Below are 138,523 nucleotides of genomic sequence, written 5' to 3'. Positions count from 1 at the left end.
ACCATTTGGATAGAGAAAACATCGGCTCAAGCAATCAGCAGATGAGCGCACGTCAAATAGTAGAACCCACTGAGAGACAATTTTTATTGCATCGGATTCTTATGACACTATCTCTCATGTATTCCCATCCACCAGAGTTGCCATGCTCTCTTCGGTTCAGTAGCCAGCGACGTGCAATTCAATCGTGCATCACGCTCCGGTTCGGTTTTTGTTTTCATACACCAATGCTTGTGCTAGTTTTGCGTACCAGCAAAAACAAACCCGAAAATCTTGATTGTGCTGGCAGCTCTGCGGTGCAAACATAAACTCACCAGCGTATAGCTCAGCACGATGATGCCAAACTCACTTTCGAAAACTCGGAATTAGAATTAGGTAGAATGATATCAAAACTGAGAACCATCAATACCATCACAATTTGGTTTCATTGATGTTATGTTGAGGTGAGTGTGTTTGTTTAGATCAACGATGAGTTTCACCTTTATCATAATTTTACGGATTGCATCTTGAATCATGAGGTGAGCTGATGAATAGGATAAAATGAGCCTCATGAACGAGTGTTTGCCACTATTGGTCTTATGATTCCATACGTAACTCTTGAATTACATTCGGATCTGACTTCCGGTTCCAGAGTTATAAGGTGATCAGTGTCCAAAATTTCATACCGTCTTATAAAGCGCACCTTGCGTACCGGATGGCTTTTATTGTATCAAAGAACGCTCTTTAGCAACTTTTGACACGATTCAATCAGTGTCATCAAAGAGAGACAGATATCATCGCAGGAACAAAAAACCGGTATGGTTCATTTAACATAAAATAGACACCAATGCGAGAGCGAATTTTTTACGATGACCTGTCTGAGAATCAAAGGTTAGCACGCTGCTGTGGGGATTCTCTCTGAAGCAACAAACGGTCGCTTATTCTCGTTTCGCGATCCGATTCTGTATGGGCAGTGGATAATTGCGATAGAATCATTTTACTGTTGCCGCTTCTTCTAACTATGTGCATACAACCTTTGTATAAGTTGTGTCTTTGAAAATGTATGCGAATTCTCTACACAAGGATTTTGAAATATTGCAACCTAGTATGAGAATCATCAAGTCGAATCATCGATTCGATTTTCTGCGATAATTGTCAACTTGCGATTCTCTCTTGGTAAATTCCACACAACACCAATCATTATCAGACTGTAATTTTTTAAGGGCCGTGAAACACTCAGAGTATGAAGTGGAGCGAAGATATGTAGAAAAATTCTCTCGCGGTTCATGCACTGAGAGACTCGAGTTCTTGTAGTATCTTCTACCGGATTGAAAATGTTGTTGATAAATATCGAATACACGGAGAACCCTTCGATCATAAAATTGCGATATCGCAGTTTTTGATTTTTGCGATAGTTGATTTAACTAATTTCTTTTTGATTCAACCAATATGGTTTTTGATTTGCATATATTCAAGTAGTTGAAAAATATGTTGTTTTGAATGCTGTCAAATGCCGGAGACAGTTGAAAGCAAAACAATAATCGAAATCAACAACCAGGCACTCCGAAGAAAAATCAGTATTAAAAGTGTCCGTTAACAGTTCACCTTCAGTTACCATAAATTGAGCCACCCCTTGGTAATGATAAAAATCATCTTCTGGAGCAACACTGCCCTGGTTGCTATGAGCTTGTTACCAAGACGCTTCAAAAGTTCAAATGAACATAAACATCATAAACACGTATCGTTTTCTTCTTTAACATAAATCATTCAAATTCAACTGACTGTTTCCTCGATTGCAGAAGATGGCTCAAATTCGGTAGGGATCGTCATCCAGCCGGATACCTCAATTAGCAGTTTCGATCCTATCGAAGACTATTGCGTCAGTAATATTTCATTACCGGATCTTTTGAGTTGATAACATATGCTATGTAAATAAATTTTTTTTAGCAGTGACCGACAATTTAACACTATCTCTCAGACTTCCAAGCCACTATTCTAAAAGATGAAAACAGAATCCGGTACTTAATTTACCCGTAGGTAATAGCATCAAACATCAACATTATTCAAACGGATAATTTTTTTTTAACTCTCTAGTCAACTTCTGATAAAATCTCGGATTTTGAAGTAATCCAAATTGTGTGCTTTGCGTAATTTCTTTTAGCAAAATAAGCTTTAAAGCATATCAGTTCGAAATGGATATCCGCATAATACCGATTTTTCATATGAGACTGAAATACGAGAACTTTTCTCTTGATAACATGATATAACATTTAAATAATATTGGATGAAAGAGATTAATGATAAAAATTAAGAAATTGAATTAAATACTATTATTACTGGTAATATTATAAATGTTTCTTACAAAATTGTTCATGATAAAACCAAGAAATATGTGCAGTAATTGAGATATGGACAAAACTACTTAACAATGAATTTTCTGGGAGGGTTCTTTGATAAACGGGAGATGATTACCAGACATACAATAACGACCTGTCAATTATTTTTCACGCAATATGGAATTTTTAAATACATACATTTACTTCGATTCCGCATTTCGATCGAATGTGAGGTTCAATTCATATATTTCGATCGAGTGTTATTTTTATATGAAAAACTCGAAATCGATCGAAAGACTAAATGAAAATTTCTGATTCGATCGAAATACAGGCTCGCTGTGAATGTATGCATTAAAAGAATTCCAAATTACAATAAAAATTATGTTCAGATCGATATTTACAAAATCTTCTCATTTTATCGGTTGACATATCGGTGGTTTTTCCTCACAAATTGTATTCACCAAATTTAGACGAAATTTGTTTGTTTTTATTACCGAAACCGGTAGCCACGGTGAAGGTAACTGTTATTCGAAAATAACAGTTGTTTAGTCTTGGTGGCCAGTTACATATATTTTTCGAACGATTTCATTTTGACATTACGAATTACTGAGGGGTAGTTAAATTTGTGATACAGTTTTATTATACGAGTGGCAGGTCGTGTCGTCGGTTAAAGCGTTTGGTGAAATTGTTTACAGACGATTTGAGAAATTTATGATTCCATAACAAGTGTTTATCTAACAGCGGTGTTGTGATAAAGTTAACCTTGTTTAAAATGAAAAAAATTTGGTGACAAATTAGAAAATGTTAATGAATGATCATCTCGTAATCTTTCAGGTATGCCCAAAAATTTTATGCTTCAAATTCGATCATTGCTTTACTTTCAGCAGACTGTTTTACTCCCAGCTGTTTGATACCAATTATGATGTTCATGCATTAGCAATAAAATGCTTTTTGACATGAATTTAATTTATAAAAGTAACAGGAGCGAAGGGTTTCAAACACACACAACGCGGTGCGATTGAATGGCGCGTTTGAATTGCCGTCTCAAAATTCCAATTCCCAGCGGTTGATACAATTTCACTAATTTACTAGCCCCTCCGGGCACTTTTGCTGATTGAAAACGTTTTTCTGCATCAATCATTTCCGATCGAATCAGAAGTATTTTTTTTTAATTTAGATCTTTACTGATCTCGACTTCACATGATCATGATCATACAAAAATCAAAATCACTTAGAGATCAGATCAGTTCTGATTTCGTAATGATAATTTATTCCTTGGTTAATATCACTTGAAATCAGCAGTGATCGATGGTTTTCCCAGCTCTAATGATATTACATGTCAATATAAAATACTGTTTATATTTTATCAGCGATATTTATTTCATGAATCTCAACATACCGAACTTATTTCAAATAGATCTTGACGTGTATCAGTAAGTATATTTTGATTATTTTCGCAAATCAATAGCATGTTTCGAGTTGATTCAACTATTTGCAATGTCTAAAACAAATAAAACCGATTTATTTTTCAACTAACAGAATTTTGTTTCAATAACAACACCAGTTATTTCAACTAAAATATTTGTTGAAATTGAAAGTTTGAAAAAAATGCTGTCAATCCTCACTAATTGACAGCATTTTTTTCAAACAGTTAAATTAGTTGTTTCAACCATCGTTTCTGCTAATCGAAAAACAAAAATGACAGTTTAGTTAAAACAACAACCGATTAGTTGTACCAAATTTTAACCAATCGAATTCAGAAAATCAACTAATATTCTGGTTGAAATGGGATCGCGGGTGGTTCCGTGCAGCTTCTGTCAAATTTTCGGCAATCACCAACACTGCCGGAACGTACATGCGGTGGTACGGAAGAAGAAAACACAGCACCGCCTCTACGAACGAAGCACGCTGTGTGTGGTGTTTGTTTTCGTATACGCGATAAAGAAAACGAAAACCAACACTGATGCTCGATTTTGAAAATACAAGTGAATCCATTGGCACCGAGAACACATGAGTCCGAGTTTTCAACCGTTTTGAAGAAAACAGAATCGAGGCACCGACACGAATGTCTTTTACCGGTGCGTGATGTATGTTGAATATGGTACTGGAGTAAAGACAGGATAGTAAAAGATAAAAATGTCTAGCCTTCATATAGTTGACGACACAACATAGTACGCAATTCGAAACAGACTGTAAAACTATTCGAACTTGTAGGCCTGGTTATTTATTGGCCCAAAAAATTACTGCAACTTCGATAGCTTCCCGATTCCGGAAACAGTAAAATACTCAAAATGTACAATATGAAACTTGCATTGATTCTCGTGAAATGTTAATGTGAAAGGCACCATTGCACCACTAGGTGGATTAGGTTTTTATGTATACTTTTGTATATCTGATTATTTCTAGGAAGAGGCGCTGACTGGAAACAAATATTTGTACCCGTGATGTTTTTTTGTGTTTGCTTTTCTTTTTCTTGAATTAAAATGAACACCCCTTTTTTCCAACCTTAGCTTTTAAAAGGTTGCTGATCCTATCAATGAAACATTACTCGTGAACTATTCTCTTCACCGGCGATGCTCTACCCGTGCGGCGAGCAGTTTGTATATATTCCGTGTCTGCTTTATTCATTCTTTTCTTCCACTCAGAGAATTGAACCGCTTGGCAAAGCAAGCAAGCATCTTATATGCACTCTGTTGACTCACAGTGAGTTCGTTTCGAAGCATTTAGGTAGAAAGCTATTCGGTGGTGATGATGACTCGCGTTGAGTCGAATTTTCTACTCACGGTGATTCGTTCTCTGCGACGTATGGCGGTACAACTGAATGACCGCCCAGGATAAAATTTTATTCCTGTATAAAGCTTATAAGAAAGATGTCGAATCTTTTTGAATTGTCTTCACTGCACATTTCTTCGGTGTTTGCTATACTTTAATCGTGATTTGTAGCGTTAGGGACAACTTTGATACCTACCAGAATATGTTATTGATTAAACATCAAACTGTAAAGGGTTATTAATGGAGCGTTTTTGTGTGTCGTAAATATGTAACTTTCACTCCTATTCCGTAGTTCTATAATAAATTCATTTTGTGTTTCGATCGAGTTCGACTTTTCCAAACAAATTATACCTCATTCGAAATGCCAAATTGGTATTTTTCATTCGGTCGAATGTAGGGTTGTTTATTATGCCTGAGAAGTAATAGTCCCAAGTTTTTGTCAATTATTATTGTTTCTCATGATCGTGAAACTATTTATATACCGATTACAAAGCCATTCGACGATCGTTTCCTTAATAATTATAAACATATGTGATGATTGCTTTTAATTTCATGTTAATCATTCATAATAAACTAATAGTATTTGTATTGACTTCGAGACAAGTTGTGTCGAACCAAGTCAACTACCAAAAAAGTTGAGACCAACTTTGATGATAAACACTATCAGTTCGTACAAATACTAGAAGAACCATAAACACCAAATAATTCCGTCACATTCAATATACAGGGCGTTAGAGCTACAATATAATAGAAACTAAAACCGAAATAGAACTTCTATAATTTTGTATAAGGCACTAATTTGGAGGCCAACATAAGATTTTACTGAAGAATGATATTTCTATTATTATCAAAAACAAACAAACTCTCTACAGTTACTTGTTGGAAACTGTGCCATTGATAATCGTGCAATGAAGACCTTCCGCAGTTTCCAATAACGAAATAAATATCTAAAAATCAAGTATCATACAATCAAACACAACAAAATTATCTGTCTCGTGACATTAGTGACGTTAAATAAAGTGGAATTAAATGCATATTTTTTTTCTTGATCCTATATTCTCCTACTATCTCCTGATTATGTGATAACAGAATTATATTTCATTTGGACTCTTTGTATGTGATCCTTGAAGTATTCACGTAAAAATTTTTTTGCTCAACACAGTTTTAAGGTAAATAATACAATGAGTAGTTTCAAAACTGAATGTGTGATATGAGTAACAAAAATTCTAAATCGCACTATCTGATAAATCGATAAACCACGCGGATTGTGTTATTTTTCAAATTGAAATCGTTTCCTCTGTAATATGAATATTGTAAAATGTTATGAAATTGAATTTACAATTTCTTCTAGCGGATGTTCTTTTTTAAAAAAAAGCTAAACCGATCACTTCGGGAGTTAATTGTAGAACATTTTATTTTCAATACATTTTTGACAGCAATATCAGATTGTAATCTTAATTTGATTTCAGCTCATCAATTTCTCAACTGATATCACATTACGTTATTATTTTGCTGTTTGCTTTTGGAAGCAAAACTTACGAGGCAATAGTTTTGTGAAACTCCAAAAATGATAATATTAAATGCAAAAATTTAATGAATGCATTAAAATAGGACTAAGTTAATAAGGCGATACAAAAATGCAAAAGTAAATTTCAATGGAACATCTATTCCTCCAATTTTATGTTGCGTTTTACAAAATGCTTCGACATCCTGTGGCAGTTGGCCGGAACCACAACCGTGATTCTCAATTTAAAAGTCTTAATTTCCTGATCGTAGTACAGTTATTCTAATCGATAATTTGCGTAGATGTATGGTAAAAGATGCTGAATGAGTATTTAGTTAGTAATGACTATTTCTTTGTTAGCCATTCTTCTTAATTGCTTTGATTTTTGCAGAGCAAGCAGTTACATGGCGTCTCAGTAGGTTCAAACGTTGTGGAAAACCCTGCACTCCTATTACTTCTATAAATCAAATCTATGCGAAGAAGCGTTAAATTGTGTTTAATATAATAAAAACATGAGAAAATAAATCATCCCTGGAATTAAAAGATTAGACTTGCCTCTATAATCAATATTCAGAATATATTTTTGTCACTCTATTTGCATTGCATATTGATATTGCGTATTGGACTTGATCATTCATAATCATATGTGATTTTAAAAAATATCACGGTAGATATTTCAGTCCATTTTCAAAATCATAAAAAAAATAAATATCAAACCAACCCGAAAGAGAATCAAAAGTGTTGCTACAGTTATATGTGGAAAATAATTCCTTTTATTTTATTTCTTATATAAGCCATATAAACTGCAAAATTTTCACTTTACAAAAGTGATTGCCCTCAGGTGATTCAACTCCAGCTTTTTTAAAATCTATCTGCCATTACTTGCCGCAAAATTTCAACAGCACGGAGTACGAACGTGAGAATAGTATTCGGTGAAATCTGAATAAACTGTTTCATTAGTTTTATTGCAGTAGGAAGTACATTATATGTACATTAGTATACGATTTTAAACGACGTTTTGAAGTAGACTATCAGTTTTATTTATCAGTTTAATTTTTATCCAACCCAATCGTTTCGCCATCTTCCAATAATAAGTAATGATATTACGTTTAAAGTTTTCCAAGCTAATTTGTGATGTTCAACGCACACTTTTTATCAGGGCAATATCTACGAGACAATTAAACTAAGCAAAATAAAAAATTGCTTCCATCGCATCGCTAATTTTTGTCTTCAATTTTTTTCGTACACTTGCATTCATGATTGCTGGCATTTTGACTCGCAGTGAGTCAAAAATTGACTCAATGTAAGCGCTACTCGTGCCTGATGATACCTGCTCTTGAAATGGTAGAGAATGGCTCACGGCGGAATAGCAACAAGCATGAAAAGCAAGATCTCTTCTCTCTTGCGAGTCGCTCAGGCAGTCACATATTGAGCATAGCTTTTGCCTCGTCCGGCATTACATGCTTTGCTGTCTCCGTTCTTGAATCGTTCGCAGGCGATGAACGTTAATGAGTTGCGTGAGGCGAATTTCAGCAACCCTTAAGATAATAATTTCATACAATCATCATCAAGCAAAATACTTTCAAACACTGTGCAGAACTGAATAGGGCGATTCGAACGTACAGTTAGAGCATACTCATATAACGAATCTGCATAATAATATTTTGATCTAAATGTGTTGTCAATTAACCTTTTGTTACGAGATGATTTTTTCGGACCATGTAATAAATGCAATGTTATACGACGAGTTTTTCTTTGGCTAGATTTCGTCAGTGCGAAAATAATACGTGTGCATATCTGTACTTATTCATTAGTAGTCATTTGCTTATCTGTGCGTACAATGAACAATTTTCGCAAAAATCGTTGCTACCGCTAGCTGTAAAGCTCGCTTCTTATGACATGTTTGTGTGCAAAGGGATCTTCAGAAACTGAAATTCATCCTAAGTAATACCAAACCGTAGGATTCGTAGTGTCAGTAGAATCGTAGCACCAGCCATGCAATGGTTCTGTACACTGTGAATCGGCTGCGAAGTCTGTTGAAACAGAAGGTCAAATTCCACAACAGGAATGTAATACCAAGGCTTTGCTGTACCAAACCCAGTCAGTTTAGAGCAAAATCGGTCTACAATTTGTCGATCGTAAATATTTTCTGTTTTTCTCAACGGAACGTGTGAAATTTGTTCAGCAAATTATTATGAAACATTCAGTTGTATGAGATATCCATGAAAATCTCATAACTTGAGTTCTCCAAATTTGTTAGACCCAAATATTCTCGTGTTCGCACGACAGTGTCCAGATGTAGTAAACGAACTATCAGTCTCGTTGTTTAATTATACGAGTATTAGGGACAAATCATAGTCACAGTTTAATAACTTTTTCCTGGGCGTTATTGAAATTTTCAAAATCGATCTGCGAACTTCAAAATAGGCCTTTTAAGGACCAGTATATTGATCTCCAAAAATAAATCGTGCCAATTCATGTCCTCCTAAGTCAAGGTGTATTTCCGTGCCGATGGCTGAATGGCTGCAGGAGGTTAAACATTGCAGTCGTGAACGGAATATCTTGGGTTTTTCCCTTACTGGATACACGCAATGCTTAGCAATCAACTTCTTTGATCATCGCTTCGGCAGGCCAGAGATTAGAAAGCTGAGTGTCTGTGGGTGTCCTCAAGGTGGTGTACTATCCCCACTTTTATGGAACCTAGTCGCTGATAGTTTGTTAAGGAAACTTAATAAACTTGGATTTCCGACTTATGGTTTTGCCGACGATTATCATATATTGATGACCGGTATAAGCATTAACACTCTCTTTGATTTAATGCAGCAAGCCCTGCGATCTGTTGAACAATGGTGTTGTCAGGTTTGGATTATCTGTAAATCCGGGCAAAACATCAATGGTGCTTTTCACTCATCGTAGGATAATTACAGGAGCTCGTCCGTTGCAGTTCTTTGGTTCAGGGGTCACTGTGGTCGATCAAGTTAAATACGTCGGGGTTATTCTTGACTCAAAACTGAATTGGTCTGCTCACATTGATTTCAGGATTAAAAGAGCTTGCATGGCTTTCGGCCAATGCAGACGAGCTTTTGGAAAATCATGGGGACTCAAACCCAGATATATTCATTGGATCTACACAACTATCGTTAGACCAATTTTAGCATATGGATGTCTTGTATGGTGGCAGAAAGGAGAAGTCGCGACAGTTCAGTCAAAGCTAAATCATCTCCAAAGGATGGTCCTAATGGCGATGACAGGAGCATTCACGACAACTCCTACTGCTGCTCTAGAGGCGCTACTGTGCATTATACCACTACACGTGTTCCTAAAACAAGAAGCATTATCTTGTGCATACCGTCTTAGGGTTACAGGGCTTTGGAACAGTAACCCATTAGAATATGCTACCAGTCACACTCGCTTGTGGTCTCAAATGGTTCCGTGGGATGAGTATTTACTCGCTCCTAGTGACCTAACTCTCACATGCAGTTTTCCTTTTAAAACATTCAATGTGAGCTATCCTCTTCGTTAGGAATGATTGTCTGGTTGTCTGGAACGACAACTTGATGAACACATAGTTTGTTTTACGGACGGTTCTCTGTTGAATGGTCGTGCTGGTGCTGGTATCTACTGTCGTGAAATAGGCTGGAGCAGTCTCATTCACTTGGTAGATACTGTACTGTGTTCCAAGCAGAAATCTACGCAATTCTGTGTGGAGTACAATCGGCACTTCAGCAGAGGATCTGTGGTAAACGTATTTATTTTTGTTCCGACAGTCAGGCAGCCTTAAAAGCACTCAGTTCGAATGACTCACGGTCGAATCTAGTGATCGCATGTCGAACTCAAATTGAAGACCTCAGCATTTCAAATGCTGTTTACTTCATATGGGTACCCGGCCATTCTGGTATTACTGGAAATGAATGGGCTGATGAGTTGGCTAGAGCTGGTGCAACGAATGATTTCGTTGGTCCTGAACCAGCTTTACCACTTTCAACTAGTTGGATTAAGCACAAGATTCGTTCTTGGGCCGCATCCAAACATGCCAGCTACTGGCGCAGCTTGCAAACTTGCTCTCGGACCAAAGCATTTTTACCAGATTTAAATCTGAAAATGTCAAAGTGTCCACTGCATTTTTCCAAGCATCATTGCAGTTTTTTGGTCAGAGCTCTGACTGGGCATTGCAAACTCAATTATCACATGACTACTATTCAACGTGCTGAGTATTATTCGTGTGATTTGTGTGAATGCGATTATGGTACTTCATATCATCTGATATGTAACTGTCCCGCATTGACGCAGCTACGTATCCGGGTTTTTGGTTCTCCATACATGGTTGAGTCTGTGTATGCGGAGCTAAAATTGAAGGATATTCTCTCGTTTCTCACCCAATGTGGTAAGGAGCTATAGTCAGAAGGGTTCATCGTTCTTCCTGGAGTGAATGAATCCCTTCTGTATTCACCTTAAATAGGGTTTGGCAGATTGTTTGGCATCCTCTGGGGGGTACCGCATTTACTTCTGCTCGTACATACTGCGAGTCGTTCTGCATTCTTCCGGGAGTGCAGAATGGTGTCGCTTTTGTAAGATCTCTAAATCCTCTCGGGGGTTGGAGGTTTTATTAACAGCAGACTGTTCGGGACCTCGTAGAGGTTCAGAATTTCCTTCTGCTTCCACTAAATGTGATCCTCAGCAGATTGTTCAGCATCCCTTAGGGGCGCAGAATTTACTTCTGCTTTTATGTGTTTTTGTGTCGTCAATTTTTCCCATCCTCCTAGTCCAACCCTTACCATTTCCTTTCAATCCTTCTTATATATCGGGAAAATGATGCTAAAAACAAATTGATGGCAAGGCACAAATCTCCAAATATCAAGGGGAACGTGCCATTTGAGCCAATTTGTTCTGATTCCTGATGAAGTAATACCAAACCGTAGGATTCGTAGTGTCAGTAGAATCGTAGCACCAGCCATGCAATGGTTCTGTACACTGTGAATCGGCTGCGAAGTCTGTTGAAACAGAAGGTCAAATTCCACAACAGGAATGTAATACCAAGGCTTTGCTGTACCAAACCCAGTCAGTTTAGAGCAAAATCGGTCTACAATTTGTCGATCGTAAATATTTTCTGTTTTTCTCAACGGAACGTGTGAAATTTGTTCAGCAAATTATTATGAAACATTCAGTTGTATGAGATATCCATGAAAATCTCATAACTTGAGTTCTCCAAATTTGTTAGACCCAAATATTCTCGTGTTCGCACGACAGTGTCCAGATGTAGTAAACGAACTATCAGTCTCGTTGTTTAATTATACGAGTATTAGGGACAAATCATAGTCACAGTTTAATAACTTTTTCCTGGGCGTTATTGAAATTTTCAAAATCGATCTGCGAACTTCAAAATAGGCCTTTTAAGGACCAGTATATTGATCTCCAAAAATAAATCGTGCCAATTCATGTCGTTTGGTGTTTTTTTTTTCGTTGAACACTTATGTTATTCCGATGAGGTTTCCTTACACGATCAAATCTATTGTCAATGTTTCATATACTGACAACAATATTCTGTTGTGTAGGGCCACTTATTGTGATTTGTTGACTGGATAATTACTGAATGACTGAGATCAGCTCGCTATTTCCACTGATGTTCGCAGTTGCTTCGTTTGCGGTAGAAGCATAACCCGACAATCGCGTTTCATTAGATAGTACCTACGGTCATTTTATCGACACGTAAGGTGGCCAGAGCTCGAAAATCTGCGTATAGAGCCTCAGTATCCCAGTGAATATTGCAGAGACTCGGACAAGCCAGGATTCATCAGACAGCGTACCGATTGGAATAGCCAATCTGTATACCGTCTCGGGAATGGTTGACGATAGGAGACGTATTCCATGAGGTAGGCAAGGTATTTGCAGGGAACGGACTGACCGCGCCGCACCGTGTGAGAGAACGGACGCAAAATGAATAAAAAAAAGTATATATAAAATAACCTGTTTCTATATTATGTTATTTCAATTTCATTGTATACATCGTTGGTATGCTCGTTCGTCTTTAGTTGGTGCTTTTACGTGTATCTTGAGAGGCTGCTTTGGAGAGAGGTTTCCACTTTTTCCTCGGTGCTGATCTCAACGTATGGAAGATTTTCTTCTTGTGCCAAATGACTCTCGGCAGCTCGAACTGAGGCCTGAAGAGTCCTTCGATTGCTTTTTCTGCATGAAACTCATCGAACAAACACACCTTGACTACAAGCGTTCCACTCGACAGAGTTCAAGTTTTTCTTCATCATGACTTCATGGCGGAGGAAACTTGGCTCAAGAACGTACATAGCTTAGACGATTCCTCTCACTTTACTTGAACTCGATTGAAAAGTTAGTTTTTCATCTCACTGTTCTGCGTTCGAACCTATCAACTAGTACGCGGGTGAGCAAACCGAGCATCACAAAAATCACCTGAAAATGGGGTCAACAGGGGCGTGGATCAACCTGTAAAATATCCCACGAACAGGTGACAACATTGAATGAGAAACGCAGTCTGTCAACTTTGAAGTAAACATTGGTTTCTAGTAGTCCATGCCGCGAACTGGTGATGGGTTGTTCTGTAATTTGTGACCCGAATCATAAAAGCTGGTTTGGCGAAGTTCTACTCAGTCGCTATGCGACAAAAGTACTTTACTTGAACGATCAATCATATGCTTTGTATGGGTGTGGGAGTGTGAGAGACACGAATCGAAACACTTTGCTCACACATACAAGATGCAAGTAGATCTAAAATAAGGAAGCTTCACGATCAACTCCTTCTCTCTCTCTCTCTGTTCATAGTAACTCTCACTGCCAGTAGCATTGATCTCTCTGGCTTCTAAAAGCTAAGTTCACTGCACCGTTCTCTCCAATGTAAATTTTCGTCGCATACGTTTGTGTGAGAATTTTCCCGTCACCCATTGAAAATGCCTTCACATCGCTTTATGCTTGATTTCATTTGATTCGACAACGAATTGATACGCACGAGGGGTCCGCAACATACAGTTTTGGTTCTGAAAGAGTAGAATTATGAGGCCCACTTTGGTTAGGTTTCAGAAGTCGCTTTCTGAAGTTTTTTTTTGACCCGATAAGTAAATGACCACAAGGGTTAAACAAAAGATAGAGTGGTCTGTGAACTGTATTTTTTCATTCGATTTAAATATTGTTTAGCAGTACGTGTTTCATATCGTAAATAATCTTTGTATTCTAATTGAACTTCGTTGTGAGCTATTCTAAAATTCGAAGAAGGCACTATTTCATTAGCTAAATATAGTGGAAAGCATAGTCGAAAATGATGTCATGCACAAAGGATATAGAAAAACTGTGAATGACTGAGAACTTATTTCATTCTACATTTAACGAATGAAACATAAAATATCTATGGTTCTTAAATAAAACAATATAGTTGTATTTATTAGAATTTTGAATGCTTTGAGTTTCTCTTAGTATTGTATTAACTAGTTTATTCACTAGAACAATCCAAATTTCACCAAGTTATTTTTCGCGTATCATTTTTTTTTAAATACGCATTAATTGATTGATTTATTCTGTTATCAACACCTTTGACGAAATTCATCACAAATGATTGTCACGTAAGATCTATAATGTTTACCTAATTCATGCTTAATAATCAATCTAACTTCTTCTTAACGGCAATCTTTAAACTTTCGTGAATTGAATTGAAATTTCTTCTATAAATATCATTATCATTATAGTTTTATCATTCAAAACTATTTAGTACAAAAGAACATTGAATTCTACCAGATTTTTTCAGAGCTTTGTGATTTGCTTTCAGTTCTATATTTTTTTCTCTCAATAGATAAGATATAAGCTGATTTGTAGGTTCATTCAATGGAATTCGTTTTGTGAAATCGCCTTGTTGGTTAGTTTTCGGATCATCAGCATATTTTTAGATCAACTCAAACCTGGATATAAAACTATTACAACTGAAAAAATCAGGGATATATGCGCCAGACATGTGAATAATTTGTCAAATTTACATAAGTGGAACTATAGTTTTTTCTTCATTTTTTACAGTTCAAAATGAACGGAGATTTTAAAAATGGATCTGAATGTCTTCGCCGGTTTCTACAGTCATTAACGGTACAATCGGAGCCCATATGTGGGTATATCATTGCTAAACTGTCATCATAATTATTATGAACCTTTTTTGATCCAACTAGTGTTGTAATGATGCCTTTCTCATATCCAACATATTATCACATATAATTCTGTGATATACTTGAAAATAATTTTCGTCGATTCTTGAAAGAATAACCGAAATCAGTTTATTTGGACGACTACTGATGACTACCAATTTGAATAGTTTTGAGGGCGATTCAGAATTTTTACACTTTTTCTAACTTACAAATTAATGATACAAAGAAAAAGAGAGTAGAAGATTGTTCGCGTTCAGTAGGACACACGATATGAATTACATTAATTTCAATGGAAGAAAATATCAAAAAGTTGTCTAATAATTAATTTACTGATAGATAAAAATCAACTGGTAGAGAATGAATGAAACGTGTCAATTTTTACATTTTATACCTATCCAGTAGCAGACCCTGTAAGCTTGGAGCGAAACCAATCTTCAGTCCAGCAACGCCATCGCACGGCATCACTCAACATATAATGTCAATTGTGTGGGCGCGCAGTGCTGCGCACGAATTTGACATTGTTCTCCCCTAGTTCTATGTACAAGATTCGATGCGAACTCGCCTGAGGGCGCCATGCTCACTAGAAAGGATGTTGCCAATGATTTGTTCGATAAATGCGAGAGCTGGATATCTTGTTAATATGATGTCTTTGCCAGTAACTAATGCGAGAATGCAATGTCGCTCACTGCATCAAAACCGCCGTCCGACCACGAGAAAGATAAACTAAAGTTAGAAGTTTTTCTCATTGATACTCGTTGATACCAAACATCTTAGTAATTTAATAACTGAAAATTTTATCATAAATTGCTGATAATATTTTGGATAACATGGAGCATGGATTATTTATTGCATAGGGATTTTTATTTAAAACTAGAAAGACTGGAACCTATATTGTCCGAAATGAGTCACAAATACTGCATTGTGAAAAAATAACAAATGTGTAAAGAAGATTGTTTAAAACTGCTTTTTTATATATTTTGTGTTATTTTAAGTTATGTAACTGTCAGGCCCGTACCCAAGATTTCGTTTTGGGAGGGGTCCTTAAACAAATAATGTTAATATTACTGTGCGCCTTTTAGCGGCGTTTTTAACAGAAACAGGAATCTGTTATACCATTTTAGTCGCACATGTCTAAGACCTTCTAAATGTCGATTTTTAGAGCACAAAAATCCACTAGAGTTGTTATAGATTTTGAGAAGTGTTCCGAGATAGCTCCCTTACTTTGACTCGTGGAGAACGGAAAACATTTTTTAAATTTGTTAATCATATTAGTTGATGGCCGAACAAATTTATTTTGGTTATACAGATTTCGGTATTAGGTTTCGGAAGAAGCGTTTTAAAATTCCAAAATAAAACTCACATCGTTTTCTCAGAGATGACTAGAGTTTTGGGAAAAGATAAGAGTTCAAGGAGGCCAAATCAGATGAACATAGTGGATGGGCAGGTAATTGGAACTCTAAACCGTTGATTTTGACCATGGTAGCGATGCTCATGTGCTTCATGTAAGGCCCTTTCACAGCGATTTCGGATTAGTTCTCTGACGTATTATAATGGACTCAGCCAAACATGTACTCGAAGTGCGCTTTCGTTTGTCTTTTCAGTCCTAAATAAGTATGTGTGGGATCCAGCGGCAGGATATCTTTCTCATCTGAACAATTTTGCTCAACAGATCGCGCACTTTCTGTTTCTGATCATCATTTTAGTGTCCTATTATTATTGTCGTTTATTTTATCCCAGATTTAACCTCCAATCTATTCAGTTTTGACACTGTTCGCTTTGTTCTTCCGCTTAATTGTGGAATAAAATTTCATCCGAATGGCTGCCTCAGCTGGCCTTGCAGTACGCCATACTGTCGGTCCAGTTTTTTAGTACATTTTCGATTGTATGCAGCTTTATTTCAGCTACACACTTAAAAAAACCCTGTGATTTTACATTAGATGCACATAAATGGAGCGTCGCAGTTCACGCAAATTTACGTCGAAGAACATTTAATATTGTGTCTAAGACTCCATGACATGAAATTTATTGAAATAAAAAAAAAAGAATACTGATAACAAACGCCGCGACTTGAACCGAGAATCATTGGATCACAAGTACGACTGTTAATCGACTGAGCCACAGGAGCATGCATCTGCTTGGCTGGTAAAAGGTGCATTTAAATTCATACAGTCGCACCTGCTAGCAGAACGCAAGTTACAGTCGAAACCAGTAAAATTCAAGCTCATCTAACATTAAGTCATTACAAATAAAATCTTCCGTCATTTGACAAATTAGATCTTTATGAATTACATCGTGTGAGGGATTAAGTCACCTACAAAATTAAAATTTTTTTGGAGTGTATGGCTGCACGAATGTTGTCCTTCAAGGCTTGAATTGTCTCTGGGTTGTCCACATAACACTTATCTTTGACAGCCCCCCAAAGATAATAGTCTAACGGCGTCAAAACACACCTTCGAGGCGGCCAAACGACATCCGAATTTCGACAGATAATTCGATCTTCGAAGACTTTGCGCAGAAGATCGATCATAGCGTTGGCTGTGTGGCACGGAGCGCCGTCTTGTTGGAACCAAATGGTGTCCAAGTCTTCCTTTTCAAGTAACGGAAGAACCAATCGCTAATCATGGCGCGGTAGCGCTCGCCATTGACCGTGGCAACGGCTCCTGTCTTATTTTCGAAGAAAATGGCCCAATGATGTCGTCAGACCAAAATCCGCATCAAATCGTCACTCTCTGAGGATGCATCGGCTTCTCCATGATAACGTGCGGGTTTTCCGTCCCCCAGATGCGACAATTTTGCTTATTAACATACCCGCCGAGATGAAAATGTGCCTCATCCCAGAAGATGATTTTTTGACAAAAAACGGCGTCTTCTTCAAAGAAAACTGCACTATTTTCACGCGTTCCTCAAGCGTATACACAACCATTTTCGTTCAGCGGAAGGATAAAACTAAGTGTCAAATCAGAAGTGATATTAATGCCGTTTTTCATTGAAAAACACTGGTGGCGTGGATTGCTCTGGTTTTTCACTTTCGAGCAGAAATGCAACATTCTGACGGTATTTCATTGCGATTTCTGCTCGAAAGTGCAAAACCGGAGCAATTCACGCCACCAGTGTTTTTCAATGAAAACAATATCTTTTAAATAAAAAAAAAACGAGATTCAAAGTCACTCTATAACTCTGCATCGTAAGAAATAAATACAGATTGAGTTTGATCACGGATGCACGAAGTGTCCTATTGTTCACCGTATTATCTTTGTTTCCATCGTCACGTACTTAGGCTTAAAAAGATTAACAAAAGCCTCTTATAAACGTTGAATTTTGGTTTCGTATTGGTCATTCTGCATTTTCAAAAAAAATCGAAATGTTACATTCATTCCATTTTATCAGAAGTCGAAAGTTTAGTGACTTCATCCAAAAGTTTTAAACGGTTCGATAATACACTATTGAGAATATCCAATTGAATCTGTTAATTTAGTCTTGGATTATCAATGGCCTATTCTAAATATACAAACGTTTCTTCTTATTTTCTATTCTTTTATATTAAATTTTGTTAGTTCAAATAATGAGATAATGAGTTCTACTTGGTGTTAATTTTATTTGAAACAACCAGAGTAAACCAAAAATAAATGGTTCTACGTTTATTTATCATTTTATCCTCAAATTGCTAGTGCAGCATAACCGCTAGCCAGATGTAAAGTTTGATCCGAATTTGGGCGGTTTAGGACAGTAGGACACTAGCAGTTCACTAGTAAAATAACATAAAAATAATCAATGTTAGCTTTCGAGCGCAACGAAAGCTTCGATCGACCCCTCGGGCGCACGCAACACAAACCCAAACAAAAAATTATTAGCCATTCTCGCGTTCCATCGTTCCAATCTCGTCAAACGTGAGAAAGAATATTATGTCTCTGTATATGCAGTCAGTGTGGTATCAACGAAACGAAAATAAGTTCGTAAGCCTTGTGTGTACGCCACGGTCGAATACAGTCTAGACAGAGCAGAGCGGGGCCGCCGCGTATAGGTAAAAATGTTGAATGAGAGACGGAAAGCTGAGTGTAGCGGTTTGCTCCGTTGACTTGGCCACTTAGCTGGTGTTTTGTACTGCTAACTTGATGGCCCTGGGTTGACTTGAGCTTCAGAAAGAGAAAGAGCGAGAGAGAGTATGTGTGTTTGAGCTGAACTGGCAAATAATAATTAGTCAAGTAGAATCAGTTGTTGAGTATGGTCGAACTCTGATTTAGTTCCGTGGACTCGACTAACCGTGTGTGTCTTCGGTTTATTAGTATTATTATTATTATTGCTATTATTTTTGTTGCCTTCGAAGGAAAAGGCAAGTCAGTCAGCAACGCAAAATACGAAGCACAGCACAGGTGAAGACGGGAGCAGAAGCAACTTACACTCGTCTCTCCATCATCATCGTCACCATCATCACTTGTTTCGCTTTTTCGATTGAGTTTGTTCTTTTCGCTGCTCCATCGGTTTTTTTTTAATGTTTGGTGGTTCTGTTTTGCGCTTAATGTCCACTTACTACTTCAGCTCGTGAAAAGTGTCAGTGCGCTCTGACGTGTGCAATTGAGTCGTGTCACGCGAAGGTTTTTGGGCAGTTGCAAATTGCCACTTTCCTTCGGTGGATGGTGTGTTCAGTGCGCCCGGATTGTGCAAATCGCTAGCAAAGATGCATCAAGTAGTGTACAACAAATGAAGAATGCAGAAACCATTAGGCGAAAAGTGGTGAAAATAGAGAAGTAGGCATGTAGATACAGGAAAGTAGGCAGACGCACATACAAAATCAAGAGTTGTCTGATCGTGTTCCCCCCGAAAAAAAAAGTGCAAAGAGAAAGAAATCAATTTGCCATAATTGTGAGTTAAGCCCAATTAAGTGAGTGGTAAAGGAAGAGTTGGACAACTCTGCACACTCAGTAATTTTTCTGCAAACGAAGTGAATCACTAGTGCATGGTAACGGGTGCATTTCTTGCTGCAAACAGTCATTTAATGTTATAATAAATTAGTGACCGAACCGTGAATCGCCTGAATCCTACTGCTGCGCGTTCCGAAACTAAGTGCCTTCGAAACTACGTACGCAATAAAAGCCGAGCCGAGTAAATAGCATCAATTTGAAGGAAATAAATTGCAAGTTAATTTGTGTGGTCCAACTCACCGTCTAGCAAGAACCGAAAGTGTAAAGTGTAGCGTACAAACGAGAATAAGAATAGGAATATTTACACATACGTGAGCCGTCGCAGTCGACGAGTCGAGAGTTGACGAAAAAAAACAAGCAAAATTAAAGCGAAATATGAATTAAAGGAAGCAATATTAAGAAAAAGCTAATTTTATCGCTTAAGTAAAGTTACAAAAGACGGAGGAGAAGCAAAGTCGCAGCCGAGTAGCTCCACGGACATTCGGGCGAGAATTTCGAGGCGCAGAAAACAACAAGGCAACAAGTAAAACGCGCATACACACATTCTCTCGCGCTCGCGTGCGCTGCTGCTGCTGCTCTCTGAACACGTATAGAAAACTGCACGACTTCGCGGATACAAGATGGCGTTCAACGGCAATAATAACAACAGCACCAGCAACACAAACGCCTCGGAGAATGATGGGGCGAGCAAAAAGAAAAATCTGATAATTCTGGTGGATAAAGACTCTAACGATAAGTTGAACGAGCTGTTCGATAAAACACTCAGCAATAAATTACCGTTGCAAATCCCCTACCGTATGCGAAAGTTGCCAGACTCGTTCTTCAAGCCACCATCCTCCGGGTCGAAGTCGCCCTCGGTTTCGCACTCACGCGAAAATTCGGTCGACTCAGCATTTGGCTCTGGAACCACAATACTGAGTGGGGTCACTACCGGCCCGAACGGGCTTCCGATCTCTCACAGTCGTGCCCATAGCAGCCCGGCCTCACTGGGCAAGATCCCGGCCGGTCTGGTTGGTAGCCTGACGGGATCCAGCGGGGTCCAGCAAGCCTCTAATAATAGCAATGCAAATAGTAGTAAGACACAGCAGGGCAACAACTCTGGTAGCGGTGGTGGTGGTGGTGGTGCCGGCAACGATGGCACCAACAGTCTCGGTGCATCGGCACTTGGTCAACAACAGGGCCTCTCGAAGCAGGCCCTGCAGCATTTGCACAGCCGGGGACGCTCGTACGATGTATCCAACCAGCATGCCTTTGGTGATCTGCCGCCTGGCTGGGAACAGGCCCGAACACAGGATGGACGGATTTACTACATAAAGTGAGTACCTAGTGGTGGCTTTAGAGCGTAGCGTTTAGATCAATATTCAGGTTGCATGTGGTCATACAGTTACCTCAGGTGTGAAACCTTCTGTTTGGGTTGGAAAATTGTTACATTTCCTTTCTGTATGATTGTGATTCAGAACACGACTATTTCTCGTGAGATCTGATTCTGATTTTTCGATATTTGGTTTGGAAGATACAATTCGGTAATCAATTAAGTAAACTTTAGGGATTCTCCAATTTCTGTACTCCGTATTCGAATAAAAATAAAACACAAAAGTTGTCGTCATATATTCTTATTAAATAGGATGCAAGGACACTACTCATTGGATACAATCGATGTTTAGCCAGTTTTACGTTTGGTTCATCAATCTTCATCATTTATTGATAATTGAAGTATCAATGTGCTTTTTTTTCTAAGGTTCGTGATCTTATTGTTCACGGCGCTATTTTTATGATCATCTTCGTTTATTTTTCTCCGGATTTAAACCTGTGTGACGCTCTTAACTATTTAATTTAAGACAACTGTCAACCGTTCTTGTACATTGTCGTTCAGCTGATGACTGTACCGAACGAGACACGAAATAGAACTTACAAGTGATTTCAAATTATACGAAAAAAATACGACAAGTTCGATTTGTGATTAATTCTTCAAGATGTTTGCAGAATTCATTATAGTTACGCATGATTAATATGACTGGACTATTCTTTACGTAATTTGTTCTATTGTATATTTCTGAAAACAATGTAAAGTATATAAAAAAATAATTGCGTTAATTACATATATAGAAAGGTTACGCAATCACTGTGAAAACCGAGACCCGGAGGGCCGAGTGTCATATACCATTCGACTCAGCTCGTCGAGTACGCAAAATGTCTGTGTGTGTAACTTTTTTTGCACTAACATTTCTCGGAGATGACTTTATCGGTTTTCACAAAATCAGATTCAAAGAAAAGGTCCTATGGTCCAATTAAAAATTCCTAAATTTCATCTGAATCCGATTTCCGAATCTGCACTTACAGGGTAATTAGTGTAAAAATTCCAATTTCAAATCACTCACTCTTTTTTCTCAGAGATGGCATGACCGATTTATACAAACTTAGATTCAAATGAATGGTCTTAAGTAAAACATTTTATACCATCACTTAAAGGGACGAAGCAAAAAAAAAACTACTTCAATTATCATTATCAGTAGACGGCCAAACAAATCGATTTCGGTTAGGCACCAGAAATAGTGATCATGTTTTCCCAAAACGATCTCACTTGTTTTTCTCAGTGATGGTTTGACCGATTTTCATAAACTTAGGTTCAAATGAAAGGTTTTTTGGTACCATACGGAATTACTGAATTTCATGTCGATTCGACTTCTAGTTCCGGAATTGTGGTAAAGTGTGTTAAAAATTTTATATCATCACGTAAAGAGGTAAAACAAAAACCCAACAAATTTTCTAAATCGGTCTCAAGAATACTGCAACCGGTAGTCATTATCAATAGACGACTAAACAAACCGATTCCGGTTGTTCTTTTAAGAATAGGAGAAATTTATTTTTAAGAATATTACAGTATTAACAAATATATTATATATCAATATGGATCACTTTAACGATTTCAATACAAATCGAAAAAGACATCACAGTAACACCATCTCGTGACGGTAAAGGCTATTAGTTCAGTCATGTTTAATAGTTTGCGTTTAGCGTGCACCCAGAAGTGAAATGCCGAAAGTAAATATCGCCTATAAATAATGTAGAATTACGCTCTTTTAGACCTATCGTCTTCACTTTCAAGAGTTATGAAGTAGCATTTAACTTTGCTCATGAATGTTATGAATAGTGCTGAAAAAACGAAACCTATAGGCTGTTGAGGCAATGTTTGGCAGATCACTTCTGATATAAATACTAGAACAAGAACAAAATTAATATGAAATGAACGGTGTATTACAAGTTACTTTGATTGCGATATTTATATTTATATTATATTGCACATTATCTTTTCTCTCAGGGAAAGTTAGAATGTAAAAGATAATTGTCATTTTTATAAATTATTTATGAATTAAAAGTGCATATACTAAGCGATCTTCCCTTTGCTTTCGATATTTATTTTCTAAAAAGTAATTGAATTTCAATTTGTTTAGCACTGAAGTATGATAAGTGCAATACAGTAAGTAAAAGAACAAGTTATACTTATTACTTTTACTTCAATTGATAGCTCTCGTTGAGGCGAATCACGGTTTATTCATATACTGAACTGTTTTGTTTTGAAGCATTTATTTATTTATTTATTTATTTATTTATTAAACAACCTGATATTGTATATTTCTAGCACCGTAACCTTTGGTAAAATACTGGTACTAATATTAAGATTAATTTGTTCAGTTCTGCGTGCACATTTCATACATATTTATATAAATATGGATTTTTATAAAAACAAAATCTTCTCACCCGAGTTAGTATCAAATTGCGATTCCAAACCGTATTTAAAGTTTATTTTTGCGTGTAGTGTGTATCAAGAAATATTCCATATATTTGGAGTTGTTTTTTTTTAGTAACCTTTTTTGCCACCGCACTTTACTGTGATGTCCCTCTTGAATTGCAAGAGTGATCCATATTGATATATAGTATATTTGGTATTATATATGATAGTATTTTTTATATGAGAGAAGCATCATTACACCACTAGGTAGATTAAAGCAGGTTTTTACATAGCATATAATTTTTTTTTCAATTTCTAGTCTTGCTTGAAAGATTGTTACTCAGTGACGGAAAATTTCGCTTGGTTAATTTTTTTATATGTTATGTAATAAAGTCTGAATTAAAATAAAATGAAAACATGTAGCGCCCTCTATCCACAAACCTTGAAAACCGCTTGAAACTTATACAATTGACGTTATCAACCACAAAACTACAACTTTTTCTATCTACGCAGTTTGCCTAGAAATTGTCGACATTTTTAGACAACACAGTGGCGTCTCGTGAAAAAAATTACTGGTTGTGCACTACTTATGTGGTATGCTATAAGATATAACAGTTCGTTGCAACTGAAAATTACAGAAAATTGAGAAATGGATATTCGTTTGTGTTTTTCAATACAATGAAGTAACAATATGCTTTCTGATGGGAATCATCGTATCATCGATACAATGGAATAATTGGCCACTCTGCACGTCGAGCAAATCTGTCAATAACTTTTTTAATAAAACCGCTTCGACGTTGCAACTGAGGCATCAATTTGTGTCCAACTGCCATAAGCATAAGCCACAGAAGCTTGTTCTGGAGATGTCCATAAAAATTCTCACAGAGGCAACAACAAATCTCAGAGCTGAGCTGAGTAATTCCTGAGAATTTAAGTTCCTAAATGTATGTCTATAGATAGGGTTTCGTTTTTTCTTACTGAACACAGTTCGAAAAAATCTTATAAGATGCATATAAATGGAGTGCACACAAACTTATATTCAAGAACGTGTAAAATTGTGTGATTCGAAAATTATATGGTTTGTAATCGACTAAAATTAAAAAAAAAAACAACAGATGATCGATAGCTACAGCGCGGCTTGAACCGAGAAACATTAGATCACAAAGCACGCCGCTAATCAACTAAACCACAAAAGCACAATTTATATGAATACATGATACATATAAATCAATACAGTGGCACTTGGTAGCCGACTGCAAATTACACTCGGAATCAGTAAAATTCTGTACGAAAGGAATATTGCGTCACTTGACAAGATAAGTAGCTATGAATTGTATCGATTGTAGAATTATGCTACCTGTAAAATTCAGAATTTTGTTGATGAATGATATGGAATTATAGTTTTTTACATTTAGCTTGAGAAGACTTTTGCTACACTAAATGCATCTATGCTACATTTAGTTCTGGAATATTACTGCGTTGTTGATATCTAGAATTTCCATGCAAAGTTTCATGTCATCTGAAGATATTCAAGCACTTTTGGATATTTGAGGATGTAAGAAATTTTGTTTACATGCAGTATTGAAAGGAAAGAGTTTTTCGTTTGTATTTTTCCGCTATAATAATTCAGAAATTTGAGTTGCAAATGAGTATAATGAGGTAGAGGAAACCAAAAAAACTACTACAATTTTATGACGGTATAAAACATCCGATTTATGCTAGGAATTTCCAAACACGTGCATGAGCTGGAAAATAATTTGACGCCTAGTAGAACAAACCACCACTCGCATCGGACGTTTCGTTTGCGGACAATATCTGCTCGATCAACAATTGTATTCCATGAACTGCTCGTCTTATCTGAAATCCCATCGATATCCGGTTACCTCTCCGACGACGACACCGACGACGACGGTGTCGGTCACTTGTTGCGCACTGCTACTTCGGGCAGGTCCTTTCTCACATTATCATGTTTCTTTCGCTTGATTCGGTTAGGATTGTTTGTGTTTTATTTCATTTTTTCACAAATACACGTCCAACCGCCGCAGGGTAGCAGTTGATTCATAATTAGTTGTCATCCTTCTCAGACTTCCCGTAGAGGCTTCTGAATGAATCCATCCTTTTTTCTGGGTTTAGCTTTGGTTTCTTTTGTTCGACCCTTTTTCCGTGTTGTTCCGTGTATATTCAAGTGTTTTGGGACTCATTCGCAGTCTGGGAAGTTACAGGTTCTACCTGGGTTTTCCCCCTGCTATTTGCGCTGACGAATTCAGAGTGGAACTCACGTAGCCTTTTCTCGGTGCATTTACGTCATTGTTTGTGCAAGTGGCAGTGGGTTTCGTATTTAACTACAAGTACGGTAAATTATTCTATCAGTACTTTTTGTTCTCCAGTTTCATTCAAAAAAAGATTGTCCAAATAATTTCGCTTCATTCTGAGTTTAGAATATATAATAATTCGAAAAATCAAATGTAGAGTCAAGATTCGTTCGAACCTTGCCCCTTAGAAATCGCATCAAAACAAGACCCAAGCAATCTATTCAAATGGGAAGCATCGGTTTCGCTTCAAACCCATGTATGTAAGTTCCATCCGATGGATGGCACTCCCTCCTGGCTCCGCTGGCTGATGTTTGTTTATGTGTTTTTTTTGCCGAGTTGGCGAATTTCCCTTTTCTCAATCGAACAGAGGTTTCACTGTCTGCTGCTGCGCGATCTACAGTGACTTATGTCTGCCGGCTGCATCGGTGAGGCTGTACTTATTTACTCGAACTGTAACCGATCGGTGTGTCTGGTGAGGTGCAGCCATTGAATTAGATCATCGTCTTAACATCTTCCATCAACACAAGAAAGGGGAGAGTCCACCGATAATTCGCAGCACATTACAAAACACGTTTCTCCGGGACGGCACTGCCTGTACGAACCATGAATAAACTGATTGAAGCATGAACATCAACTGCGTTTTAATTGCTAGATTCGGATTTGACAGTTCAACTGGAGGCATCCGTAAGTCTACACATGCCTGTAATCAGCCGTCTGCAATCTCCGCATATGCACGGAACATAACTTGCCTATCAGAACCAGTTGATCGAATCGAATCGAATCGAAGGGGTCGGATGCAAGCCAGACACGCGTCTTGAATATCACCCACTTCGTTGATGTTCTCTAGTCGAAAACCAAATTTAATTTGTCGATTGTGAACGAATCGCTAATGATGCGTAAGATACATAGCGTACAGAAATATTACAAACTAGGCCCGTCTGGATCCACTAACATAGGTTCTGTGGGTGTCTTTTGTGTCGTAGTTGATTAATTATCAGTTCTGTAGTCACATTGATTAGTTAAATGAGGAGTGATGCGTAAACCAAATTCAAAGCCATTCAGAGCCGAATGTAACCAATTTAGGTTCATACGAACTTGATCTGTCCTCTAGAATTCCGCACACTCAATTGGAACCGCGCTTATTCTTCTTATTATCTCTTTATCACTGAAACATGCTGAGTCAATTTTACGGTATCACTGAAGTGTCTCTTGACTGCAGTGGCTGCTAGCCAAATCGTACCAAAGCTGCTTTTGAAAACAATTGTTTAGTTTAGAGAATATAAAGACTCATTTTTATCAAAGGGTCACAAACAATATTGCTGATTACCGAGAACTTTACCGAGAGCGGTTCGATATTTCTTTGCATAGTGTGAAACATCGTCAATCTGGTATATAGGAACTTACTGCCTCTCAATGCGTGAATCGTGAGAAAAATTTTCCAACCTTACACTCGTGAGTAGGGGAGAGTGTTCGGTTACTGGCACCCTTTTCTTTTAAGCTTATAACTTCTGACTAAGTGCACATTATGCGGATATACATAAATCAATGGAAAGCTAAAGTCTGAAGAAAGCTAACAACTGAATAAGAAACTAAGTTAATTCAATCGATTGAAAAAACTTTATTATCAATTTAGTAAAGTGATAAGTTTTGGCCATTTCAAAAAAGATGTTCGGTTACCGGCACCCCAAGAAATTTCGCTAAAAATGGAAAAATATCAGTAAAAACTGCAATTATTCAAAGAAAAAACAAAATTTATTCTTTTCGGGGGCGTTTTGGACAAAACTCTTCATTGTCTGATGGTGACTTCGCCTTGGCTCTCTTGACCAATGATTTGGATGGTGGGCCTTTGGTGTTGATTAGGCCGGTCTTCTACCGGCTTCGTGGAATTGAATACGTTGCTGCAGTCGAATTTATTGGCTTCTTATCTACTAAGCAACGTTTAATGGCATTATTCAGTGCATTAAAGGTAATTTTGATTGACTTGGACGATTTGTTTGAAGTCGCCATGGCTAACAGAACCAGAGAACCAAAGTTTTTACTTATATGACGGATGTATTGAAGCCGTCAAGTTGTCCACGTGTTGCATATCACCAGAGATGCCAGTTAGTACAATCATTTTAGTTAGCAAAAACGAAAAGATCGCGTCAATTTACAAAAGTCTATAATTTCTGACGAATGTCTGCAAACAATCGAAGTTTCAAAAGTCTGTGAAAAGTCTTAAGACGAAAAAAGGTTTACATGTTAACTAAGAAATTTGATAATTTACAGACAAATTTGCAGATTTGGCATCTCTGCATATCACTGACAATTTTTCGCGATTTGTCGAAAAAAAATGGGGTGTCGGTATCGGTAGAAATCGGTAGAAATTTTGATAGCATCCGGTATTAAATCACGAAATAGATCGATTCCACCTCATAAATATTCAATCCACTCACCTTTTCGATTGATGCTTTTCAACTTATGATACTATAAAAAAGTCATAAAAAACTTTGATGTTGATTTTCACGTAATTAAAGCTTGTTTTGAGGGCAGCAAAAAGTACAAGCGTCTGTTTCCTTTGGTATTCGGCACAAAAAGAACGTGCTGCTATTAAACACACATGACATTTGTCGAAATGACGCTATCTGCGTTATGTCAAAAGTTATGGTGGGTTGCCGGCAACCGAACATCTTCCCCTATGTCAAGGTCCTTACCAAAATCGAAACAGTTTTGCAATGGTCTGTGTGGAATATGAGGAATTTACCAAGAAAGAATTGCAAGTTGAAATATTCTCGATGGTTCGAACTGAAGGGGCTTATACGAGGTCTGCTCAAAAAGTTCCCGGAATTTTTTAATTGCGCGCGTCTGGAGAGTCCGGTGGTCAAATTTTTTTTTTATTGTGCTGGTACATATGTCCCTAATGTATGGTGAAATTTTCAGCTGTATTCATTGTTTACATTCTGTCTTGTAGCGGCTGGTGTAGACGTGTTTTTTTGAGCTCGGCGATTTTTGTTAGTTTAAACAATGGAAGAATTGAAGAGTCAAAGAATTTGTATTAAATTTTGCGTGAAAAATGAAATAAAGTGTAACCAAGTGTGCGAAATGTTACAGAGAGCCTACGGTGAGTCTGCTATGAAAAAGACGCGCGCAATTAAAAAATTCCGGGAACTTTTTGAACAGACCTCGTACTAGGTTCAAACATTTCGAAACCCGTGTGCGGAACATTCACAGACAATTTGAAGGTCCCATAGTAATACAGCCTGCTACTGAATTTCATCCAATTTTTTTCTAATCTACCAATTACATAAAACTAGGCACAAATCTCCAAATAACTAGGGAAACGTGTTACTTGAACCAATTTGTACTGATTTCTAAGCATATCTTTACTATACCTTCAGAATTTGCAACAATAATTTGGGGGTTTTCGAATGAAATGTGAACAAATATATGGAGAAATGAAGGGTAAAATTTATTGCTGTTGAACAATAAAATAATATTGTAGTATTTAAACGACTATTTTCCATCGAGAACATGAAGTTTTGCGAATGTCTGTGCATTAATTTAGCAACTACTTTCATATTTTCCAAATAGCACTTTTTTCATAACAAAAAAAAATATTGATGGTACGGTTTTATCTTAGTATTACTTTTTCCGGTTCCTAGGATTAAAACTAAGAGAAGCATTCACTTTTTACTTCCAGTGGACATGCTTTTTAGAGTGTTCCATTGATTTCCTAGAACTTAGATATTATCTAGTTCATAGTTTTCGAGTTACTACGATATAAGGAAAGTACATGGGTCAGAATTCGTAAAATCGTCCAGATAAAAGTACTGTCCCGAAGAAATATTATAAAAATATTGTTATTTTCGTCACTTTTCCAACAAAATCATTATCAAATAAACGTATTTGTCTGAAACTTTCACAGATCGAAGATTTTAAAAGCTGAGGCCAGTGTGTTTTAGAGGACTATATTCACGCTTCAAATCTGATTTTCTCAGAAACGGTGACGAATATCAAAAAACCCAACTGACAATCTCTTAGAAAATTAGTTCAGATTATTCTGTAACAATTTCAGAATGATTCATTGACTTTAGCGGTCGGGAAAGTCTGTTTTCTGAAGGAAGAATTGCATAGCTGAAAACGCCGTCTTTCAACTTGTTCATTGAATATCTCGCCCTCAAAAGCATGGATCAACAATCTATGCTGACAATGTCTAGATAATTTAATTTAAATGCGATTAGTGCATAAAAACATATATGTTGTCGCGATAAAAACGAAGTGGATGTTATTTTTGTGAAGGTAAGTCGATTTCTATGGCGGCGCCATTTTTTCTGTTCCAGTTTTCTGGTAACGTAACGAAACATGAGAGAGAAATAAAATCGGCTGCCAATCAAGCGGTAGCTTTATTGGATTTTATTTGATGTAGTCAAACTTGTAATAAAAAATATCAAAACTTTCTTGGCCACTCGGCCCATCGAGAGTCATTATGCACATTTGCGAGAGACTGGCATCAGCCCTCAAATGATTATTTCACGCGTATCGAGTCGTGCAATGCTTCGCCACTGACGAGTATGAATACTAGATTATTAATGAAATTGTTTGGCGGGCAACGAAATTTTGTGTGGAAATTTTACTAAGCCTACTAGATTCATGTGCTCGAACCAGGTGTTTAATTGAGTATGAACACAAAACTTACAGCATATAAATTGTGGTAAATGCCGTCATGTCAAGTTAAACAAAAGTTCTATATGGATAACAATATACGGAATCAATGGATTTGTGTAAAAGAGGCAAAGTCAACCTATCATCGTAATTTCATACGTTTAATCTGACTAACTCTCAACGTAATAGAAACTAATGTTGAATCGATAAATCACTTAATCAATTACCTTTTTGCGTGGGCCTGTTAGTAGTATTTTTTATTAATATAAACATAGTGATAACGCGTCTTTTCAAAATTTACCCTCTGTAAGAGTGATAAGTTTTTGATCGTGAATATCTCTTATTTCATTCAACATATCAACATATTTTTCCTCTCCGTCATCGGAGATATGATTATCAGGATCTTGATTCTAGATTTGGATTCTTGAAATGATTTCTGGACTTGGAACTGAATTCTGGAACTGAAATTGAGGTTCAGATCAGAATTATGTTTCCAAATTCCTGTCCAGACTTAGAACTCAGGTTCAGAATTCGGAAACTGAGTTCTGGAACTTCAGACCAAGATCCAGGGTCAGAATTCAGATCCAAAGCTCAGTTGTATTTCCAAAATTCAGTTCAAAAGTGCAGGTTAGAATTCAGCACCATAATGCAGGTCTAGAATTTGATTCCTAAATCCACTTTCAAGATTCTAAAAGTGTAATTGAATTCAGGCAATATATTCTAAAAATTGTCGAATGAAATTCTGCATCGGTATTATAGAACTCAGTTTCGAAGTTGAATTCGGGATCCAAAATTGTAAACTGAATCCTGGACCGGAATTTTGTAACTAAAAGTCTGAACTTTGTTCCGAATCAGAATCCTGGTCTCGAATTCAGTTTCAATCCAGATCAAGAATTCAGTTCTAGAGCTCAGTTTCAGTTCCCAGTTTCAGGTTCAGAATTCAGTACCATAATCTGGCATCAAAATTAAGTTTCAGGATTCAGTTCTGACTTTCGGCTCCAAAATTCAGTTCCAGAATTCAGATTCTTAACAATGCAGAAACTAACTAATTATTTGTATAAGTATCTGTACTCGTTAACAAGTATCAATTGTTATAAGACTAATATTCCCATGTAAGGGACAATTGATATACTTCCCTAAAAAAAACTTATATGATAACCTCTGAAGAGCTAATATTGTACCTGTTGCGATTGTGATACCATACGATAGTAAAATGATTCTGTCGCAATTATCCTCTTCCCGTATAGAATCGGATCGTAAAACGAGAATGAACGGCCGTTTGTTGCTTCGGAGCGAATCCCCAGCAGCAGCGTGCTAAGCCGTCATGCACAGATATTTGCTCTCGCACTGGTGTTCATTCAGTGTGCGATGAACCATGCCTGTTTATTGTAGGTGCGATGATATCTGTCTTTCTTTGATGGCACCGATTGAATCGTATGGAGAGTCGCCAGATACAATAAAAACCATCCTTGTACATTTCGAAAAAACCTTGTGATTTTACGTCTTATAGGATGCACATAGATGGAGCGTTGCAATTCACGCAAATTTACGTGCAAGAACATTTAATATTTTGTGATTGAAAAATTCCATAGCATGCAATTCATTGCATTAAAACGAATAAATGGATAGGGAATACTGAATCTTTGGATAACAAAGTAGCTGTAGTGCAAGCCGAATGTAAATTACAGTCCAAACCTTTAAAATGCATGCTAACCCAACATTAAAGCGAAATCTTGCACAGAAAAAAATGATGAAATTTACACGTCAATAGTACTATGAAATAGACATCAGTTGAGTCGAGAATCTGATCTAAAATCATGTAAAATTAGATTGATGTAAAATTAGATTGGAATGCACTGATTTTTCAATAAACAAGACATCTTTCCAATTACCTGCTCTCCAAATATGTGCATAAAAATTAATGTAAATTCACAAAATATTTTTATCTGGGTGACATTTAATTTCTTTTGTGGAATTAGGCCTTTATGTTTCAACAGATTTCACAGCCGATTAATAGCGTACAGAATCATTGCATGACTAATACCACGATCCTACTGACACTAAGAATCCTTCCGAGTCGGGGCTTGAATATACGAAAAAACTGACTTGTAAGCCTGGCGCCCTATGCATTGAACTGCCAACTCGGGCGTATCCAAAACTAAGTCATTACAAAAACAATTTTCCGTCATTTGCTTTCTTTTCGTTGTGATCTATCCTCGATGCGTGATTGTTCCTTGAAAAATTTTCTTTAGATCTGACAATTGATGATATACATGAACGGAAAAATTAGACAGCACATAGATAGCAATTAAGAAAATCATACAACAGGGCTTATGAAACACTCAAGTACTTTTTCCTCAGTGTAGAATTAGTTCTGCACACGTTTTCTTCACGGTCGAAAGATGTAGCTTCGAACAAGCAAAGGCTCAGCGATCATGAAAGTCTCAGTCTGAAGTCGTAGAAATCGAACATCATAAATCAATTATCACTTTTCCCACACGACTGACTGTGATCTGTTAGACGCGAGTAGCATGCAGTAGCAGCCGCCGCAGTGGTGTTGGTAATGTTTTTTTTTCCCCGTACTTACAAGTACTGCAGCGTGGGCGTGCGGCATGGAATTGATACTTGAAATCAACTGGGAGTCTCGTTCGTCTGTGTGATCACGTACAACGTTCGTTATTGAATTATGCCCTGATTGCAGCTGCAGATTACTCTACCAGGCGGCTGATTCCAGTTGGTCTAGACTGCAAAACCGTTGCATTTTAGCTGCTCTCTATTTACACATGTGGTACGTATCTTGTGCGATTTGATTGGCACCTTATTAAAACTCTTTCCATCATCTTTCTTGAAATTGAAATACATTACAGTTCTACATCTCCGTACTCCGGGATTAAATGACAAATCTTCCCGTAGTGGGACGGAAAAATTCCGTACAATCGTGATCCCTTGAATTGAACCGAAATGTCCACCAATAATTGAGCACAAGTTTCATCTATTTTTATCCCTGCCATATTCACTCAATCGATACAAATCATTGCATTGCGCAAAAAAAGCGCACAACAAGCAACAATTATTGTCAGTCTGGCCGGTGCTGGTCGGCTGCCCAGCTGCTTCTACCGATCCGTTGATCCGTTCCCAATAGCATAAATAGTAGCCCACCTGACGATCACTTTTTATGCTGCTACAACGGGTCTGGCCGTTCGTCGTCGTTCGGTCGTTTGGTTACTACAGACATATGCTCAACCTCTCTGATGCTAATGCTAAGTGAATGAATTGGTTTTGTAAAGTCGCCGCTCCGATACCGGACTTTCGTGTTACGGTGTTTTAGCGGAGACACCAAGTCCTACCCGGCTGGCTACCTCATGTTGTTGGGAGCGCTATTCGCCACAGACCGGTATTTTGTACAACCCGCACCGATCCCGTTCAACTGTCAAGCTATTAGCTGCGACCGAGCAAAAAAGGGACACCCATTCCGATTGATTACGAAATGTTACAATACAAGAACTGTCTCGTACGCGGTGCGGCGCACAGGCGTCCAAATGCCCGGCCAATCGTCTCGGTTACCGATGGGTAACTGGTTTCCCGACGCCGACTGAATTTCATAGCAATTTAGATCGGTTTAATTGTAAAACGTATAACATTGTCATGCTGAAAAGCTGATTGCACATTGGGTTTGTTTTAGGTACGTGGGAACTTTGCATGATTCGTGGTTGGTTTTTACCTTTTTTTTTAAATCGGTTGCAGCCAAGAGCCGATACTGCCGAAAATCTGCTTCTGATCTAACAGATTAATTTATTCTAATTCAACAGATTATTTTATTCAAAAATCAAAGAGAATATTCCTTGAAAAATTGTCCAACTAAATTCATAAATGCAAAACGCTTATCGGTATATTTTGTACTGTAAGCGAGATGTGGAAATTTTGAAGCATATACTTATCAGTTGGAATATTATGTTATCTACCGCAGAAAAACAATATTGTTACTCAGAATATTGATTCATCTTTTCATTTCGGTAGAGCCATTGCTGTGAGTAGTTTAAATCAATATAATTATGGAATTGTTTTCAACTCGAAAATGCTGCCATCATCTGGTTTACATATGTTATATTCGAACTATTATGTTGCCAAAAACGAACCGTGCTAAAATCGATCCGAGGCAAAATGTCATGGAAATCGAGTTTCACTTTGCATCCAAGTATGCGCTCAACTTTATCACACAGCGCTCAAAACTCATACTACCGAAATAGGGGTAAAAATCACTTACACAAAAATATCGATATCTCCGTTAAAAATGGTCGGATTTCAACAAACTAATGTTGTAGGAAAGCAATTACCGTGTGAAATCTAAGTCTCAAAACATATTTTGTTTACAAGGACGATTTTATTTATTAATTTTATTTATTTATTTATGTAGGAGCAAGGGAAATGCCCGCTGGAGCTGAGATTTTTGTTCTCCTTCTCCAGCAGGCATAAAATCTTCTCATCTTTTGTATCAACAGATTACATTTGTCCAAATGATACATAACGAAATCTTGAATTACCCTTATTTAAACTACTGAGCTAACTAACAACTATTGATATCGTCTAATTACCTTAATAAAACTAGCGGGAAAAGATTCGGAGAAAACGGGTTTTAATGGTGTTACGAGATAAATTGAAATCAAATTCATCACAGAAAGTATTGAATACGCGACACATACTCGAAAACGGTTCGTTAAAGCCATATTTCGTTCTAGCACGAGGAATTCTGAGAAAGGTATTATACCGCAAATTACGCCGATGGATGTCAAAACTTAGCTGTTATAGGAGATCTGCACAATCAATTCGAGATTGTAACAGATTTAGTCAAAAAACTGAAAATGATGACATAAAACTATGCGTAACTTAAAAAGTAAACATCTGATCTCAAAAATATTCAACAGCGTTCAGAGCGACGAGGAGACCTATCATTTGCGACCTAGTTTGATCAAAATAGGTTCAGTTAGGTCTGAGATCTCAACTTCTTTGTTGACCACACATACACACACGGACATTTGCTCAGTTCGTCGAGCTGAGATACGTTTCTAGTAACATTCCTCTCAGACTCATGCTGCTCATGTTGTTAAAATGTAACTACACTCCTAGAAAAAATGAAATTTACGCTTGACGTAAATTCAAGCATGCCGTAATTTCTTCGGCGATGACACAATATTACATCTCCTAACATGTAAAAATAAACTTTGCGTCTTTATCGATGTAAGCTTAAGCTACATTAACTGTGAAGTTACTGATATGACTCATATTTACATGCTTTGAATTGTGAATGTAAGTGAATCGCGACGCTCCATTTATGTGCATCTATAAAGATGTAAATTTTTCTTAGTGTGTAGAAACGGTCAAATGGGAAGGTTTACCTCACCCGCAGTATTTTCTGAACATGGCTCGCTAGGATTACCACGTCTTTCGATTCATGACGAGCGGTCTCTCTGACCGGGGATTGGAAAAAAAATTGTCGACTCGTGAATTCCTAATAGCTAACTGTAGTCCGAACAATAGAGCAAAGCACTCGATTTTTAAAACAAATGTGTGTCAAAAACCGTTAATTGTGGGTTAAGTAATCAGAAAAATACTGGAGAGAAACGTTAACCACTTAGTCGTCTGACAATTCTGCTGTCCGAAAACATAAATTCGAACAAATAATTTTTGGGCGAGACGAAATTCGACGGGCCAGCTAATTTTTTATGAAACTCATGTATAAAGACTGTCCCAGAAAGTATGGACGCACTTTGATTCCGCTGTAAATAATTCACAAGTGTTAGATATTCAAATTTTATTCGATATACTGATAATATTAGACTACAACAACAGAATATTATTCTCAACATTTGCTACTTAGCCATTGTAGACTAGCTGGCGCACCTTCTTGCGAACGTTCCTCATTAAATTCCGTACAGCCTGCTTGGCGACAAGTTTTGACACTTTTTTCCAATCTTTTTCGAACTGTTGAATGGTTTCGGCTGCCGAGACATGTTTCCTAAGATGTGCCTTCGTTAATGCCCAAAATTCCTCAATTGGTCGAAGTTGTAGGCAATTTGGTGGATTCATGTCTTTTGGGACGAAAGTGACATTTTTGGTAGTATACCATTCTACCGTTGATTTCGAGTAGTGGCAAGAAGCAAGATCTGTCCAGAAGACAACAGGATCCTTGTGGCTTCGAATTATGGGTAGAAGTCGTTTTTGTAAACATTCCTTGATGTATATTTCGCTGTTCATTGAAGCAGTGGTGATGAAGGTTTTCGAAATCTTACCGCAGCAACAAATTGCTTGCCAGACCATAGCTTTCTTACCAAATTTTTCGACTTCGATCGATGTCTCGGACAGGTTTAACACTTGCCCTTCTCGCACCGTATAATATAGTGGTCCCGGCAAGGATTTGTAATCGAGTTTCACGTAGGTTTCGTCTTCTATGATTATGCAGTTCAAATTTCCAGCAAGAATCGTATTGTACTGCTTTCGAACCCTCTGCCTGATCGATGCTTCTTGTTTTGGACTACATTTTGGGTGTTTCTGCTTCTTATAGGTTCGAAGATTCAAACGTTCTCAAGCACGAAGAACATTTGACATCGAATGACGACTTTTTTGGCCACATCACGAGCTGTAACCTTCTTCTTTTGCTCGAACGCTTTCAGTATACGTTTATCCAACTGAGGGTTATCAGGACCTTTTTTTCGACCCGTTTTCGGTATATCCTCAAAGGTGGATAACACCGAACTTCCTGATTGCATTTCGCTCGGATTTTTCACTTACTCCTTTCATTTTTGCTATCTTTCTCAGTGACAGTCCTCGTTCTGTGCACCATTTGTACACAACTTGTCGTCGTTGTTCTGCTGAAAGTCCACGCATTTCGAGACAAACTAATAAAAACGAATAAACAACTGCACAAGTGGTTAGAGAAAAGTGTAAACAACAGGACGCAACCATAAAAATTGACAGATTCTGAATCATTGCGAAATGGCAGCGGGTTTTGGTTACGTCCATACTTTCTGGGACAGTCTTTATCAAAATCTCACATTCATTTTTGGCCACTAGTCTACAAAATCTAACGAATGCGGATGGCGTGAACATCAATTAAATAAGCACAATTTATTCACACTTCCGAATAACGATAATCGCTTGAATTAATTGATTGATTGTGCAAATTTGTGTTTGTGTTTTTCTTGATTAGTTATTTAACTAGGGTAACGAAGGTAAATTGAACACTGATATATTTTGGCCCGCCGCTCATATTTTGTGTTGTAAGCAAAACGAAGTACATGTTCATATCTAATTTGTTAAAGAATGGAGTAATATTACCAATTGAAAAAAACTTTTGCCTTTTCGAAGTGGCATATATATTTTCTGGGAAAAGTCAATAGTTTAGTCACTCTTCGGATTGATGAGAAAATAGAAATACGACTCAACAAGAACTTCAACTTTTGAGACAATTGTTCTACAGTCTCAAAGCAACGATATTTCTCATCATAGTTGTCTATTTTCGAAATGACGACTTACGAAACAAGTCGTTTTCAAATCCTAGTTTGAGTCCCAAACATTATCCCAATGATGCGACGTGAGACAATGTGAGTCTTCATCGCTCGTACTGCTGCCTTTTGGAGGCTGAAAGTGAGTGTCAAGGTGCCAAGATCTCCAGAGTTTCTTGTGGATAAATCAATTCTACTCCGCATCGGTTTTTCTTTTTCGCTGCGCACCACCCGGTTCCCTGGGGGGGAAGGAGAACAGGGATTGCACACAGAGCGGAGCGTACTTTTTACGCGAATCGAATTGAATTTAATTCAGTAAAAGATTTGAACGGCCCAGGGACTAAAAATAGCACCGCACCAAATGAAAATAAACAGCCGAAGCGGTGTGTCAGGAAAACATCTCCCTACGCTTAGCCGCGCGTTGTTCGAAGCGGGAAATAGTACCTACATCTAAAGTCTAAACTTAACGTCCGTAACCCACCAAAGTCGGTTGGCGGTGTAAACTTGGATGTCTGAGAATTTCCACGGGAATGGACAAAGTGACAAACAAATATAATCGATTGTGCATTGTTTGAGCTGTAGTGCAATGAGCTCAGATTAGCGATGAGAACCTTAGTGTCCATTTTCTAGAGAGCAGAAATTCGATGTAGAATCTGTATGGTAACTTTAATTGCATATGAGTGCTTAGGAATGGTGTAGACAGATTCCATACACGAGCCTCTTATCTTATCTCAATTTTAGACATGGCGGTTTTTTTTAACAGAACTGCCCCCACACGGTGAAGTAAATCATGCACACTCTAACTTTAGTTCATCTTTATTTTCAAAGAATGATCTCAGTTTCAATGGTAGAAGAATAATGTTGCTCCGATTGTCTGATAACGTCGGTTTTGATAAACCAGATTTTTTTTCCTTGCTCTTTATTCCATCAGACAAGTTAGCAAGATGTACCTGTTGACAGCCGTTATCTCTGTGTTTGTCAATTGTGTCACGATGGCAGCGACGGGTGCTGTTTTCCTTCTTCTGTAATGCGTACGACCTTCAGTGAGAGAAAGAGAGAGAGAGAGAGAAAAACGTCATTCAGGTGTGTTCCATTTTCAATTGACACTGTTGTTATTGGCAAGCGCACGCAGGCTTTAACTGTAAACCGTCTTCCATGTCACCGATATCCAAGTAGCCAGAGTGTTTTGTGTGTTTTGAACCTAATGAAGCGCAGTACACGCTGGTAGATGGAACAGTCCGTCAAATTGCACTGCCGTCCAACGAAAGCAACCGGTCACTGTTTAGTAGGCAGCTGTGCAAAGTGACGACGGAAACATGATGGAAATAAACCCTGTACCCTAGTTATTCTCGGACAGTAATGGATACCGTTACAGAATACACAAACTGATTGCAGTATCTTACGTATATGCGAGCGAGTGCCACTTCTTCTACCTTAACGAACCCTTCTTTGCAATCGCACGTTAATCCCTCGGTACGGGATTTGCAATTACGAACTCACCCAAAACCAACACTGACTGCTCGCAAATCGTGGTCACTTTATGATGCTATTGTCTGTCGGTGAAATATTGTTTTAAAATCAGGGCAAGAAATTATTTGTCAAACAATTTTCGTCACTACAAGCCGGATTGGAGATGATAGTGAATGATGAGATTCAAAACAAACAAAAAACCTAATCGTCAAGTGAAGGTAAACATGGGCGGATAAGTAGTGCGGAAAATTATTAATCCCATCCTCAGATCATTCAAGTTCGGAGTAAGTTCATCAATTTTTCACGTGGGTGGAGGATTGGTAGGCTTAAAGCACGGATTGCGCGTAACTAACGAAGGGAGATTGGCTGAATTAATTAGAAGATTTACTCTTGAAAATGGAAGGGGATCTGAAACGAATCTGAAAATTTTGGCTTGGCAATGAATGTGAGGAAACTGATTTGGGAGCATTTCCTACATAATTTTTCCAGCTTTATTTTGCATGGTTTAAGATAATTTCCGCCTTTCTCTAATTTATACTCGATCCGTACTGTCAACTACACTGAAGATGTGATGTTATGGAATAATCTACCGTCCGTTTCGAACGTTTCATGTGTTTGACATTTTTTTGACGTAGGACTACGTCTTTCTTTACTACGCTCACCTTGGTGCGTTTTAAATTTTTCAGTTAGATGTTCAGTCACAAATGGTGACTTTTTAGCCCATGCATGATTTAGTTATTACTATTAAGACATCATTTGCTTCCGAAATTCTGTGATTTTTTGTAGGAAAAATTGCAACCTACTTGTAAAGTGTAATGGAGGAAAAGGAACTTATTTGCTAACTCACTAACTAATACAGTAACATGTTTGAATGTAAAAACACATATACATATCGTGCTGTGGTGATTCAATTCTGGAGAAACCGGCATTCTTCTATTAATTGAATCAGCATAATTATTGAAAAAGTTGATTGAAAACGAGTGACGAAAATTGCAATGATGATCTGGTTTCAGTTTTAATCGTAAGGAGTGTATCGAAAGTAAGCTATCCACGATTTTTTCTTTCAAATTATGATAAAAAACGATATTTTATTCAAACTAAAAATTGATCCTTTATTATACGATGTTAAACTTGAGCATAATGAAAACCGGATGAAATTTAAGTTATTCCTTCACGAATTTTCGAACTTTTGATCGAACGCTCTTCATCAAGTTCCGGACAAGTGTTGCATCGCATTTTTTGGACGCTTGAGCACACATTTTTTTTAACTCCTGCATGTTCCCAGCTGCCTTACCAGCCTTCTTGAAGACCCTCTTCACGATTGCCCAGTAACGTTCGATGGGTCGAAGCTGAGGGCAATTTGGTGGATTGATATTTTTCCCAACGAAATTTAGACCCTTTTCCGCAAGCCAATTGAGAGTGGTTTTGGCATAGTGAGCCGACGCTAAATCCGGCCAATACAGTGGAGGTGTACTATGCTTCTTATATAAAAGCAGCAATCTCTTCTGGAGACACTCAGACCGATAGATTTATGCATTTATAGTTCCGGTAGTGTAAACAATGGTTGACTTCAAACCACAGGAACATATTGCTTGCCATAGCAGTATCTTTCGACCGAATTTCTCCACTTGAACCGATCTGTCCGCATCGCTCACATCCTCTTCAACGACGACCGTAAAGTATTGTAGATCTGGAATGGTTTTTGAGTCCTCCTTTACATAAGTCTCATCGTCCATCAAAAGGCATGATTCGAGTAGTTCACAAAAGCATGCGTTTATGTCACATATCCGGCAACATTCATCAGACCAAGTGTATCAACAATTATACGTTTGAAATAATTATACGAATAGAAACAAATTATTTTGTCGATTACGTCACTTGTACCGTTATATCTGCGAAACTTTAAATGTTAGCCATATGATCCTCGGACTCGACACAAAGCCCAATTTTAGTCTCGGCCGTGCCTAAAATGATTGATACCAGTTAGTCCATATTCAAAAAGTTGAGTGTTTATGAGTTTTGACGTTTACGTCATTTATGCCATTATATCACCGGAACCGTAAGTGACAGCCATTTGAACTTCAAACCTGTTCAATGAACCAATAGTAGTTTTTGAACCAGCCCAAGTTTGATGAAATCGGCTCAGCTATCAGCTAATGAGGTGAGAAAAAACTTCGAGCGCAGTAATATTATGTTGTTTGTATGTGAAATTGAAAAAAAGTGCTTTATCCACCTAGCTTTTTTATCGATCCACATGTTTTCGGCATCAATGTTCGTTTGTTTCTCAAAAATTGTTCCTAGAAAAAATGTTAATCGATTGCTTTATTAAAGTCAGTGTTGGGAAAATCACGATCAGAAAAATGTTTATTTTATTATCATCATTTTATTATCACTAAAAATCGGTTCAAGAAATTTTCTGAAGGAAACTCAGTGATTGAAACAAACACTTCCGAGATTTTAATTCATGAAACAAACAACCAAGACGAAACTGTGAACCTCGAAGTTCACAAGCGATTATTTATGTCAACGAAATTTGATGACGAATTTTCACCCTCAGAAGAGTCCCCGATGATATTTCGCTGCTGAATATTTCCACTACGCTTCAGTTCGACACCGAAGTGATTCTTGCAAGATTTCATTATTATACTTTCATCAATTAAACAATCTCTACTGAATAAATTGAATTGGGTGTATATGAACAACAATATATTTTCCACAGTCCAAACAGTGATTACAGCGACGAAAGGCTGCTTTATTTCCAGCTAGTTGATTTACACTGCAATATTTAGATTAAACCGAATAAAACGCTTTATGACATGAATTTAATTTCTAGAAGTAACAGGAGCGCAGCTTTTGAATGGTGCGTTTGAATTGGCGTCGCAGTAGCATGCGCTCCTGTTACTTCTGCGTATGATATTTTAAAATTGGCTAATATTTAATTAGCTGTATTACATGCTTTCTGATTGTTTTTATTATCATAAAAACTATTATTAGTCACAGTACTTGCTGCTTTTTTAATGATATTACACCACCACCACGCTAGTGCCGAATAAATTTCAAATACATCACCTCTATTGATTCACTTATCAACCGTACTACGCACACTGACGGTATTAATCTTCAGTTCGAGAATCATGTAAGATGTATTCGATGTGCGAACTTTTTTTCCTGAATATCATCGAGGAGCATGGTCGATAGTGAACTTTTCACAACTGATTTTTTGCCATGTGAAATCAGATTCAGTGAGAATCGCGTTGTCAAAAAAACAGCACTGAACTTTTCGTGAATATGAACTTAACGAGGACGGTAATTTTGAATTTGTTGTTCAATTTTTTTTAAATTAATTAGTAACTAATAAGAAACAAGTTATCCACTGGGTCTCGCTTTGTTTTCAAGCATATTTAGGAGGGGTACTTCGTTAACTTCATATGAACTTAGCAAAGTACACAAAAAAAAATCAGAAATAGAGCAACAAATTCAATATTACCGTAACTAATGAGCAACTAATTAGCCACAAACTATTCACTTATAATCGGCGAGAGGAACCTCTCTAAGTTCATATTCATGGACTTTTTTGCAGTGAGTTTTCTGATCGAAATTTTTTTTTTGTCTGAAAATCACCAGTGAAAAATTTCAGTCACTATCTTCGAGATTTTGATTTTTTCCCAACACTGATTTATATAAATAGAACGAAATTTGAATATCTGACACGAATGCCACAAAGATGGTAAAGTGTCATTAATAAAAAAAGCAATTTGAATATATTTGAGTGATATGAAAATTTCTTTGATTCGATGGTTGTAGTTGAAGACCGTTACAATCGATGTTGTTATCACTTTGATTTCGAAGATAATGCAAAATTTCCAATATTCAATCACTCAGAAACGATTGTAAAATTGTGTCAAATTTTGTCTCCAAGCGTAGCTTCGTTCAATTGGAATATTGAGCACACAAAAAAATCCGTGAATAGTTGACGGATTCTTACATTCTTACTTCGCATAAAAAAAAACCGCATAACTCTGAAAATTCGCATAAAAAAAGTCGCTTAAAAAAAACCGCATAAAAAAAGACCTCAGTGTATCCGTTTATACCGTAAAAACAAGCCCCCATTTTTTTTAAGTGCTTCGAGCGCGAACAACTTTTGTTGGACGATAAGGTATCTAAATTTGAAATCACATTTAATTTTCATGGTCAATTGTGACAGAAATTGTCAAAAACCTGTAAACTTTGACAAAAAAAGTTTGTGCGAGGGTTGTTACTTATGTATTTAGCCTAAAAATAAGAAACAGTATTACATTTGATCGGAAATGGTTTTATTGTTTCTCAAAATATTCTCCTAAATGATCAATACACTTTTGCATGCGCTGGAACCAATTTTCATAACACTTTTTTACTCTTCTCGAGGTACCCCCAAGGCATGCTTTTTGAACGCAGTTTATTCTTCATGGAAGGGAACAGTCGGCAGGTGCCAAGTCAGGAGTATACGGCGGGTGGCCCATCAATTCGACGTTTTGGGTGCTCAAATATTCGGTTGTTTGAGTCGATCTGTGAAAGCTTGCATTATCGCGATGAAGAATGGTTTTGTGTCTTGCGTGTGTTTTTTTTATTTCATGAAATCTTCTGGCAAATCCTCTAAAGCTACGGTACCGATATACAGTCTTTTTTTATGCGAATTTACGTACCGCATAAAAAAACCGCATAAAAAAAACCGCAGAACTCTGAAAATTCGCATAAAAAAAAACCGCATAACTCTGAAACTTCGCATAAAAAAAACCGCATAACTCTGAAACTTCGCATAAAAAAGACCGCAGAAGGGCAACCGCATAACTCTGAAAATTCGCATAAAAAAACCGCATAACTCTGAAACTTCGCATAAAAAAAAAACGCATAACTCTGAAAATTCGCATAAAAAAAGTCGCTTAAAAAAAACCGCATAAAAAAAGACCTCAGTGTATCCGTTTATACCGTAAAAACAAGCCCCCATTTTTTTTAAGTGCTTCGAGCGCGAACAACTTTTGTTGGATTTGGTTCTTCTTGGAACACTCATACAGCCGACTGCTGCTTAGTTTCGGGTTCATATGAGTAAAGCCATGTTTTGTCACCTGTGTAAATGTTATATACCAAATTTGAAGCACCACGTTTGATTTTTTTGCAGCATTTCTTTGCACCTTTGGACACGAGTGTTTTTTCAGCGATTGTCAAATTATGTGAGATCCAACGTGAACAATTTTTTTAAGCTTTTCACACTAATGCCCAAGGTTGCTTCCATTTCACGGTACGTCACATGGCGATCTTCCATTATCAGATTTTTTACAGCATCGAGTTCGTTATACCAGTTTTCACAGTCTCATAGGGTGGTGCTACACTGCCAAAAGTCGAACTAAGTCGTAATAAATCATTGCACGAAAATTGTATCGTGAACTGAATTCCATTTTTTTCAGAAGTAAAATTTTGAACTCATTGTAAACAAAACAAACAGCCCTCAAATAACAGAATGTTTTGAAAATGGTAATAGTTAAAAAATATCAAACTTTATGACACTTAGTTTGCTAAACCTATAACTCGGACAGTATTCATCAGATCCAAAAAACAAAACAATAGTATACAAACCTCCAGGAAGACCTTTCATTTGCAACAAGTTTTGTAGAAATCGGTCTGAGATCCACACTTCTTTACTTTGCACATACACACAAAAAGCCATTTGCTCAGTTCGTCGAGCTGAATCGATTAGTACATGACACTCGATTTTCCGGGCCTCGAAAAGCCAATTCTAAACCTATTTTTGCCTTTCTCATATAGAAAGGCTATACAATCACTGTAAAAACCGACTTTTGACATATACCATTCGACTCAGTTCGACGAACTGAGCAAATGTCTGTGTGTATGTGTGTGTGTGTACGTGACAAATAATGTCATTCGATTTTCTCATAAATGGCTGAATCGATTTTCACAAATTCAGATTCAAATGAAAGGTCTTACGGTCCCATAGCTCGCTATTGAATTTTATTCCGGATTCGACTGCCGGTTCCGGAACTACAAGTCAATATGTTCAAATCTGTGAGAAAATTCGCAGTCAATTTTCTCGGAAATTTCTCAACCGATTTCTACAAACTAAGATGCAAATGAAAGGTCTTGAAATTCTTTCAAAAATCTCCGAACAATTGATCCATATCCGACTTTTAGTTCCGGTATTACAACGCGATAAGTGAAATTTCGTGGGAATTTTTTCAAAAGTAATGGCGAAACCAAGTGCAAATTTTTATAAAATTTTACTGGTAAATTCATCTAGTTGGCAGACCTTGTTTGTTAGTGGATATATAAATCTATCAGGTGTACAACTTTGCTTCCGCCGTTTTCCGATAGGTGGCTGTACCGGCTGAGGCTGGTTAAAATACATAGATGATAATGCCTTTAAAGTGAATGTGTACAGTGCCTAACGAATTTTCATCGCCGTTTCAGTGACAGTTGTTCTTGTTTTCGTATTATTCACGCTCGAAAATGTCTGTTTATGTGCCCAATTCTCGCCATTTGCGGGAAGTTTTACTTTTCTGTTACAATTCAAAAAAGAAATGCAACTGAAGCGCATCGAATGCTTTCAGAAACTTACGGTGATGCTGCTCTGAGTAGAAGAACGTGTCGGGAGTGGTTTCAACGTTTGATTTCGATGTCGAAGACAAACATGATGGTGGAAGAGAAAAAACCTTCAAAGATGAATAACAGTTTACTACGAGCTCTTAAAACCGGGTGAAACCATCACAGGAGATCGCTACCGAACGCAACTGATGCGCCTTAGTCGCGCGCTAAAAGAAAAGTGGCCACAGTATCAAGAGCGACATGGCAAAGTCATCCTCCAACACGACAATGCTCGGCCTCACTTCGCAAAAGTGGTCAATAAGTACCTGGAAACGCTGAAATGGGAAATCTTGCCCCACCCGCCGTATTCCCCAGATGTCGCCCCTTCTGACTTCCACCTATTTCGTTCGATGGCACACGGCCTGGCAGATCAACATTTTCAATCCTTCGAAGAGTTGGCAAAATAGATTGCTTCATGGATAGCGTCAAAAAAGGACTCTTTTTTTCGAGCCGGGATCCGAATTCCGGAAAGATGGGAGAAAGTTGTCGCTAGCGACGCACAATACTTTGAATAATACATCTGTAAGCACTTTTTCGCAATAAAGCTTTAAATTTTGGAAAAAAAACGGCGGAAGCAAAGTTGTACACCTAATACTTTGAGACTAGTCCTCGGTTTCCGCTTCCGACCGCACCGGTAGTAGTGAAGAAAAGCTCCAAAAACGGAACTCACTTAGATTACTCAGCAATGGTTAAACCGATTTTTACAAATCATGATTCATATTGAAGCTCTCAGTGTCTTAAAATATACTGTGCAATTTCATCATGATCCGACTTCCGGTTCCGAAATATTAGGGCGATGAGTGTCAAAACATTCAAATCGTCTTTCAAAATGATGCATGTACGTGGTGGTACGGAAGAAGAAAACACCACTGCCTAGCACACAGCGTGCGCTGTTCAATTTTGTATAGCGTGCTGGGTTGCCACATTTAAATCTGTATTAACATGACATAACTGTTTACAAATTGAAAAGTTTGCAAAAGAAATCTTGACAGAATCGTCTAGTGATCTTTTGGAAAATATAAGTAATATGAGAAAATCATCATTACACCACTAGGTGGATTAAAAATGGTTTTTATATTTGTAGTAAAAAGTAAAAACGATGAAATTCCGATTTCAATTTATTCCCATTTACAAGAAGCAAACCGAAATTGAAGTAGATTGTTCAGCACTACCGTGGCATTCGGTGCGCATTGCTTCGTTTAATGTCACTAAGGTTCACGCTAAATTTGGTGCTAATACTGTCTGCGTTAAGGAAGAAAGTCGCATCCTATACTGAACCGTTGAAACAAAAGCTGCAGAACACAAACAACATAACAGCACGGTCGAGACTCCGTCAACATTAGCCGCTGGAATGTTTTGTACCAGATTACGGACGCCGCTGCAACAAATCTGCGTGTCTGACTTTTATGGCTGCTATAAAAGCCGGATCAATAAATTACGTCCCGCGCGGACCCGCGATTCACATCTTTGGTGATTCCGTTAGATTTGAGGGACTTATTTTTCGTGTTACGACATTTATGGACTCCGTCTTTCGAGTCCTTACGCTTACGGGAACAGCAGAAATCAGACGGACGGACGGACGGAGAATACACATGCTGTCTTATTTATGCGCAAACACCGGGCGTGATTGATGCAGCCAGTTGTCGTTTGGCGGACCGTATAATCCATCAAAGCCGCCGTGTTCTATTTTCAGAATCGACGAAATTTAATTTTAAAGTAAATTTGAAATTAAAATTGTCTCACCGGATGGTTTTAGATAAACAGACGGCAGGTAGAGGCAACGTTTGGATGATCGAGGGAAGAGAAAAGTGATTCGCTTGAAAATGGAATTGCGTTGTCCTGTTGATTTTGATTTACTACAGTCTTGGCGCCGATGAAACCATAGGTCTGTTTGACTGTTCGTGTCTGTGAGATCCTCCGAACGTGACGTCACCACACTAATTTCTTGAAAATTCGAATCACAGTTAATTCATGATTGTTATTGAAAACTGTACAACCAAGTGATTATGACGCAGTGTTTTGCGATCAGTTCGGCGTCCCTTGGCGTCATCGTCATACTTGGGATGACGTCACTTGGCAGCAAGCGTCACTTTGAGGACATCGGTCTGATTCATCTCGAGCAACGTGGGTATCAATTTTCACATGACTAAAAATGGAATCAGAAAGGATGGACAGAAAATCGCGGATTGTAACTTGGCCATTTGACCATTTGCGGACCAACGCTGACTGATGGATGTCTACGAAGATGCCATGTCATGATGAAATGTTGGCAGCGGTACAGGGCAATCAGATCTGAATCATTGTCCGAAGAGAGAGAGAACCAAGCGACAGCTTTGGTTGCCGAAAAGAAAATAAATTAAAATGTAACGGCGCATCCAAGGGTTCGGCTCGGACACAGCGCCGTGCATCATCTGGGTTGTGGTGCGTCCAAGCATTCTCTCATTACAGATGGCAGTTGCTTGTTCTGATCAGGATCCCGGTAGCAGACTTCAATTTAGACAATTCTACCCTCGGGTTCAAGACTCCCGTGTCGATTCAACGTTCCTTGAGCATCCTCTGAGCCATCGAGGACATCGTCCACGGGGGTTTGCCTGTCGCGTCGGAAGAAATTTATGCCTTTGCTCACGCGCGATAGCCATACTAATTAAGTTTTATTTGCGTTGTTTATCTATGCTCTACTGATATTATTCAGTCGACTGGTTCGGCTTGATTTTGATCCGTGCTGTACGTGAATCGGCCAAGATTTATGGCAGACGAATTGCAGCAGTGCGGTGCCCGCGAATGACAGTAAATGTTTAAATTGTATTTCAACGTTGTTGTTAAACAAGTTATTTCATCTGTAGCCGGGTAATTAGATCGCGATTGTTGGTTCGAGCCGTGCGTCTTCGATATAATACATGTTGTTGTTGGTTGTGGTGTCGTTCGCCACGGATATACCACCATCTAATACTGTCGAAATTATCCAATCACTATTCGTCATTATTTTTGTCACATTCTCTGCTGCACTAAACTTTACCTCAAGATGTGCCGGACTTACGGTTCCCACCGTTCGCCCGTTGGTTGTAAGCTGTTTTTTTCCACTTGTCGTACCCAGATGTACAACACGGAGGACGGGGGCACGTGCGCTTTTCCTCATATCCATCAGAGGCATCATTTTACTTTACTTCCACCCTGAACGCACTAACAGTGGGGTGGTGAAAACGACGGCAGTTACGCAAATTTATATCAGCGGCTCGTGTTATTAAACGATTCCCGAGTATCTCACGCATCCCGCCTGATATACGAGGTTCGGCCAACCTACACGAAATGTTTGGTTTTTATCTTCGAGTGGCGTGAAAAACAAGAAGTTGTGCGTTTCTAAGCTTAGACCGTAGTGGAAAAAAACGTAGTCAACAACTTTGATTTGTGCCTAAAACACGCGCTCACTTGTCTAAATATACTATACGGTTTCGAGTGGGACTTGGTCTTCAGATCAACGTCGTATTAGTCATGTTGTTTATGAATTATATTTTTCACTGCAAACCAATTTTATCAATCCAAAACCTTTCGCTTATTGGCTAGGTTCAGTCGCAACTCTAGTGGTGACGAAAGGATCCTACATGAATGAAAATGTTAATATTATTAAATGATTTTTCTGGGCATCCAAACCATTCCGAATGTAGGTAGGTTGTTTTCTTTCGCTGTAGTGAAGGATTGATTTCATTGTGGATGGTATCGGCGAAACTGCAGAATTCTGTTTGAAAAAAAAAAGAAATTAAATTATTGCTAACTAGCTGAATGACCCGGCGTTGCTCGGAAATGTTTTGGGAAGAAAAGGCCGAACAAAATTCCCGAAGCTGTCCTAAGCAAATTCCTGGCATTACATTCCTTTTGTGGAATTTGGCCTTTCTGTTTCAACAGACTTCGCAGCCGATTCTTAGTGTACAGAATCATTGCATGGCTAGTACTATGGATCCTACTGACACTATGAATCCTTCCAGGTCGGGGCTCGAACATACGACAACTGGCTTGTAAGACCAGCGCCCTATGCATTGAACCACCAACCCGGGCCAAAGTTGTCCTACTTAGTGTAATACTCTGAGCAGTTTTATGTTGCTATTCAATCAATTTTACCTTACACTTCCCACCTTTGGGGCACTTGCTGCACTCTCTCTCCCTTAAAATAACCTTTTAATCTACATTGATATAAAAGTAGTATCTGTATTTGTCAAGATGCATCGTTTCTCGTAGAATAAACTTTATATTGAACTCCCCTTTTTTAGTGAACTTACAACTGCTCTCCTTCATGATAATCCTTATGACCACCTCAGAAATCAGTATATATTCATTACTATGGTACTTGCCACAAAATATTATTTTTTTGTGCACATTGAAGTCTATAAATTGAATAGTTTAGTAACTGTTTTGTCACGATTTTTAAAAAAGTTATCATCAAATCGAATTAAGTTATGTCATCTTCTGGTAGAGAAAAGTATGATCAAAACTCATTTTTTAGTTATTTGTATTTATTTTATGATAGTTGATAATGTTCTTAACCAGCTAAAAGACTCTTAGCATCGTTCGACAGATTCTTCTTGGACTGATTTGGCTATTCACGAAAATTTGTAACCAAAGGATCCAATGAAACTAATTTCCAATTCATGGGATCCCGATTCGTAAGTGATCTGGATTGCTCGCGTGTATAATGCTCCCGACATCTGTTTATCGATCTCCACTTTAATTGATGAATAGAGGATATTACCAAAAAATGACATAATGTAATTTGACATGATGATTGCCTTTTTTCAAAGTCGTGGCTTCTTATCTCACTTTAAAAAACCGTCGGACAGTTACTTTTAAAAAACGTCTATAATTATTACTAAACTTTTCAACTTGTAGACTTCGATGTCCATAAAAACCTTTTATTGTGACAGTTTCCATGGTAACGAATATATACTGAAATCTGATCTGAAAAACAATGAACCTTATCATTGAAAATGTCAAGGACAAGGATATTTGAAAAGAACATATCTCGCCTGCAGACGATCGCAGACGAGTAAGTCAACCACGGTATGAAAGCTCTTTTGAAGTAGTTTAATATGTAAATAGTCTCATCTGCACCATCCTGCGCTTTTTGATGATAGACAAGTTGAAATTTTGTAAACAAAAACATGAAAAATGGCTCTATTTAATTAAACTGAAATAATAGCAGCATAGTATGTTTGAGAAAGTTGTGTAGTTTTTAAAGATGAAAAACTTTGTATAACATGAAAAACTCATATAAATTGAAAACATATACGTTTTCTTACAAAAACTGGTTTTTGGACACCCTTTTCAGAAAATACATTGTATCTTGAATTACACTCAGGTTACGGGAATAGTACCTTCAGCAAACTTGTTCGAAATAACTTTCTGCACAACTTTGTCGAAGTAACTTAGCCCCTATGTTGGCGCTGAGCTAAAATAAAATGTTTATCTCACTTTTAGGGAGATTAATTACATAAATAAAATTTGCCAAAAGATGGTGTCTATCATTTTGAGCAACTTTGCTGAAGATACTGTACCTCAAAAACCAAGATCCTATGAGTTATCAATTAAGAGCGTGAAATTGCGCTTTTGAACCACTGTGTAATGGTGTAATTGTATTAATCCTTCAAAATCGTCGATAATCTTCGGAAAGTGTCGGTAAATAATATGGCAACAATACTAGGAAGAAAACATGAGAAAAAGTCCGCATAAAATATTTAGTTACTTACATTGATTCTCGCTTTGGCATATTAGGAATATACGGAATGGATACGCAACAAAATTCCGAAATTTTGTCCATATTGTAACTTGATGTTATTAACACATGAATAAACATTGTCATAGTTACAACGCGCGTAACCATGAGACGCTAATTGTTTTGAAGCAAATAATAATTAAACTGATACTGGCGGTTAACCAAATTCTAAACTATTCAATCGATACATGTAAAATCGCAGGTAAACTTTCCTTGAGTTTATCTTTGATACTATACGATATTGCATCTAATTGTACTGTATATATGAGCCTGTGGAACTCATTTATACTACTAAACCGAGGAGGCCGCTTTTAGATAAGTTCCAGAATTTAATTTTGAATCTTTTGAAGCGTTTAATTCCTGGTGGGACAACAACTTGTTCAGTCACATTGTCACGATTTGTTCGTATGGAATGGAGATTTAAGTATGCAAACCGATCCGTTGACAAATTAAAACATTTTTAATCTTACAATATTGAAGCTTTAGAAACATTTAAATTAAGAAAATCCATTAACAAATCATCGAGGAACAAGCGCTGCAAATTAGATCCGAAAAATCTATCGCCGATAATTCTAAATTGGCCTGATAGTTACCAGAGAACCAAAAGGAAATACTCAATTCAAACCAATTTTCAATGCTATGCAATTGAAATATTCAAATGACGTTATCTCATAAGTTTAAGTTAAATGTTTCCGAGTCGATTGGTTGTTAAATTATACAAATCCATCAACAAATGACTGAGTTATAAGCGTTCAACATTATGACGGAAAAATGTTACGCGATTAGTTTTGCATGTTTTAAATTGACACCCAGCCTCGGGAAGTGAAGTGTAAGGCATTTTTAATGGCAAAATCGACCAAAAATTTGCTAAATACATGGGATATTTCAAAAGAATCAGTAACCACGCTGATTCGGTTCTTCAATAGCTAGATGATATATAAGATACTCAAGCGAACACGGTGTTTCGCAGACAGCAATAAATTTCACCAACACATAATGCAAAAGCGACAATCCAGCGAGTGAACGCTTATACAATCCAGTTATCAGCTCACTGGACGAGCTACTTATTTCATTCGCAGTCAAACATCAACTAGGCAAAGAAATATTGTGCAGCATATATTTATAGTTTTTTCTTCATACTATGCAGAACGATGCGGTGTTTTTTATGCATGACGCAAAGCCTCCTATGCCGAACAAGAAGTTGACGTCATTTTGTACAACAGGGATTGGTGGATGAAAACATAGGTCTATTCCAACCATTTTTTCAATTGTATACTATTGAAATACTGAAACGACGTCGTCATACATGTTTAAGTTAAAAGTTTCCGAATCGATTGGTTGTTAAATTATAACAATCCATCAACAAATGACCGAGTTATTACCGTTCAAAATTATGACACAAAAAGGTTACGCGACTATTTTTGAAACTTTTAATTGACACCCGGCCCCATATAGTGAAGAGTAAGGCATTTTTAATGCCAAAAAAAAGAAATTCGATGTTTTCAATGAAGCGTTAAGATCAAACTAAGACATTTTTCTAATTCTAATGATTTAGATTACATTGAGCGCACATAATAAGTGGCAATTAGATCATTGTTCAAGATGATTATCATAATGGAACGAGACTGCCATTTTATATTTCATATTCTGTGCAGAATGTTCAAATTGATAAGATCGATATTAAATTAGGATTTAAACGTCGTCTCTCTAAGCGACTACAAGTTTCACAGTACCTGAAAAATATCCACTTTATTAGAGCTCTAAAGTACGCGTGGCACTTTTTGGCAACTTGAACGTACAGAAAAAGTTTTGAGGATACTTTCTCACTGTTGCGTCGGGTGAAGAATGCTGCTTAAACTAAATCTTTTTTTACGAACTTTAAGTTATTTGGACTAAATACAATCTGTAAACATATCCTACTCTACCGAATGAACAGCTCTAGAAGAGAAACTCTTCAACATCGTGTTAGGTTTATCAATACAAAATTCTGGTTAGTGAATTTTTTTATCGATTACCGAAATCAAGAATCACATTTGGAAGAGAAAACGTGACACCTTATATTCTTTATGTCGAAGCCATTAGAGAGGACTCTCTGTTCAGTGCGTTGATTAAAAAGGATGAGATGATAATCTGTACATTTGTTCAATTTTTGCTTAACAGAAGTAATTCACATTTTTACATTAATTTTTGGTGATATTCTTTTCTGGGCTAAAACGAATGTGTGTCGAATTCCGTTGATTGTAGGTTAAGTGATCAGAAAATACTGGAGAGAAACGTTAACCACCTAGTCGTCTGACAATTCTGCTTTCCGAAAACATAAATTCAAACAAATAATTTTTAGGCGAGACGAAGTTCGACGGGTCAGCTAGTTTTGTATAAACAAGAGCAATTTTTCTCTGCGTGTACTGGTCTGTGATTGATCGTATAACTATGGTCTGGGTTAGGCGGAAAGCATCGTACGTTCTTCTGAGACTAGTGAAATTAGTCGGATATTCTTCTTCCTAAAGAGTGATATTCAAAACCTAATACACAATTTCTAGTAGTAGTGCATCGCTTTTAAATAATGCAGATGCTTGAGGTTTCCACCGATTCTCGCGATTAGGCAGAGCTGTCGTGTTACTATTGCTGAAAGAAAGATGTCATCAACATGCGTGGTTAGAGGAAAGCTCAAATCGAAGCAGACTTATGTTACTGCCTTGAGGAACTTTCACGAAAAAACGCAATTACAACGACCACTACTAGTATACCGTTAGGCCCAACTGAGTGAAATACGCGGTGCACGTGAATTCCTCGCAATCGAAATCGGACCGAAGAGTTATTCTACCAAACTCTAGTTTCACCTAAAGTAAAATTCACCGGATATACTTGGTTGCAAATAATAAACACAGACACAGATGATTCAAAGCTACAGGATGCGTACAGGTATTGGAGGACAGAATGATGTTAAAGTTTATTTATTCATAGTTTTTATAAAGTATCGCGAACTTCAAATGTTCGAATGAATCTTTGTTCTTTTAGTGGCGTTATGGTGGTACTCATGACCCTTAGTTATGTTGACAATTCCGGCCATTTTGAATGTTCAATCAGTTTTCGACAGCTATTTTGCGTCACGAGCACGAGCCAATCGAAATATTTAGGTGCTTAGCAATTTCTCGACGGTTGGCCAATACTAGTTTATCTTTTTTTTTCTTACATTTATTTTATGCGACTCGCTCAAGATCCTAAAAGTTAAACAGAGCCAGTTGATAATATAAAATTGATTTTAAATAAAATGGCGCGGATCTTGTTGTAACAATTTTTCTCACGAGAGAGTTTTCTCGTTCCTATCCATTATTTTCCAGTCGTTGTCGTCGTTGCTGTTGTTTGTAGTGTTTTCGTCGTCGTTGTTTTGGTGCGTCTCTTGAACATCCGTAGTACTATCCGAACCGATGTTAGTTGAAGTGGGTGGGAAGCTTGTTCGGTTATTGCAATAATTTTGTTTGTTGAACCAATATCACTGGACTCTCAAGATACCCGTGCTGAACGGTTGCTTTTGGTTGAAGGTTGGTTTGGTCTTTTTCGCAGTTTCAGTACAGGGTTTGTCGTAGTGAGCAGGTTGTTTACGAAACTGACTCTATAATCAGCTGATTATAACCATGCATAACCATGCATCCTCATGGATAACGAAACTTACTTGAAAATGGTGGATTCTGGACAGCTTCCCGGACAAAAGTTCTATACTGCCATTGGTCGATGCGTCCTTAGCAAGTTTCATAAGAAAACTTATCACCTGGCAAGACATTCGAAGCTGCGAACAATGAACACAGGTTTTCGTGACAACAGCACTGTGGTACAAACAGGATTGCCGAAAAAAGTGTTTTTTTTTTGTATATTAATACTCACAATGATCCTGTAAAGTTTTGGTCTGATTGAGGCATTGTGACACTACAATGTAGAAGTGCTGGTTTCTTGTAATTTCGAGACAATGGGGTTGATTTTTCCATCCAACAGCCCTTAATTCTGCCCGATTGAGAAATATTAGGCCATTGTCAAACGGAAGTTGAAGAATAGTGGAAAGATGACTCAGGATGCAACAGTGATGAAAATGGTGAATCAAAACGGCCACTCAGGTTTGTCAATAGGGTGTCCAAAATATGAGATAAAGGTATTCGAAAAAAAGTTCGAGAATTCAGCGAAACAAAATCGATTAAATGACCACTGCAGTATGCGATTCAATATGTTCCGTTCTAAAGACTAACTGTTATCGCAGAACTACGGTGAGACATGAGATAGGAACTTGACCACTGCTTAATACCACAGGTACTAAAAATGCTTGACAGAATGGTTCTGGAGGTTTTATTCGGTGTTTTTCGTAATATAAGGGTTAAAATTTACCTTTAAACTATTGATCGGCTCCATAACAAACACACTCATCCACACAGTAAATTTCTTTCTGTCATCGCACTCGCAAGTAGAGGTCTGGTGTCGATCGGCACTGAACTCGTGTACTCGTGCGATTATCGTGTCTGCCCCGCGAGCTCCCAAAGTTATAAATATTTGAAGCAGGAAGTTGTCATAAAAGCAAATTAGCCAATATGTGGGACGCAGTGATGCTGCCATCGTATTCTTGATTTGAACATGCGTACGTTCGCGAATACGTGCAAAGGCACATTGAAAAGCGTGGCCTTGCCGGAAGAAAAAGTTGCCTCAGTGAACGAGGTTTGCTTGGTTAGAGCTCTGCTAGGTGAGATTTCAGGTCGTTACTCGGTTTACTACACAAATGATGCACAGCATATTATTCACGGTAGGATGACAGATTTGTAGAAGACGGAAAATTGACACTTAGGACAGATTTTGCGAAACATCCGACGATCCAACACCGTCACCCGGCTTAGTAGCTTAGCTGTTCCCTATGGTTTGTTTTGGTTTCTGTCCAACTTTTGTCTACTTTGAAAGTACCACATCTAGCCTCCTGACCGTGGGCATCGCATCTCTCGGTTTAGAATCCATTTCTAAATCGGAACCGTCTCGGCACACTTGATCCCGCCGCTGACGACGTTGGCGTCGACGCCACCGTAGTCGCAAAAAACCGGCAAGCGACAATTGTGTGTGCGCCATTTCAAAAATAACCCAGACGAAAAACTTCACACACAACAGACGGGGACAAAGTGTACGTACAGTCATTTCGGGCAACGAGACACAATTCGATCTGATTCAGCTGGTCAGCTGGTGACAGAAGAGAACTGAAGCCCTATCATGCATCGAATATTACTGTCGATTGGATGGTGTTGAATTTAAAAAGTTGTTAAGCCGAACTGCATCGTTTTCGATTTGTCCGAAGGAGAAGCTTCCAGACAGCAGAATTAATTCTCTAGAAGTGATGGCATAAAAATAAATTACCATTATGAATATCTGCCCCGCATCCACAGCACGCGCGGGAGTGCGAGTGCGCGACTTCCGAAGAAAAGTAAATAAAATTACATGATGAAATCTGAAGGCGCCACTTGTATGACAAATCGTAAATAAAAATAGAGTGTATTTTCGTTGCTTTCTGAAGTGTGCTGCAAATATCGCCAGTCTGTCGGCGAAGGCGAGGGTTGGGGCGAGCCCCGGGGAAAAAAATCACAACAAAATTCAGATCACTTAGCATCGCGACGCGCGTTTGAAACGCTCATTTCGCGACCGACGCATGCGCCGTCCCGTTGCACTTAGCCGCTCCCGTGACCGGCGCAGCAGCGTTTCATCGACCAAAACTCAGACCGAAGCGGAAATGTTCAGTCAAAACAAGCTTTTGCCTCGCTGGCATCTGTAGACGTGGTGAAAACGCACATTGCATGCTAGTGGTTTTCCCTGAAACTAGTAAGTTTATTTGTAGTTTTTTTTTGTAGGTTTCCACGGCTTGGTAGATTTTGTTTTGAAAAAATGAAATAAATTAGGTTTGGAAAACACCAAAATAAATCACTCACCTGGATTCTGACAACAAATGTCAATGCGGTAAATGCGACGTTAACGATCGTACTTTTTGTTTTGTTTTCCATTTTTGTAAGACCAAACTATTCGACAGAGCTAACCAGCTGTACGAATAGAATCTGTCACAATCGAGTGTTACCGCAACCGCAGTTGTTGGACGCTGTTTTTTACGTAGTACACTGAACAGAAATAGACACACCTTTATACGTGAGGACGGCGCCGCCTACTGTGCAACGTAAATTGCAATCAAATACAGTTAACGTCTCTGGCGTTATTCGGTTTGGTATTTGTATGTCATTATGGGAAAGATGAATACACAGAATAATAAAAATCCCTTTCGGCAAAAACGCTTTGTCGAAGGTTCAACTTTTTGAATGAACGTATCTCTCTCTCTCTCTCTCGTCACTTGTAAAGTTATTGTTCGTGCCATTTTCGGGCTTTTTTCGTTGATCCTTTTTTCTCGGAAGTCCTTGCAGTGGCTTGCTGGGCACCAGACGAATCTTGATTTGGGATTTAGGCTGGAGATGTTTTGTTCATCTGTTTTTTTTGGGTGGCCATGTTATTCTATAGCAAGTCTGTGAATCGGCACTAGGTGGGAGTTGATGATGATGAGATTTCTCACGGTTTATGAGTTCAGAGCGGGGCTTTTGCAAACGTAGGTTCGGTGTTTGTATGACGAATCCGACCATTAGGAATGGTGCGTTTTGATCGCAATCTATCGCTGTCTAACTGAATAATAAACTCAAAAAAACACTTTATGATAAGTCAGCTGTTTTTCAAAGAACGGCGAATCTAACATTGACAGCAAATGGAGAAAATCATCGATGAATGTTTCGACTTCGGTTTCAAATCGTGTTTAGAAATTATCGTATATTCTCTGATCAATTTATGATTAGTCGATGAATTGTTAGTTTATTTTCAAAAGGCACGCAAATGTTACCACTTTCCTTCTAATCCATTGAATAAATCAACATAAAAAGAGTTTCGCCCTTTTTCGATTTGTTTACTTTTATACTTCCTGTGTGAATTATAAAGATACGCCCTTGCGCATTTTTCACGAAATTGACTGGTTTTCGCTACTAAGACAAATCTGTGAGTAGTTTTATTGTCTCTTTTACTATTTCCAGTAATAAAAGGTTCGGTAACTATCTAAAATAAAGAAAATAAATAGTTTCGCCCTTCCTTACCAGCAATTGAAGTATCGCCCTGTTTGTTGGCATGGAACACGGAGGGCGAAACTTGCGTAAACAAATGGAATGACAGTTTCGCCTTTTATAGTTCTTGGTATTACCAAGATTGAGATTTTTGTAGAATACGAATTTTTAGACAAAATTGTAGGATTTTGAAGCATTTATTGGTAGGAGAGAGAACCTCGATTTGTTTACTTTTGTAAGATACGTCCTTCTTTGAAAAACAGCTGAAGTTATGATTTTGCAATTATGACGCGAATTTGTCATGAGTGCGTTGTGCTTTACGATTTATTAGCCAGTGCAGTAGGCGGTGGATGGAATTTCATGCTTGAAGCAATAAAAAAACTCAGGTCTAACCCTAACTTTCTGTCAAATATTGGATTAGTTTCGGCTTTAGGCGAAAACGAGTACTTCCGGTGAAATTCTCAACGAGTGAGCACGTTGTGCCGTGTTAGTACGGTGAAACTTCGAGTACTTGGCGAGAAAGAAATAATTTTTACTCGTACTTTGGAGACTCGATTTGTAGTTCAGTGAAAAGAAAGTCCATTGGACTGTAAAGAAAAAAGGGAAAACGACATCAGGTTCAATGAAGAAAATTTAATATAAATTGAAAAACCTCTTTTGATTTACCTAGTGGTGTAATGATGCCTCTCTAATATAAATTATATTTTCAAAAATATTACTAGAAGATTCTGTGAAGAATTTTTTTTTCAATCTTGAATAAAATAAGAAACTTTCTTTGGGTACAACCAAACATAACCTTTTCAATTTGTAAACAGTTATGTCAAGTCAATAAGATTTTTTCTTTATTTTGCATCGTCGCACTCGATTACTTTACCCTATAGTTATGGAAGCGGAAGTCGGATTCGGATGAAATGAAACAGCAATCTATGAGACTATAGAAACTTTTTTTTGAGCCTGTTTGTGGAAATTGATCGAATCATATCTGAGAAAATTGAGTAAGTCTCGTTTTAAATTCTTTGACCACTATTTCCGGTACTTCTGGAAACTGTCCCATTCTAACATTAGGACAATTCCTGTCACAAATTTTGGCTGATTGTTGACAAAAATTAATTCAGATTGATTCGGTTTGGCCACAAAAGCGGACTAAAGCCCATCCGACAACATTTTCGAAACCAAAAGTATCAGTAATAATACATTTGAACTTGACCTCGAGTCAATGTTATTCGGTATATGAATTTAATAATTAAATAATATTTAACTAAGCTTCTCCGCATACCGTTTGATGATTTGGACATTAGTCATTTGTTGCGAATCCATCGGTTGTTCCAATAATGTTTATGGCTATATGTGAGTAAAAAGAAATATGAGAGTGCTTGAACTTTATTAGATTTACTCCAACAAAGTACAGAGTAAGGCAATGAGAGATCCGATAATTTAGCCAAATGTGATGCTCTCGAGGGTAAAACATAGGGATACTTTACAATTCTATACGTTTCAATATAATTCAAACTTTTTTGATTTTTTGATGTGGGACACATCTTTGTTTTCTATAGAAGGGTGCAAATTAGAAACTCATGCGTAAACACACGTAGAAATTTTGTATCAATTATTAATATTATTTCACCTTTTAATTGGAAATATTTCTAAATTTCGATTCGAATGTATCAAACTACATATTTTCAATTATATATGATTTAAATTTTGTTTCAATAGCGAGCTATTTCGCTTGCTAAAAATCCAAGACACTATGCTGGTTTACTGGATTTCCCTAACGGAGACGATGGTTTTGAAAGAGTAAGCGATTTATCAGCTGGGAAGCATCACTCTTATGGGTTAATCAATGCAAAAGTGAAACTGTGGAAGCACACGAATCTATAATTATAAGCAAAATGATTGCTTCAATCTCACATGAAATATTACAGAAGAAGGTTGCTGCTAGACAGCTCATGGTCTTAGATGTCATGCGAGTTTCGATGAAATTCTATGCTATGTCGTTTTCGTCTGAGAAATCTGTAACTACGCCAGGGTAAATGTTGAGCGCTTATTTTCTAATTTAAATAACATGAACTCGATAATAATGAGAAAAAGTTTATCGCTTCAACCGAAATTGCACAATGGTAGTACCATGGAGCGACCAAAAATAGCTATGTTACACATTCACAAGAGAAACTTAACGCTATAAAAAACTGCATTCATACAAAACTTGAACACAAGCTTGGCGAAGAGAAGTATAAATATCCGAATCCGTTACACTAATGAGCACGTAGATATAATTGCATATATTTGAGCTATTGATATTATTTCGTCGGATACAAGACAAATACAAATCAAGGCAAACAGAGTCTATGTTCGCGGGCTCGATGTTGCTTTCTAATAAAGGCGAAAGGGGCATTCGGTGTAACGTTTTTAGGGGGCCGACAAACCAATCCTTGAAACCTCTTTGATATAAATCATTGATTATTACATATTTTGCATGCTTTGTTCCACATTAATAGCTTAAACAACCTCATGGGGCTGATCCTTGTAGTTTTCTTTTGGGTTTCTGCTACCTTTCATTACTGTGCGTAAGTTGTTAATATCAGCTCGACCATTTCGATGATATTTTTATCACATACACACACACAGATATTTTGTGATCTCGACGAACTGAGTCGAATAGTATATGACACTCGGAGCTCGGTTGTAAAGTCGATTTTCACAGCGATTGCATGGCTTTTCTATATAAAAAAGGAAAATACTATATTTTACTTTCACTTATGTCGTTTTCGTTTTTAAATTGCACTACACCGGTGTAGCGAAAGCTGCACTGAAACCGTTCGTTTTTACCAATTGAACTACACCAGTGCTACACTTTTTCTGCTCCGATACCACTGGTGTAGCACTCTTCAAAAGTTTGGTGTAGCTCTGTGCAATGGAATCGTTTATTGTAGTCAATGGTTACTGTTTATGTTTTCGTCATTTTTGTTCGTTTATTCATGCCTCAGTGTAGCACTGCTCCGGTGTAGTGCAAATTAAAAACGAAAACGCCATTAGCATAAAATCACTATTACAGAGTCTTCATTTATTCCTTTTTCTATAGAAACGAGAAAAAGTAAATTTTTGGAAAAAAATGACAAGCGAAAATTTTTCACGTCCGACGCGCACGCCTACTGCGATGCGATGTTTTGATGGCTATTGATGGAAAGTTTAACTTACACGGTGCAAAATTATGAAATATACAGTCAATGCAAATCCACTTATGACGCAATTCATAAAAACGTCAAATTTGTCAAATGAATGGATATTACAAAGTGACTTAAATCTGATGCCTTCCACGCAGGTACGAAAACAGGCATTTTTCAGCAATTGAAATTACTTCATAACTCATGAGTTTTGTAATGAATCAGATGTAAATATGTGTCATTTTTGTCACTCGAACATGTCGGTTTCAAAAGATCTAAATTTGACCTTTAGAAGAGTCCATGGATATGATATTGCGAGAGGTTGCAGATCAGTATATTGTATGTCTATGACTTTTTGGGTAATTGATCTGTAAATCAAGAAGACAGAAAAGTTTTTCGATGAAACAAGATCCAACCCTCCGACAACAAGTGGCGCTCATCGATTTGAAATGGTATACACTGGCCTAGCATCATCACATCTACCACATCACACAAATTCCTGTTGAACTGGTGTTCGTCCGTACGGTTTCGGAATACAACACTTTCAGATCTTGCCGAACGCGATAGCACACACATAGCATCTTCGCCTTCCATTTTTCGTCCCAGCACCGAATGACGAACAATATAATATCAGACGGAACAAAACCAGCATCATTCAATACAACTCTTCAGGTTGCACATGGTTTACGGCGATGTTCGATGAAGCGTTCCCCAATAGCATCTTCTAAAATCACGACGACATGATGATGGTTTTCATCCCATCAACCGAACAGTGGACTGAAGAAGCCGCTACACCACCATGAAGCCAGTGACGCCTGGCAGTAATTTATTATCTTTTATGATAGAATTCGATTCCGAGAAATCCGAATTGAATAAACAGCAGATCTTTTCGGGTGATCTTTCCTCCGCATTCATCGGTTCATCGGTTGTCAAAATCCGGTTCTCCTGCAGATTGAATCGGTCCATCGGCGTCCAATGATGTTGGTTGGTGATGATGATGATGATGACGATGCTGCATCAGCCTTCGCAGGGTGCTGGTTTTTCCTTTCAACAACTCGCCCCGTCTGTTCAAACCGGCATTCCTTCCGTCGCGCAAGAGGTCACGTCTTGTGGGAACAAGTCGAGTGATCAACGTGTGCACCTGATGATCACGCAAGAGTTAGGCAAGTGTGAAAAAAAAACAGTCAATTCGACACGTTCGATTGTTTGGCTGCTGGTTGTTCTGTTCATAGGCACCCGATAGTGGTGGTTTGGTAGGGTATCTGGTTCTGGCTGTTTGAGTTTTATTTTGAAATCTTTTTTTTTGTAAGGCGTGCATCTTGATCCAAAAAGGTCACTACTTTCTTACTAAGAACATCTAGCATGGGATTAATTTGTTTCGGTATTGAAAAGTGTTTTTCTTGTTGTTTATTTGTGGTTCATCAAAGATGATTCAGAGCGAAAATTCGTCGACCCCGAATGTCACCGGTAATCGATATCGTCTGGAGAGCCGGTTACATCTGTCTAGATTTATTCGTTTTTTCTTTACCCAAAGATAGAAATCCATGCCTTAGTTAGTTAGTTAGTTAGTTAGTCCGAGAACATTGTTCGGTTTCCTCAAGGTTTAGGTTTTAAGTTCTAGTAAACTCCGAAAAAACGGTGGTTAGTTTGAATAGCAAATATTCGTCCGGCTAATATAAGGAGTCACATTTCACCTTAGCTTTTCGGTACGCTTTTTCGGGTGACTAGTTGAAATGAATATTATTATTTTTAAGTGAATTTATTCGTTTTATTTACCAATATTCGAATAATCGCCAGTGTTGCGATTTTAAACACTGCTGTTTTTCTATAATTAATGGAGTCAACTAATTCTTCTGAAATTTTCTTTCCCAGAATTATGAACTACTTAACATAGAATAGATCATTTTATTTGCTTATAATCGAGCTATAAATTTATTTTGTAAGTAAAAAGTGCCATACTTTTGTTAGGGCGATACCAAATTTAGAGACGAAAAGACTACTTTTCATCTTATCTTGTGAATACAATTTTTGCCAGACAAACTAATTCCTTTGCATAGCTTACGCACGCAGATCATCTTTCGATATTTGGTTCATAACACATGGATCAATAAGTCCCGAGACTTAAGCAGAGATGGCGCCCGTAGTAAACCAGTAACTACGTCTTTCTAGAGTACTAACCTTTGCTTGAAACGGGTCAAAATTTTAAGTCGATCCGACCAGAAACAGCTGAGTTATCGAGGTTGGAGTAAAGTCGTTTTGTAGTTTGTTTAAAAAATGGAAAAAACCGAGTTTCGTGTTTTGATAAAACATTGTTTTTTAATGGGTAAAAACACCGTGCAAGCGAAACAATGGATTAAAAAATGTTATCCGGACTCTTGTCCATCGAAAGCAACGATTTGTCGATGGTTTGCCGAGTTTAAACGTGGTCGTACCGACACAAATGACGCGGAACGCTCGGGTAGACCTGTGGAAGCCGTTACACCGGAAAATGTGAGTGAAGTGACAAAAATTATAATGAAAGATCGTAAAGTGAAGCTCCGTGAGATTGCTGAGATGACACAGATATCATATGGAAGTGTATTTACTATCCTTCATGAAAAATTGAGCATGAAAAAGGTTTTTTCCAAGTGGGTGCCGCGATTGCTGCAATGCACCCTGCCACAAGTCGATGAAAACAATGGCGAAATTGAACGAATTGGGCTTTGATATGCTTCCCCACCCCCCATACTCGCCAGATTTAGCCCCCAGTGACTACTGGCTCTTTGCTGATCTTAAAAAATGCTCCAGGGAAAAAGATTTGGCTCAAATGAGGAGGTCATCGCTGAAACTGAAGCTTATTTTGAAGCGAAAGATAATTTTTTTTATAAACATGGTATTGAAAAATTGGAAAAACGTTGGAACCATTGTATCACCCTAAAAGGTGATTATGTTGATGAATAAAAAAAATTTGCAAAAAAAAATGTTGTTTCCATTGTTAGTCTCGGGACTTATTGATCCATGTGTTATATTGGAAGAAAAAATAAGTTCGTGTCATATTTTCGAAATTTGGAAATCTATTCACAAAAAAAAATTACTCACTGGTCACTTTTACTCATCTTTCTGTCAATTCACGGGGATACATTCTTTGGAAAGTTCGACAGGTTTGGCCGCAATACACGAATCGATCCATTTTTTGACTTTATCAAAATTGGAGAAGTGCTGGTCAGCCTGGTCATGCTACCGGAACAAATAATAATGGGACGGAGCAATGTCAAAGCTATACGGCGGGTGGGATAGTAGGACTTCTCATTTGAGCGTTTCTAAGTATGTTGTCACCGTCGAGCGCGAGCACTGTTATGTTTCAAAATTATTTTGTCGTGTCCATCGATGTATTGTGGTCGTTTTTCTTGCAATACTCGGCTCTAACACATCAATTGTCGTCGGTAGACCACACCCAGCTGGTCCCACCACATACAGAGCGTAACCTACACTGCCCATACTTGCATATTAGTCCCATATGGAAAATCGGTATGTCGAGAAAAAGACTATCAAAATTTTATTTCCGAATTTTTTCTGATTTATTGTGCTACCTAATGCTAAATCACGATATCATTACATGAAATATCGGTTTGCTATTTCAATATTGCAACAAATGAAATTATTGAAATTTACACTGAATGGGACTAATATGCGGGTACTTTGCTTATGGGACAGGCACGAGTTGATATTTTTTTCACATTTTACTGAACAAACCCTCAACTTTAATTGCAATTTTCGAAAGTATATTAAAGATAGATTTCATTCCTCAAGCTAACTCAAAATTGGCGAAAATCGATATGGGACTGATATGCGAGTATGGGCAGTCAGGCCATGCTTATTCTGAATGGCCGTCGATGATTATGCATGACCATACGTTTCCCGAAGTTTTTGATTGTCGTAATGGAACCACTTTCCTTTCCCATTGTACCGTTGGAGCAGTTGTTCGCACGTGAAGAAACGGCGTTCAACGTTACTTAGCTTGATATCATGCGGCACCCGATTGCCTACCTTTCGAAATATGTCAGTAGAACACAATATTTTATCAATTGTGGGTGTAAAGTAAGAGAATATCACCAGAACAACATAGCAGGGTGCATAAGTTTCCTATAATGTCATGAGAAATATTTTTTCCTATGATCCTCAGAAATAAATAAACGAAGAGTTGGGTTTATTATATCGTAGTTTAATTTATTGAATAATTAAATTATCAGAATAGTAAAATAAATAGTTAGTTATGGTATTCTACGACACGATTCCGTGTACTTGTTAAGCACATTTCGTGTACTTGTTGCACATAGCCAATTTAATATCTGCTCATTTTTCTATACGTTGTTTTGCACAAACATTTTTAGTGCAATGAAGATTGATAGTTCTTTTTTATTCGTTCAGAAACACATTTGTCGCCTTGCAAATAAGCTTTGTTTAACATTCAGTAAAAAATACATTGATTTAATAATAATGAAGAATCGATAACGATTTTTCTTGAAGGGAAATATATTTTCCCATGAGCGTTAAGGGGTTAAACGTTGCAAATGGCTGACTGAGTAACTCCGAGTAATTTTGCAAGTTCTTCTTGCGTTTACGACGGGTCTTGATCGAGCGAATTCCCCCAATTCTTCATCTTCAAACTTAGATGGCATTCTTCGTCATTCAAATCAAAATTTTAAACTGTGCAAAACCACTTTCGCCACATCCGCTCAGCTAGAGAATACTCATGATGACTTTTGGCGGCCTGTTTTCTTCACAATGACATAATGAGGAACAACTTCCCGCCAAAAATTCTTTATTTGCCACAAACTTTGACATTTTTATGTAAAAAAAGACCTGTTGTTTACATTTCATCTAAATGACACATACTGATTCTAAAACTGTATAACAGTACCACTGAAATAAAAATCATGTTACACAATCTTTTGGAAAACGGTACGAACTTTTTAATACGCCTATCAGATTCAAAAATCCGCCGAGTGGTGGTATACAAAAAACCGCGTGGGTATTGTCAAAGAGGAGCGGGTCATTTCGCCGAAAGCCATTTGGCCGAAAGTCGTTTCGCCAAAATTCTTTTCTCCGAATAGATCATTTCGCCGAAAGGGTAATTTCGAATTTATCATATTGCTTTCTGCATTATTATGACTCCTGTATACATAACCGAAGCCAAGATGACTCGGTGGCATAAAGGCGCGACGCCGTCTGAGTTGGCCGCCGACTCGCCGTCGGCCTCTTGCATACAAACCTGTAACCGTATCGTTTGCCCGGTCTACTCAAAGCTAGGTTTCTCTGCTTTAGTTAGGTCTGAACGAGCGGGAGCGACAAACATATACAATTAAATAACACGAATCAAATAGTTCATTTTGTGTCATCATTTAATTTAATTTTTGAACTTTCGGATTTGGATTCAAGAATTCAAAATCAGGCTCAGAATTCAGTTTCGAAATTCAGGTTCGGAATCCTGATCAATAAATCAGGCCATAAATTTAGTTCTAGAATTATGAACCTAAACTCATTTTCACTTTTTAGTTCTAGAACTGAATTCTAAACTTGAATTTTAAACCGTTATAAAGGAACTGAATTCAGTTCCAAAATCTAGCTCCAGAATCTATGTTCCGAAATTATTTCTAGCATGCAGGTTCTGAGTTCTGTAAATGCATTCTGAATCTGAATTTAGGAATTAAATTCTGAAACTGAGTTCAGGAATTAATTGCTGGTTAAGAATTCAATTCTAAAATGCATGTTCTGTGTTTAGATTTAGAATATTAAGTTCCAGAATCCAGATCGGAAATTCATATCCTGAATTTTGAGGTTGAAATCCTAAATCAGAATTGCGGATTCCAGAATCATTGGTTTTAATTCTTGATCTGTTAATTCGGAACTGAATTCTGAAACTGAAGTCGGAAACTAAATTCTAAACCTGAAATCAAGGATGGCTTTTATCGTATCGCAGAACGCTCTCTAGCAACTCTTCACACGATTCAATCAGTGCCATCAAAGAGAGACGGATATCATCTCAGCAACAAAAAAAACCGGCATGGTTCATTCAACATAGAATGGACAACAATTGCGAGAGCGAATTTCTCTCGATGATCTGTCTGAGCATCACGAGTTGAAAGTAACACTTATGTGCACGACCCAGCTAGCTCAATTTTAAAAAATTATTTTCTCAGGGTCGGCATCCGACCTTGGGAGGACACGGTCACCACGACACTTACCCGTTGGATTTTCTGGCTTGAAAAAGAGATATCTTCAAGGGAACCTGGCTCTTTTTTTTGTGAAGGAAAATCTAGTATCAGTTTAACAAAATTTATTAAATTCTAATTCCTGAATTGTGGCGACGCTAATCGTCGTTCGGTGGGGCCCTTTGATGATCGTCGTGTAAGGTGGGCGAGAGAGACAGAGTTGGAGACATATCTGCGGTACACGTGGTGTAACGGTGATCAGGAGCTATGTTGACCGTAAGATGGCGCTGAACGGCGGTTGAAACTACGTCGAATTTCGGTCGGAGGATGTAAGCCGTTTGACCGTCTAATCGAGTGTGGCCCTTCTTGGTGGGGAACAGTGGTGTAATCCGTAACTCGATGCACGCTCACCCGGTACGGCATTCGCTCACGATGTAGATTTTAGTCCGACAGGCTGGCGCTATATCGCAGTGCGCTGCTCCGGGAAACCAATTCTCCAATTAAACTGGCCAGAAAGGATGACGGGAGACCCAGTTTAACTTCAAATGTATAACGTTGGACTATGGCTGACTTCGTGTTCAACACGTTTCACTTTTTACTTTTCACTCCGTTGAAACTTTTAACTTTTCAATCCGTTCGCCTCGACTATCTTTTATCAACTGTCTCGTCTATCTCCTTTATCAATCTCCCTCCACCTTTAGTACATCTTCTCTCTCTCTCTCTCTCTCTCTCTCTCTCTCTAAATTCTAAGCCGGATACTGTGGTTCTGCGGTGACGAAAATCCTTTGGGGACTGATGAGGACTGCTGTTCAGGGTTGTAATTATTAACGGTTAAATTTTTAGTGCGGACTTTTTGCCGTCTTTTGCCGTTGCGGTTTTTCCGGTACATTTTATTGAGTGTTTTTGTTAACGTTTGAAGAACTACGGCTGCAAATGGGTTCTACAATGGCTTTGGCGGTTTCTGAAGGGAACTTGCCCAAAATCCCAACGCCTGGTCTGGACGTTCCGGGATGGGCACAAAAGGCCTCTTTTAATGTCGAACCGGTTCATTTCTACAGTACCCCGCAATTATGCAAACGTTAACAAGTTACAAGATAACGATATTTTTTTCAAATTTGGTTTTATATGATTTATCGGGTTAAGTTTTTAGTGGTTAGTAAACTTATCCTATGTTAAATAACAATTTTACAAAAAAAAATTTATTAATTATATTTACAATATTATAAGAGCCTTGAAATGAACAAAATCTATTAATAATCCTAAATATTTAAGAAAAGGAACGCTTATAGAAATCGCTTTATTGTAGCCGAATTTGAATTTTTCGAATGTCGGGTAACAGAGTTAGCACGCTACTGGGGGGATTCTCTTTGAAGCAACAAACGGCCGCTTATTCTCGTTTTGCGATCCGATTCTATACAGGCAGTTGATAATTGCGATAGAATCATTTTACTATTGCCGCTTATTCTAACTGTGTGCATATAACCTTTGTATAAGTTGTGTCTATGAAAGTGTATGTGAATTCTCCACACAAGGGTTTTGAAATATTGCAACCTAGTATGAGAATCATAAAATCGAATCATCGAATCGATTTTCTGCGTTAATTGTCAACTTGCGATTCTCTCTTGGTAAATTCCATACAGCACCAATAATACCAGACTGTAAATTTTTTTAAGAGCCGTGAAATAGTATGAAGTGGAATGAAGAAATGTAGAAAAATTCTCTCACGGTTCATGCATTGAGAGACACAAGTTCTTGTAGCATCTTCTACCGGATTGAAAATGTTTTGTACAATATAGAGAAATATCGAGCAGTTTCTGTCAAATTATCGGCAATCACTAACATTACTTAAATTTAAGTTCACCACGACGTCCGAAATGCGAATGAGATCATGACCTGAGCGTTTAATACTTTATACTACGCAAAAGACTTGTTGTTACTGGTGTTGGTGGAAGATCCCGACCACGACGGATTGATATGTGCTTAACTATCTCAAAACCGTCGGCTCGGGTAAGAGAAAGGCAAGCAAGCGTGTTGAGTTTTTGCCATTGTTTCCAAAAGTTTGAGATAACTTAGATGTTGAGTTATTTACGGTTATCTCACACTGTTGAAAATTTAATCACAAATTGCTGATCATATTGCTTATGGCATGTAAAAAGAATTATGTTGTTACGTTCAGTACAACTCGAGATATCCACGATTAAGTTCTACCCATTCTTCCATAGAGCGAATTTTAAGAAGGTACTCTATATTAAAGTAAGACGTATTCACGTCAAAACGACACAGTACATCGGTCGTCGAATGAGACACAAACTCGCACATCCGGCAATCCAAATGACAGAAAACAAACAAATACTTGATTTTGTTGTCTGCTGTTGCAAACCGCTTGCGAAATCAGATTTCTTTAGGTGAACTCATCTACAAAATCGAATTTTCATCTGTTGGAGGCATCTCCTCGAGTCGTGGCCAAATAAAACATTTATGTGACCAGATATTAAGTGAATCGATCTTTTCAAGTTGAGTTGATTCCGCTATTTCTTGCTAAATATTTCTAAATAAAACAAAATGAATTTGTTTTCCATAAAGGTTCTATTTTCATCCGTAGATGACGCTAACTTATCGGCAAACTATTCAAAACTTACAAACTTGTTTACACCAGTTTCCTCCAGTCGCATCAATGAAGTATGGAGATTTTGATGAAAAACATCTATTTTTAGGATCGTGAAAACAGAAAAAGACCCGCTACTAATGCCGTGCCTGTGTGGAACGAATTTTCCTCTTTTTTCGTGGTGTGGGTGTTCCTCGGTGGCCAGCCACCGGCTCGCTTTCCTTTGCCGCCCCCAGTACGACGGTTTGGTGTAAACTTTCTCGGCTCAGCATCAACGACGAACGACTCAGAAACGCTGACGTAAACGTTGATGCCAACCGAAGCCGGAACGGGCGCGGCGGATTCGACCGTTAACTACGTAAGTCGTGGCGTGGTCTCTCTCTGTCAGAGCCAAGATTAGCCGGGATGTGGCCCGGTTTGTTGCGTATATGAGGTTGTAACCTTGTGCTGGGTTTTGAATGAAGCTCCGGTCCGGTTGCCGCATGTAAACAAACGTTGTGTGGGTAAAAAGAACGGCTGTCTCTCTTTACCAAATTTGGTCATTCGAATATTCACGAAATGTTTTCGGTTCAGCAAAGGGCGATTCAAATTTGTAGGTTAGTGACGTATTATTGTGTCGGATTTCTAGTTATTTGATTTGAAAACGTACATTTAAAAATTTGTACCCAGGGTTGACTGTTAGCACTTACTGTAAATCACGAAAAAGCAACTAGAAACAACTTCCTGGAAAGCTAGGAAAAACCTCGTCAATCTTCTTTACTCATGGGAATATCCCCTGATTCGCCAGGTAGCAGCCAAACAAGTGCAATGTTTACTATCGACCGGTTTCCTTAGTAACTGCAATGTCACCGAAGACGCTTGCTTCGGTAGTGCCCAGGAACTACTACAACAAACTTTCTCTCTTTTTTACTCTCTGTTCACAGTCACAACACCCGCAGCACCACGTGGGAGGATCCACGTATCACAGCCGCCCTGCAAGAGAGTCAATTCCAGCAGCAGTCCAGTGTGGAAACACTGTTCAACACGGGGTCCCAGACACTGATCAGCCCTACCATCTCATCACCGACGCCTCCCAATGGTGAGTGACTTGTATGAAGTGTCGTAAGAAATCACTAACAGCAGCGCTTTCAGTCAGCTTTGTTCATATTTCGATTTAGTTTTTGTTTTGTATTATTTTGACCTCTGGAAGTCCCCTCCTAATAGAGATTCTGTTAATAACTGCACATCCATAGGTACAAAGTGCACCTCCGGTCGATCCAACACTGTGTGACTAACCCCACTGAAAGAGCAATAGAATTATGGCCATCTATGTCCGTATTAATTGCAAATTTAACACCTTCGTTGCTTCAAGACAAAATTTCAAATCACGAACAGTTGGAAAATTCACACCGAAATAGGTTTGTGATATTCATGCAAATTTTCAAATAATTTCAGATTGACTTAATGTAATCATAAAAAAACTGGCAGAAGTTTTAAAAGTAAGAATAACAACATTATTTATTGGAATATCAGTCGTTGGTTCAAATATAGTAGGTCTAAGGGTGAAGCCAGAGTGGGCGCGACACGCGACGCGATGCGTAACGCGAAAGATTTCCAATGAGAAATAGTAGCCGGAGTCAAAGTGATTTGTACAGTAGTAACAAAACAATATAATTTATTTATGTTCATATTTATTGAAAAGAAAATTCTGATCAAAATCAAACGAAATCATCTTGATTAGATCCACTCTTATTTAGTCCATCTACATGCTGTAGTGTCAACCGCTGCAGCTTAATCTGAAGTTGTAGTTTTTTTAAAGAATGCAAATCTTTCTCACGCTGCGAAAAAAGAAGAGATGTTTCAATATACCATATATTTCAGATATAAGGAGTGTATCGATAAGTAGTTAGCAACATTCAAACAGTTATTACTCTGAAATGGCTTTATTTCTTGCAGCGTGTTTTGCGGTGACATGTTTGTTTACATGTCAATAACAGCTGCGCAATCGATTGGTTTCGGTACGGTTTATCGTTTCAATGATGAGTCGAATTGATCCGGAAACGCGAAAGAAAATTCTGCACACTTGGTGCTCAGAAAGTGGTGTCATGTACAACGAAATTGCAAAACGGGTGAAAGTGCACCACACCAGTGTCAAAAATATTATCGAGAAGTTCGGTAAGACCCTTTCCATGAAGGATTTGCTCCGATCCGGTAGGAAAACGGGTCCCAGCCAGCCCGGCCGGGACTTAGAAGTGGTTGAGTACATCAGAAAAACCCATCGGCGTCGACGCGGGATTTGGCCAAGCAGTTCAACACCAGCATCGGGATGATTCAACGGATCGAAGTTTGGAACTCCCTGAAAACGTACAAGAAACAGAAGGTGCCGAAAAAGTCCCTGGTACAGCAAGTTCAGGCCAAAACAAGAGCGAGAAAACTGTATAACCGGATTCTACAGAATAAAGACGGATGCATCCTGATCGACGACGAAACCTACGCCAAGGAAGACTCTCGAGCGCTGCCCGGACCGCAATATTATACGAAATCGGTGTACCAGGACCTGGACGACGCTGACACCACGGTGGCGATGGAAAACTTTGGGCAGAATGTGTTGGTCTGGCAAGCAATTTGTACCTGTGGTTTGCGGTCGTCGATTTACTTCACGAAGGGCACAATTAACGCCAAGGTGTACGAGGAACAATGTTTAAAGAAGAGAATGCTGCCACTGTACAGAAAGCATAAGGCTCCTCCTCTCTTCTGGCCGGATGGCTTCAGCCCACTACGCCAACTCCGTTCTACAGTGGTTGTCAAAAAATAATGTACAATTCGTGGAAAAGGACATCAACCCACCGATCTGCCCGGATCTTCGGCCAGTTGAAAGGTATTGGGTAATTGTCAAGCGGCACTTTCGGAAGGAAGGTACAGTGTCCCAAAGCATGCAGGAGTTCAAAAAAAAAACTGGACAGCTGCCACCAGGAAAGTCACAAAAGTAACTGTGCAGAATTTAATGAAGAATGTCAAGTCCAAAGTGCTAGCGTTTCACAGAAACTAGGATTTTCTTCAATATAATCAGTGAAATGCATAAAAATGTAATTTTTCTACAATATATCGAAAAATGATGTCGAAAAATGTTTTTTTTCGCGTTTTTATTCAATAATCAATGTTGCTAACTACTTTTCGATACACTCCTTACACACTTGACATTTTGTTTTGGTGAAAGTAGTCGAAATGTGAGATTTGTTGTATTTCACAAATTTTCATTTTACAAGCGAGTTTGCATATTTTTTTATAGTGACGAGTGAACAAATTCAGTACTGTCATAGATCCAAGAAAAACGAAAAAAAATGTTTCTAAGTCGCAATCGATGATTTGTTTTAATATTCGAAACAGAGGTAGTAATTATTAATAATGCATCGTGTATTTCACGAAAGAAAAAAAAAAAAGAAGCGCAGCTTGATTCAATCTAGCAATTGAAAATTATCTGAACAACGTGTTGAATTTAACTCCAATCGAGGCAGGCGTGAACAGTAAAAATTTTCACAATAACGTGTTTGCGTGGGAGATGCCAGGTTCGCAGTTAATCTATGTTTCACAGATTTTCAATTTTCTACACAGATTGAAAAGACAGATTTTCACAGATTTCTGAAAAAGTCTTCAATTTGCTAGGAAAAACGGAGAGAAAACGAATATCCGACAGAGCGGTTGGAAGAAGCTAGACCGTTTATTTTGAACACCGAAATGATTCCGATCAGCTATTATGTAACGGGAAACGTGCACAGATTTTGTACAGATTGTGTTTTGGCTTGATCAACGATTTTTGAAAAATGACCTGGCATCCTTGGTTTTCCGTGACAGTTCCTTAGTGAAAGTTGAATGAAACAGTCGTGTTCCGACAAAAAATCTATTTTCGGCTATAGTTTTTGTGTGTCTCATTTCTCGAATGGACAATGTATGGAACACTTGTAGTGCTAACTTGATACTATTATTTTGCTGAAGGAAGTACGTTAAGGCGTTTAAGAGTTATGCAATGTTTTTGAGTTTTTTCAAGGTATTTTTAAAACTAATTTAAATGAGTTAAAAGAAAAATACCCTCCCAATTTTCTCTTAAATGTTTACTTATATTATGAACTTTCAGTAGCCGCATAGGATACATTTTTATCGATCTGGCATCTAATGAATTTTGATATTGGGGACGGGTATAGCGTGATGGGTAAATCGATGCCCTTTCACGCAGCCCACTTGGGTTCGATCCCATCCCCGCACATAGGGTCAGAAAATTTTTCTGGCCCGAAGAGGCGAATGACCTTAAGGTTAAAACCTCTATAATCGAAACAAAAAAAAAAAATTTTGATATTTGAAGGTTGACTAGTTTTTGATGAAAAAACAATCATAACTTTTTACTGGTAGCTCATATGAAAAAGCTTTACTTAGCAGAATTATGCGCAATATTTATTTCAACAACTCTTCTGAAGACAACTTTTCCATAGAACGTTTCACAAAAAAGTTAGAACAAGAAAATCGATTTTTCGGAAGCCACCCTACTCTTACCCGGGACAATTGATGTAACTCGGTCAAATGAAAAGCTAGAGAGGTGCTTTTTTCAGCAAAGTTGCTCAAAATAAAATTTCCTACAACTTTATTGTACAATAAAATCATTTTTGAGCTCAATTAAGAAAGTTAGATTTCAGATTTCAATCTAAATAAGGACCACCCTAGTAATATTTCATATCGAAAGGAGCGCCATTTGATAACAAACAACTTTTGTGAAGGCACAAACTACAAAAACTAATATTTAATAGTGAAAATATTGTTGTCACGCTAATTTCCCGTTTCAAACCATAGTGCATTGATCACACATTGCATACAAATTGAAATTACCCTCATTTTTGTAGTATTATTTGAGTTAAGATAGTTAAGTGTGACGCTATTGACTATTAATGGCTGCTGGTTTTTGGATTTGGATTCTACAGCCAAAACTCGATGTAAACCCAAATCATAAATCTAAATATTAGACCTCCAAACTGTACCATCAACACTTTCGTGAATGAACACAGTCTCGATTTGTTTACTCATTGATAGTACCGTCAAAAGTCAAATAAACAAACCAACAAAAAAAAAGTACGCTTGCATCAGCTGTATTGTGACGGGTTGCGCGAGAGTCCCCGAGGCTTGATTGGCCGGCCCAAAAATATAATGGTTTGATATTTTTATGAATGAAATCAACGGCTACGAGGCGCCCGTAAAAGCGGATGTGCACACTATCCCGATCGGGTCTGGCTTCGGTGTGAGTTCTAATAAACAAACAAAATCCGCACCCTGCCTGCCGTCCATCGTCCCTCGGTGACTCGGTGACTATAAACACACTTGTGTGTAAATGTCTTATCTGTCGACAGTACCAAGCCTTTTCAAACGCATTTGTTTGGAAAAATAAACTGATAATCATCATTGAACTGACCGGTGCAAGTGAGTTCACTATAACGCAACGCAACGTTGGTCGTGAGATTGTGTCCCGACCGACCGACCACCCAACTTCCGCTGCGAGAAAAGCAAACTTCCGACGGATGGGACAGATCAATTCGAGTTAGAAGTCCGATCGTTTTTTTTCCGGCCGCATTTTAACTTATTAATGCATAGCAGTTTTAGTTGAATTGCTAGTGTAAGTTAGCAGTTCAACTCCAATCACTAAGCAGGCGTGCAGCTCAAACTGTTTGCAAAACATTCATAGAAATTTTCACCCTGTGATCGTTCACGTCTTTGTACTGGGACTAGAAGCTCGATTTTTTTTATTTTGTTGAATCAATGAATATTTTGGATTCAACTAGTCCCATTAAATCTAATCACTCTTTTCGTAAATCAATCGCACAGAGTTTTATCAGTGGAACAATTGAATCAGAACCGTTTGCGTCAATCGACTAGAAAGACCTGTTGCAATCCATTCAGAAACTCGTCGAACCAGCGGAAACGCGCTACAGCAAGTTAAAGTCTTTATTTATCAGCTTCTGAGTGGTCGAGGAAATGCCGATATAAGCCATACTGATTTGTCATTTTTGTATTTGGCTTGTGAGACGGCCGACTAACAATTTTTTTGATTGGTTTATATTTGAAACATTTTCGTTTAGGCCATCAAATATCTAGAACGTATTGAGCTCAAATTTTGGGTGTATCTTTTTAATTTATTTTCGGCCTACTGAGATACAGAAACAATGCACTCATCATCAAAGTAACCGGGAAGGACAGAATACCTCTGCACGCTCTCAGCTGAAGTTCCTCCAGCGATTCAGAATATTCAAGTTCGAACGCAAAAGCGGTACATTTGCTGTATTGGCCGTACCAACGGTCGGAAAACAGGAAAACATCAATTTCGTATTGGAATTATTATCACTACCGCCGCTGGATTCACTTAGCTCAAAGCCAACGAGAGCAGCTAAGTAAACAACGGCTGGTTGAACTGTAAACACGGCCATAATTTATTTTATCTCTCTGAAACAAGGAAACTAAAACCTCTTTTCTAACACAACTATCAATACCGTTATACATTGACGGTGGTGGCGACTTGAAGCCGTGACTTCACAGCTAGAGACTGACCAATTCGCACAGGACCGTAACACCAACACAATACACAGCAAGCGACATCGTTGGGTTGATGATCGTGATCAATGACGATCACGATTTTCCGTTTCTCTTGCCTCGACCAATGACGACGACTGCGGGATTTGACGTCGGCTGTGAGGTCTACAGATTGTACGAGATGACGATGATGATGATGATGATGATGATGACGTACCGACACAACCATCGTTATCATCGTAGTCACTATCGATGGATTTGAAATGGCGCGAATACGATTAGCTGCTTGTGGTGTATTTGTGGTGCCAATCTACGAAGGGAGACACAGGGGATAAAGTTACCAAGTTGGGTGCACAAGACCATGCGAGAGAGGGACAGTTTGTTTCGCGCATCAACACAGAAGGAAGGAAGAAAAAGAGAGACAACGATATGGGCAGAGTCGGAACAGAGTAGGCCACGCAAAGCAGTATGAAATTATGAATGAATCGCTTGAACCACAATTTCATTGATGATTCAGTTTGGTCGCAATAGTAGTGTTTGCAGCCGTGGAAGGGTGCGTACGCACTTGCTAGTGCACTAATGGAACATTACCGTTTATGGCAAGGCTCGGTGAACCAAAAGAAAGCGGATGTCATTAAATGGTTGGCTGTTTAATTCGAGTTTTTTTGTGTGTTTATATGGGACATGCTGTCACAACGGTGGTTGAATGATCGCTACAATTAATCGACAATTACGAAAACATGGAATTTAACAACCACTCTCAAACATACACAGTAAAAATATTTGAAAATCAATTATAATACTATTCCTATGAGGACATAAATAGTGAAGACAGAAGTATGTATAAGGAATACATTTCCCTTCATTGAAATATAACATCGGTGCTTTAGCAGTTTTAATTGAACTGCCATATCAACCTAGCAGTTCAATTTAAACCGGAAAGCAAACGCAAAGCATATTCTGTTTATGAAACACTTTAAGGGCTGAGGCCAGTGTGTTTTAGGGCGTTTTAAAGGGCTATTTTCACGCTTCAAATCTGATCTTCTCAGAAACGGTGACGAATATAAAAAAAGGCGGGTGGGTAATGTCAGAGACGTAACTGGATGTCGTGAATACGAAAACAACTGACATGTTCTTTAACACTTCCGAATATCAATTAGTTGATCAATTGTATGAATTATGCAAGCATTCCCCTTGTCCACATTTTTCGCAAAAAACAAAGAAGGCTTCACTTGATCTCGATTACTGTGAATTTCACACAGAAAAAAGTGCACACATCTAATCAAACAGTTCTAGATTTGTATTAAACTGAGGTTTTTACCTTCGAAGAAATCCTATTAGTTCTTTAGAAAACATTTAGAGCCAATAGAACAGCTGATTTAGTGTGATGCTCCCCACCGTTGTCCTCTTTTCGTTGTTTTTTCAACAATGCAAACGACTAGCAGCTGTGACGTAATCACTCTTTTCGGAAGCGGAACTAACTTTGCAAACGACACACAAAACATCTGCTCGCAGTGGCGATAGAATCCAAACTGATCCAAATTTTGTTAGGAGATTTCTATTTACGTGATTTCGTTTGTAGCTTTTTCACTAATGGGCGGTCCTAACGGCTATAAAAATAGCCGCATATAGAATTTCAATGTCGATTATTTCATTTCGGATTTGCATAATTCATTGAAAGAAACTATCAAAATGCTGTATGGATTTGTTTCTAGCATTCAGAAGGGTCAAATTGTGGAACTCACTACGATATTAAGCACTGTTCGGAACATTTTTCTCGAACGATTTGTTGTACAGCAGCAGATATTTTGTTCTCTTCCTCAGAAGGCGTTCTGATTGGCTGGAGTTGACATGGGTCAAGTGAGACAGGTTTTTCAATAGTGTACTATTGAAATACTTCAATGCTTTTGCTATACACGTTTAAGTTGAAAAATTTCGATTCTATTGGTAGTTAGATTATATGAATCCTTTCACAGATCACTGATCTATGAGCTTTCAAAATACGAGAAAGGCAAACGCACCTTATGAATTATCTCCTTTGATACTCGTTTATACAAAAACATTTCAGAAAAGTTAAATTTTGAATTATTTGAGATTATGTCACACAATTGAAAATTTCATCATAAAATTGTGATCATATTTCCTATGGCATGTAGCAAAAATTATGTTGATTCGTTAGATACAACAAGAGATATTCACGATCAAAAACTTATCACTCTCTCAGAGGGTAAATTTTGAAAAGGCGCCCCATAGTAAAGTAAGTCGTATTCACGACAAAAACCTAACTGACAATCTCTTAGAAAATTAGTTTAGATTATTCTGTGAAAATTTTTGAATGATTGTTTGACTTTAGCGGTCGGGAAATTTTTTTTTCTGAAGGAAGAATTGCATAGCTGAAAACGGCAACTTTCAACTTGTTCATTGAATATCTCGCCTTCAAAAGCATGGATCAAAAATCTATCCTGACAATGTCTAGAAAATTTAATTTAGATGCGATTAGTGCATAATAACATATATGTTGTCGCGATGAAAATGAAGTGTAAGTTATTTTTGTGGAGGTAAGTCGATTTCTATGTTGGCACCATTTTAGTGCACTGGTAACTTAACGAAACATGAGAGAGAAATAAAATCGGCTCAAAAAGGCTGCCAAACAAGCGGCAGATTTCTCGGATTTTATGTGATGTAGTCAAACTTGTAACCGAAAATATCAAAATATTCTTGGCCACCCGGCCACATCGAGAGTCATTTTGCACATTTGCGAGAGAGCATGGAGAGAAATGTAATACGCACAGCGAGCCACGTGGTTTTACGCGACCTACTGGCCTCAGCCTTTAAGGATGTTGCACCGAGGTCTCGGACGTTTGCATAAAAGGCATGTATTTTATGTCATTTCCTACTGTTTTGCCTTCGGCTCATCATTATCTGCAAATGAGAAGGAAAAATTCTATTTTTCTACACTCAGGTAAAAAAATGTGCCAATTAACAATATCGTATGGTTCTCAGTCATTATAGAATATCTAGTTGTCAAAAATTTCTCGCGGTTCAAAAACGGTGAACGTCAGTCCCGGTTTGGCTTCTCGTTGGATGATTGATTGAACGTTCAATGGACCAACGGTCCTACGAATTGACTAAACGAAGAGCTAGTGTTGCACGTTTTTTCTTACAGGGTAAAACGAGCACAACATCGTATTCTTTTGCTCAGAAATAGAAGAAGGCGACAGGATATAGGTCGGTACAAGATGACGGAAACAAAACAGCTTGCCGACAAATTACTGTCAAAAATTGATTGCTTGGTCAAAGCAGACTTTAAGGTGAAATGTAGCGTCATAAAATGCGCGCAAAATTTTACCCGTTTCAGTTGAACGAACCGTCGCACAAAGCATACCAAGAAAAACGGACACATAGAAACAAGAACTTTTTTCAATGATTGAGCGCAGTGGGTTTACCTCTCGTTATATTGACTTGTAAAAAAGACTGGACGTAATGGATTTTCGAATCTTTCACACTTTGAATATATGCTAATTCAATCGTTATTGTTAGTGATTACTCTTACACTAGAGCTATAAATAATGAGTAATTATGAATGACTAACATGAGGCTATATGTATATGTATTGACCAACTTGCTAACCATGTATATGCCTGAGTTTAGTAGCAAGCATGGATTCTCCTTCAAAAGAACGATTGAAGACAAGAGAACATTCAAGTATTTTTGATATCTTTGCCAGTCGTTCACCAGGCCCTTCCCGCCGATGAGATAGAATTTACGTAAAAGTATTTACTTGACATGCATGATAGAGCGCGGTCGAATTTACTTATCGAATACATTCAATGCCAATATATTCCATTCTAATTGACTTTCATTATCATCTTCGAATAAGTAAAAAGTATTATTTATGTTGTGTCAATAGGATCGTAGCACTAGCCATGTAATCGAAGCTATGCTATGAGTCGGCTGCGAATTCTGTTAAATCAGAAAGGCCAAATTTCTCAAAAGGAATGTAATTCTAAGACTTCCACACCCAGACATTTTCCTGGTGTAGATTCAGTATTCTCCCATTACTGTTCCACCACTCCTTGTCTGCGAAGTCTGTTGAACCAAATGGTCATATTCAACAATAAATGTAATACCAAGACCTTGCAATGCATTGAATTCAACAGAATTGCACATTATTAGCATTATAAATGACAGTTACTTACAAAATAAACGATTTCTTACAATTCCCATTTTATTGTATTCAACTAGTTTTTATTTCAACAAAAAACCCAATGCTGCATAAATTCGCGTCATTATTTTATATGTAATTTTTGCTCACGATATAATGCCACCGTGCCCACCGTGCATTTCTCACACCACCTCAATGCGAAACAGCAGCCCGCAAGCAATAAAAAAAATGCAGAAAAGTTTATGTAAACTTTTTCAAATTTCGGTTGCTCTAGCTAATATTTTATAATTTTGAGTTGCATTATCAGATTCTTTGTGAAATTCTGCTACAAACACTACTTTTCAGTTCTAAAATCATCCCCGTGGAACGGAACAGTAACCGTTTATACATTTCAAAAACCAATTACGGCTCGGCAAAGCAAAATTTCAAAATTCTAAGAATACTTAGTTATGATAAATTTGATTTCGAAAACTTAAGTGTTTTTGGTTTTTTGAAAATTGGTCTAGTTTTTGAATAATTGATCAAAAACGCGATTTTCGCATTCCGCTACATTTCACCTTAAACAGCTTCTTGCGTTTTTGCCACATTACAAAGTGACGAGGTCAAAGCCAAACAGTTGCTGAAGTTATTAAAAAATTACATTTGTATTCGTTTTTGAACCGCGTGAAGATCAAAGTCTTCATTAACACTGGCACGATTAACTAGAAACTGCTACTACCATTCAGCTAGTACTACGCGTTCTGTGTTGTTTATGGCGTCTTACCTTTTCGGTAAAGCTGCTGATTGTGGTGTGTAAGAAATACGTAAATAAGTCCTCTGAACACTCTATAACTTTATCCATTACTGAACACTGCATAACAATTAACATTGGACAATCACGAAGAAAAGACAAATAATAAAAAGGTTTTTCGTTAAAAAGCGGCAATAATTGATAGGAAACTGAAGACACCGTAGAACTCGATGGGTAGAATCAAACGAAGGTTGGAGCATAAAGTAAACTAGACCAAGTTCAAACGATAATATTTTGATGTAAACAACGAGAATGTGCTATTGGGTTTGAAGGCGTAGGTTTGAAAAATTCACGTCGAGCTGTCCGTTTGGAAGAAAAAAAAAGTCTTTAACGTCGGTGTCATTCAAAATTAGCAAACCACCGTATTTTATCTATTGTAGCGATTTAGTGCCCTTTGAACTTCCTTACGTTAAGGTTTCGACACACGAATCATATCTCAGTAGATAATAGTGCCATCTATATGTCCCAACGCGCATTTTAAAGCTTGAACTTTTCTCTATTTACGAGTTACATTTCATTACATTTGATTGACAAATCACAAAGATGTGACAGTTCTCCCTAAACAGTTTTTCATTTGACTTTTAAATTCCACCATGTAACAAAGAGCGGTCATTACATTCAACACAAAACTTGATAAAGTGCATCAGAAACATTTCGATTGGTGCAACAACTGTACGGCGATCAGTGTTTGTCTCGAGCAAATGTTTTGTTTTGTGACACAAACATTTCTTGGAGGGCCGAGTGTCGCTAAAGGAATTTGAAAATGTTTGCACATCCCAAATGGTTGAAAAAGTTCGTGATTATGGTGCGAACAGTCGTAGTGCTTCTCTAAAAATGATAAGGAAGCTTTGAGTATCGGAAAAGAAACGATTCGTCTCATTCTTCACGAGAAATCGAGCAAAACAAAGGTCTGTGCAAAGTTTGTCCCGCACACACTGACGGAGGAGCATGAATTATTCCAGAGAAATCGTTGCGGCCGCCAGAAATGATCTAAACTTTCTGAAATCAATTGTCACGAAAGAACTTGATGCTTTCAGTACGATCCAGAAACTAAACACCAAAGTTCGGAATGGTAACCAAAAAAACTCACCTCAAGCCAAAATAAACGCAAAAATAGGTCAAACGGAAACTGGCGTATTTTATATCGAAGTTTTAAAGCATTTGATGGCCAGAATCAGATTTGGGGCCGTGTGATATCTCCTTGTTTCTAAAGTTGAAATTTAAGTTGAAAGGATGCTTTTTTGAAGATGTTGAGACCATTAAAACGGCTTCGATTCGACACGAGCATTTGAGGCTATTTCACAAAATGAGCTGGATCACGCATTTGAATCACTGTTGAATCGCTGTATGAAATGTATTGAATCGAGGGCAGAATACTTCGAATAATAAATTTGAAAAACTCTAAAAATCTTTTTTATTTTTAGATTTATGGGATCAGTCCCGAAACTTAATGAACAGTGCGTTCATCTCTTGCAGGACTGTTTGAATTTCTCTTGAAAGTTTGAACTACCCGCTTGTGATCCATCTCACTATACGAAGATCCATTTGGATCACTTGATTCTTTCCGGTCAACAGTGGAACGTTCGAGATGATACCAATTTAAAACACAAGATTCTGTAGATTGTTGAATTCCCAGCTCGATTCAATGACATGAGAGAGATCCGGATTTTCAATGTACGAGCGTATTTTCTGCCATTGCTCTTCTTATGACTCTATCTCCACAACGATTGCGAAACACAATGTAACCATTACACATTTAACTAGTTTCACCCAAAATTTTAAATAAAAATATCCAATGGAGTAGAAAGTTGCAGCCATTCGGAAGCGATGCAATTTGATTCCGTACACCCTTTTAACAACAAAAAATGATGGAACTGGAAAAACTGTTGAAAATTTAAGAGAAGAGTAATTTGTATTAAATTGTGATTTTGTAGACTGTCGACGTTGTGACAGTCCTTTGAAGAGAGTTTTCGTCACAAGAATCACTTCTCATTCGAAATCGGAATTAACTCAACACTGTCATCCCCTTCTACTCGAATCCCGGGTAGATGCAAATAGCAAACAAAGATCAAAATAATAACAAAATCTACTATCATATCTTGTCTTGATGTTTCTATGATGTCATAGAGATACTTGATGCTCTCTTGATGTTTCATCGAAGAAATCAAGAAATAGTACAAGAAATATTAGCATCATATTTAGTTATTATGTCTTATTTCGTTATTGATGAGGTATTCCAATTTCATTTGATTAAAATAGATCCAGTAGTTTCATTTTCAAACAAAATACAATTGAATAAAATGCATCACAACTAGAATGCTAGAATATCAAATAACTGAAAAATTCGTCTTCTGTGAATATTTTGTTCTTGCTTTCATGTTACGATGACAGAATTTCAAATTTTGTTGCTCTTTTCTCATGCAGACTTTGTTATGATTTTTGATATTTTAATTCTTATTTCAAACTAAATAATGTTATTTTTTACAATTGAGATATTTGGTTTTAATAATAAAATATGCTATTGGTTTGGATGGATTTCCAGAAATACTTAAAATTGGAAAGTTCCGATTACCCAGATATTTCTACAATTGACATTCAGGATTCTATAAACTTCTCATGCATTGCTTACTGTAAGAGTACCTTCCAGGAGGCCATGACATTTTTCGTTATGTAGCAACTAGATTGCCTGACTGGTTACAGAATGACGACAGCTTTGTTCAAATTGAGCGAACAACCTGTCAAATACAATGTAAAACGTTACGTAACTGCCAACATTTCAGATTGAATGTTTTGAATTGTTGACAATATTTCGGTTGACAAGTTACTCTAGTAGCAACTAGTGTGGCGATAAGTGGGAAAAGCACGTGCACTGAAACTCTACACATAGATGTTAACGAAACCGCATTGAATTCCGCAGCTTTCGGGACGCTTGTTTTCCATTGCTAATCATAAGTTATATGTCTCAGAAGACGTTAGAATGTAGAAGCTGTCAAAGTTCATCAAGAATACTTGATTTGGCAAGCAATTTGTTATAAGCGGAGCACTGCATTTGTAACAACCAGGACGATCAACGGGCGGGTTCGGATTTAGCCAATATTGAAGGACTTCAATCCCCCGAACGTACCAATTGAGAATTGCTAGGACATCATTGGTCAATTAACGCTTACTGGCTTATTATGAATCAGGTGCTTCGGAAACATCCTAAGGAAGTAAAATCGGAGGGAGATATGAAGAAAAACTGGTTTTCCAAACATTGTACAAACCCTTATGAATATTTTTAACAGGAAGGTTCGTGCATTCGGTTATGGTATTGAAATTGAATGAAAAAAGCTGAATAATATCTTGGATTTGATTGACTGGAAGTTTGGAGATGATCGGTTGAATTGTTGAATAGGTAAATTTTGCCGAATACTTTTTGTGATGCAATTCGATTCCGTTCGCCCATTTTTCTACGCAGAACTTTTTCCAAGTTCTACGTGAAAGACTGTGCATACCAAGAAATACCCAGTAGTCAATTGATAATATTTTGTCTTCTGAGATTGTATAATCTAAAGTCCTTTGTAATGTTAAAGCTGAAATCTGCATTTAGTTTAAGTATTTAATATTTAAAACCGTGCCAGATGTTAAGATTGTACATGTTGTTCAAAGTACTGCTTTGTTTGGATGTATAAATATAATTTCGAATAGAACTAACTACAACTAAAACCACAAACGTATTGATCACTTTAGCACCCATTCGCACTTCTCTGCCAGTCAAGCCTAGTCAGAAATGAACTCCCTTCACCTCCCCGACTAACCGATCCAGCGAAGAATCTTATTTTCTACTGTCTTTTTCAGTGGTATTTTCAGATTCGATCGAAATGTCGAACGATGCGGCAGCACCGACAACACCGGCACCCAGCGTATCGATGCTGAACAACAACGTCAACCTCGGTCCCTTGCCGGATGGCTGGGAGGAAGGCATCACCAGCAAAGGCGAACGGTACTACATCAACCACGCGACACGGACGACCACCTGGAGGGATCCCCGTTTGTGTACGTGTTGTCAATTTTTGCTTCCCAGATTGATACTGGACTAGAGCGCAAAATACAAACAAACAAAAAACAGACTTTACACTATCCAATCCCGTGTGAAGATCCCCGTGCGAGACCCCACATCCGAGAAGTGACCAACATCCGAGCATTCGATGCGAAGAGTCTGAAATTTACCATTTAGAAAGCATTACGAAATACTATTCTTTAGTTTTGCACGTTCAAGTATATCGTTATTTGGCTAACCCCGTAACCAAGCTAACTGCACTTTCCTATTTCATGTAATCAGTCACCAAAGAGTGAGAACAGAAAAAAATCACAACGTTGAATGGCTTCCCATCACTACCATTTACACATTAAAGCACTTCACAATCCTGTTTATTTGTTCACGGTTCACCTACATTTAAACTTATTATGTTTTCTTGACCCATCTCTTTGCTAACTTACTTCCATGTTCAATGTGACGACTGGCGCCAGTGTGCGAATAATGACCGCCAGTAACAATCCGAATATTTGAAACCTTCGAATAAATTTCACTAAACTAAAACATTTTCTTTTCTTCTGAAAACAAAAAAATCATTACAGCGAACCAAGATTGGGCAGTACAAGAGCAAACGGTTCGATTGTACAACCTACAGCTGGAGCGTGAGCGTCTCAGGAAACGACAGCAAGAAATCAAGTCACACGTAAGTAGATCGGATTCAGCCTCTCGGCTAGGGTTACTAATTTTCGATGTCATCTTCATCAGATGGGTGAAGACCCGTTCCTATCCGGACTTACGGATCACTCGCGTCAGGAATCCGCCGACAGTGGTCTCAGCGAGTCGTCAATATCTCAGTCGATGCCACACACACCCGACTTCCTGTCCAGCATAGACGACAGCATGGACGGACTTAGCAGTGAGTGCTTTGGAAAGGACAAGCAAACTCTAATAGCTAGAACTAATGACCGTTGTTTTGTTTTACAGTGACCGACAACACAATGGACACAATCGCATTTGGAGATAATTTGGAAACGCCAGATGAATTTATGGTGAGTATGGTGAAACCGATCGAAAAGTCAAGGGTAGTGTTTTGAGGAATTCGATTCCCTCTTGTTATTTTTCTGCAACTCAGTTTTCTAGTAAAAGGCCTACGACACACAAAAACTAAGGGCATGTTCAGGAGTGTACCGGTTCTAGATGCATAATTTATGTCGGTTTTATAATTGAATTTTGGAAATTATAACAAGAAAAACTAGCAGCCCCAGTAGCTTTTTACTAGTGTTTCAAAAATACAAAAAATAGAACGGCAGCGTTTACCAGTTTTAAATTTGACAGTAGAACTGTTCGAATTAAAAAAGCTAGAACGGCTGGCCGGGGTGAGGGTCAGTTCTAATGAAGCTCCAGTTTTATCGTAAGGGCATGTTCAGGAATGTTTTAGTTCTAGATGCATAATTTATGTCAGTTACAAAATTTAAATCTGAATTTTATAACAAGAAAAACTGGCAGCCCCAGCAGTGTTTTACTCGTGTTTGTGCTCAATATTTTTTCTATTTAATGTCGTTTTCGTTTTTAAATTGCACTACACCGGTGTAGCGAAAGCTGCACCTAAACCGTTCGTTTTTACCAATTGCACTACACCAGTGCTACACTTTTTCTGCACCGATACCACTGGTGTAGCACTCATGAAAAGTTTGGTGTAGCTCTGTGCAATGGAATCGTTTATTGTAGTCAATGGTTACTGTTTATGTTTTCGTCATTTTTGTTCGTTTATTCATGCCTCAGTGTAGCACTGCACCGGTGTAGTGCAAATTAAAAACGAAAACGCCATAAGTTTATTCCTGAACTGCATCGACTACTTTGATCAGATTTGCACCAGTTGTTCTCTATAAAGGTGCAAATAAACCACCGCCAAAGATTTTCGATTTCCAACACTAGAGGCATGTTAGCGACTCGCGAGGGGCGTACCAATTTACTTTTAGCAGATCCTGTCAGCTTGGAGCGATCTCAATCTTCAGTTCAGCAACGCCATCGCACGGCGTCTCATTCGACATGTCATGTCAATTGTATGGGTGCGCAGCCCTGCTATTTTGGCGCGTATGAATTTGACATTTCTCTCCCCTACTTCTATGTATGAGATTCGATGCGGACTCACCTGAGGGCGACATGCCCGCAAAAAAGGATGATGCCAATTATTTGTTCGGGAAATGTGAGAGCTGGATATCTTGTTAATATGATGTCTTTGCTTTTAGTCAGCTTTTAGTTTACACAATACATAGTGTATAAACAACTCTCGCAGAAACTCCCAAAGATTGTTAAAGGAATATAAGGTTAATCAATTTCAGCGACCGTATTTGGCACGGCCGAGAAAATGATTAATTTTATGTCGAATGCCACAAGTTGGTCAAAAAACCTTTTCTTAAACCATCCAGTGGTGTCATAATGCCTTTCTGACAGTCTCATTAAAACTTTTTTTTATTAAGATAATTTCTGATACGAATTTAGTCTCAATTATGACACTATTTCATTCCGATAACATTACACAATCGAAAGTTATCAGCAGAAATACATTTGAACTTGATTGTTGGTTAATTTACGAAATATTTTTGCGTATAGACAAGAAATTGTCGTCTACGACACTTGCTACGATCAAATGAATCAAGAATTGCTTCTAAATCTAAATGAACCTAAGCTGATTAAAATCGGTTTGACCATCTCCGAGAAAATTGAGACATTCAAAAGTTGAACGAACAAGCGAGCAGTAAAGCGATTTTAGACAGTGTACGTCTGTAAAGTGCTTAGTCATTCTCATTAGGAATCCTGAGCTACGGGAAGCTTTAGCTACAATGTAACTGATGTGATGCTTGAATGTATGTTGTTCATCGAGATGGACGCCAAGATCCTTACCCGCTAGTCGATCTTCGAATCAAGGATCCATTCAGAAAGTATTCGACATGCAATGGCATTTTTCTCCTCGTGAACGTAATGGCCGCGCACTTGTCGGGATTTACAATCATACGGTTAACTTTACGCCAATCTACGAAGATTAACAATTGCCGCTGGAGAAAGGCTGCGTCTTCTAAGTTGCGGATGATGTGATAGATCTTGACATCATCGGCAAACGATAAGCGAGAGCCTTCCAATGCAAAATTGACATCTTTGAAGTACAGTAAAAATATTAACGGTGTGAGATGACTTCCCTGTGGTATTCCGGATGATGCGAGGAACTCTCCGGAAGTATGATCGTCAATTTTAACTGCTAAACGACGATTCCTAAGATATGACTGCAACCAACGAAGAATGTTCGAACTGAATCCTAGTCTGTCCAATTTAACAACCGTGATGTCGTGGTTAATTATATCGAAAGCGGAGGAAGGATCTGTACAGATAACGTTCATTTGTAAACCGTTAGACACATAAGACAAAAACGATAGTAAGTTTGTGGTAGTTGAACGGTTAGGCATGAAACCGTGTTGAATATCGACGATATATTGCTGGTAGTGATTGAAAATTGGTGTCAGTATATAACCTTTTCGAACAGCTTTGGTATAGCGCTGAGAAAAGTAATACCGCGGTAGTTGTTTATATCCTTTTTATCGCCTTTCTTGTGGACTGGGAACATAAAGGAAGCTTTCTATAAATTGGGGAAGACTTCAGTAGCGAGAATAATTTGCAGAGGGGATCGATTACTCCACGCGAGCACTTTTTAAAAATAACTGCCGGTATTCCGGGCCTGGAGAAGTTGAGGCTTTCATTCCTACAATTGCCGTCCGTATTGAGTCTTCGTCAATATTGATGCAGTTCAATTAGTTATTAGACAGGGGAACATTAAGAGCTGCGGCTGCAATTTGCTGCTGAGTCAAGATTTCATTGGAATTTCCGCGAACATCTGGCAGATTGAGTCCCCCCCCCCTTTGAGCAAAGTCTTCGGAAGGGGCACACATTCACATACACGTACAGATATTTTCCGATCTCGTCGAACTGAGTTTTTATTTATATACAATCAATCAACAAAAACAAATTGGTCCTACTAAGTTCCTAGTTCCTAATAATATTCAAAAAAAAAGTTGTAAGCATTCTACTTCGTGACAAATTAAAATTATACCCAGATGATGCACGGTTGAACGGTTCATTCAGAAGTTTTGTATAGAATCATAAGATCATTCATTGAAATTTTAGTTTATAAAAATCAGCCACGCCATTTTTGAGAAAAAATAGTACGCGTATTTCCATTTTTTGCCCATTTTACCCCATAACTCCGGACCCGGAAGTCCCATCCAAACAACATTTTTTATGGGATCACAAGAACTTTCATTTGAATCTAAGTTGATGAAAATTGGTTCAACCTTCTCTAAAAAAAAGTAGGTAATTATTTTAATTTATTTTAACAATTTTTTGCATATTTTACTCCATATTTCCGGAACTGGAAGTCAGATTCAAATAATATTCCCTTTCATTTGAATCTGAGTTTGTGAAAATCGATTCAAGAAATTTCTAAGAAATTTAAGTGATTTCCGGTTTCGAGAAGACGATCACTTTTTTTCGATACTTTCGGAGTCTGAAACCCAAAATCAATGTATTTGATTATCAAATAACCAAATCTGTCCATTGGATGAGAGGTCTCTGAAAAAATCGATGAAACGTTTTTATTTAATTTTGCACATTTTACCCCGTAACTCCCGAACCGGAAGTCGGATCCAGATGAAATTCAATAGCAACCTTTAGGACCATAAGACTTATAATTTGAATTTTTGTTGAAGATAATCGGTTGAGCGGTCTCGGAGAAAATCGAGTGCACTTTTTCTTCATTTTTTTTAACATTTCACCCCGTCACTCTCGAACCGGAAGTCCGATCCAGGTTAAATTCAATAGTAATCTATGAGAACAAAAGACCTTTTATTTGAATCTAAGTTTGTGAAAATTGGTCCAGCCATCTCCGAGAAAATCGAGTGCACATTTTTGTTACATACACACATATATACACACAAACACACACGCACAGACAAAACCGGGACAGTCAATCCTATCGTTGAAGATATCTGCTATTGTTGAAGCGCGTGATAATTCCCGTCGCACTTGAAGTGTGAATGACCATCATATAGGACATGTTCTAACTAGAGTGACTATAATCAGAGTGACGACAGCTGTTCGTTTGGAATGACAGCTACCAATTCCAATCGAGCAAACTACCTGTCAATTCAATGTAAAGCTAATGGAATGTTTTGAATTGTTGCCAACATTACGGATGAGAAGTCGTCACTCTGGTTATAGGCACTCTAGTTCTAACACTTCTACGCAAAATGAAGTATAAAATGGGAAAGAAAATAGTAATGCCTAATATGTGACTGATAGAATCGAAGTAAGCTATGCATATATATAATGACAGACGTTTACCTAACCCAGTTTCCATCTTAACTGCTGAAAATCAATTCAGTTTCGAACCTGATTCTTATATCTGGTTAGCTCACATCTCCTAAGCTAAGGGCAAACCCAACTTATACCGTTTTCGTTTTAGAACCTACACGCGGGCAACTCTGAATCCGAGTAAAACGAACACGTGTTACGCGCTCTAGACAACAACTCATACGCGATTGGAGTCCGATCTAGAGCGACACCAGGTTGCTAAAACAAACTCATCAAAAGTTGTTTTGGCGACTCTGGGTCAGCTCTCGGGCTGCTCTGATCAATAAACGAAAACGGTATTAGTTTCGGGAATACTGTTTGTTTGATGATACTACCCTGGGTCAGTTTCAGTTTTCTCAACCGAAAACGGCATTAAAAATATGAAATTGATTAGTGATTCGAGACCAGTAGTTAGATGAACTTTGTTTAAAATTGTCACCGTATTAATGTTGGTACTTCTACTAGCAACAAGCCTACTAGGCAGCCGAAAAAATCTGCCGATAGATTCCAACAGCTGTCAGAAGAGTGTTGACAGAATTATGTGTTCTTCTCTCGCTGATTGCCTAGAAATTCGATAATTTCTTAAGTTTATCGAAAGTTTACATGAAAATATTGATTCTTAGATTATTCTTCTGTCGCCATTTCGATTTGTCATCGCAAAACTAAGCTGTCTTTGTATTTTTCCAGCTTGACGATCCGCTGCTCTTGGAGAAGATAGACGCCGTCAGTAGTCTGAATCTGATAGACCCCTCGAGTACCAAGCCGGACAATACGTTGTACGATATTATCTAAATTTGGCAGCGGACGTTCCAGCACAGTCCACCGGTACGGAAGACAAAAAAAAAATATTACATTTACAAACAATAAGAATAATATACAATATCATACGCAATACACCCACAGCCACGGAATACCAACAGAAACATGCGAACAGCTAGGGACAGGTTCGTTGTTGCTCGGGACACAATGTCACACATGAATCATACAAATCCCAGCACACGACAGTACTAGCTAGTAAGGTGAATTTTTATTCTTATCCTGTAAGAAGCGCTAGGGGAAGAAACACGTGTGAATGTTAGTTCGTAAGGAACAATAGCTATAAGCTTAAAATGTGACCTAAACTAATGAAATCGGTTTCACTTTTTGCGGGAAACAGCCGATTTCAGTGCGTAGCGACAAGCTCAAGGTCGTGGTAAACCGGCCGAGTTCCGCGCAATACTTGCGGACATCAACTGCAAGCAATGATTACGTGCCTTACAAGAATTTACTTCTTTTCGATGCAAACGAGTTGTGATTTCATGTTTATATTTCCCAACATATCAGGAGGTTAAAATTGTAGTAACTATAGTCTGTGAGAACTCGATATTGAAACGAGTTTAAATAACCACTTTGGTGAGTACACCGATGCAATGCAAGGCGCGATGTTTTGGCGATAGTTTATTGGCCTTTCTATTACGTTTCGTTTGGGAATATTTCTGAAGATTTTAATAAGCGTTAGAAAACTAGTTTGACGAAATTGAGAAACTTATTTTATAATAAAATTATAGATTAATCAAAGAAAATCTACTTACAACGATAGTGCCTTGAATGAACTGATGCTAGTAACAAAGATTTTCATCAATAATACAATTGACGGTAGTATCACAGTAGCAGAAAATACTACAATCATAGAAATGTGTCACTTTTTTTTTTTGAGCATAGCATAATTTTCATCCCTTTCGCGTATTTTCAATTCTTTTATCTACTTATTATAAATTTAACTTGTATTAATAAAAGCTAGCGAGGAGTTTTACGATGAATGCGAAGATATGCAAATCCTTTGTCATACTATAAATATATAATAATACGCATGTTATATTTCGACGGTTAAAAGTAATGCACACAAACTGGAGTCGAAAGCAAATAAGTTCGATTCAGTTGGTGTTAAGAGAATAATGATGAATAGCTGCACACAGAAAACCAGTACAGCCACGTCTAGGAAATTACTTTGAATATATTTTGTTATATCTATTCATTGATAAAACAAGTAAATAATCGAATATGATTCATATTAAGCATATTTTGAAAACACTTCTGAAGAACTTCATAGAGTAAAAGTAGAGGAAATCTTGAATAATTTGTCATATTTAGAAAATGTCTTCATATTTCCCTAAATATTTAAACAACTATCTTTAATTATTTCTCATCAAGTAATAATATTTATGCTATCCCAACTTATAACTACATGCAAAATTATTACTCCTTTTGTTAATCGGAATCTAGTTATAATAATCTATATTTGAAACTCCTAGCGAACTGCAGCACAATAAAACCAATATCGGCCAATCCTAACACATTGAATCGAAATATATTTGCTTGAATTCTCGACAATACTTTGCTGGAACTCTCAAAGTCATAGTTTTTTAATTGAAAGTCGTCGAAGGGAAGGAATGTAGAATCCCTCGAGAATTTTTCGACTTTCCGCTCTCAAAAGCGCCAGTCGCTTGCGATAACGACAACAGGCAAGCTTATCAAGCCCAAAACGACAGTATTGTATGACTTATAGAAGAGAACATCGTTCTTATAGGAAAAAACAAATGCATCGAAAGCAAATTGTAACCGTTGAACTGTTATTGTTTCAGAGCGCTGCTGTTGCGCCGTCCAAAATACTACATTTTAAATGTACACAATTTCCCTCCTATCCTGAGAAACTCCGTGGTCTCGGGGAAACAGACAAGCAGGCAAACTGATCGGTGACATTATAACACAAGCAAGACACTGGCTACTTAAGGAAACAACAATGAATAGAAGTACGGAAGGGGCGAAGGAAATATGCTATGATCAAGAAGGCGCGACCCCCCCAAATTCAGGCACCATCGCTAAATTGCAACCCGTCCAATTAGGTAAAAGCAATATCAGAAAAAAAAACTGTCATCGTTTTTAACGATGCAATGCTAAACAAATGATAAAAAAAATAGCAACACGTGATTAGCAGATAGTTTTAGTCTAATTGACAACCTAACAGATACCGAACACATTGTGAGACTGTTTTCTCTCTTGTCGAAAGCCATGTTTGTTTACCTGTAGTGATAAACAAATTTCAAATTGATCAGAGATTAAATGTCTTCAAACAATTCTTCGCTCATGTCGAAGACCATTTTCTACAATGTGTTTTGTTTGTCGGGTCCGTTGACAAAGTATCACCATCAAGCAATATTTGTGAGAAAATATGAACAGCGTTGATGCTTGAATATATATATTTTCATAGAAGAACTTTGAATACTTTTCACATACTCAGTCACCTAATTCTCTACCGGATGCGTAGAGAACTAGTGTCGACAAAAGTCGGTGCGGTGGTGAATTTTTCTATTGCCATCGCCATTCAAACAAATAATGTGCGATCTTTTTTTCATTCATTCAAATGAGAAACAGAATTCAACAAATATATTGAGATTAGGAACAAACCCCTATTATTTCTTTACAACAATCTGTGTTCTACCATAAAAAAACGCAAACAAAGCAGCGATAGGAGTATAAAAAGAATTACTTTTTTTTCTAAAAAAAAAACTTAAACATCAGATACAGATGCGTCGGTGCTGTCAGCATTCTGAGAGACACCGCAGTTAGAGTTATTTTAACTGAAATTATGACCCTATCCATATACACACTCGCTGGAGCAGATAACCCCACCCGGAAACCTTACTATAGCAGCTTATTTCCTCTTAGGTTTTGTCGGGCAATGATGAATAGTAATGGGGTTCAACTTATTCAGCAAGTTTTTAAGAAGGTTTTCCTACCTTTAAATGTACAGAGAGTTGATAAATCTGCTTTGTAGAAATGTGTATAATGAATAATTTTGTTAAAATAAAGCCTGTATCATAAAAAATGAAATAAAAATCGTAAAACAAACAAACCAGCTGTTTTTGTTAATTTTTCTTGTTTGTTATATCACAATCCAGTGGTGAGTACAAATTCACAATAAACAACGGGTATCGTTGCATATTCACGAGTATCACGGGAGAGGAAAAGTGTTAGTATGAATGGAAGATTTGGTAAACAATACGATCTCAACAGAAAGTATTGTCACTGCAGCACTAATCTGCAATTCGCTGGACAGGCCAGCGCAGCGACATTGCCAAGCGCCGTCAGTGCAACGGCCATTTCCTATACACCAACTAATAGAATCATGTTACTTTATACATATTTTGTTGTCTTGTTTATGAACCACGTGCTTCAACATAAATGAATACGATGGAATATCACTTTCTGTATGCGCTTTAATTTGATAATGTATGTTTTGGAATCAATGGGTTTGACACTGAACGTTACAAGAGAGTGAAGTTTCGTACAATTATGAGTGATTAATATATCCCATGACAGTCTACATACCATTGGTCCACAGTGAACTTCGCTGGAGCAACATAATCAGGTGAGAGAGACGTCGCTTCCGATTTTTTTCAGCATGCACAGTACTGTACACCAGAGCTTAAAATTGTCACGCATTCTCAATGAAAGAAACAATTCCAACAGCCTCATTTCAGAACAAACGAAGAGAGACGAAGTATTTTTATTTGAATATCTAACTCTTGTGAATTATTTACAGCGAAATCAAACTGCGTCCATACTTTCTGGGACAGTCTTTAAATCGTGTCGTAACGATACCGGTATTTTTTCCCAGCTGATATGGAGTGTTAAAGGAGCATTCCCCAAAGATACAAAATTGACCATTTTCCATGATGTTGGAAGTCTCACTAACACGCGTTTAATTAATCAGCTTCAGGGTTCAACGATTTCAGACGTAGATCAATTGGCACTCATGTCTGATCTTGATCATAACAGATCGGCTGAAAAGTTCGTATCGTTTCTATGAGAGGGCGCCACTAGAATTAAATCCATACGATTTTCAGTTAGTACCAACCTTCAAAAGATACGTGTATAAATTTGACAGCTGTCTGATTATTAGTTTGTGAGATATTGCATTTTGAGTGAAGCTACTTTTGTTATTGTGAAAAAATGTAAAAAAAGGAATTTCGTGTGTTGATGAAACACTACTTGCTGATGAAAAAAAGTGCCGCCGATACCAAAAAATGGCTTGATGAGTGTTATCCAGACTCTGCACCGGGCGAAGCAACAATTCGTAAGTGGTTTGCAAAATTTCGTACTGGTCATATGAGCACCGAAGACGCTGTTACCGATGAAAACGTGAAAAAAATCCACAAAATGATTTTCAATGACCGTAAAGTGAAGTTGATCGAGATAGCTGACACCCTAAAGATATCAAAGGAACGTGTTGGACATATTATTCACGAATATTTGGATATAAGAAAGCTTTGTGCAAAATGGGTGCCGCGTGAGCTCACAATCGATCAAAAACAACAACGAATTGATGATTCTGAGCAGTGTTTGGAGCTGTTATATCGAAATAAAACCGATTTTTTTCGTCTATATATAACAATGGAAGAAACATGGCTCCATCACTTCACTCCGGAGTCCAATCGACAGTCAGCTGAGTGGACTGCACGCGATGAACTGAACCCAAAGCGTGGAAAGATTCAACAATCGGCCGGTAAGGTTATGGCGTCTGTATTTTGGGATTCGCATGATATAATTCTCATCGACTACCTTGAAAAGGGAAAAACCATCAACAGCATTCACGTACCCAGAGGGGGGGCCCGAGGGGCCCTGGCCCCTCCCGAAATCAAAAACATATAATTACGTAGATCGTCTCAGACATGTGTTACAGAAATAATGTGGAATGTGGAAAAGTTTGAAGTGTATGTTAAAAACAAGGAACACCGAGAATTAGGTACATAAGCAATCTTCAGTAACATTATTTTTCAATATTTGGGCCCCTCCCGAAATGAAATCCTGGGTACGGGCCTGATCAACAGTGACTATTATATAGCGTTATTAGAGCGTTTGAAGGACGAAATTTCAATAAAACGGCCTCATTTGAAGAAGAAAAAAGTTTTGTTTCATCAAGACAATGCACCGTGTCACAAGTCGATGAAAACCATGCTGAAATTGAACGAATTTGGCCCCCAGTGACTTTTTCCTGTTCTCAGACCTCAAGAGAATGCTCGCTGGTAAAAAATTTAGAAGCAATGAAGAGGTAATCGCTGAAACTGAGGCCTATTTTGAGGCAAAGGACAAATCGTATTACAAAAATGGTATCGAAAAGTTGGAAGATCGTTATAATCGCTGTATCGCCTCTGATGGCAATTATGTTGAATAATAAAAACGAATTTTGGCAAAAAAATGTGTGTTTCTATTAAACGATACGAACTTTTCAGCCGAACTATTATGTGACTTTCCTCCACCAAGATTCAAGCTGATCGAATCAGCCAATGATTGATCTTACATGAATCAATAATCATTTTAGCTCAAAATCACTCAAGATCAGTACCGATTTTGATCGATGTGATTTAAAGATCACTTGAAACATCTTAAAAAGATCAGATCAATAGTGATCTTTCTTGGGATAGATCTTCTTCGGCAGTGATCTCAATTTGATTATCTTGATTTTCCCAGCTCTGCCGAAACAGTAATCGTCTAGTCGCTATAGGCGCCGTAACTGAAGTCATACCTTATGATAAAAAAAGAACCGGAATTTTCATTTTAAAATTCTCGCGCTTGTTCAATCGGTAAACTTTTATACTCTCAACGTTGGCAACATTTTTATACACATTCTGTCAAATTTTGACGCATATCGTTAATGACCACAGCGTTGGTTGTTTCGCAGTTTTTGACCAAAAACTCAACCAATATCATCAACCAAGCACCGTACTCTCCAGATATGGCCTCGTGTGACTTTTTCCTCTTCCCCAGACTCAAATTACCATTGCGGAGAACGCGTTTTGAGACCATAGAGACCATAAAAGAGAATTCGCTGTGTGAACTAAAGGCCATACCTTCGGTGGCCTATAAAACTTGTATGGAAAATTGGATCAAGCGTTGGCATGCATGTATTGCCGCAGGAGGAGAGTACTTTGAAGGCGATAATAAAGAAATTTATTAAAAATTGAAATTTTGCGTTTATTAATAAAATTCCGGTTCTTTTTTTATCATAAGGTATATGACGATGTTTGTTTTCATATTAAGAAGTACAAATATGCACAATATATTCAACCACATAATTAGTTGTTTCAAATTAGGCCCATTCCTCTCTGTGTGAATGTCCAACTGTTTGAAAGTCAGTAAAATTTAACCAACAACCGTGAATGTATTAATTTTAACTCCAAATGAAAGACAAATTATATTTTCGATTGTTGTTTACTCATTTGAAATCCTTTTTCGAATTGAAGGTTGACGAATGGCTTATTGGCCATTACCAGAAAAACGCGTGAAATATTGAAATGACTGCGTACTTACGTCAACTCCGACAAATTTGGTAAGGATTGATCGTTTGCTAAACGCACCTATGGTTGAAGGGTTGAACAGAAAGCCGGTGCTTTTCTCCGAGTTTGACGTTTCTCTTTCTGCCGAACCGCGTCTAATCGAGCGTGTTTTGTAAACAATCCGTAACGGTACTGCGTCCATTGATTTATTCACGAAATTCTTCAATAAACGTTGGTTTCAGGGTAAAATATGAACTAATAGTGTAATTTCATCATGAATTCCGACACACAGATTTTGAAACTGATCGAGGAAATTTTGGTAGGTTATGATTTATAGCTTAAAAATGATGATCAAAAAATGACGCAAACTTTGGTAGGGCGAGAAGAGTAATGACTTCGACTATGAAGGTCCTATGGTGGACGAAGAGGAACTGCAGAAGCAAGCAGAGGAAGGTTACAAAAAATTTTCGACCATGTTCGCGGCAATGTCCCAAGAGAGTAAAGAATCTGCTCTGCGATATTACTTGAGTTACGTAGCCGGAATCAACCATCGAAGCAAGGTACACAAACACATGCAGGTTTTGAACAAGCTAGTCGCACTAAATATCATCCCTGCCCGGATGCTGTGCGAACAGATAATGAGTTCGGAGAAGCTGGCTTATCAAAATCAGAGCTTTTGGATTGAGTGTTTTCAGGTGAGCTTGAAGAATGACTTACGTTGAAGGATGGGTTTTGGGATAAAGTTGATATTTTGTTTATAGGTTGTTCGGAAAATTATCGGTGGCGTCGACTACAAGGGCGTCCGGGAAATCATGAAGTGCTGCAAGGAGAAGGCACTTTCGTTCCCATCAGCAATCGGCTCCAGTATCCTGCCACAGATGCTGGAGCTGACCGAAGTGATTGAACACATCTTCAATCGGAACGCTTGCCTCCTCCCGGCGTACTTCATCATCAATGAGATTCAGAAGCCCGATTTCCAGGACACCCACTGGCGCATCGCCAATTTGATAGCAAATTTTATCGAAGAGTTCGTAATCGTTGCTCAAATGTTGGCGATTATCGGTCACTCGTCGATGCTACCGATCGTGGAGCACTCGTCATACGCAGACAATCTAATCAACCCGTGGAAGCTTGATCCGAACACACTGAAGCTTGCGCTGCGTGGTAATCTTCCGTATGAACCGGAACTATTACAACCACAGACGAAGTTGCTCCGATTTGTCTTGGAACAGCCGTACTCACGAGATATGGTATGTTCGATGCTGAACTTGCAGAAACAACATAAGCAAAAGTGTGTGGCACTGGAAGAACAGCTTGTCTGGTTGGTGATCTGTGCGATGGAATGCTCGGAGAAAGAACCGGCTCATCCAGCCGAAGGCGACGATATGATCTCGAGTCACACCCAGTGGGTGTGGCTTCATTTGAGTTCTCAACTGATCTACTTTGTGCTGTTCCAGTTTGCTACGTTTCAAAATATCGTCAATTCTCTACACGACAAACTTGCCGTTCGAAATTTACGTCGCGGTCGAGATCATCTGATGTGGGTTTTGCTTCAGTATATTTCCGGAAGCATTCAGAGAAATTCTATCTCAAACTTTCTACCTATTTTGAAACTGTACGATATTCTGTATCCGGAAAAGGAACCTCTGTCTGTGCCGGATTACAACAATCCATACTGTACGCATCAGATGGCACCGACCTGCATATGGATTCATCTGCTCAAACGGGCCCAATCGGAGCACTACAACATAAACCGCCCGATTCCGACGGCTTTGAAGTTGCACCACGATTTCCTTCAGCACTTGGTCATGCCCAGCAACAATGCCTCACTCTGTATGGGTTCGGATTATCGAATCGCTCTGCTGTGTAATGCTTACTCGACCAATCAGGAGCTTTTCTCCCGTCCTATGGCTGCGCTGATCGAGACAATTCTAGGAAATCCCAAAAATCAAACTGGAGCTGGCGGCAGTCAGCAGTTGCCCACGGTTCCACTATCGATGTGTGTTCTGGATAGTTTGACAATTCACAGTAAGATGTCACTGATTCACAGCATCGTGACGCACATGATTAAACAGGCCCAGAACAAAAGTACCATACCGAATGCGAACAATATGGCACCGGCATTGGTGGAAACATATTCGAGACTGTTGGTATATACTGAAATAGAGTCGCTGGGAATCAAAGGGTTTTTGAGTGAGTTAAATTTTCGAGGTATAAGAATCTATGATTGTTAACTGATGATACATTTTTTAGGTCAACTTTTGCCGCAAGTTTTCAAATTCCATGCCTGGGGAATTTTGTACACTCTGCTGGAAATGTTCTCCTACCGTATGCATCACATCCAACCGCATTACCGTGTACAGTTGCTGTCCCATCTGCATTCATTGGCATCCGTTCCGCACACCAATCAAATGCAACTGCACTCTTGGTGAGTTAGTTGATTTTTGCTTGATAATTAGTTTCGAAAAAAAAATTCAATTTTAGCGTTGAATCTACCGCACTTCGATTGATAACAGGGCTCGGTTCGGTTGAAGTCCAAGCACAGCTGTCACGTTACGTGAACGAACCGAAAACTCCGGGAAACATCGTGTCGGCCGAAAGTGAAGAACTGAACCGAGCTCTTATCCTGACGTTGGCTCGCTCGATGCAAATCACTGGCACTGGGAACGACTCTCAGTCCAGCACATGGTGCAAGGATTTGCTGGCCAGTATTCTGCAGAATACACCGCACTCCTGGTCCCATCATACCCTGCAGTGTTTCCCGCAGGTTCTGAACGATTTCTATGTCCAGCACAGCATCCCGAAGGAGAACAAACAGCAGCTGAAGAAGTCGGTCGATGAGGAGTATCGCAAATGGGCTTCGATGTCCAACGAAAACGATATCATCGGGACGTTTGCAACGGCCGGAACACAGCCACTGTTTCTCTGTTTGCTGTTTAAAATGATCGTGGAAACCGATACGATTAGTCCGATGTCTTACAAGTAAGTTTTGAGGAATGTTTTTTTATTGTGAGTAGACAAAATAGTGTGTTGATGTTGCAGAATTCTGGAACGAATCGGTGCCCGTGCCCTGTCGGCACATTTGCGAAAACTGTGCGATTACCTTGTGTTCGAGGTATCCAATGCCGGTGCAAGTGCTCACGTGAACAAATGTGTCGACACGATCAACGACATGATATGGAAATATAACATAATAACCATTGACCGGTTGGTACTGTGTCTAACTCTGCGTACGCTCGATGGCAACGAGGCACAGGTAAGCTTCTGTATCATTCAGCTGTTGCTGCTGAAAACGTCGGAATTCAGAAGCCGCCTGCAGGAGTTTGTCAGCATCAACTCACCCGAACATTGGAAACAAAACAACTGGCACGAACGACATCTAGCTTTTCATCAGAAATTTCCGGAAAAATTCGCCCCCGATGAATCGGTTTCGCACCCTTCTCTGCCAGTATATTTTGGTAACGTCTGTTTGAGATTCCTGCCCGTTCTGGATATCACAATACATCGGTATCTGGAGGTACCTCCCAGTATGAGCAAAACGCTGGACGTTCTGCTTGATCATTTAGGTTCACTTTATAAGTTTCACGATAGACCCATAACGTATTTGTACAATACGTTGCACTACTACGAACGAAGACTACGGGATAGACCACAACTCAAAAAGCGTTTGGTAAGAATTTTTCAATTGTTTTGCTCAAGGCTAGCAAGCTCGAATGATGTTTATCCGTCCTTGTCCTAGGTTGGTACCGTTATCGGTTCACTGAAAGACGTTCGTCCGGAAAACTGGGCACTGACGGAACAATACCAATCCTACATGCTTAAGAAGGATGAAACGATTTCCTGGATACCGGAACTAACTTACTACATCCATCTGGTTCGTCGAATGCAAGACAGTATCCTTTTCCTAAATCAACAAAAGCACAGATCATGCAATCGAATAGAAATTTTCCTTAACTAATTGTTTTACTCCAACAGCCATCGACGGTAACAACGTATTTTCAGGTACCGATTGGCGTTTCAATGAATTTCCGAATCCGCCGGCGCATGCACTTCACGTCAGCTGCGTGGAGCTATTGGGTCTTCCGGTTGGACCTCAGTCGGTAGCCAACAGTCTGATAGACGTCGTTGTCAAAGGATATCCGGTAATACCGTTTCAAAGTGTGCACAACTGGATTAACACGATCGGGTTGATTATGGCGGCTCTTCCGGAATCCTACTGGGGGGTGATTTATGAGCGTCTCCGGGATGTCATCAGTTCGCCGCAGATGACGGACTGGACCTACCGGCAGAGCCCGTTCGAGATGTTTAACTTCAAAATCGTCACGGAGGCGATGCTTGAACGGAGTTACGTAGTTATTCTGGCCATCGCGCAAAGCATTTTACATCACAGTGGAATTGGACAAATTTCCACCGTAACTGAGTAAGTTTACACCCGTTTTACGATAAGTTGTTCATTGAATTTAAACACATTTCTTGATCATGACTGGTCTGTTGTTCATAGACCAGTAATTGGTGTAGCAAAGTATCAGGAATCAAAAACAAATTGCCTCACGTCTGGCACGTTCCTCTGATTTGAATTTGGAGATTTGAGTCTTGCCATGGCTTCTCGGAATTATCCGGATGGGAGGGGAAGGATAAAATTAACATGTAGTAGGCAAAGTGGCATGACAGCTCAAAACCGAAAGAAACCACAGTTCGCGTTCGCATCTCATCTGACACAGTCGAAAATTGCTTACGGTCGAGACGACAGAAACAAAGACAATACAGTGTAGTGAACAATAGAGTATACGAAACAAGCAAAAGTTCAAATACAAGGCAAAATTCAATTTATATTGATTTAAGGATCTAGAGTAAACCAAGTTAACTTGTGTTGGTAATTTGTGTATAACGTACATTTTATTTGGTACGTAGGCCATAGACCTATGTGTTCATATATGCAGTGCACCGAGTTTATCACAGTGGATTGCACGATTGAGTTTCAAACAATCTTTTTTCATAATAATTTATTCTCAAATGTTAAGCCTGACATTTTGGATGAAATATCAGTTATGATGCTCTCGTTGATGTGGTCAGTGCGAGGGGAAAAATTATACTTGCCCTTCGTCACACAGAGCAGGTGGACATCTTTGCTCTGCGGCAACCTTTTCGCGGTTTTCATTACATAGTTGTACTCGCATGTTATTTTTCCAATTATTCTATCCTCGTTAGATACTGATAAAATTTATATCGGCAAAGTTTTCTCGCTATTTTTCTTCAAAGTGACCTTCATTTTAAGTATTGTTATTTCATTAACCTGATACCGAGATGTTTTTTCTTGCATTCGGATATTAAGTGATTCAAGCTTTAGACAGAACTACAAATTTTGTTGAATTTAACCTCTAATAAATCCTTTCTTCCAAATAGGGTAGGATCAAGTTATGAAAACAAAACGTACTATAGTAAAATTTCAATTCTTATTTTAGAAGTCTCTTAAATTCTCATATTTCATTTCATTCTTCTTAAATTCTTATTTTTCATTTCCCAATTTAACTTGACGATTTACTCTATAAAGAAAACACGACATCCCAACGCACACAGTAGTACTGAGTGAACTGTTAATTTTTACTTCCAGCTACATAAAAGAGAAGTTCAAACCGATCATCAAAACCGAGTATCAGCTGATCTACCTTTGTCACGTGGTGGGTCCTTTCCTGAACCGGCTCAGCACAGAACGGCCGCGTGCCGTCTCGGACATCACATTGCTGCTGTATGAACTGCTCGAACAGGTCGACAAAGCACAACCGTCGGTTGCGCTCAAATACATGGATCCGATCTGTGACTTGCTGTACCACATCAAGTACATGTTCGTCGGGGACCTGATGAAGTCAGAGTTGGAGACGATCATACGCCGGTTGCGTCCAGCACTGCAGATGCGATTACGTTTCATCACACGACTGAATGTCGACGAGATTGGAGTAGAACAGCAGAGCACTGATTCCGGTATCCAAATCAGTGCTCAGTCGAGTCACCCTCAACAGCCCGCTACAGGAGGCTCACAGATTGGTGGTCAGCAAGGCGGAAATAGTGGTTCACAAACTGCCGCCAATCATCAGCAACAGAAGTAGCAGTAAATGTCGGCATGCTGGCGATTATTTACCATTTTTTATTATCTTTTATTGAGATATTCTAAAATTTATGTACTCTTCAATTAATTCAATAGTGTATACAAATCAACCTCACATTATGATAGTACTACAACAATATATAGAGTTTACAGTAAATAGATTAAACAAAAAAAAATTTAAAATAATAGAAGAGCTGAGAACTACTCGTGCGCATTTTAACGCTATGTCTCGTCTCCAAGTAACGTTTTGTACATTAGATCCGGCGTTCAAACTTTACTTGAATCGGATCTCTGGAACGGAGAACCATGTCTGCAATGAAAACAACGTCCTCTCGCTTGGTTACTGGAAGAACGCGAAACTCCCGTAGAACAGAAACCAAAATTGCTTTTAACTCGAGCACTGCGTAGCGTTGACCTGAAAACAGAGAAATAAGACATGCGTATTGAGAAGATTTTCCATTCAGTGACAGTTAGCTAAAAGGTAGAGTCTAAGACAATGCAGTGCATGAATTGTAATTTGGGTCGAAACTTTTGAATATCAAATTCGCAAATTTATAGAATTCGCACCGAAAAACAAAAGCAGCCGATCCTATTGATGACTATTATTCTTTCGTTACATTAATCGCCCAATACGAGGTGAAAGTTTTCATCCACACGACATTCATAGCAAACATCTACAGTCTCAGGAATTACCAACTCGAGAATTTCATTTTAAATTGTCGCTTGAAGGGATCGTTTCCAGCACTGGCCTTGACAATTGCTTGAAAAACAAGGAAAATCAAACATTGTTCCTTATTAAATGAAGTTTTGACCCCTAAATATATAGTTTTATGTATTAAAATCTACACGAAAAGTCTCCAGATAATTGATTTATTTCAGCCCCGATTTGTCAATTGCAATAGATGCAAATACCATAATCGCTTATTTACCTTATGGTAAAAAAAGAATCGGAATTTTCAATTTAAAATTCCCGCGCTCGTCCAATCGGTAAACTTTTATTCTCTCAACGTTGGCAACACTTTTATACACATTCTGTCAAATTTTGACGCATATCGTACAATTAGTTTTTGTTTGGCGTCTATACAAAGAAGTTGAAAAAATTTCGAGTGGCGATTTTTATAATGGATGAAAATTTAGAACAACGTGCGTGCATCAAATTTTGTGTTGCAAATGGATTTAAGTGTTCCGAAACGTTGAAAATGTTAGAAAAGGCCTTTGATGAATCGTGTCTAGGAAAAACACAGGCATACGAGTGGTATAAACGCTTCAAAGGTGGTCGTACAAGCTTGGATCATGAGAGCAAATTCAGCAGCTGCAAGATTCATATGGGTGGTCTATAATGTAAATGAAACTGAAACAAACGAATCCCCAGCAATCCGTTTTAGTTTTATTTATTCGACCAGTTCTACTGTCAAATTTAAAACTGGTATACATTGCCGTTCTATTTTTTCTATATTTGAATCACAGATAAAACGCTGTTGGGGCTGCCAGTTTATTTTGTTATAATTTCTAGATTTAAATTTTAAAACTAACATAAATTATGCATCTAGAACTAGAACACTCCTAAATATGCCCTGAGGAGATCCCTGGCCGCCCAACAACATCTGTTAGGTATGATCGATTTACAGGTTTAGAAAAAAAGTCCAACGGTGGTTCTTCATTGGTCCAATATGTTGGATCATTGGTCCAATGAAAGTCCAATAAATCGTTCAACGGGAGGCCAACACGGTACCTTCGTTTGCCGATTTTGAAACAGACCGTTGAACCGAATGCCACTTTTTTCCTTCAACAAACCCGACAGACAGAGGACAATTGTTGAGCCATTTTTAACATGAGGAGTTGGAGCCCCGTTGAACTAGTTTTACTGCAGAATTTCTGAAGTTTTTTCCACTTATTTTTTTAAACTAACACAACATACCTGCACAATACTTCTACTTCACGTAGAATAACAACGAATTTTCTTTATATGTAAAGGTAACACTTAATTTTCACACTATTTTTGCAAGAGAAAAAACAACAACAAACCGTTCCAGCAAGTTGAACGAATATTTCGTGCAATATGTCGTTCAACAAGCGCTCAAAGGCCAACAAAATAGAACGGCCTGCTGAGAGGGTTGGATGTATTACTATCGAATTTGTAGTGTTTTCATAGACTTTGTCGATTTATTTTGCGTGAAAGCTTATAAAACAATTATTTTCCTTTAATTTCTTCGAATTTTCGGATTGAACGTCACCATGCGATTGATATGAAACCAGCGCAAGAAAAAAAAACCTTGTTAATCCACCTAGTGGTGTGATAATGCCTTTTTCTTTCTTCAAAACAGTCTCCTGAAATATTTTTTATCTTTTTATTAAATAAAATCTCAAGAAGACACAATATAGTTACAATCACAGCTTGATTCATTCGCCAAATCAACGTCAAATCATTCGCCAAATCAATCGTCAAATCAACAGAATGGCATTAAACGCCTCAAAATGCTATGTTATTTCTTTCTCTCGCAAATACTCGTTTATAAGATACGAGTAGAAAATTACGTTCGTAAAGAATTTAGGAATTATTCTTGATCCCAAGTTAAACTTCAAAAACCACATTGATTACATTATTTCCAAGGCTCCCAAGCTTTTACTTTGTCAATGTACACTGCCTTAAGGCATTATATTGTGCACTAGTCCGTTCGACGCTTGAATATGGCACTATTATCACCTTATTATCAAATCGACGAGGAGCGCGTCGGAGCTATCCAACGAAAATTTGATCGGTTTGCTCTACGCAATCTACCATGAAACGATCCTGCTATTCTACCTAGCTACCAAAATCGATTGTCTCGAACCAGGCGCGTATACAGACGGGTGTTTTAGGGGTTGAAACTCCCTCCGAAACTCAAAAAATTATTATATTATGAATACTTTTCTCTTTAAATATTTAAGTCAATTATAAAATGATTAATATTCAACAAACGACTTTTTACCCCAAAATTTTTCATATGATCATATACATATTTCTATTCGTATTGATCAACATATTTTTAAACACCCCCCGAAAAAAAATTCTGGGTACGTGCCTGTCTCGAACTCTTACAATTAAATAGTTTCAACATCCATCGTCGTAGTCTGCGTTATCATCCCTTTTTGAGATTACCTTCTGTCAGAACAAACTATGGATTCAATGAACTATTTACTAGTATGTGCCATTTATTCGATAACTTATATAATGTCTTCGATTTTCATGTATCTCGAAATGTAATCAAATCAAATGTAATTCCTAGTCACTCATCATGTCAGTTTTAGAATGGTTCACTGAGAAGAAACGGTACTTGTTGAAACAACAATATTCACATTTGGTATTTGATATTACATATTAGTTAATTCAACACTAAATATATTTGACAAACAACCCTATTCATGTTAAAAACAATCGTATTTTATTGTTATTCTTATGCGTTTAATCTGTTAGTAGCTCAAACATAAACTGTTCCATAAAACCATAATAATGTTGCCAATCGCCCTTATTCTGAATAACGGCGTATTGATTTTTCGATCGAATGTGGTTCGATCGAATCATAGCTACCTTTGATTTTGCTAGCGTTATGGGGAATACAAATGAAATACGAGCGAAAAAACGATACGACGTTATTGAGAATAAAGGCGAATGATTTGTTCGGGAAATGTGAGACCAATCATGAAAATGGTCATAATAAACCTTCATATCTATTTTCACATTTTCTTCTAAAGATAATTTGTTTAAATCTGATGTTGAAATATTTGACCTATATCATAGATAATAAAGATAGTAAATGGGTGTGTTCAATCATGTCAGCTTATTTGTATGCAGCAGATTATTTTTCACGTTTTTTTACGTTTAAACTTTGTTTCTTACTTATGTGCAAATAAAATTGCTCACGTACTTCTTGATTCAAGTTGGCGTTGGATCAAGAAAACGGAAATATTGTTCTGGATAAGTTTATTAAAACTCCTGAAACGGTGGAGTTTTGAAAAACGTTTGAGCTTTCAGGTGCGGTCATCGGAAGTTTTCTCAGTAATTTGTTGTGTAACTTGCTCAAGATGATGAGTCTAATTTTTATTCGTGGTCAATTTCAGCGAGCAATTACACCTTAGATGACTAAAAATTATAGAAGGAGACAAAGTGGAAGTGGGGTATAACTCAGATAAACTTATTTTCCTTTTCAGCATTTCATTCCTGTAACAATTTCGTTAGCAGAGAAACGAACGACTCAGTTTCTATCAGTCTTGATTAAACTTGTTTTTAAAATAGCAGATTATTGAGTTGTACATAATGTATTTGGAAATAAACCTAAGTATAATCATATTAAACATTCATAGACTGGTTAATTTTACAATAAATATTTTCCGTTCGAACATAAACATGGTTAAATTTATCCTCTGGAAAAACTGTCATATATCAAGCATTATATATGAAAAAAAAAAACATTTCATATTTCATTCAAAGACAACGTGAATGGTTGCTTTTAGATTTATTTTCAGATTAAATGGAATGTAAATTATTTTCGAAAACAACTGTTTTAATCCGTCTAGTGGTGTAATGGTGCCTCTCTCATAATACTCATAACATCATAAATATTACTGTGGAATTCGCAAAAACAACTGTTCATTGAATATTAATAGGAAAGTTTGTTCGGTCTTAATCTAACAAACTCTACAAATCCTGTTCACCCTGTAGTTCCGGAACCGGAAGTAATACCCACAACAAATTTAGGAACTTCGTATGAAACTGTAAGACTTTTCTTTTGAACCTATAGGTTTGTGAAAATCGATTTGGCCATCTTGAAGAAAAATGAGTGAGATCCTTTTCGGAGTTTTTAATCACCATTTCCGATTCTTCCGAAACGGGATTCAGATGAACGGAATAGCCGAAGTTGGATCGTTTGTCAGCAACAAATATAACCTCCCAATTGGACCAATTTTTTAACCTAGTTAAACCTAGACTTCCTATTTCGATTAAATCAACTAAACGAAATACATTACTACATGAGTATTTGTATTACTACACTACCGGCTGTGAAAATTGCATATTATCTCAACCAAACTTCTACTCATTGACATTTTTTTTTTTAAATCAATTATTTTCCCCGGCTTTACATTCTTTTATTCTCTCGGTCGCACTTATCATAAAATAGCTAAAATTTTTATCTACCACAGCATCGTCTTTTACCAATATTATACCCTAGTAGCAGACATCCGCAACCGTTTCATTTTCTTTATAGCGTGTACGAAATAGAACAAAGCATGCATCGTTCGTTTTGTGTTTTCTTCTTCCACCGTACCACCACGTACCGGTGTTGTACATATTGTCATTCTATATGGCGATTTGAAAACTTTGACACTCATCGCCATGTAACTGCAGAACCGGAAGTCGGATCCGGGTGAAATTTCACAATAGGTTTAAAGATAATATGAGCTTTAATTCGAATCAAGATTTGTGAAAATAGGTTCAAACATCGCAGAGAAATCGAAGAAAATTCTATTTTTGGAGTTTTTCTTCACCACTTTCGATGCTTCCGGAACAAGAAAAGGGGGGAGCAGTAGTGCCGAATTAAATTTTTTTGTTGCTCACAAACTAACAAGCTCTGCAAACTAGAAGAATTTATTAGATAGCTTTATGGAATTTGTACCGTTCGTGAAAAAATACTAACGAAATTGGTAATTTTCCACTTATCACGCTTTAGTTCCGAAACCGGAAGTCGGATTTGGATAAAATATTCTAGAAATTTTTAGGAAACTACAAGATTTTTCATTTGAAAATCGGTTAAGCCGTTGCACAGAAAAATGAGTGCGCACTTTGTCTCTAATTTTCACATACTACCATATAACTCCGGAACCGGAAATCGGATCGGGAAAATGGACTCAGCCATCTCTCGTGAAAATCGACTCAGCCATCTCTGAGAAAAGTGAGTGCATATTTTTGTTACACACACACACACACACACACAGAGAGAGAGAGAAAGAGAGAGAGAGAGATTCGCTCAGCCGAGTCGAATGGTATAGGTCATTCGGCCCTCCGGATCTCGGTCGATTTTCGCAGTGATTGCATAGCCTTTCTATATGAAAAAGTCAAAAACTACATAATGTTTATCTCTATAACAATCTAACAATATGCTTGACAAAAACTGATTTATTATTGAAGTAAACTGTTTTTCTTCTCCGTGTAGATTGTAAGTTATTTTATAGTATTATAATTATACGTGTATCATTTCGATATAAACTAACTGTTGGTACAAAAGATGATGAGTTTTATACCTGCTGAAGGCAAAGGTTTAATAATTCTCGGTTAATTTTTCAAAAGGGCGTATAAGCAAGTGACAGTTTCTCTTTGTTTACTTTCTCTTCTATTAATTACCAAGCTCACTCAACTCTTTGCCTGAAATGATACACGAAACTTTCGACTTTCAAACAGAATAGTGATATCAAAGAAAATCTTTTTAATCACATCACAATAATCGAAAGAGAGAGTGATTAAAGAGAAACTGTAAATAAATAAATTGTGTCCTATATGGATCACGGTAACTTTTAAATTCCAATTATTTTGCTGTGTATTATGTGTCAGAATTTCGAGGAATCAAAACTTTAAAAAGTATTCAATAACAGTGGAAGGGACTTCTCAAGATTTTAAGAAATACGTTCTTCTTCACTTCTGGGTGGCGTCACCTCACTTGGGATGACACCGATTGATGGCACAGCAACTTGGGCTATATTGCCAGTTAATTTTCGTTTATAGTCCAATGAACTTGCTTTTCACTGGACTACAAGTGAAAACCTCGCTGCGTGACAACGTGGAGTCGCCAAAGTACCGATCAAAATTCTTTCTTTTTCACGAAATACTCAAAATTTCATCGCACTAACACGATACAACGTGTTCACTCGTTGAGGGTTTCGCCTGAAGGGGACCGAAAATATCAAAGAACAGTTTCATCGTCGCACTCAATAATCGGACGCGCAAGTAAATAAAAATAAAGACTCTGGTTGGTTAATCTGACATAACGATTAGTACATCAAGAAGTGATAATGAACACATGCGAAATAATCTTTCCGGTTTGTACACGGAGCCGGTCTGGTGTCAATGGGAAATACGAGAATATTGGAAGTTCAGGCAATGAAAAAGCCAGAGTTATTGTGTATTTTTCATTTTTAGGTGACAAAACTTAGCATGTATTGTATTTGTTTCTTCATTGATTAATGCAGTGAAGATTCTACGGAACATTTTTACTGAACTTTTTAGGTGTTTTTGCATCGACCTTAGTAATGGACCTGACGAGCGATCGTTTTTGTTGTGATTCTCGTTTATTCCAAAGATGCCGACGAAACGGGTTTGAAAGATGATAGACTGCCCGAGCAGCGAGAAATACTAGTTTCAACGATCGACACAGTCACATTGATGATATGGCTCAATACCGTGAGAGAATCTTGAGTTTTGGGCCGGTCCCAAACCAGCGTTGATCGAAGTTGGGCTTCAGTGTGTCTGTCGACACCACGAAGTGTGGAACGAAATTGTAATATTTTGCCTTTCGGTTCGATCGGTCTGAGAGTGATAAGGATGGCTTTGTAGTGTTGCGTTGAAAAGTATTCAGTCTAATTGCGTGTTGTTTATTTCACTGTTTTCAATGATGAGCAAACTAGAACTGTTACAGGTAGTAGGTTTCGTGCTGTTGCTTGCTAGAACCTCCCGACAGAATCAACAACAATGCGGAATACCGCAAATCGGTGGAAACGAGTTGATCGTACACGGACAGGACACAGCTCCGGGTGATTGGCCGTGGCATGTTGCCCTTTATCACCGCAAGGGTCGATCGAATGACTACGCATGCGGAGGAACCATTATCAACGAGCAGTTCGTCCTGACGGCCGCCCATTGCGTTATGAACAGTGCCAACGGGTTTCAACTGGCTCCGAATCGATTATTTGTACGAATGGGGATTCACGATTTGGACGCGTTTGACCCGAAGTCGGTGCAGCATCATGAGGTGGGGAAAGTTTACAAATTTCCAAACTTTACCCGGCTGATTGATGACATAGCGTTGCTCGAGCTGAGCACGATCATTCGTTTCAATGATTACGTCCAACCGGCTTGTATTAACCTGGAATCGAACATAACAGGAGAACTCGGAACGGTGGTCGGCTGGGGACTTACGGAAGATGACGAAACGTCGGCCACTTTGAAGCGAGCAGATCTGCCGGTGGTAGATCCGGTTACATGCCTGAAAAGTGATCGTGTGTTGTTCGGACAAACGCTGGACCAAGGATTGTTTTGCGCGGGCTACACAAACGGAACAAGCGTGTGCAATGGTGACAGTGGAGGAGGATTTTTCATCAGGAGAGCTAATACATGGTTCGTGGGAGGAATCGTATCTTTCTCACAGACTCGATCGGGCGGTACCAACTATTGCTACACAAAGGGTTACGGAGCCTTCACACGGATTGAAAACTATCTCGGTTGGATGAGGGAGATCACAAAAATGCCTCTCGTGGGTGAGTACTTTCTGACCAGTTTGAATGGTAAAATTGAATCCGTGTATGTTCCGTGGTCATTCTAGCTGATACTGAGGTGCGTATTTGTAAAGCAGAGGATCCAGATCCAGCAAAAACATATCCGAAATATTTTCCTCGACAATGTGGAGTTTACATTCCGAATCGGATCGTTGGGGGCACAACTACTCGAGTATTTGAATTTCCTTGGATGGCTATATTGCAATCCAAGGAAAGGGAATTTCACTGCCCAGGAACACTGATCAACAAACGTTACGTTCTCACGGTGGCCCACTGCATAACGAATCAACTGCCGTAAATATTCGGTTAAGATAAAATATCTTTCAATGCATCTCTTGTTGCAATTTTTAGGAACAAAGTAATTCTGGGAGAACACAAACTTGGACAGGATGTCGACTGCAATGAATCCGATGACTGTGCTCCACCGGTACGTGTGTACCGAATTGAGTGCATCATAACCCATCCCGGATTTGCGTTAAGACGACAGCAGCATGATCTTGCATTGATACGTTTAGATCAAGATGTCACTTTCGATGGTAGAAACCTTATAGACGATGATTAGGAAAGAATTTGAAGCTCATTGAATTGTTCCTATCCTCAGACCATATACAGCCGATTTGCCTGCCACACACTTCGGAGCTACGGCGTTATGAACCCTCTCGCTACATCATCACGGGATGGGGTCGAACGGCAGCTCACGGAGATTCCTCGGATGTACTTCTAAAGGCTACCATTTTTCCGACTAATCGTGCTCAGTGCCAGCAATGGTTGAGTACATCACGGAGAAGTTTTGATTTAGATGAGGGTCAAATCTGTGCTGGAGGAAGACTACCAAATTTAGCTGATACTTGCGCCGGAGACAGCGGAGGACCGTTGGGTTATGGTGCCAAACTGAACGGGATTCGGTTTATTCAGTTCGGTATCTCCTCGATGGGAGTCGCCTGCGGTACCGAAGCTCCCGCCATTTATACAAATGTTTCTCATTACATAGATTGGATTGTTGCGAATATGAAGCCATAGTAAAGACTTGGACGAAATTGGAATTGAGACGGAATGATTGAAATAAATATCTTTCGGATAGTTGACCTCTATTTTTTTATGTTTTTGCCTTTCTCAAATAGAAAGGCTATACAATCACTGTGAAAACCGACTATTGAACTTTCATATACCATTCGACTCAGCTCGACGAACTGACCAAATGTTTTATCTTTACCCGACTTCCGGTTCCGAAATTACAAGGTAATATGTGCAAATCTATGAGAAAATGCGCCCTCAATTTTCTCGGAAATATCTCAACCAATTTTTACAAAATAAAGATGCAAATGCAAGGACTTGAAACTCTTCTTTCCTGTATTACAGCGCTATAAGTGAAAAACAATAAGTCGATAAGTAAATACTTTAAAAACAGTGACAGTTTTTTTAGTATTTACTTATCGAATTTGCTATCAAACTGACGTTCATTTCCAAAAAAAGACGAGTGGGTAATGTCAGAGACATAACTGGATGTCGTGAATACGAAAACATGTTCCATAACACTTCCGAATATCAATTAGTTGATCAATTGTATGAATTATGCAAGCATTCCTCTTTTTCACATTTTTCGCAAAAACATGATCTCGATTACTGTGAATTTCACACAGCGAAAAGTGCACAAATCAATTAAAACAGTTCTAGATTTCCACTAAACTGAGGATATTTACCTTCGATTTGCGAGCAAGAAATCCTAATAGTTCTTTAGAAAACTTTTAGAGCCATTAGAACGGCTGATTTTGTGTGATGCTCTCCACCGTTGACCACTTTTCATTGTTTTTTCACCAAGGCAAACAACTAGCAGCTGTGACGTAATCGCTCTTGTTGGAAGCGAAACTAGCTTTGCAAACGACACTAAATACATCTGCTCGCAGTGGCGATAGAATCCAAACTGATACAATTTTTGTTAAGAGGTTTCTTTTTACGTGATTTCGTTTGTAGCTTTTTCACTAATGGGCGGTTCCAACGTCTATAAAAAGCTGCATACAGATTGTTTCATTTTGGATTTGCATTTCATTGAAAGAAACTATCAGGATGCTGTACGGGATTCATTCCTGCCTTTCAGAAGGACCAAATTGTGGAACTCACTACGATATTAAGCACTGTTCGAAAAAATTTTCTCGAACGATTCGTTGTACAGCAGCGGATATTTTGTTCTCTTCCTCAGAACGCGTTCTGATTGGCTGGTGGTGACATGGGTCAAATGAGACAGGTTTTTCAATAGTGTACTATTGAAATACTTCAATGCTTTTGCTATACACGTTTAAGTTGAAAAATTTCGATTCTATTGGTAGTTAGATTAAATAATTCCTTTCACATATCACTGAGCTATGAGCTTTAAAAATACGAGAAAGGCAAACGCGCCTTATGAATTATCCTTTTTGATACTCGTTTATACCAAACATTTCAGAAAAGTTTAATTTTGATTTTTTTGATTATTTGAGATTATGTCACACAACAGAAAATTTTATCATAAAATTGTGATCATATTTCCGATGGCATGTAGCTAAAATTATGTTGATTCGTTAGATACAACAGGAGATATTCACGATCAAAAACTTATCACTCTCTCAGAGGGTAAATTTTGAAAAGGCACCCCATAGTAAAGTAAGTCGTATTCACGACAAAAACCGTTCTTACCAAGGTTTCCCAGAGAGAGTTCAAATTGGATTGCAGTCAGGACTGCGAACTGACCAGTTCAGTAGCGGAATGCTTTTCTCGGTGAAGCAAGTCTTGGATTGCTTGCAGACATGCAAAGATTGGCATTGTCCTGCTGATAAACAATGTCTTCATTTGCGTCGTTCTCAATATGACCAACTAAAACTTCTTCCAGCAGACCTTTTGCGTGGTATGAAACCTCAAACGCTCAGGTTATGATCTCGTTTGGACGAAAATCGCCTTCAGCTGCTGAATACTGGATCTGGAATCGGGAGCTGAATTTTGGGTTGATTTCTGTAAACGAATTCTAAAACTGAATCCTGAATTTAATTTCGTGTTTGGAATTTAGTTTCAAAATTTATTTCCAGGACCCAGAGCCTGCATGCTGGAACTGAATACTGGATATCGGAGCTAAATTAAGTTTCGGAATTCAAATTCAGAATTCAGTTCTAGGACTAAATTGCAACTGAGTGTTGAGCTTGTTTATGTTAGTTCTTGAAGTCAGGTCCAATTTCTGAATCCCATAAATCCGTTCTGATCTTTAACCATAAATATATTCCCAAAGAACTTTACGAAGTTTTTTTTGCAATTACTAAGTGGAAGCATATATTGAAGAAGCCAATGCATGAGAAATTTACAGAAAAGATGTTTTTTTTTTGGAAAAAGATACGCTCAGAGGCAATGGTTAAAAATATACTCTCGCACCCAGCGCTTAAGCGGAAATCAGGTATAGAGCGAGAAGACTAGTGTTCTTGTCTGTATGGGATATAGATATGACAATAGTATACGAACGATCAATGCGTCTTCTACAAGTCTGAAGGGTTCCATACCTGACAGCTAGGTAAGTGTCAGCGCAAACATCTGTCAGCATTCGGCGTAACAATCCTTGACTATGAACGAGAACAAACAGCGAGCTGCATCGTCCTCTATCAACTACAAGTCGCTTAGGGCATGTTCAGGAGTGTTCTAGTTCTAGATGCATAATTTATGTCAGTTACAAAATTCAAATCTGGATTTTATAACGAGAAAAACTGGCAGTCCCAGCAGTGTTTTACTTGTGTTTCAAATATCTCGGTTGATTTTTCATCGGGGGGTATAAGCAAGTGACAGTTTCTCTTTGTTTACTTTCTCTTCTATTAATTACCAAGCGGTTTCCACGTTTATCACTCAACTCTTTGCCTGAAATGATACACGAAACTTTCGACTTTCAAACAGAATAGTGATATCAAAGAAAATCTTTTTAATCACATCACAATAATCGAAAGAGAGAGTGATTAAAGAGAAACTATCACTTGCTTATACGCCCTAATGAAAAATCAACGAAGATATATAAAAAATAGAACGGTATCGTAGACCAGTTTTAAATTTGACAGAAGAACTGGTCGAATAAATAAAACTAAAACGGCTTGCTGGGGACACGTTTGTTCCAGTTTCTGTTATATTATAGATCTTCCATACAGAACTTTTAACTGCTGAATTTGCTCTGAGGAGGTAAGACGTGGTAACTGTAAACCTGATATGCGGAGTGATTCCCTGCATTTCCATCCTCAATTCCCACAGTCTGATGAACAGAGAAGATGTTTGGATATAAGGGCACCGGTCGTGAGACGGTTGGGATTTAGATCATTTGTTCGATGTGCGCTTACCAACCCGGTTTGTTGTAGAACTGTGTCCACCACAGCTCAGGGGTGTAGAAAATAGTAAACGCGTATGCACGGATTGCACAAGAACGCAGGTTCGAGTCCTGTCTCTGAGCGTATCTTTTTCCAAAAAAAATCATATTTTCTGTGAGTTTCTCACTCATTTGGTTTCTTCAGTATATGTTTTCACTTAGTCTTCGCAAAAACTGAACTTAGTTATGGCGACTTTACGTCAAACCAACTAAAAATCAATAAATCGGTAACTATACGAAGTTTTTTCTACTATGTAAATCTACAAAAAACATTTTTGTAGATGCTACATGTCATCGGAAATATGACCATCAATTTATGACAACAGTTTCAGTTGTATGACATAATCACAAATAGTTAAAAATTAAACTTTTCTGAAATGTTTGGCATCAACGAGTATCAAAGAAGCAAACTCATGACGCCTTTCTCGTACCTGGGTGGATATAAAAGGTTAACATTTGATATATTTGCAATTGCTGCTTACAGTTGATTGAGCAGGAAGTAAAGCAAGTGCATCATTCCGGTTGGTTAGGGTCCAGAGCCGAGCTGCAAATTGTCAGTCATGTCAAATGACCTTGACAGACTGACTTAAATCATCGTCAACTGTAATCGTTACGATCAAAGTGTCTGTCAAATGAGATTCTCGATAGTTCTATGACCAAGTAGAAGTATACTCAGTTAAAGACATGTGACGCATTTTGTTCTCTCTCTCATTCTCCTATTCCTTGTTGAAGTAAAAAAAAATCCATGAGAGTACTAACATAAAAATAAATTGATAAAGTTCATTGTTCTTTGCAAAAAATCATCGGACTTCGGAATTTATTGGTGTAAATGAATTTAATTCAATGTATATGCTGCTTGATTAATATTTAGTTACATCGTAATCAAGCAGTGACAGAAGAAATGAAAATAATATCAATTGCATCGGCAATCAATGAGCGCCCTGGTGAGTGCAATATCAAGAGAATTTAAGTAATGACAGATCGGCTCTCAGACACTCAATGTATGATGATTGATAGAGAATGCTTGGCAGCAGTCCAGTGACATAAGCTTTCCAATCTTCGTCGTGCAAAGTTGCTAGTTGATAGTTATATTTAGCAGCTCTGGTCCAGAGCGCAGTTCCAGTATCAAGAATTCAATTCAGTATTGAATCCACTTTCCATTTAAAGAAGATCGACTGCGTCATCCTGCTGCTGATCATTTGCATTGGAGCAAAATACAACGAAAAGTGAACAACGATGGGGAATATTATGCAAAATCAGCCCTTCTACTGACTCCAAATGTTACCTAAAGAACTATAAAGATAGCTATAAAACACCAGTTTAGTGCAAATCTAGGATAATTTGATTATCTTTGTGCACCTTTCGCAGTGCAAAATTCGCACTAAACGAATGCGAATAAAGCCAGCATTGACGTTTTGTTTCGCGTTCAAGAAAAATGCTCCGAACAGTGTTTAATATCGTAGAAGATTCCACAATTTGGCCCTTCTGAATGCTAGAAATTAATCCCGTACAGCATTTTGATAGTTTCTTTCACTGAAATATGCAAATCCAAAATGAAAAAATCCACATCAAAATTTTGTATGTTGCCAGCTTTTTTGTATCTCATTTGTTCCGCGTTATTTAATTGTGTGATAGAAAATATTTGTTGTCAATAAGTCAATCTTTAGTATAAATGCATCGTTACAATTCTAGAAGTGAAATTCAAACAATTAACTAATACGAACGATTATCATTTTTATTCGTATTCACGTCCTCCAGTTGTATCTAGGAGAGTAGATTATTAGTCATCTCAGAGCTAACTACAGTTACTCAGTCGGGATACATGAAGAAACTTCAAACTTTTGAGTTTACTCCAACCATTAGGATCGGTGAGAATTGCTCTGCGACCGAATTAGCTGCGAAAATTTTCGAAATTTTTTTAGAGTCGTAGCTTGTTGTTTATATCGAGAGAGTTTTCTCTTTACACGAGAACCCAATATCGCTCGATAGGTTGCAACTCTGGACAGTTAGGTGGGTTCGCTTCTTTCGGTTCAAAATTGACTTCATTCGCTTTATACCATTCCAAAACATCTTTGAAGTAGTGACACGATGCTAAATAATGTCAGAATAGCAAGGAAGCGTCATGGCTGCGTAGAAATGGTAACAATCGCTTCTTTTGCCATTCTTCGCGGTATATTTCTTTGTTTACCGTTCCAGTAGTGATGAAGCTTTGGATTGTATATTGCCTGCCTAACCAAATATTTGTTGGAAAATTTGGCTCTTTTCTTCGTTTTTTCTGCTTCTCAGTGCCGTTCCGTTGCATTACAGTATAGAAAAAATTCCAGGAAGCTTCGTCAAATATTCACGATATAACTTTTGAACACGAGTTTTAGCCATCATTTTCTGTTTATCATTACGGTTCGATTCAGTTTTCACCTTGAACGACTTCATAGCTTGCCGGTGCTTGGAATTATGCACAGTTTTTCTCAGTACACACCGGAAGGTCTGATCTCTTCTGCAATATTTACTTCATCTTCGCGTTCTTCTGATGGTTCCTGAAATCCGTTTATATTCCGCTCTCAGCCTTCCTGGCTGTTGTTAAACGTGTTTTAAAAATTTAAGAACGTTATGAACAGTGCTTACAAGAAAACAAGATTTTTTACACATAATTGAAGACAAACACAGAAAAGGTCCTAAGTGCAAATAACAGTTTCTCTTTGTTTACTCTCTTTTTCGATTATTACATTTACATTATTATTTACAATTATTACAGCTCTATCGGCAATCCCTTCCTCTCTAACACTTTATATATAATAATGACTAAAACCATCAACTTTTGATCTGTACTTATGAATTTGTTGAAAAATACAGGAATATGCCGTAATAATTGAAAGAGAAAGTAAACAAAGAGAAACTGTCATTTGCACCCGGGACCCTTTCTAATGTTTATCGAGGATTGCTTTCCGCAATTGCCCTTCTTTCGACGCCATCTTCGATCGAAAAGCTTGTGGTATCACCAAAAATTGTTTATACACAATGAACAGACATACGTTCGCCATTCTGTGAAATATTTCACGCGTTGATGAAATGTTTCCAGAGATATACGTTTCAAGGGATGTCCAGAATTGGTCGCGAACAAGTCTTAAGATTATCAAAATTAGTTCAGTCACATTCGAGAAAATCGGGTCGATAGAAAAAAGAGTGGTTTGTCGGCTACATCACTTATATGGTGAAAAAAAAAATGCACGAAACAAGTCCCCCTGAAATGAATTAAATTAACCATCAAACAATAAGATATGTGTGCTAAACTGCTAAGCAAATTTTCTTGACTAGTTTTAAGGATTCGGTTTAGTCATCTCCTAGAAAAGTGAGTGAACAGTTTTGGCTTGCCCGAAAACCCGACCATCTCTAGTGTTTAGTCCTTCTTCCTGAATGAATGAAGAAATACTATACACCCTGTGCTTATGCGAAAGGATAAACAGGATTATAGGAATTTATTAAAAAGAAAAAGTTTAGGAACTAAATAAAAGCACAATTAAGTTCAAAAAGTTACTAGGTATAGCAACTATTTTGAACAAAAGAATCTCGCGATATAAAAAACTTGAGAAATGGTAAAACTCTCTGAAACTATACTCACCGATACAGTTTCTCGGTCCGGCACTGAACGGAGCATATGCATAAGGATTCCTTTTTGCCGACTGTTCCGGTAGAAAGCGATCGGGATCGAATCGTTCGGGGTCAGGAAATTGTTCCCGGTCCCGGTGGAGATCGTAAATCTCGATATTCATTATGGAACCCTTCGGAACTGTTTTCCCATCGTAGCGAACGTCTTCAGTAATCAGTCTGGAAATAAATGGAACGGGTGGATAAATTCGAAGCGATTCCTTGATCACACGCTCCATATATTTAAGATCGTTGTAGTTTTGAAGCGTCAACGGGGTATTTGGTTCCGGGCGGCTGTTTATCACTTGTTTCAATTCCTCAACCAATCGTTCCTGAATATTTGGGTGATTGGCTATCAAAAGAAAAGTAAACACGAAAGCGCTAGCTGTAGTATCGTGTCCCTCGAAGGTGAAGGTGTCAACCTCTCTGTTGAACAAGATCAAGGTTTCAATTTTGGAAAAATCAGTTAGATCTATGAGAGACCTACTCTTGAATCCCTTTAGCATCAATTTGATTCTTAGCTTCCGCCGAAAGTAGAGTGTCCAACATAGCGTATCTCTGTTTTAAATTCATATACATATTTTCGTCTGGATCAGTTTTCATATCTTCAGCGTTTTCATGGAATAAGTCTCGGCGTTGTTTGATAATATTTCTGGTGAATTCGTGTATTGGTTCTAGAATTCTTTCAAATTTAGTTTGATATCCCAATACTTTGTAAATGAAATCTTCGAACAGTAACGGATTCATTATTCGATGTTGAACCATCTTTCCAATCTCGCGTATGTTGTGTTTATACTCATCTGCCATTTCGGCCGTATCCAACTTAACTCCCATTGCAGTTTCTGTAAACAGTACAGAATACAGTTTCTTCTTCTAAGAATAGAACTAACGTCATTGGAGCTTACCACAGATTGTATTTAGTGTCACTTTTGTCGATAGGGGCTGTAACGCGGTGATGGCGTCACAATCAGCGGCTACATGCAAGTGCGTTATCAGTTTAGCGCACTCATCGTGAAATGTTTGCAGAAAACTCTGAAGAATGTTGAAATGAAAAGTCGGAGTCAAAATTCTTCTCCTGTGATGCCACTTTGCTCCACTGCTGTTGAGGAGACCTTTCCCTATGAACGGTACGGTCACTTTATACAGTGGACTTTTCTGGATTAGTTTGGAACTTGACAACAACATCTCGACTTCCTTGTACCGAATTGCCTGCAGAATGAGAACGCCCCTAATCAGAAACCGATAGCTCTGGCCATTGTGTTCCTTGGCCCATCGGCGAGCCTCGGTGAAGCTCCCGGTTTGACTTTTGAACAGAGCAACGAAAACGTTCTGCACTATCGGATAGATACGATAACCGGGAAAGTGGGCCGCTGCTTTATAACTTGGCAACGATCGGAGATAGAATTCGTACAGGACGATCCACAGTAGGAGGAGACCGATCGTTACAATGGCGCCCAAGATGAACATCGCGAAATAAGCTCTGAACCAACACTGCAACTGGATTGAGTGTCGGATTTGTAAACATACACCGTAGCCTGGAGTTGATAATCAATGGTTCGAGATTACAGCCGATAATGAGTATATTTTCATTGAAAACTGCCTAAAGATGGTGTGTTGTAGAAAATGTACATAAAGGATGTGATTCCATTCTACAGAAAGTCAGAGCAGATTAATGTCATTACTAGCCACACGGAGAACCCTTCGATCATAAAATTGCGATATCGCAGTTTTTTGATTTTTGCGATAGTTGATTTAACTAATTTCTTTTTGATTCAACCAATATGGTTTTTGATTTGCATATATTCAAGTAGTTGAAAAATATGTTGTTTTGAATGCTGTCAAATGTCGGAGACAGTTGAAAGCAAAACAATAATTGCAATGCAAAATCAACAACTTTTTTAGTTGAAATCTGTTCGCGTCGCTTCAAAATGTCAATGAAAACAACATCGATGGTTAAAGCGTTTGGTGAAATTGTGTTCATTCGATTTGAGAAATTTATGATAACAAGTGTTTATCTAACAGCGATGTTGTGATAAAGTGACAAATTAGAAAATGTTAATGAATGATCATCTCGTAACCTTTCAGGTATGCGCAAAAATTTTATGTTTCAAATTCGATCATTGATTTACTTCCAGCAGACTGTTTTACTTCCACCTGTTTGATACCGACGATGATGTTCATGCATTAATAATAAAACGCTTTTTGACATGAATTTAATTTATGTAACAGGAGCGAAGGGTTTCAAACAAACAGAACGCGCTGCGATTGAATGGCGCGTTTGTATTGCCGTCGCAAAATTCCAATTCCCAGCGGTTGATGCACTCAAGCTCATATAAATTGACTAAAATTTTCGCAAATCAATAACATTGTTCGAGTTGATTCAACTATTTGCAATGTCTAAAACAAATAAAACCGATTTATTTTTCAACTAACAGAATTTTGTTTAAATAACAACACCAGTTATTTCAACTAAAATTAAACCTCACTAATTGACAGCATTTTTTTTCAAACAGTTAAATTAGTTGTTTCAACCATCGTTTCTGCTAATCGAAAAACAAAAATGACAGTTTAGTTAAAACAACAATCGATTAGTTGTACCAAATTTTAACCAATCGAATTCAGAAAATCAACTAATATTCTGGTTGAAATGGGATCGCGGGTGGTTCCGTGTAGCAGGGGTGGAAATAAGCAAATTTGTTGATTCACAGTAAATAAAAATACTCAGTCGGTATCATTTTTTCACATCATATATTTATTGTAAATATTATTATGAATTTTGAAACTAATGATTTTTGATAAGAGAAATTTTAGTTTCACTTACAATTTAAAAATGTTATCAGTATCAATATCTGATTCGGCTTCAACATTTCAACAAAGTTAGGCTCGTTTCAATGCTACTCTGTGTTCATTAAACAGTTTTGAAGTTCAAATGGCTGTCACTTACGGTTCCGGTGATATAATGGTATAAGTGACGTAAACGTCAAAACTGATTACCGCTCAATTTTCTCGGATATGGATTATCCGATATCAATCATTTTAGGCTCGTTAGGAGAGTTCATTTCATCGGTCGCAACGAAATCCCATGCTTCGTGATGTGTTTGAAATTTATTCAGTAATACCGTCGTGATGGAGTAATATCATCAATATAATCAGCTAATAATATTAACATACATGCTGCTATGAATAATAATTATAATGATAAGGAAAACATGTCCAATCACAAAGCGTGCTATGCAGCTGATTAATATTACCCTATTTAGCTTGAATATCATTCAGAAAAGTAACAGGAATGCAGAATTTTGCTACGCCAATTCAAACGCTGCGCTAAATGCTGCACTCCTGTTACTTCTATAAATCAAATACGGGGTTCGAACATACGACAACTGGCTTGTAAGACCATCGTCCTATGCACAGAGCCGCCAACCCGGGAATGTCAAATAGTAATATTTGATTTTTCCAGCCCTGATTTAAGAGTATCTTCGAAGTTAACAGTTTCACTGCTTGTTAAGTTCAAGAATTCAACTACAGGATCTTTTACATATGAGTATCGCTTTCTAACTAGATGGAAAAATTTTAAAAAATGATACCTAAAATATTCGTAGATTCTCGGCTAAACGTAAGCAGAAAAATCAAACTCGCCATATTTTTTTTTAATCCTTATTCTGTTTATATATTCGACATAAGAGGTAATTTGAAATGTATATGTGAGACTAGTTTTGAAGATTTATAACCGTTATGCCAGTTTCAATTTTTTTTGCAGAGTTTTTCTGATCCAGAGAGGTGAATAACCACAAGGTTAAAAGTCTCATAATTCTGGAAGAGCAGAATAGGAAGTTTTTTTTTTTTTTTTTTTCAAATAAAATTTTTTATTAGGCTCATTTGCTTTAGCTTAACGTGGCCGATTGTCTTGTTGTTAGGGGGAGAGAAAGGGATGCCGTATTACGGGGCGGCATACTCCCCAGTTAGTAAGGGGACATAGGGAGGGTGGGACCTACACAGTATTGAATTGAAATTTGAATACATCATTGGTTTGTGGCATACATCTTTTAGACACATTTTGCGTTCGATGAATCTTCATGTTTTTCAGCTTGTAGCAATGAAGAGATTATTCTGGATTGGGATGCTTCGTTGGTGTGTTCTGACGTTTTTGGGTAGCTTCCTGATGTGACGTTTTTGGGTAGCTAGTTGATGTGACGTTTTTGGGTAGCTTCCAGCAACTCAGTCAGTTCAAGGCAGGTGCATGCTCCGAAGCATCGTTTACACAGGCCATACTTCCAGCAACGTAAAGAAGAGTGCGGTAGAGCTGTAGACGAGAAAGAGATAGGGAGAGCACTAAATTTGAGCATTGATAGTTTTCAAGAAGTTATAGATGAGAGTCATATAAGGAAGATTTCGAGTTGCCAAGACGTCGCGGACTGGTACGAAGGGTGGTATACCTCGGGCCCGAAGGGAACCTATGAGTTGGGACCTGGCATCACAATACTCGACACATGTCCAAACAACATGTTCGATGTCATGATAACCCTCACCGCAAACGCAGACACCACTCTCAGCGAGCCCCACACGACGAAGATGCGCGCTGAACATATAATGATTAGACATGAGCCTTGACATTACACGAATAAAGTCTCGGCTCACGTCTAACCCCCGGAAGAATAGGAAGTTGAATCTGAATAAAATTCAATTCCAAATAACTTTGATTTGAACCAAAGTTCGTGAAAATCGATCAAGACCATCAGAGCAAATGTTTTGATTTTTGCATGGAAACTTTCTACGTGTTTCCCTCGGCTGCAGGATTCATGCCACATATTGAATGTTAGGTATTTTATCTAACAGATTCAAAGTCGTCTGCTGTATTAATCTAAAATCTAAAAGATTTTTGAATACTGGATATTGATGACGAACCTTTCATTTTAATCTAATTGTATAGAAATCAGATATTTTTACATTGACGAATTAAGTTCGATAGTATTTTTCGGAATCAAACTTCATTAAAGTGTGAAAATTTATGATCAGGTTTCGAAAATTAATTTAATATAATTATAATTACTAACGTGATTACTCTATTTAAATCTAGATCATATTTGAATGGTTAAGAGATAAAAATGTTTTACACGGAACCACCCGCGATCCCATTTCAATCAGAATATTAGTTGATTTTCTGAATTCGATTGGTTAAAATTTGGTACAACTAATCGATTGTTGTTTTGACTAAACTGTCATTTTTGTTTTTCGATTAGCAGAAACGATGGTTGAAACAACTAATTTAACTGTTTGAAAAAAAAACTGTTAATTAGTGTGGACACATACCTTTCAATTTCAACAAATATTTTAGTTGAAATAACCGGTGTTGTTATTGAAACAAAATTCTGTTAGTTGAAAAAAAAAATCGGTTTTATTTGTTTTAGGCATTGCAAATAGTTGAATCAACTCGAACGATGTTATTGTTTTGCGAAAATAATCAAAATATACTTACTGATACACGTCATGATCTTTTTGAAATAAGTTCGGTATGTTGAGATTCATGAAATAAATATCGCTGTTAAAATATAAATAGTATTTTAAATTGACATGTAATATCATTAGGGTTGGGTAAACCACCGATCACTGCTGATTTCAAGTGATCTTAACCAAGGAATAATTTATCATTACGAAATCAGAACTGATCTGATCTCTAAGTGATTTTTATTTTGGTATAAACATGCTCATGTCAAGTCGAGATCAGTAAAGATCTAAATTCTAAAAATATACTTCTGATTCGATCGGAAATGATTGATGTAGAAAAACGTTTTTAATCAGCATAAGTGCCCGGAGGGGCGAGTAAATTAGCGAAATTATTAAATTTACCTAAAATGAATATTGAAAGATGATGCCTTCAAACGGTTGAGCTAAAGTTATGCACTGATAATTTTAGTTAATTTATATGAACTTGGGTGCATTAACCGCTGGGAATTGGAATTTTGCGACGGCAATTCAAACGCGCCATTCAATCGCAGCGCGTTCTGTGTGTTTGAAACCCTTCGCTCCTGTTACTTTTATAAATTAAATTCATGTCAAAAAGCGTTTTATTGCTAATGCATGAAGATCATCATCGGTATCAAACAGCTGCAAGTAAAACAGTTTGCTGGAAGTAAATCAATGATCGAATTTGAAGCATAAAATTTTTGCGCATACCTGAAAGATTACGAGATGACCATTCATAAACATTTTCTAATTTGTCATCAAATCTTTTTCATCTTAAACAAGGTTAACTTTATCACAACAACGCTGTTAGATAAACACTTGTTACTTACAGATACTTTACCCCGCTTTTGAAAACCTAATTATTAACAATTGTGTCGTACGCCTAGGAAAATTAATAAACAAGTCTTAGAAAACACAACAGCAAAAAAATGTTGGGTTTAATATTCTTACAAAATTACAAAAATGTTATATTGAGATCGGGGATTCATCGGAGAGTTAATGCATAAGGTTTACTGCTACTCTGTGCAATATACAGATCCCAAAATTTAAAAAAATATTTAGTTTTGTCACGCAATTTTTTTAATTCACTGTGTTCGGTTTTCTGATTTACAATAGGAAATTATGATTCACATTTTCGTGCGCAAAATGGGCTTATTTCCACCTCTGGGATATAGTGCGATGTTACTCCTCACGCAGTCTGTCTGGGTTAGATTCTTAAACCCGCACATAGGGTTCATTAGTTTTCTGAGAGGTTACGATTTTTACGCGCGATTGTAAAGTACATGGTTTGAAAATTAATGTAGAAAATAATAAATATTGGCAACAGAGAATTCAACCGAGAATCATCCGATTACAAAAAACGTCCGTTTATCGACTGAGACACAGGAGTTCTTATCAGACAAATGATCGATTTTCCCCCCTTTCGCCTTGGAATCATTAGTGCTGTAGCAGTTGAAACTGGTCACCTAGTCAGATGATAGACTTTGTTTTTCACAGGAAAAAGTAAAACTCAGAAATGCATTTCGCAGTTAATTTTAACTTTTGGTTGAAATCTGACACTCGAGCGATTATTTTGATGCTGTCAAAAATAACCCTGCTCCAGAGCATGGTTATTTTTGACAGATTGATGGTTATTTTCGGACACTGAAAAAAATCTTGCATTGAAAATTCTAATATTAATTCTCTAGTTGAAATTATTTCCACAAACCCAAATAACTTTCCGTCCGTCAAACTTTGAAATGGGCCGCAGTTTTAGTTTAAATTTAACTAATCGACACAAAATAACCACTCAAGTGTCAGGTTTCACCAAAACTTAAAATTCACCGCGAAATTGTTCACAGCCTAAGTATTCTTGATCGTACCTTGCAGCATATGGATACAAATACGGTTTAAACCTAAAACTTTATTATTCCAATATTTTACTCTTCGTTGCGATCTATCAAACCTAAATTCTAACTTCTGCTTCGCACTGGTTAGTTTGCCGTTCTTTTCACGAATTTCACCTCAATCGGATTAGTACTACGCAGCACTAGATCCGCTACAAAATTGATCTCTTCTAGACGAGTTTTCGGCAGAACCCTGAACTGCCGTAACGTATGTGTGACAACAGCCTTAAGCTCCATCATTGCATACTTCTGTCCGATACAGTTCCGTGGTCCTGCGCTGAACGGAACGTACGCATACGGATTTCGACGGTCTACGTTCTCCGGTAGAAAACGATCCGCATCAAAAACGTCAGGATCAGGAAACTGTTCCGGATCTCGATGCAAATCGAAGATGTGAATGTTAACAATGACACCCGCCGGTATGATGTTCCCATCGGACAGTACAATATCTTCGGACACTGTTCGCGAAATGAATGGCACCGGGGGCCAGAGCCGGAGACATTCTTTGATCGCACGATCCATGAAGTTCATGTCGGCGTAGTCCTGTGAATTGAATGGTTCATCTTTGACTGATTTTCGATTTTGCACTTCACAGATTTCCTCATAAATGCGCTCTTGAACCTGTTGCTCTCTAGCTAGAGTGAAAAATATGAACACCAATGCCGATGCGGTTGTGTCGTGTCCTTCAAAGGTAAACGTATCAACTTCTTCCCGGATTCCTTCACCATCGATTTGTTGCTTCTGTTCCGCTAGTAACAACGAGTCCAGCATAGCATATCGTTTCTTTGTGCTTGTATAACTACAGAAAAAGAATTCATTTAGCAATCAATTGATGGATTACAAATGAAATATGTTACAGATTTTCTTCGGTGATGATTTCGGCTTTATCAACCGTAGTTTGCTGGAACTCCTGCCTTCGTTGATTAATAATACCAGTGGTAAAAAAGTGAACTGGAAGCAACAATTTCTGCAAAGCGTTCTGATAACCCGTGAGAATGCATGCCAAATTATTGTGCAGCCATGGTCGCATGAGTCGATGAACCAGCATTTCTCCGATTTCGTATAGTTTCTGTCGATATTCATCAGCTCCTGCCATCGTTGATAATTTTACACCCATAGATGTCTCTGTAAGGATAACAATAATAGTGCAGAAGTTTAAAATGCATACCCCAAACAGAACTTACCGCAAATTGTACTCAGAGTAAACCTAGACATCACCGGTTGTAGTTTGGTTGCTTTTCCGGAGCTGGCATCTTCGGACAGGGCAGCGATTAATTGATCACATTCTTCGACAAAAGTTTGATGGAAGCCGTTGAGTATGTTGAAATGAAATGTAGGTGTTAGGATTCGGCGTCGATGCATCCATTTTTGACCAGTGCTATTCAACAATCCCAAACCCAACAGTGGATGCAGGAAGCCATAGAATCGACTCTTATCGATGTTCTTTGTACTCGATAACAACGGCTCAGCTTCACGTACCCGCACCACATTCAGCACATAGAACCAATTGTACCAAAGGAATCGGTATGAACCTTTGTATCGCTTGGCCCAAATACGTGCATATCGAAATGTTTTCGCTACAAACGGTTCCATCAATGTTTAGTGGGTAGTACATGCTTAATAATTCATTTACCTTGGTTCATGAACATTATTTCTCCCAATGTTCCAATGAAAGGACGAACTGGGGGTCCTCCGAATTTATTCAAAGCACGGAACAGTCGTCCTTTTCTTTGCACCAGTTCCAAAACGAACAACATTGATAGGACCAACACGATCGAAAGCAACCAGTAACTAACCGATTCATCCATTTTGTCTGGGAAAATTTACCCTTTTCAATTACTACACAAATCCAGCGACGGGTACAACATCAATGATGAGTATTCAATTATCAATTCGTTATTTATACGCGTGAATGTTTATCAACATTACATGTGATAAGAGTGAAATATGAAGCATTCATACTACTTGTATCATCTCTGGCACATTACAAAAATTACAATTCGTATGTTTCCATGTGCAATAGTAAATAGTGTCCTGTTAATGGAAGAGTGCTTATGTTGTATTGCACTTTGAGTTCCTGAAAGCTGATGAGTATCTCGCTTAATCAGTGATTTCATTTTGCTCGTTTAAACGTTTAGCAAAATCAAGCAACTGCATACAGAACCTTTTGTTATAAGTGATCTACTTAGTTCAATTTTAATGTAAATGATCGGTGGAAAACAAATTAAGATGATAGATGAATGGAATAACGAAACGTTCTCCAATCCGTAGGACTGCTCTACCAATTGAGTCGCCCTAGAGATGAGGGGAGACCTATTTTCAAATGCGGTAAACATGCCAACAAATTTCTTTGTTGGGCAAATAATATCGATGAATGAAACGTGTTGTTATTTTTTTTTCAGTGATGTAATTATTTTGTGTTATAAAAGGGATCTAGGGAATCAGAGTGCCCTTGCTAGGCTTAGTAGCACTGGAGTAAATTATGTGTTGTGGGAAATAGACGTTGTTTGACTCAGTAAGGTCGGTGGACCAGGCCGTACCCCCGAAATCGGACACTTTCATCGGTTGGTTTGATACATACTATTTATACATTCTTTGGACCACTACTGCTGCTACTTCAGGAACCGAAATCTGAGAACCGGTATAGCAAAAACCACTATTGAAAAAGTTTTATAATTCCGAAACCGGAAGTCGGGTTCATATCAATTTTCATAGTAACCTATGGGATGATAAAATCTTTCACTTGAATCTAAGTTTGTGAAAACCGGTCGAATAGTCTTCGAAAAATTCCATTTCCTAAGATTTAATCATTATCTTCGGATCGGTAACAGAAATGAGTTTTTTGGTCATCAACTAACAAGATCTGCTAATTAGAAGATTCAACCAATCAGTTTTAAATAACTTGCTTCTTTTTGCAATCGATTTTTTTGTGCATCATTCTGTATCTTCAGACCCGGAAGTCGGATCCGAAAAAAATTCAGATTTTTTCTATCCGATCTTAAGCCCTTACACTTGATATTGGGTTTGTGAACATAGGTTCCGCCATCTCCGAGGAAAGTGAGTGCACATATTGTCACTTTTGAACACTAATAATCCTGTAATTCCGGAATCGGTTGTCGGAGCCAGATAAAATTCTGGAACGTCATACCTGACCACAAGGCCTTTCAACTAAATTTAAGTTTTTGAAGTTTGGTTTATCTCGACGAACTTATTCAAATTGTATGTGGAATTCAGGCTTCCGGGCCTCGACTCAAAAGTCGGTTTTCACAGTGATTACATACGCTTACTACATGAGAAAGGCAAAAAGGGTTTCGTTTAAAAAAACCTGTTTTAATCCACCTAGTGGTGTAATGATGCCTTTCTCATATCAATCATACCATCATATATAATACTGTGGTATTCTTCAAAATAATTTTCTTCGATTCTTATAAAGAATAACCGAAATCGGTTTGTTTGACCGTCTACTGATAAAAACTATTAATTGGAGAAGATTTGAGGTCGATTTAGAAAACTTTTTACGGTTTTTCGCCCTTTCCAGTGATGGTATACAATTTTTAACACACTTTACCTTATATTTCCGGATCAGGAAGTCGGATCCAGATGAAATTCAGGAATTACGTATGGGACCACAGGACCTTTCATTTGAACCTAAGTTTATGAAAATCGGTCGCGCCATCTATGAGAAAAACTAGAAAACATATTTTCTTTTTTTTTGCATATTTTACCCCATAACTCCGGAACCGGAAGTTGGATCCAAGCAATATTCAGGAATTTTGTATGGGACCACAAGACCTTTAATTTGAATCTCAGTTTGTGAAAATCGGTCAGCCATCTCCGAGAAAAGTTAGTGCGAAAAAACGTTACAAACACACATACACACACAGACATTTTGCGTACTCGACGAACTGAGTCGAATGGTATATGACACTCGGCCCTCCGGGCCTCGGTTCAAAGGTCGGTTTTCACAATGATTGCATAACCTTTCTATATGAGAAAGGCAAAACTTTTTTGGGAGGCAAAAGTTGAATAAATATTACGGGACTAGTGCTACTGCAGACTACACCGTGAAGTAGTGGTTTCGAGCGAAGCCCGCAGCGGCAGACCTTCCATTGCGGTTATCAAAACCAATGTCAAAATTAAGGAAATGGTACTGGATGACCAGAAAGTGCCATTAAGGGGCGGGTAGGGTCTAACACTTTTGAAAAATTATTTATTATTTTCTTCACATTTCCTTATAGTAAAACATTTAAAGAATATTCTGTGAAATTTTCAAGCCTATTGGAACGAAACTCTGGAAGTTATGGACCTTTATCTATGGATATCTCATTCTTAGAAGAAGCAAGAGCTCGGCGCACAGGCCCAAGATTTCTACTTCGATTGACTTCAAAACTTGACAAAACATTCTTGAAATGTTCATTATAATAAATTATAAAATAAGGAATATGATTTTTTGAAAATGTTAGACCCTACGGGCTCCCTGGAGTAATAATTTTTTTCAATTGATTTTATAGACAAAAAACTTTGAACGCGTTTTTCTCGAAAGCAGATTTTGAAAGTCCGTGTCCATCGTCACTCAAAAACTACTGCACCAATTTTTTTCAAATTTTGCACACACTTTATACATAGAAAAAACAAGAGCTCAACGTTTTCTTTTTCGTTGTTTTTTACTTTGGAGAGATTTAACAGCTACAAAATGGCGGATTTTTTCGGGAAAAATCGTAGTTTTCACTTTGAACAACCACCAAAAATTAAAAAAAATGGAAGAAATCAAACAGAAACGTTGGGGACTAGAAAAAATTTCTAATTTCAACTATGCTGCGTTCATTTGTTCACTTCTGATTAGTCTGCGATGAGATACAGTGGACACCGCTAATCATGATTTGAGCATCCTAAAAATACCTACTTATTTCTCAATATTTTTCCACGAAAAAATCACAAAATATTGTTCGAATGATGCTTTCTATCATGCTAGACATTTGCATTTAATTTGCTAAACGATAATTCTGGGAAAAAAATCGTAAAAATGATGAGACCGCGGCAATTTCAAAAGTCTGTAATTTTTTACGAACGTCTACGAAAAACGTGATTTTCAAAAATCTACAAAAAAGTCCGCAACTGAAACATGTCTGCAGCTTATTTCAGAAATCGGCTGATTTTCAAACAAATCAGCAGGTTTAACATCGCTGATCCGGTAATTGACTCGATGAAATTAAATAGGATCGTGTGGGATTCTGAGACACTTCATTTCTATATGCATTTGTTAAAATCGGCTCGACTATCAACACAGCTCGACAAATAATCAACAAATTTTGCAAACTAGAAGAGCTTACTGAATAGTTTCGAAATATTTGACCCTTTTTACATGGTCACTTTTAAGAACACATCCTTGGAATTGAAGGTTTTAATACTTTCACTCAGTTTTTCCAAAACCAGAAGTCGAACCCGAACTATGGGACTATATGATAAAAGAAATGTAAAACATCGACCCTTTGACATATAGAACGTTTGCTTCAATCTTTTGTTGTCAAATCCAAACTATGTGAGTATTTACTTAAATTGCTATTTATTTCCCCTTACTCTTTAGATAAAAAAAAACAAACGGCCCTGTCAGTGGTGATTTGGTTATCGCAAGTTTTCTTATCTTTAGCAAGGCTCGATTCATTCTTTCCTCGAGTTCATCAGATCTAGGGTGTAATAGAGTAGTCTGGATTATAGTATGTTCACATTAGTGCTGATATCAAGTGATATGATGCTTTTCAGAAGAGGCGAATGACCTTCGGGTTAAAATCTCTATAATTAAAACAAAAAAAAAATACAATACAATTTGAGTCAAAGCATATCACTATTCCTGCATGATATCCGAGATATCATGAACGATATCATGTCGATTTGGCAAATGTCGCGGCTATCACTATTGGATGATCATTTGTGAATGTCATTTTGAGAGTAACATTAAACAATCACTATAATGTTTAATTTTTCATCAAATAATGCTATTTGCCTTAGGAACCTGGCTAATTTGATGAACTTCGAATGGCTTTCCGTCGGAACAACCAGTAATCAGAATGAGCGATGTCAGAAGAATACGGCGGGTGCGGCAAAATGTCCAAATGGCAAATGGCAAATATTATTTTACGACATCATGTCTTTGATTGAATTCTAGTCGCTCTTCTCGTAATTCACGGCTCAATCGCATCAATTGCCGCCTATGGCGATCGCCCGTTATAGTATCGCTTGTTTGTAGCAGCAACCCCATTTAGGTCCCACCAGATGCACAACATGACCTTCGAACCATAAATATTCGGCATTGGTGTTGATGTGCAGGTCGATGGCAACAATTGACCGGACATAGCGTAGTATTTTATCTTCTTGAGGTTATCAAAGAATATCCACATTTCATCCCCAGTAACAATTCGATGTAAAAACCCTTTGGATCAACTGCTCGCAAGAGAAAAACGGCAAGTGAAACACCCAACTGACTTGTTTTTGAATTATTCCCATGAATTTCAATCGTACAGAAACTGCCACACTAAGATTCGATTCCTTTGTTCGGTAATTTTTTTGACGAAAACTTTCGGTAATCAATAGAAATTACCGATATTTCGGTACATGAACTTCATTTTACAACAAATATGCAATTTTTTACCGGACGATCAGTTTTTCGCAAGTTTTCATTACAGAATTTTGTAAATAGATATACAATTCATACGGTAAATCTGAATAGTCGCCGAGTACGGTAAAAATCATACCGTCCGTATGGTAAAATTATCTTCCAATTACCGAACTTCTGTGAAAACTGATTGTGAAACTAACTGTCAAACAGTTATTATAATTTTCAGTGTCTTTTTATTAACCAAACGTAAAAAATCTTGAAGAATTCATCGAATGGATTGAGATACAGGTGCTAAAATTTTTAAAACATTTGAACCACTAAAAGCATTTTGTTCACTTATAGGCAGAAAAAAATTGATCCAATTGTCCACTTGCTGCCTACACAAATCGTTCGAGGGTAATTTCTGGTGGACTCGACGGATTGTGCAGTGTTTTGGAAGGCGCTCATAATACCGGTCAGCCGGAACATTTGACCCTTTTCTCGTGGAATAAAACCATTGCCACAACAGGTTGGAATTTTCGTCATTCGTTTTTGTGAATTTGTGTTGTTTTTTTTTTAATCCGAAAATCCAGAATTTTAACCAAAGGAAAACAAAGAAACAAAAAATTACCGAACAATCAGTTAGATTGATTTGGTTTACAGTTTACGGTAGTTGTTTGACAGTTCAGCAATTACCGAACGATCGTTAATCAATTTAATTACCGAACTGATTACCGAACGTTCAGCTGTTGAAAATTCGGTAAAAAATTACCGAATTCTGCGAAATTTTCTAACTGTGTGCTTGTTGAGTCACTTCCTATGATTCTGTAAGCTTCTCTTGCATTTGACTCGGATTCCCGAGAAATGACAATATGTTCCAATCGGTATCTTCCCTCGGATAAAATGTTGGCCGCGGGAGCGGGTCATATCGCCGAAAGCCATTTCGCCGAAAGTCGTTTCGCCGAATGCCATTTCGCCGAAAGTCGTTTCGCCGAATAGGTCATTTCGCCGAAAGTCGTTTCGCCGAATGGGTCATCTCGCCGAATGGGTCATTTCGCCGAAAGGGACATTTCGCCGAAATGGTAATTTCGAATTCATTATGATGTGGCGCAGCCACATAACCGAAGCCAAGATGGCTCGGCGGCATAAAGCCGCCGAGGCGACGCCGGGTGAGGTGGCCGCCGACCCGCCGTCGGAAGCGGCGGCCTCTTGCATACAAACCTGTAACCGCCTCGTTTGCCCGGTCTACTCAAAGCTAGGTTTCTTTGCTTTAGTTAGGTCCGAACGAGCGGTAGCGAGATCGGACAGCACACGACTCAAATCGATGTGGCGAAGCCGCATTAGATATTTTTTCACTTAGTAAACGGAAAATACCACATTTGCTTGGAAACACCTATGCAATTACGTTGATGATTTGTGGCTAATAGTCAAAAAGTTTCCTTGGGAACTCTGTTCTTAGGATCATGAATTAATCTTTATTCAAGAGTACAAGAATCAATCTTTTTTCAAGAAGTACAATTGTAGGTTAACAAAACGGGCGTTAATGTTTTATCATTCATTTGTGCTTATTTTAAATCAATTCCGATTCTAATTTCAAGACAATTGCAGGAATCGGCGAAATGGCCCTTTCAGCGAAATGACATTCGGCGAAATGACATTCGGCGAAATGACCCTTTCGGCGAAATGACTTTCGGCGAAATGACCCTTTCGGCGAAATGACTTTCGGCGAAACGGCTTTCGGCGAAATGGCTTTCGGCGAAATGACCCTGATCCGTTGGCCGCGTATGCCAAGCTGATTCCACATCGATATCGTGGGTTTCAAAGCAAAGTTAAGCAAACGTTTGGTAAACTCTTCATTTATGGCCAGTAATGAATATTAATCCTAGTTGAAGCCTACCACTATAAAGATAATAAAAGAACCACGTTTTTGAAGATTTTTTATCCATGTTACTTGATTACCAAAACAATAAATTAATAACAGCGTGTAATGAATTTGACCATAAATAAACAAAATTATTTCTCTAATATTAAATTACTTGGATAATTTTTTTTTAGCTTTGATAACAATACTACAAACAGTGTTTATTTACTTTGCTCGTTTGGTGCAACGCTAGACGGTTCGTTTGATTCTTTTTGGCTTCCTCTTCGCGCGACTCTTATTATAACAGGGACTCTTGTCTGAGTATTTTCCACAGCAGATTTTTTATATTTTTTTAAGTTTTCTGTATTGTGTATAAGTGTTAGCATACCGATTACATGTAGTGCACAGCAAAAAAATAATTGTAACAATCTCGATGTGAGTATCAATTGATGTGAATAAAATTAAACGTACTAAACATCAAATGCAATAATTTTCTGTTTCCAAGAAATATTGCAGAGAAATCACACGTTATTACATCGAAACAACGTATTAAGTACATTACATCACTCGAACTGAATACTGTATATGATGAAGATATGAAATTATGAATCTTTTCAAGTGATATTACAACTTTTACAACGACACCGAGATTGTTGTGATATTATATCGCAATCGCTGCACATCAGTAGATGTGCAGCAATTTTGATGTAATATCACAAGTGTGCTTGTGCCGTTCTAAAGGTTGTAATATTGAACGAAAAGATGCATAATTCCTATTAGAATTGTCCAAGCATTCAGTCAAGCTAATGTAACTTCAATTATTTATTTAGTCAATACGTTGCTTTGATGTAATAACGTGTGCTTTATTTGCGATATTATTGCATTTGATGTTCAGTACGTCTAAATTTTTTTCATATCGAAATTGTTACAGATTGCTTAATACCTGTCTTTGTTAATACCCACCATTTTGTATATATTTTTAGTAAAAAAGATTTTTTCTTACCTTTAGACTTACATGAACAGATATTCAAAACGGAGTTCTCCTGCTTTTTCCTGTTTCTGTACAATCAAATTAGAAAACTTGACATTTTTCGTAGCGTTTCT

At 37.9% G+C, this 138,523-nt stretch overlaps 5 protein-coding genes across 7 annotated transcripts; 3 read left to right on the top strand and 2 right to left on the bottom strand.

The window, feature by feature from the left end:
- Window positions 1-18,950: 18,950 nt before the first annotated feature.
- LOC131433730 (transcriptional coactivator yorkie) lies at window positions 18,951-95,568 on the top strand. 3 transcript variants are annotated; one of them, XM_058600301.1, is made up of 8 exons: window positions 18,951-20,972; window positions 71,687-71,841; window positions 86,099-86,296; window positions 86,879-86,979; window positions 87,042-87,192; window positions 87,261-87,325; window positions 92,364-92,501; window positions 92,580-95,568. In XM_058600301.1, the coding sequence occupies exons 1-7, from the start codon at window positions 20,278-20,280 to the stop codon at window positions 92,466-92,468; spliced, it is 1,470 nt and encodes a 489-aa protein (XP_058456284.1). In that variant the 5' UTR covers window positions 18,951-20,277; the 3' UTR covers window positions 92,469-92,501; window positions 92,580-95,568. The 3 variants fall into 3 exon arrangements, with proteins under 3 accessions (XP_058456284.1, XP_058456283.1, XP_058456285.1); XM_058600300.1 differs by having other exon boundaries at window positions 92,364-95,568; XM_058600302.1 differs by lacking the exon at window positions 86,099-86,296 and having other exon boundaries at window positions 92,364-95,568.
- Window positions 95,569-99,150: 3,582 nt separating this feature from the next.
- LOC131435533 (mediator of RNA polymerase II transcription subunit 23) lies at window positions 99,151-105,096 on the top strand. The gene is made up of 9 exons (XM_058603534.1): window positions 99,151-99,311; window positions 99,370-99,687; window positions 99,754-101,185; window positions 101,246-101,420; window positions 101,477-101,974; window positions 102,035-102,662; window positions 102,732-102,885; window positions 102,968-103,412; window positions 104,604-105,096. Exons 1-9 carry the CDS (start codon window positions 99,267-99,269, stop codon window positions 105,094-105,096), a joined length of 4,188 nt encoding a protein of 1,395 aa, XP_058459517.1. The 5' UTR covers window positions 99,151-99,266.
- Window positions 105,097-105,152: 56 nt separating this feature from the next.
- On the bottom strand, window positions 105,153-123,119 carry LOC131435535 (probable cytochrome P450 4ac1). The gene is made up of 4 exons (XM_058603536.1): window positions 122,523-123,119; window positions 122,105-122,459; window positions 121,592-122,043; window positions 105,153-105,510 (listed from the first exon to the last, which is right to left on the bottom strand). Exons 1-4 carry the CDS (start codon window positions 123,082-123,084, stop codon window positions 105,350-105,352), a joined length of 1,530 nt encoding a protein of 509 aa, XP_058459519.1. The 5' UTR covers window positions 123,085-123,119; the 3' UTR covers window positions 105,153-105,349.
- Window positions 111,612-114,700, top strand: LOC131435534 (transmembrane protease serine 9-like). Its single transcript, XM_058603535.1, has 4 exons — window positions 111,612-113,597; window positions 113,663-113,909; window positions 113,967-114,151; window positions 114,217-114,700. Exons 1-4 carry the CDS (start codon window positions 112,733-112,735, stop codon window positions 114,633-114,635), a joined length of 1,716 nt encoding a protein of 571 aa, XP_058459518.1. The 5' UTR covers window positions 111,612-112,732; the 3' UTR covers window positions 114,636-114,700.
- Window positions 123,120-128,748: 5,629 nt separating the features above from the next.
- LOC131437946 (cytochrome P450 4C1-like) lies at window positions 128,749-130,824 on the bottom strand. The gene is made up of 4 exons (XM_058607639.1): window positions 130,600-130,824; window positions 130,151-130,543; window positions 129,824-130,091; window positions 128,749-129,765 (listed from the first exon to the last, which is right to left on the bottom strand). Exons 1-4 carry the CDS (start codon window positions 130,772-130,774, stop codon window positions 129,054-129,056), a joined length of 1,548 nt encoding a protein of 515 aa, XP_058463622.1. The 5' UTR covers window positions 130,775-130,824; the 3' UTR covers window positions 128,749-129,053.
- Between the last annotated feature and the right edge of the window lie 7,699 nt (window positions 130,825-138,523).

Source organism: Malaya genurostris, chromosome 3, assembly GCF_030247185.1.
Source record: "Malaya genurostris strain Urasoe2022 chromosome 3, Malgen_1.1, whole genome shotgun sequence".
In the NCBI taxonomy this organism is placed as follows: domain Eukaryota; kingdom Metazoa; phylum Arthropoda; class Insecta; order Diptera; family Culicidae; genus Malaya; species Malaya genurostris.
Note: the sequence above shows the minus strand (reverse complement) of the source record. Positions and strands in the feature narration are given on the sequence as shown.

What these genes read in the sequence shown, in the direction of transcription:
- LOC131433730 (XM_058600301.1), top strand. Translation starts at nt 20,278, where the DNA reads ATGGCGTTCAACGGCAATAATAACAACAGCACCAGCAACACAAACGCC. An exon ending in CTGGAGGGATCCCCGTTTGT is followed by an intron (nt 86,297 to 86,878) that starts GTACGTGTTGTC and finishes AAATCATTACAG; the next exon opens with CGAACCAAGATTGGGCAGTA. An exon ending in AGCAAGAAATCAAGTCACAC is followed by an intron (nt 86,980 to 87,041) that starts GTAAGTAGATCG and finishes CATCTTCATCAG; the next exon opens with ATGGGTGAAGACCCGTTCCT.
- LOC131435533 (XM_058603534.1), top strand. Translation starts at nt 99,267, where the DNA reads ATGAATTCCGACACACAGATTTTGAAACTGATCGAGGAAATTTTG. An exon ending in CAAATGCAACTGCACTCTTG is followed by an intron (nt 101,421 to 101,476) that starts GTGAGTTAGTTG and finishes ATTCAATTTTAG; the next exon opens with CGTTGAATCTACCGCACTTC. An exon ending in CACAACTCAAAAAGCGTTTG is followed by an intron (nt 102,663 to 102,731) that starts GTAAGAATTTTT and finishes TCCTTGTCCTAG; the next exon opens with GTTGGTACCGTTATCGGTTC.
- LOC131435534 (XM_058603535.1), top strand. Translation starts at nt 112,733, where the DNA reads ATGATGAGCAAACTAGAACTGTTACAGGTAGTAGGTTTCGTGCTGTTG. An exon ending in TGCATAACGAATCAACTGCC is followed by an intron (nt 113,910 to 113,966) that starts GTAAATATTCGG and finishes TGCAATTTTTAG; the next exon opens with GAACAAAGTAATTCTGGGAG. An exon ending in TCAAGATGTCACTTTCGATG is followed by an intron (nt 114,152 to 114,216) that starts GTAGAAACCTTA and finishes TCCTATCCTCAG; the next exon opens with ACCATATACAGCCGATTTGC.
- LOC131435535 (XM_058603536.1), bottom strand. Translation starts at nt 123,084, where the DNA reads ATGTTCATCTTGGGCGCCATTGTAACGATCGGTCTCCTCCTACTGTGG. An exon ending in GATGCTAAAGGGATTCAAGA is followed by an intron (nt 122,044 to 122,104) that starts GTAGGTCTCTCA and finishes CTTGTTCAACAG; the next exon opens with AGAGGTTGACACCTTCACCT. An exon ending in CGGACCGAGAAACTGTATCG is followed by an intron (nt 105,511 to 121,591) that starts GTGAGTATAGTT and finishes CTCTGTTTTCAG; the next exon opens with GTCAACGCTACGCAGTGCTC.
- LOC131437946 (XM_058607639.1), bottom strand. Translation starts at nt 130,774, where the DNA reads ATGGATGAATCGGTTAGTTACTGGTTGCTTTCGATCGTGTTGGTCCTA. An exon ending in TACTCTGAGTACAATTTGCG is followed by an intron (nt 130,092 to 130,150) that starts GTAAGTTCTGTT and finishes TTATCCTTACAG; the next exon opens with AGACATCTATGGGTGTAAAA. An exon ending in ATCATCACCGAAGAAAATCT is followed by an intron (nt 129,766 to 129,823) that starts GTAACATATTTC and finishes CTTTTTCTGTAG; the next exon opens with TTATACAAGCACAAAGAAAC.